Source organism: Zingiber officinale, chromosome 8B, assembly GCF_018446385.1.
Source record: "Zingiber officinale cultivar Zhangliang chromosome 8B, Zo_v1.1, whole genome shotgun sequence".
Lineage (NCBI taxonomy): Eukaryota > Viridiplantae > Streptophyta > Magnoliopsida > Zingiberales > Zingiberaceae > Zingiber > Zingiber officinale.
Window position 1 is genome coordinate 28,155,291 of NC_056001.1, and position 119,436 is coordinate 28,274,726.

The following is a 119,436-nucleotide window of genomic DNA, read 5'->3' on the forward strand; positions in this document are numbered from 1 at the left end:
TACCACTTGTTGGAGGTTCGGTGACCGGCTTGAAGGGGGGTTGGATAGACGGCACCCCCAAATCGCTCGCTTTCTATGTATTTGTTAGTTGCGCAGCGGAATACAAATAATACAAACACAAATACGAAAGCTAAATACAAATACAAAGAACAAGAAAGAGCAAGCAAACCAACACGCGCCGATTTACGTGGTTCGGAGATAAAGCTCCTACTCCACGGCGTGTCCGTAAGGTGGACGATCCCTATCCGTCGGTGGATTACTCCCCGGAAGACCTCCGGCTAGCTCAAACCTCCTTGTGGGTGGAGAAACCTCACCACAACACTCACCAACAACACTTGGACACAAGGGAACCTTGAACACTTCGGTGACTACTAATTAGGCTTGAACACTAATTATAGAGCTTGGGGAAATCAGCCTTGCTAATTTGCCCGTTACCAGTCGACTGGTCCATGCACCAGTCGACTGGTGCCAGCCCAACGGCACTCCAACGGCTATCTATCAGTCGACTGGTCCCATGACCAGTCGACTGATCCCAGCTATTTCAGGCACAGAATGCTTCTGTGCTCACCACCAGTCGACTGGTCCCAGTACCAGTCAACTGGTACAACCCTAAACTTAAGGTTTCCCATCCCGAGTACATTTCACTCGCACTCGGACCCTCACGACTCACTTGACTCTTCTTTGCAGCCTTGACCTCTTGCCTTCAAGCCTACTTCCTTTGGCTCTCGTCCCTCGGATGCATCCAAGCCCGCGGCTTGTCTCCAATGCCATCCTTCGCGTATGCCTTGAAGTCGCTTCCCTCGGCCCTTGTCCTTGCTGCCTTGTCCACGATCCCTCAGATGCATTCAAGCCCGCGACTTGTCCTCAATGCCATCCTTCATCGGACCCGAAGCCGTCAACCTGAGTCACATGTGTCACCTGCAGTCCTGCACAACTCAAGTACACATATCAAATAACAAGGGTAAACCTAACTTAAACTCTTTGCCCAAACACCAAAACACATGGTCCCACGAACCATTGGGATTGCTCCAACATATTTTACACCGATTTTTCCAAAAACCGGTGTCTATGAGCGTAAATTTTCGCTCATAGACATCGATTTTTTTAGCTGATGTCTATGAGTGCCTTTTTTCGTTAATAAACACCGATTTTAACAGCGGTTTTTAAAACATGGTGTCTATGATAACTTCCTTGTTCTATCTACGAAATCGGATAGTAAAAAACCGTTGTTAAAAGTGGTGTTAATAAACCAAAATAAAATAATTTAATTTTCCCACCAATACTTAGCCAAAATTTGCAACACTTCACTCTTCCCTCCAAACCTAAACCTATATCGCGCCGTCCACCGTATACCGTCGCGACGCCACCACCACTTTCCTCCTCGCCGCTGGCCGTCCGACCATCTCTCTCAGCCTCATCTCCCTCTTCCCCTTCCTAGATCGATGCTCCTTCCTCTCCCGATCAGGATCAACACACGACGCCCTTGCTTCTCCGTCCAACCACACCGCATCTCCTCTAACTCCTCTCTTTGGGTGAGAAGAGGAGCCCTTCTTCGCATTCCGGTAGTTTAAAATATAATGTGATTTAACCTAATCAACTAGGCGTTTAGGTTTTAGGGTTTTTGTTCTTCGCCGCCTAACACCGCCACCTCCGCCGACGAACGCCGCCTCCGCCGTTGGCTCATCATTCATTTTCACTTTACTGTGAGAGATGTTGAAGCGGAACACAAGGCTGAGGATGGAGTACCTCTACAGAAAGAGCTTGGAAGGGAAGGAACGCGAGTACTACGAGAAGAAGAGGAAGATTCGAGAAGCCCTCGAAGGTTTCTGTATTTATCCTTCCTCATAGAATTTAAATAATCCCTTCATGTTTTTTTTTTTAATCCGGAGGATTTTGTTCCATGACAGAGGGTAAGCCTATTCCTACCAAGCTGAGGAATGAAGAGGTTGCGCTCCGCCAAGAGATCGACCTCGAGGATGAATACACTGCAAGTTCTGCTCTTCTGGTGTCTATTGATATAGTCTTGGTCAGAATCACTAAGTTTATGGTAATTGAAAGCTCTCGCTTTTCTTTTTCTTTTTTTTTCCTTGTAGTTCAAAAAACACATATAGACGATGAGTATGCCACCACATCATAAAAGGATCCAAAGATTTTGTTGACTACATCTCGTGAGCCAAGCCAGCGTTTTGGTCAGTTTGTTAAAGTGTGTTTCTGTACCCTCCCAATAGTCATATTTCACCTGGTGTTGTTTCGTAGAAGCATCAAAGCTCTGTCCGTAAGTTTGACGTGATTATGTTATTCATTTAGGAATTAAAATTGGTGTTTCCCAACGCAGCGAGAATGAACCGTGGTAGTCAGGTATGTTCCTCAATTCTTTTATAAGTATAAAACTGAGGCATGCACTTATAAGTGTCATTGTATTTAGTTATTACTTTTTACAAATTAACTCATTTATTTTTCCATACTTGTTGATATTTTGTTAGTAGGATGAAATTTATTAACACCCAAGAGGAAAGCCTGAACTCTAGAGGAAACATCTTATTAGTTTAAACCCATTATAACTCAACCCCTAAATCCTAAAATCTTAAACCCCCCTAAATACATATAATATACCCTGCAAGCATCTAGATTTTTTAATTTTGAACACTATAACCCAAGAGGAAAGTCTGAATCCTAGAGGGAAAATCTTATCGGCCCAAATCCATTATAACTCAATGCTTAAATCCTAAAATTGTGAACCCTAAATACATATAATATATCCCAAACAAAAAAAAAGACAAAAAACTTAATGAATGAATCCAGGTGCCTGGACCATGTCACGCACGGACGCTTGGATCAATTCCAGGCGCCCCGAGTAAAGTTCGAATGAATCCGCATCCAAAGGTCTGCAGCATATCAAATATCTCTCTATATTAATTTAGATTTCATCATTTTTTGGGGATATTTTTCAATTGTAGGCATCTATATAGAAAGATGCAGGAAAAGATGTTGCTGCAGGATTTCAGATTGGTGGATCCAGTGCCTATGGAGTATGTACCATTAAGAAATCAGAATAAAAATTTCATCCAAGAACAGTTGAATAAAAGGGCTTCTTACTTAAGCAGTAGGCTAATTGGTACCTCAACTGGCCAATTGGTTGTTATGCCATGCAATGTTGGGTGAGTAAGAATAACATTATATATCACTCTCACTTGCATATTTTAAGAACTTGTAGGATGCATATATACACTAATTATATTTCTTTGTGTAGTTTTCACTGGATTTTGACTATCATCAAAGTTGAGAAGGAGATTAATTTTTTGTTGGATCCTCTTGGTCACCGCATTCGTGATCAAGATTGGAAATATGTTGTCAACATGTAAGTTTTTTGGCTTCTTTTCTTACCTTTGTTGAAACATGGATGTATTTTGATGTGGCAATACAATTCCCACGGGTTATATACATGAAGGGCTTTGAAAATGTATAATGCGGAGGCGGGAAGGAAAGGAAAGGAAAAAAACAACCAACATGGGTAGTATGTCCTTTTGATTAGCAACTGTTTCACTATCTTCGAAGGAGTTATTCCAATATTTCTTTTCTAATATAGGCTCCTCAACAACCGGATGCGGAGCAATGTGATTTTTATATCATGCGATATATGAAAGATATAATTGAAAAATTTGGAGTTGGCCATGAGGATTCACTTCCAGCAATGGTAATAATACAATATCTTCCATTTTGCATATAAGCCCTAAAGAAAATTTGTTGCATTTTCCAACACTACTTCAGTATCATAATTGATTTGATATAAAACAAACTCATATTTGATTTGATTGATTATGAACTTCTCTTAGCTTTTCCCTCATTATATCAGATCTTGCTGCTGCTATGCTTTTCCCCTGGTGCTTGATGTGTTTCTATATAGTCTTTGAACTTCTCTTATGTGAGATGAACAAGTAGATAGATCCCTTTTAGATATTCGTTGCTCCAGTTGTTACGCTTAGGGTTTATGATCTGATCTTTCATTTGATTTCCTCTAGTTCTATACAGTTTCTGTCTGGTTGAAAGAACAGTCTTAAATTTGTCGAGTTTGTTCTTAGAAATGATTTCATATGCCTAGCTTGAAGAGGATAAAGTTTGAAATTTGTGTTGACTAGTTTGCATTTTAGCTATTTTCCCCTTGAAATAAAAACTTGTTTTGATGTTGTTGTATCATTGGAAATCATATAAATGAATTGATGTTATTCATCTTTATTGCTGCTAAGGAATTTATTTACTTTCCATGTACTCTTAGTGATAAAAGTGAATTTAATATTTGCAAACTAAAAGTGAATTTATTTACTTTCCATGTACTCTTAGTAATAAACAGTTATGTCATTTGGGTCGACTACTAATGAATTGAATTTGAAAGATTAAAATTGTTGTTTATGTAGTTGGATTCTTTTAAATTTTTAATCAAGGTGATTTAGCCCTTGTCGGTGATTTGTCATTAGCCAATGTGATTTAGGCATCATAGTTAATTATCTTGGAATACAACTAAGTTTATGCTCGAACAAAATACATATAGCCCCTCTAGCTAATGACCAAAACTATAAATCTTGTAAGAATATCCATATCATCAATAATTCTAGTGAAAAAGACTTACAGTTCAGTATTCAACTTGTGAAGAACTGGTGTTTAATACTAAGGTTATAAATTACATATATTTCAACAAATAACCTTTTTTTATAGTGTTTTAGATATTCAGACTCGATGAAATTTATTTTTATTTGTATCTTTCTACTTGTACATACTGTAAGTCGTATATAAGTGTTGATTAATTAAATTACAACTATGAGAAAACTTCGTTGCAATAATTTCTGATTTGGATTATATTAAGTTCCTAGAAATGATAGATCTATCACTATATGATGTGGTTGAGATACTTGATGAACGTTTCTCTTTTTAAGCATTCCAATTAGTCATCTTGTTACCTGGTGCTTTTACTACTTTTTCAACTATGATATTTAGTCGTGGTTTACTAATATATTATTTATGTGTTTTTACAGTTTACAAATCTTAAGTACTCCAGAGTTGAAATTGATGAAGTGTGATTCGAGTGGGCTAAATGCATGCTAGATTACATTTGAGTACGAAAGGTATTTGACTTTTGAAAACTTTGGATGATGCATGCATTTGCATGGAATGTAAATTGCAGATACTACCTTGATGTGTACAATATCTATTACCTTTTGATGTTGTAAAAAGAATATTTGTGTATTTTATGGATACTGACTTGATGTGTACAATATCTATTATCTTTTGATGTTGTAAGAAGAATATTTGTGTAATTTGTGGATACGGACTTGATGTGTACAATAGCTATTATCTTTTTATGTTGTAAGAATAATATTTATATGTTGGTTACATGGATATTGACTTGGTGTGTTTAGATACACCGATGTATAATAATATTAACTAAATTTTGTACTATTAAAATGTTGTATAATATCGATTTTTCATTGTTTCAGAAATCGAATTGGTGTCGTTAAACAATACTGATATTACATCGATTTTCCACCGCTGCCAAAACTGGTGTCATTAACTGATATTACATCAGTTTTACATCGTTGATAGAATTGGTGTTGTTAATATTACATCGGTCATAAATCGCTACAAAAACTGGTGTTATTAACATATATTACATCAGTTTTACACTGTTACTGAAACAGTGCCGTTAAGTGATACTACACCGGTTCATAACCGATTCGAAAATCGGTGTCGTTAAGTGATACTACACCGGTTATAACCCGATGTCTAAAATGGCAGACCTTTTACATCGCCTTCATAGACATCGGTCGATTTGTAATAGACAGTGGTGGAAAACTGATGTCTATGAGGGTTTTTCTTGTAGTGATGCTCGCTTATAACTCGGTCGATCAGCTCAGAAGTCTGGTACATGGTGCGAGAGCATGCTCGCTTATAACCTGACCGAACGAGAGTTTGAGACATGATGCGAGAGCATGCTAGCTTATAACCTGACCAAACGGCTCGGGAGTCTGAAATATGGCACAAAAGCATGATCACTTATAACCCGTTCGACCATCTCAAGAATCTGATATATGACGTGAGAGCATGCTCGCTGATAACCCGGTTGAACGACTTGAGAGTCTGGAATATGGTGCGAGAGCATGCTCAGTTGCAACTTGGTCGAGCAATTCAAGAGTCTAATATATGTCGCAAGAATATCCTCACTTATAACCCAGACGAATGACTCGGTAGTCTAGAATATGGTGTGAGAGCATTCTCGCTTATAACCTGGCCGATCGGCTCAAGAGTCTGGATTATATAGTATGAGAGGATACTCACTTATAACCTGGCCGAGTGGCTCGGGAGTCTGGAATATGGCGCAAGAGCATGCTCGTTTATAACCCGGTTGAACGACTCAGGAGTTTGGAATATAGTGCAAGAGCATGCTCACTTACAACCTAGCTGAACAGCTCAGGAGTTTGGGACATGGCGCATGAGCATGGTCGCTTATAACCCGGCTGAGCAGTTCGGGAGTCTGATATATGACACGAGAGTATGCTCACTTATAACTCAGCCGAATGGGTCAGGAGTCTGGAATATGGCGAGATAGCATGCTCACTTATAACCTGGTCGACCGACTTGGGAGTTTGAAATATGACATGAGAGCATACTCACTTATAACCCGACTGACTGGCTCGGGAGTCTCAAACATAGCGTGAGAGCATGCTCGTTTATAATTCGATCGAATGCCTCGAGAGTTTGAAATATAGTGTAAGAGCATGCTCACTTATAACCTGGTCGAGCAACTTGGGAGACTGATATATGGTGCGAGAGCATGCTCACTTATAACCTGCCCGAACGACTCAGGAGTCTGGAATATGGCACGTGAGCATACTCGCTTATAACCACACCGACCGACATGGGAGTCTGGAATATGGCACGATAGCATGTTCCCTTCTATTCCGACATGCAGCTCGGGAGTCTAGAATATAGCACGAGAGTATGCTCGTTTATAACTCGGTCGAGCGGCTCGAGAGTTTGGAATATAGCGCGAGAGCATACTCGCTTATAACTCGGTCGAACATCTCTGGAGTCTGGAATATGGCACAGGAGCATGCTTACTTATAACACGGCTAAATCGCTCAAGAGTTCAGTGTTGGATCGAGATACACGTGAGAAGGGGGATGAATCACGTGGTTTTGAAAAACCTTATCTTTTTAGATTCAAAATCAAAGTACATGCAGCGAAAATATAAATAAAAATAGAAAAGTAAAAGCAAGTAAAAGACACGAATAAGTTTTTTACTTGGTCTAGAGCCTTCGATGACTTCTACTTCAAGACCCAGATTTTGCAGATCTATCGATGGGTAATCTACTAAAAACCTCTTCTGGAATCACCAGAAGAGGAATCGAATGCACAAGAATCAGAAGAGTGTAACAAGCTACACTTTTCCATTTACAGAAATTAAGTACAGTAATTAAATTATGTTACCAGACACTTTTGTAGATGGTCGGCTCAAGCTTGGTGTTTGGATGGCTTTTCGGCAGCAGTCGGACATAGTAGAGTAGTAGCAGGGCAGCAGCAGGAAGTCGGAGTAGTCGGAAAGTTGATCGAACGCGTAGAATCTCGTATGGAAGTTGTTGAAGAAGTCTTGGTCAAGACACCCATTTAAAGGGTGTGGAAGGCACCTAATATTGCCTTGAAGGTACCTTCCATAGGCCAGATTCTATCACAAACTCATTGCTCCTTATCTGCGATAAAGTTTAAATTGTATCCCTTGGAAGGCGCCTTCCATAGCACCGAAAACGCCTTCCATGAACAGTGCGAGGACGTCTTCCAATGCTTGAAGGCTCCTCAGGTACTATTCACCCAAGACCTTTTTGCTCCTTTTTTTCCTGCAAGTTAAGCTAGTCCAATACGACAATAATCTAACCTGTAAAATAAAATTAGTACAATAATAATATTAAGATTTATGACTTAGACTTTGTCTTCCATACCAGGGTCTAGTCAGGGTCTCAATTTAGGTTTCCGAAATGAACCTAAATTAGATCGACGCCTACTGTCCCCTTAACCGGGATGCGTCCTCACTTAGTCATTCTCCTCTAGTGATGCCTAAGGATCTGGAGAATAAGGGTCTCGTCATGATAAAGACCCGTAAGCTTCGAGCGCCCCAATCAACCAAGAATAATATCTAAGAAATTCCATTTTTTTATTCTATACTGTGGAGGTAATGTGTTTATCGAAATCCTCCGGGATCATGTCTATGGCAAGGAATTTTTTGACGTCGTCCATCTTCACACTCCAGATCAAGTGAAGTTTCCATAGACGATGCCAAATATGATCTTGTCTGAAAGTTGAGATGATGGAACAACTGGAATTATGTGGTTGGAATATTGACCGAATTGCCATAACTAGATTTGGGGAGACTATGATGAGCTATCTTTTATATTGACTAAGTCGTCAAAAGAGATCTGGTCAGTGCTACCTACAGATAGCGACTAGGTTTCCCCGATCTCTAGTACCTTGATGCTTAAGGCAGGTCCCAAAAATATATAAGGAGCCAAATAACCAATAGAATAATGAAGTGCATGAGGAATAAACATAGAAAACATACTCTAGACCAGAGAGGCATCCTTTGATAGACTAGTGAGCTGGTTGTAACTTTGATCAAGTTGTCGTGACCCAGAAGAGAAGATGAATGTGAGCTGGATAAGGAGCTGGATCTGGGGAGTCGAGGGTCGAAGTATAACAGTGGCTCGTATGCCGGAACATAATAATGCGTAGGGCAGAATAGCACGACGGCATACAAGCCGGAATAGGACGGCGACACGCATGCTAAAATATAACGGCGACACAAAGGCTAAAATATAACGGCTCGAAGCCCGAAATACCACCTCGGCTTAAAGGCTAGAACACAATATCGGCTCGAGGGCCAAAGCACAACAGGTTAGATGGTCGTGTCGGTGGCAAGGGCTAGATGGTGACAATGACTGTGGATGCTGGAAAGGAGGGCGCCAGCGGTGAAGCACGAGCTGCTGGCATGCTGAGAGAGGGGGAGGTGACGTGTGGACTGTCAGCATGCCTGTGAGGAGGCGACGGCAACGCCGGAGGCCATGCGAAAGCTGCAACATTATGCGGCGAGAGGTGGCTGCGACGATGTGGGTTGTCAACGACATGGGGGGTCTACCGGATGCGTGCATATTGGTGTAGTTTACACTAACAGTCTAACTCAGATTTTGATGAATGATAAGTGAGTTAAGTTAGGTGTTTTGTGATCTAATTATGCTACCAAGTGTACAAGAATTAACGAGTCTGAAGGACCGGACACAAGGCTGAAATCCAGCTAGGTCTGCAGGATCGGATAGCTGGTACGAAGTCCAGATAAGTCAACGGGTCAACCGAATATCTGGCATAAAGTCCGGTTGGATATACGGGATCGGACAACCAATAGAAGCCCAGTTGGATTTGCAAACCAGACAATTGGCATAAAGACCTGGTGGGTCAAGAGACAAGTCAACAGCAAGCTAGTAAGTTAAGGTTGTAAGAAACTATAGCGTTAAACGCGCATAAAGAGCAGTGGAAAAACAAGTTCCTTCTAGAAGATCCATGTGAAGGAAAACCACATACTAAGTTTCATGAAGGGAGTTTATACCTTTGGTGCGTGTCCTTCACAATCCCGGCAGCAACATTTCTTTAGGGTGCAAATCTCAGCGCGATCAGTACATTCACGCCTCTACAGTATCTACACGAACACGTTCTCCGTCCGTCTCACAAACTCATGACTTGGAGAAGAAACAACCTTTGTTGTGCTAACAACTACACAAGGTTGTTTTTGGCCAAGAGAAGAAGAGGAAGAAGAGCAAAAACCAAGAAGATCATCATCACCCAAAAGGTCACTTCATCTATATAAGGTGATTTCACAAAAGGATTACTTTACCAAATAGGTTACTTCACCAAAAGGTTACTTTACTAAAAAGGTTACTTCACTTAAATGTTACTTTTACAAATAGCTTTTATACTCATCCAATAAATATAAAAATATTTTTGTCTCTTGATCTTCCTTTTGATTAATAATGTATTAATCTCTATTAATATTCATTAATCTTAACGGGTTGGATTTAGTATATTGGATTAACCATTAATCTAGCAAGCCATTAACCAAATAGACTAATGAGTCTAACTCATTACTCAATGACTCTAATCCGAATTCATTCGAGTCTAACTCAATTCGGATTAGACTTAACCATATAATCTATCTTCAAATCAACATGTTCTTTGTGTATGACTCAATAGATTCTCGTAACGTTGATAATGTATCTAAAATTATTTTAGATACATAAGCAATGCTTGACATCTAGCAATGCATGATTGCTACCCAAGTGACGAAAATGTCGAGATCCTATTGGATCGTAGAAGTCGCTAGAGGGGGTGAATAGCGATCGAAAATTCGTTATCGAATTAGAGTAAGCAGCGGAAAAAGCACAAAACACAATGCTATCACGAACCAGTTTTACTTGATTCGGAGTCTTCGTTGACTCCTACTCCAAGGCATGTACTCGTCGAGTGCTTTCATTGGGAAATTCACTAGCAGTTTGAAAAGTGTTTACAAATGAAAGTACAAGAACTCGTTTAAAAAGAAAAAATATACCAATAACAATTAAAGATAACTTGAGCCGCAAGTTGTCAAAGAAGCGTCATCGTGTCACAGGAGCAGAGCGCAATAGAGCAGTCGTAAGAAGCAGTTATTGTATTTGAGCTCTGGAGGTAGACTCCTTATATAGGAGTGCTCCGGGCGTCCGGATCCCCTCTGGGCGTCCGGATCCCCTCCGAGCGCCCGGACCGTGACGTCAGCCCGACTAATCAGCGCACTCCACATTGCAACGAGATAGGTTTTTGCCTTCCGGGCGCCCGGACCACTATTTTCCAGAAATTCCTTTTCCTATAAGAAAATGTTAGTCCAAAGTAAAATAAAGATTAAACTACCCTACAAAACAAAAGTTAGCACAGATATAATCAAATAGAGTAGTAATTAGATTTTGTCTCCCCGAGATCAGAATCTAGTGAAGATCTCAACTTAGACTTCCGAAATAGATCTAAGTTGGATCGACGTCTACTGTTCCCTCGAACGGGGAACGCGTCCTCACCAAGTCACTCCCCTCCAGTGACTTACCTTAACTTACCTGCCAGACATCCGGTCAGCCCATCGACTTGTCTAGTCTTCGTGCCAGCTACCTGGTCAGCCCGTCAACCTAACTGAACTCCCCTGCAACACTGAGTTAGTACAATAGATAAGGCAAAATAGTGTTAACAGAATTCAAGTATAACCTAGGGTTATCTCCCCCTAGGGTTACCTAACTTCACTCACGAGGGCATTCATTGTCCGGCTTCACTCACCAGGACTTCCTCCACCTAACTTTACTCACTAGGGTCTGGCTTCACTCACCAGGACTTCCACCACCTAGCTTCACTCACTAGGGTTTAGCTTCACTCACCAGGACTTCCACCACCTAGCTTTATTCACTAGGGCCTGACTTCATTCACCAGGACTTCCACCTTGCTTAACCTCTAATTAGGACTAGTCACTCAGTAGGCTTCTCACCTGCCTATCCTTTGGTTAGGACATACATTTGCTAGTCATCTAATCTTGACTAGACTTCTCTCTTCCAAATATCAAGTCTTGTTTGGATCAACCCCTGGTCAAACTAACCAAACTTAGGTATATTGTCAAACATTGAAACCCTAGAGGTCGACTGCACCAACAATCTCTCCCTTTTTGATGTTTGATAATTTTCTTAAGTTAGGCTTGGGTCTTTAAGGGTTAAATCTCAAAGTTTGAGAGATTAGAAATGTTTTAACTTTTCCAACTTAAGATAACTCTCTTCCTTTAACTTTTCTAAGTTAAGATTACTCTCCCCCTTTAGTACACATCAAAAAGATATGAACTTAAAGGTTACTCTCTATTAATTAGACTTTGCACCAACAATAATATTTGGTAATGGGGGAAAAATAAGTTAGTAACTTGTTCAAAAGTAATGATTTTCAATAAAGAAGTTAGAAATAATTTTCAAAGTCTACTAATTTCGCATAATTTACTATATTTCCATTAGATTTCCAAAATTTTGAAAATGCTAGAACAGAGTTAGAAGATTAAAGAAACAACATTTTCAAAATAAAAAGTTTGGAAAATATTTTGAAAATTGAATCTAACTTTCAAAAATATTTTGAAAAAACATTGAAAAAGATATAGGAGATGTTTTTTTTTAAAAAAATATCTTTTCAAAAATTTAAGTTTTCAAAAATAAGATGATAATATTTTGAAGTATAACTTTTCAAAGAATTTTAGAATCCTTTTCGAAGATGAATTTTTGAAAAAGATATAAAGGAAAGTTTTCAAAAATCGAATGGTAAAACTTTAAGTAAGATTTTGAAATCTTAAAAATATTGATGTTTTAAAGTTATTTTTAAAACTTATTGTTTTAATTTTAAAAGAACTTTCGAAAAGGTTAAAAATTTAAACATAATTTTACAAAATATATTAAAATTCTCCCCCTGAATTTATTACTCTCCCTGAAGTCAACACTCCCCCTGAATTCAACACTCCTTCTTAAGCTAACACTGGGGTTTGGATATGTTAAATTTCAAGGCCTTGACACATTTTTATACCTAAATGTTTTTAGAAGACTTTAGTGTTAATAACACTTATGTTCATCAAGTGTATTATTTACATAAGAATTTCTATATACTTATTTATATAAGTTTGAATAAAACAAAGTTATCAATAATAAATTATTCTAGGATTAAGTTAAGAATCGATTGGTTACTCACTCAATAATAAGTAACTCAATTTAATACTTATTTGATTAACACAACTTTAAATTTTATATTAATTGATTGAATTAATTAATGGAAGTCTTAGTTATAATATAAAATTTTCATTTATTTCACTTTTTTGCTTTTAGATTTAATTTAAGTATTAATTCAAAGTTAAAGTTATTAAACCAAGTTAAGTAATTTTGAGATTCTTTAATTAAGATAAAATAGTTAAAATTTTAATTAACTTTTTAATGTAAAATCAATTTTGATTTAAAATAATTTAGAGTAAAGTTGATTATGTTAAATCAAGATACTAATTAAGTCAATCTTAGTTTTTAAGTAAAGTTAGTCTGAACAATTAATTTGTATTAATTATTAAGTTTAAAGTCTAATTGAATTTTAATTAATTTAACGAAGATTTAAGTTTTAAGTTAAGTGTCTAACTTTTAAAATGATTTTGAAAATAATATTTTTTTAAAAGGATTTTGATTAAGAGAATTAATCGATTAATTAATCTGCTAAATAAATTAGGAGATAAGTATGTTAGGTTAATTTTTTTTAATTAAGGTTAACAGTTAAGAGTTAAGTAGATTTAGATTAAATAAGTTGTTAATTTCAAATTATTAAATTAAGTTGAAATTTAAGTTAAGTAACTTATATAAGAATTAATTTTAATTTTAATTTTAAGTTTTTTAGGTTTAACTTAATTTAATTTTAATTTTAAATTTAAGTTTTATTTTAAGTTTAAATTTTAATTTGATTTTACACTTTAATTTTTAAAGTTAAATTTTAAAGGTTAAGATTTTAATTTTAAAATAATTTTCAAAATATTTTTTTTAAAAGTTAAGATAATTTTTAAAATAATTTTTAAGGTAAATTAATTTTAAAATAAATTTTTAAAAAAAATTTAAGTTAAATTAATTTTAAAATAATTTTTATGTCAAAATAATTTTTGATCAAATTAATTCTTAAAATAAATTTTTTAAAGTTAAAATAAATTTTATAATAATTTTTATGTTAAAATACTTTTTAAGTTAAATTAATATATAAAATAATTTTTAAAATTTAAAATAATTATAAGTTAAAATAATTTTTTAAAATAAATTTTAAGTTAAATTAATAATTTTTTAAAATAATTTTTAAGTTAAATTAATTTTTAAAGTTAAAATAATTTTTATGTTAAATTAATTTTAAAATAATTTTTATGTTAAAATAATTTTTAAGTTAAATATATTTTTAAAATAAATATTTTAAGATAAAATAATTTTTAAAATAAATTTAAAGTTAAATTGATTTCTTAAAATAATTTTAATGTAAAAATACTTTTTAAGTTAAATTAATTTTTAAAATAATTTTTTAATTTAAAATAATTTTAAGTTAAAATAATTTTTAAGTTAAAGTAATTTTAAAATAATTTTTAAGTAAAATTTATTTTTAAAATAAATATTTTAATATAAAATAATTTTTAAGTTAAATTGATTTAAAAATAATTTTTATGTTAAAATAATTTTTAAGTTAAATTAATTTTTAAAATATTTTTTAAAATTATTTTTAAGTTAAAATAATTTTTTAAATAATTTCATAAAATAATTTTTATATTAAAATAATTTTTTAAATAAAATTATTTTTTAAAATAATTTCTTAAAATTTTTTGAAAGTTAATTTAAAATAATTTCTAAAATAATTTTTAAGTTAAAATAATTTTTATTTAAAATATTTTTTTAAAAGAAGTTTTATTTAAATTTTTTTTAAGTAATTTTTTAAGGGTTAAAATAATTTTTAATGTAATTTTTAAAATAAATTTTAAAATATTTTCTAGAATAATTTTTATGTTAAAATAAATTTTCAAATAATTTTATGTTAAAATAAGTTTTATGCTAAAATAATTTCTAGAATAATTTTTAGGTTAAAATAATTTTAAATTAGTTTAATTTTAACTTAATTTTAATTTAATTTTAGTTTCAATTTAATTTTAATTTAATTTAAAATTTAATTTTGGTCCTTAGTTATCTCACCCGATCTAGGTTTTCAATCAGAGATTCTTATAATTTTTGTGAGATGAAATTAAGTTCAATTTTTAGAGTTTGGTTTAACTTTGTGTTAGATTTAGGTTTAGCTTTGGGCTCAACAAATAAACATTCTTTGGATAAACTTCTGGACTATGGTGAGTCACTTGGACATCATTAGTGTAACCATGCGTTCGAGGTTTTTCAAATAGTCCTATCCACTGAACTTAATACAAAACCTTGGTCTAACCGGTTAGGATCTGTAAGGGGTAGTTTCGATTAGTTCCACTCAGCCAAATGCATCAGGTCGCAATCATATCTTCGTAGACATGCATAGACTGAGCTTCTCTAACCTACTATCATCCAAAACTTTACTATTACCGTAGGTCAAGTTAAACTTTGCCCAATTTTACTCTAATCCGAATTACCCTGCCGGGTAAGTTACTTTTTGGAGGTGTCAACTAATTTGGAGCATCCCCTAAATTATTGATTTTTTAAAAGATTTTTAATTTGTAATTTAAATTTAAGTTTTTAATTTTGAATTAATTAAATTAGTCCAATTTTCCTTCTTTAAATAAATGTATTTAATATTTAAATTTTCTTTCAATTTTAATTTTATTAAGTTAAAAAATTTTAGTATTTAAGTTTTTATTAGTTTTTAAATTTGAATTGATTAAACTATTTGAATTATATTTTTAAAGATTTATCTTTTAACCTTTTATTAATTGTTAATTTTGAATTTTCTAGATTATCTTTGTTTAATACATTATCTTTAACATTTCATTTTTTGTTAATTAAATTATCTTGGGTTTGGATAAAATTTTTCATATTGATATTGTCTAGATTATTAAATAATTATTAAGAAATTTATTAATTTTATCTAGATCATTGACCTTGTCATCATTATCATTTTAATTTTCATATTTGTTTAAGTTTAAATTTGAAATTTTAATATTATTAGTTGAATTTTTCTTAGAGGTAGAGTCATTCAAATTGATTTGGTTATCATTTGAATTTTTAGGGTTATTAATTATTTTCATATTTTCTAAATTAATTAGATTTATTTTATCAGATAATAACCTAGGAGTATTTTGCATGTATTGTCAAATACATTATTTTCACGTATATTTTTAGAAATATCCAAATCAACATGCATATTTTTTAAACTACTACTAGCAGGGGTATTTTGGTAAATATTACTAACCTTGAGCGCAACCCCTAATTCAGTAGGCTTTTCTGTTGGATCTGACTCGAGTCCGGATTTGATTTTGACTTGATCATGTAACTCCAACGGCTCCTCGTGAAGCTTGGTCAGATAGGTCCAAAACTCGTGGGCATTCTTGAACTTTTTTTATCCTGCAAGTAACTTTGTTAGGTAATAAATCTGAAACTAACTTTATTATCTTTTGGTTTGCTTCCGAGTTTTGTGTTGATCTTCTCAGTGCCATGCCACCATCGAAGTCGTTCATGAGGATAAAAATTCCATCTGCATCCTCCACATATTGAATTCATGTCTCTTGTACATCTCATATGGAGATGGTTCGTGAATGCTTCGTCCTTTGACTTGAGTCATTAAGCACTGAAGATAGAAAACTAAAAAGAGATACCAAGACTTGGTCTTGGATTAGCAGTGTGAGAGAAAAAATATAGTATTTCACTAATTTCAAAAAAAAATATTATTAAAAAATATTATTTTAAATTTGGGTAAATGCGATATTTTGATAATACTAACTAACGATGAAAAGATGATAATGAATTTTTTAAAAATAATTTTGGAGGGAAAAATGAAAGGCGTGTCTATTTTTTCTTTTAAAAAGAACCTCCCTTGCTCAATTGGTGGTTGCACCAATTCAGAGCGGTACCCACTCTGATACCCCTTATTGGATCGTAGAAGTCACTAGAGGAGGGGGGGGGGGGGGGGAATAGCGATCGAAAATTCATTATCGAATTAGAGTAAGCAGCTGAAAAAGCACAAAACACAATACTAACACGAACCAATTTTACTTGGTTTGGAGCCTTCATCGACTCCTACTCCAAGGCTCGCACTCACCGAGTGCTTTCGTTGGGTAATTCACTATATAAGGTGATTTCACAAAAGGATTACTTTACCAAATAGGTTACTTCACCAAAAGGTTACTTTACCAAAAGATTACTTCACCTAAATTTAAAGAACCTCCAAGAACCTTCAAGAACTGGCGGTGAGGAGCTTAGAGAGTGCTGGGGAGGAGCTGTGTTGAATCTGGAATGAATCGGTGAAGTGCTCGTGAAGAGATGCCGAAGACCACGCTCGCCTGCGGCTTTAAACCCGACGCAACGGTCGGATCCCGATCGATTCGAATGTTCCGAATCGATCGGGGAGGCTTTGGATCGATCCATGGATCGATTCAGAGCGCCTCTGTGCTCAGGAAACGCGCCTGGATCGATCCACGGATTGATCCAGTGCTTATCACGCGAAGCAGCATCGTCCCGATCGATCGGCTGATCGATCGGGACCTCTGGATCGATCCACGGATCGATCCAGAAGCTTTCTGTTCTCTGGGAAGAATCTGGATCGATCCATGGATCGATCCAGCACTTGGTTTTTGCCCAAAACCAAGTCCCAAACCTCCCTAACCAACATTCGGTCAACCTTGACCTGTTGGTACATCATGCCTCGCATCTGGTCACTCCCTTGACCTGCCAGGACTCCCCACCAAGTGTCCGGTCAATCCCTTTGACCCACTTGGACTTTTACTCGTCGTGCCAAGTATCCGGTCACTCCATTGACCTACTTGGACTTCCACCAGATGTCCGGTCAACCTTGACCCATCTGGACTTCCTTCTGCCAAGTATCCGATCAATCCTTTGACCTACTTGGACTTCCACCGGATGTCCGATCATCCTTGATCCATCTGGATTTCCTTCCTGCCGAGTATCCAGTCAATCCTTTGACCTACTTGGACTTCCCAACACCAGATGTCTGATCATCCTTGATCCATCTGGATTTCCTTCCTTGCCTAGCTTCACTCACCAGGGTTTTCCATCTGCCTAGCTTCACTCACTAGGACTTTCACCTGGCTTCACTCACCAAGATTTCCTTCTGCCTAGCTTCACTCACTAGGACTTTCCAGTCACGTATCCAGTCAACCTTGACCTACTTGACTCTTCTTCAATCAATATCTTATTGTCAAACATCTAAACCCAAACCAAGACTCAGCTTGGTTAACCAGGTCAACCTTGACCTGAGGGATGTTGCACCAACAATCTCCCCCTTTTTGATGTTTGACAATACTACAATCACACTTACAATACCACATGTAAGTTAGGCTAATCCCATAGCCTCATTCTTCATGCCACTAGGTAATGAAAGCATAAGTTAAGCTCTTCATTCTCCCCCTTAGAGGGCAAACTCCCTCTAGGTAATGAAAGCCTAACTTACTCCCTTTCACAAGCCCTTTCATTCTCCCCCTATTGGCACACATCAATCCCTTACAAATAAAAACACATCAACCCATCTTTGGACACACATCAACCGATGCTCCAATTTTGGGCACACTTCAACAAATCCATTGTTGAAAAACTCTCCCCCTGAAGAGTTGCTCATCGTTGTTCACAACATCACTCGTCGTGATCAACACGATAATGAAGGTCTCATACCCTTCATTTATCCTTAACTTCTTCCTCAATGTAGACAAATACCCAACCTTGAGCATTTTCTAACTTCTTGAGTTCCCACTTGAAATAATGAGGATATCCACTCCCCATTTCAAGTTCAAAAGCTCGTCCATGAGCATTTTCTTTAAAGAAGGTTAACCACCTTCCAAGGTTCATGAAAAATAATTTTCATGCCTTTAAAGAGTCCCTCCCCCTAAAGACATGGTGGTAACTTCTGTCATTGCACCAACAATGACTTGGAATCCCTAAACCTTTAGGAAACCCAGATTTAGAAGTTTTGAGGTTCAAATGTTCAAAATTTGAAACAAACCTCAACCTAAACTTCAATGAAGTCTTCCTTAACCATTCCATCCTTGTTTTCAACACGAAAACACCCTTTTTATGTATACAAATGTATTTTAAGGGTTTGGAATGGTTACATAGACTAACCATGGTTCAAAGATGCTGAAGTCAGGCCTTCCCAGCCAAAATCAGCAACTTGGATCGATTGGAGTTGGGATCCAATCGATTGAACCAACCGAATCGATCCACTGATCGATTCAGTATGTGTGGATCGATCCACTGATCGATCCAGCGAGCTTCTGCTCGCGAGATTTACCTTCTGAATCGATCCACGGATCGATTCAGGAACTCCAATCGATCCATGGATCGATCGGAGTTCTGATAGTTGCTGAAATTCCATTTCAGTCAACTTCAGAAACCCCTAGAAAATTCTACAAAAATCCAAAAATCATGAAATTTCGTGTAGACATTATTTAGGGCATACTTAATCATGGAAAAATAGCTTTCTATGAAAATACTTTATATTTTCAAAGATTGACACAAACTTGAAAACTTGCAAAAACTTTAGCGTTTTCTTCAAGTTTGTGTCTAACTATTCAATGGTGATTACTATCAAAAGATAGCCTTCACCAAAGTTTTCCAAAAACATTTTAAAAACATTTTCAAAACCAATATCCCATCATGTTCCTTGGGCATAATGCACATGACTTGTACATTAGCTTTCCCAATGATGGGAAAACACATAACTATGTGTTTTGATGAACTTAAAAACTCAAATGAATGCACTAAATCAACATCTTGAGCTTTGTTCATCATCCTAACATCTCACTTGTATCTAATGTGCACTAAAGCACATACAAGTCACCTTATAGTCTTTGTGAGATGTAGATTTTGGTTTTGCCCTAATCTAGGGATCATGCATATCTATCTAGGCATTTTAAATATATTAGACATCCACCTAGGATGTCACTTGTTAATAAGTGTTGTTAAATGCCATTTATCCTTAATTACAAGGAATTAAACTAATGCATGATAATGTTATGGCATACATCAAAATAAAATAACTTTCAAAAGAAAGATTCCTATAACTACATGATGTATGAATGTCATGACATGGTATTTTTGGATTTTGCATAATAAACCATGAATGCAAAAATAGACATGATGTCATGGCATATTATGGGCAAACACTCATGGCAAGGTTTAGCATAAATAAAATACCTAGATCAACTATCTAAGTATCCTTAAAATCTTAGCTGAACTTACAACTTAAACCTAGATTGCCCTAAAGTGCTTCATGAAAATGCCAAAGCCTAAATTGACATTTCTACTTCCCTTGATTAATTTATGCCAGTCGAAATTAAGCATATCCTCAAATGTTGGCATATTTCATTTTTCACAAGAGTAGCACTTTTAAATTAAGGCCCGGATTGCCTTAAATTTCCTAAGAACATACCAAACTCCCAACTTGGTAGTTCTTATGAATTTCCCAATATGTGCCATTTTAAGATAAAATCAGTTTTTCACCACTAGGCACATTTTACTCTTTCAAGGAGTAAATAATAATTTCATTTCATTTTCAAAGGTTAACAAAAACCTTGAAAATGCTCCTCGAGTGTCAATTTCCTCAAAGTTGGGTTAACTACCCTTCTAATCGGAGTTGACACTCTCTAACCCATCTATGGGGTAGAGAAGATGCTCCTAGGAACCCAACACCTATTGGTGCTCCTTGGATGCTCTAGGTACTCACTAGGGATAACTTCCCTAGATACCTTCTTAGTGACCTTGTTGGGCTTCTTAGAAGCCTTGGTCACATTTTCTAGGTCAACTCTAGGGATAGCCTCCCTTGTGACCTTGACTTGACCTCTAGACTTAGGGTTTGTTCCATAGCTATATGGAACCCTATGATAACTCGGCACATCCTTTTTAGCTTTGGGTTTGTATCCCAAACCTCTATGGCCATTGGATGACTTTTGTACCCCTAAACCTAGGCTATGCTCATTTTGCCCTAATAGGATATTTTCCATCCTTTTTAGGGTCTTTTCCATTTTATCAAGTCTTGACCTTAAGACTTGATTTTCCATCACTAAGTCCTTAGTTTTTGGTTTTCTATTAAGTCCATGAGCATTTTTGTTTCTAGGCTTGTAGCTACAATCCTTAGAGTTCTTGCCTAGACTTTTACCTACATTCCTAGCCTTAGGTGTAGTAGTTTTGGCATGTAGGCCACATGCTTTTCCTTAAAGCCCTCATGCTTCCTATTCTTATGGTAAATCGCATTAAAATGATAAAAATTAGAACTATCATGCTTTTTACCATAATGTAAAGGAGTAGGCTCAATAAATGTTACCTTCTTCTTTACCTTGGAGGCTCCCCCTTGACTAATGCCTCCTTGAGCCTTGACCATCTTCTTCCCCTTGAGGCATTGACTTCGGTAATGCCCCTTTTGATTGCAAGAGAAGCATATGATATGCTCCTTGCTCTTCTTTCTTCCGGGAATGGTCTCCTCGGGCTTCTCCTTGCCCTTTTGCGTCACTTGACCCTTCTTCTTGGCCAAGTTGGGACACTTGCTCTTGTAGTGCCCACTTTCCCTACACTCAAAACATATTATATGATTTTTATTTTTAATTGAAACATTTATACCTTCTTGTGTAGGGATGGCACTTGCTCCTCCATTTGCTATTTCTTGAATTTCGGAGGTGACACCATCTTCTTCTTCTTCACTTGACCCGGATGTAGAAGCTTCTCCTTCTTCTTGATCCGGCGTCACCAAGGATTGCTCCCCCTCAATCCTAGAGGTGGAGGCTTCATCATCTTGAACATGAAACAAGGAGTATGCTCCCTCCTTGTTCCCTTCGTTGCATTCCCTTGAGGATGAAGCTTCTTGGATTTCCTCTTCTTCGGAGGTTGAGCATCTCTCAACCTCGGAGTCCTCCTCTTGGTCTTGCTCCAAAGAGTCACCCTCTCTGGATTCTTCATGATTTTGTACAGTGGAGGGGATCTCTTCATGAAGCTTGGCCAATTTGCTCCATAGCTCCTTTGCATCTTCAAACTCTCCAATTTTGCAAAGGATGGTGCTTGGCAATAAATTGACCAAAAGCTTGGTCACTTTGTCATTTGCCTCGCACCTTTGGACTTGCTCCGGGCTCCATTTGCTTTTCTTTAGAACTTTGCCCTTTGAATTTCTTGGAGCCTTGAAGCCTTCCATTAGAGCAAACCATTGCTCTATCTCCATCATAAGAAAATTTTTGATTCTTGATTTCCAAGAATCGAAACTCGTAGAAGTGTATGGTGGAGCCACCCTTGTGTCAAATCCAAGCCCATCTTGGAATTGCATCTTGAAGTTGAGCTTGATAAAGTCTTGAACTTGAAGAATTTGCTCCAACTTCTTCACCCTCTAGCTTTTCTTGATATGCTTGACCCTTCCGGCGATGATTCCGATGAAGAGCGGTCTTGCTCTGATACCACTTGTTAGGACCAAAAGTAGCTAGAGGGGGGGTGAATAGCTCGTCGCGTGCTCGTTGCTCAGTGTTGCTTGTTTCTTCAAGAATGCGCAGCGGAAAATACATAAACAAACACAAACACGCTAACACTAGGAGTTTACTTGGTATCCACCTCCAACGGAGATGACTAATCCAAGGATCCACACCACGCACGCACCCTCCACTATGAAAACACTCCTTTTCGGTAACTACCGAGGGCGGAGAAGCCCTACAAGACTCTCAGTACAAGAAGAAGAAAGGGTAGTAAAGAATAAGCAAAAGCTTACAAGAAATGCAGTAAAAACCCTAGCTTCTTCTTCTTCTCGTTGCAACTCGCCTCTTGACTTGGATGAACCTCCAAGAACCTTCAAGAACTGGCGGTGAGGAGCTTAGAGAGTGCTGGGGAGGAGCTGTGTTGAATCTGGAATGAATCGGTGAAGTGCTCGTGAAGAGATGCCGAAGACCACGCTCGCCTGCGGCTTTAAACCCGACGCAACGGTCGGATCCCGATCGATTCGAATGTTCCGAATCGATCGGGGAGGCTTTGGATCGATCCATGGATCGATTCAGAGCGCCTCTGTGCTCAGGAAACGCGCCTGGATCGATCCACGGATTGATCCAGTGCTTATCACGCGAAGCAGCATCGTCCCGATCGATCGGCTGATCGATCGGGACCTCTGGATCGATCCACGGATCGATCCAGAAGCTTTCTGTTCGCTGGGAAGAATCTGGATCGATCCACTGATCGATCCACAGTCTGGATCGATCCATGGATCGATCCAGCACTTGGTTTTTGCCCAAAACCAAGTCCCAAACCTCCCTAACCAACATCCGGTCAACCTTGACCTGTTGGTACATCATGCCTCGCATCTGGTCACTCCCTTGACCTGCCAGGACTCCCCACCAAGTGTCCGGTCAATCCCTTTGACCCACTTGGACTTTTACTCGTCGTGCCAAGTATCCGGTCACTCCATTGACCTACTTGGACTTCCACCAGATGTCTGGTCAACCTTGACCCATCTGGACTTCCTTCCTTGCCAAGTATCCAGTCAATCCTTTGACCTACTTGGACTTCCCAACACCAGATGTCCGATCATCCTTGATCCATCTGGATTTCCTTCCTTGCCAAGTATCCAGTCAATCCTTTGACCTACTTGGACTTCCCAACACCAGATGTCTGATCATCCTTGATCCATCTGGATTTCCTTCCTTGCCTAGCTTCACTCACCAGGGTTTTCCATCTGCCTAGCTTCACTCACTAGGACTTTCACCTGGCTTCACTCACCAAGATTTCCTTCTGCCTAGCTTCACTCACTAGGACTTTCCAGTCACGTATCCAGTCAACCTTGACCTACTTGACTCTTCTTCAATCAATATCTTATTGTCAAACATCTAAACCCAAACCAAGACTCAGCTTGGTTAACCAGGTCAACCTTGACCTGAGGGATGTTGCACCAACATTCTTGTGTCCTACTAATCAAGGGGCCCACAGATATCGTTTCTGTCATATGAAAGGGATAGATCTCATCTGCATCACTCACATCTCTCCGCATAACTTATTACATACCTAGTGAACGACTTTATGGTCCACTCTGTTACAGGTGGTGTTTGTCGATACCAAAGTATACAACTCCTTATGTAGGGAACCGTAGTGACTTCATGTCTAAAGACTATTCATACCAATAGTCACATAAGAATGTTTTTGACACTCATATAACGATCCATGAAACATTCTCATGATGGATCATTCAGTATATATTCTCTAATATATACATGTGTTAACCTGATATCTCATATCCATGACTTGTGATATTAAGTCATCCGTTGACCTATATGCTAGTCTCAATGCATTAATATTGTCCTTGCATATTAATGTTTGACTAGAAATAGTTAAGAGTAGTGTTCTATATATCCATAACATCCCACTATCAATTCAACCAAATGATACATTATAGACTATAACCTACTACCCTAGGGCATTATTATACTTTTTCATTCGGCACTGAATTGAAGTAAATATAATAACCAACTTTGCCTTTTATTAATAAGTGAAATATGATACAAAATGAGCTCCTTACAATCATCTCATAATTGGTACTAGGGCTAATACTAACAAAGGTAAGTCACTGGAGGAGAGTGATTAAGTGAGGACGCATCCTGGGTTGAGGGATAGTAGGCGTTGGTCCAGTTTATATCCATTTTAGTTCCCTAAACTGAGACCTTGACTAGTTCCTGGTCCTGGGAGGACAGAAAATAATTACTATATTTTATTATAACTGTGCTAACTTTATTTTGCAAGGTAGATATTTTAGTTTTGAACTAACACATTTTGTAAGAAAAAAGGAGCACAAAATCCTTCGGATGAACAGTACCCGAAGGTGCCTTCAAGTTTTGGAAGGCACCTTTGAACTATTCATGGAAGGCGCCTTCCGGAGGATAAAAGTTGATCGATTTGGTGATAAGCTATAGCAAGTTTCGGGATCAGATTTAACACATTGGAGGCGCATTCAATACCTATGGAAGGCTCCTTCCATGCCCTATTTAAGGTAGTCTCGATCAAGCTTCATTCAACAACTTATATACGAGCTACTAAGCATCAATTCAAGGTTTCGAATGCTCTGACTTCCTGCTGTGAAGCTGTTGCGCCCAATAACTACTCTGAGGACTTCCGATCGTGGTCGACAGATCGACATCGACTATCGTGTGCTCTCACTTTGATCCCTACATGTCAATAACAAAGTCATTTTTTGTACTTAATTTCTGCAAACGAAAAGTGTAGTCTGTTACACTTTTCCCATCTCTTTGTACTCGATCTCCTCTTCTGGAGGTACCGGAAGAGGTTTGTTAGTGGATTATCCATTGATAGATTTGCGGGACCTAGGTCTTGGAGTAGGAGTCGTCGAAGGCTCCAAACTAAGTAAATCACTTGTGTTCATATTGTTTTTCGCTTATCTATTCTCTTATTCCGCTGCATTCGTACTTTGATTTGAAAATTGAAAAAAAAAAATGAGATTTTCAAAACCACGTGATTCACCCCCCTCTCATGTGCGACTCGATCTAACAGTGAGTAAGCTGCTGGACACATGAGGGGGGAGGGGCAACACTTGGTCGTTGAAGGAGAGGTGACCGGCATGGGCCGGCTGCTGGCCGGTGACCATGAGGGGGACGACACTTGGCCATTGAAAGAGAAGCGATCAACGTGGGGCAACTGTTGGTTGGCGATGATGAGGGGGGTAGTGCGTGGCCGCTAAAGGAGGGGTGACCAGCGTGGGAGGCTGCTGGCCGGTGACGATGAGAGGGGCACCGCTTGGCTAGTGAAGGAGGGGCGACCAGCGTGGGAGGCTGCTGACCGGTGACGATGAGAGGGGCAGCACTTGGCTACTGAAGAAGGGGCGACCGATGTGGGAGGCTGTTGGTGTTGAAGATCACGAGGGAGGAGATTGACGAGAGGGGAGTCTGACTGTGCTTGGGCAACGATAGTGAAAAAAACCCACCCCCACCCCCTCTTCAATGAACCATGCCCTAAATAAAAGGGGCTATAGTAAAATGACAAAACTACCTCTCTTGCCCACGTGTCTTCCTTTACATATCAGCGCATCACTTAGAAAGCTTAATTTTGCAAACAAATCCATGACATCTTTAAAAACACAAGCAAACACCTCAAACTTCTTATCAATGGCTCAAGTGAAAGAGAAGAACATAATGTCATCGCCAAAATATTCCCCATGCCAAAAACTTCTTCCAATTGATCATAATCTTTCCTCGTGCAATTGGGAAACATGTGTTGGTGCAGCGAGACCGACAAGAGAGGAGGGGTGAATTGCCTGCAAAATAAAATATACCCTCCTCGTGCTATCAACTCTTAAAATAACAACAGTAAAATAAAATCAAATAACAGAAAAGAAAGAAAGAAGACTCAACAATTTAACTTGGTTACAACCTAGATAGCTGTTAATCCAAGGTGGTTGAACAGCGCACTAAGAATCTCCTTCTCTGAAGGTGGAGAAGCCTTTTACACACTTAAAGAGCTCAAGAGTTGTTAGGAAATTGAATACTGAGTTGAATGATTAATTCCCTAGCTCCATGGACCTTTATATAGCTCATGGAAATCCTATCTCGAGTCTTGAGGGTGCCTCCAAAGGGGTTGAGGGCGCTTCCAAGGGGATGAGCGGATAAAACTTTATCCGCTCGTTAACGGCCAAGTTGGCTAGGTTGAGGGTGCCCTCAAAGGCATTGAGGGCGCCTCCAAGGTTGTTGAGGGCGCCCTTAATGCCATTGAGGGTGCCTTCAGTGTGCTGAAGTCGAAGGCGCCTCCAACGACTGTTAAGGGTGCCTCCAGCTATTTTTCCAGCACTTCTTCCTCTCATTTTCAGCTTCCGAAGTTCCGTTTAATTGGGTGATTGTGGCCAACCAAAATAGGGCTCACCCGAACTCAATTTCCGGCCTTCTCCTCAAGTAGGATTCCGCCCCGGCTTCTCGTCCCTCAAACGTCACACACGTTCTTCTCGTCCGTCGATGTACTCTTCTGCAGCTCTTTCATCCTTTGGATGCACCGAGCCCGTCGGCTCCCTACCCGTGTCGTCCTTCTCGCTAGCTGTGTCTTCCGCTCGACTTCCTAAGCTCCTAAGCTCCTGCACACTTAGGCACAAGGATCAAAACCAAACAGGACCTAACCTAACTTGGTTGATCACATCAAAATAACCACGGGGACCAACAATCTCCCCCTTTTTGATGTGCATCAACCCAAGTTCAAGTTAGGGAAAAAATAGACAAGAAGTAATTTAAAGAAATTACTAAACTAACATTTTAAGCATAAAGATTGCAATAATAGAATTTGTAATTTTCTAAGTAAAAAATATTAACTTGTTCCTATCCAAAAATTTTTGTTTAAGTACTAATTTTTAAAAAATATTAACTCGCCCTGAACTTGTCCCTATCTCCCCCCATTGATCACAGCAAAAACGGGGTAGGAATTTTTAAAAATAAATTTTAAGTTAACAAAGAACTCTAACCTTTAGGCAATTTAAACAAAATATTTTTGAGAAATTTTCAAAAAAGATGTTAAAAAAAAACTTGTTAAAGCATTATCTAATTTATATTTTCATGCTTTATTAGTAAGTTAATTAAATATTTTATTTCAATATTTTGGCTTCCAGGTAGTGGCAAGGCACTAGGCCTTCTTGGTTATTGGAGCAACAACCACTTTCTTAGACAAAGCCTCATAAAGAAATTAGCTGTTTAATTTTTCTTGCTGAAAGCGCTAACTTACAAAAATTTAATCTAGAAAAGATTTTGGAATCCAGTATAGGTTCCTTCCTACTGGATTAATCAAGTATTTAGGAGGTACATAACTTTTGGAAACTTTTCTAAGTTGTCCTTGATATTTTCTAATATACCAATTCAACTTTCCATAAATTCTAAGCTTTGATTTTTGAAATTTGTTTGGTTTAAAGTATGCATCAGTTTTCAGATTTTCAATTTACATTTTCTAATTATCATTTTCTGATTTTAAATTATCTAACATTAATTTTAAATCAGCAATTTCTTTTTCTGATTTTATTAAGTCTTTTGTAAGAATTTTGATAAAATTAAAAGACTGTTTAGGGGTTAGAGTGTGTACCTTACTTACCTCTATTTCTGATGCTCCCCCTTCATCATAGCTTTCTTCTGATGATTCTCTCCCTTCATCTATGCTCATCTCTGAGCTAGATTCTTCTTCAATTTGATGGTTGACCATCAATGCTACTCCTGAGAAGGCTTTAACTTTTGATTCGGAGGATGATAATTCATCCCATGTAGCGTTCAGACTCTTGCGTTTAGAGGACGTCGGTCTTTGAGACTTTTCCTTGTCCTTTTTCTTTAATTTTAGGCAGTCATCCTTGATGTGCCCTTCCTCATTACAGTTGTAGCATCGGACCATCTTTCTGTTGCGTTGATGCTTTCTCGACTGCGATCTAAATTATTAGTCTTAATAAACTTATTTAACTTTCTTACCAATAACGCCACTTTGGTTTCTTTGATTGACGCTTCAGAGTTGGGATCGTCCATCTTGGCTTGTAGGGTAACATTGAGATTTGACTTCTCTATTTGTTTAGGTTATGCAATTCAAGATTCGTGAAGTTCGAAGGTAGAGAATAAATTTTTTAACGTACTTACCTCAAAGTCCTTAGAGATATAATACGCGTCTACTAAGGACGCCCATTCTGGAGTTCTTGGGAAGGCATTGAGCGCATACAGGATCGAGTCTCGGTTTGTTACCGATTCTTCGAGGTTGTTCAGTTGAGTTATTAGTTCCTTGATTCTTGCTTGGAGTTACGCTACCTTCTCACCATTGTTCATCCGGAGATTTGTAAGTTGAGTCTGGAGAATGTCGCGCCTTGCTAACTTCGCTTCTGACGTGCCTTCGTGGAGCTCCAGGAATTTTTCCCAGAGGTCTTCGGCGGAGTCATAGCTTCCGATCCGACTTACCTCCTGGGGTGACAGAACGCTGAGCAGATGGAACTCTACCTTTCCGTTAGCCACGAAATCAGCTTGTTCCTTTTTCGTCCAGTTGTATTCTTCCTTGTCTTTAGGAACTGCAAAATCATATTTCATAACTAAAATAATATCAAATTCTGTTTTGAAGAATACCTCCATTCGACATTTCCATGTAGCGAAGTCTCCATCGAATTTCGGGGGATGAATACTTGCACTGGCCATTGTCTTAATCTTGATGCTTCAGTCGACAGTCAATCCTTCTGAGGCGGTCTAGCTTTGATACCACTTGTTGGTGCAACGGGGTCGGCAAGAGGGGAGGGGTGAATTGCTTGCAAAATAAAATATACCCTCCTCGTGCTTTCAACTCTTAAAATAGCAACAATAAAATAAAATCAAATAACAGAAAAGAAAGAAAGAAGACTCAACAATTTGATTTGGTTACAACCTAGATGATTGTTAATCCAAGGTGGTTGAGCAGCACACTAAGAATCTCCTTCTCTGAAGGCGGAGAAGCCTTTTATACATTTAAAGAGCTCAAGAGTTGCTAGGAAATTGAATACTGAGTTGAATGATTAATTCCTAGCTCCAGGGGCTTTTATATAGCTCCTGGAAATCCTATCTCGAGTCTTGAGGGTGCCTCCAAAGGGGTTGAGGGAGCCTCTAAGGGAATGAGTGGATAAAACTTTATCCGCTCATCAACGGCCAAGTTGACCAGGCCGAGGGCACCCTCAAAGGCAATGAGAGCGCCTCCAAGGCTGTTGAGGGTGCCTTTAGCGTGCTGAAGTCGGAGGTATCTCCAACGACTGTTGAGGGTGCCTCCAGTTGTTTTTCCAGCACTTATTCCTCTCCTTTTCAGCTTCTGAAGTTCCATTTGATTGGGTGATTGTGACCAACCGAAATAGGGCTCACACGAACCCAATTTCTAACCTTCTCCTCGAGCAGGCTTCCACCCCAACTTCTCATCCCTTGAACATCGTGCACGTTCTTCTCGTCCGCCGGTGTACTCTTCCGCAGCTCTTTCATTCTTCGGACGCACCGAGCCCGTTGGCTCCCTACCTGTGTCGTCCTTCTCGCTAGCTGTGTCTTCCGCTCCACTTCCTGTGCTCCTAAGCTCCTGCACACTTAGACACAGGGATCAAAACCAAGTAGAACCTAACCTAACTTGGTTGATCACATCAAAACAACAACGGGGAATCTTGGATGACCTAATACCACAACATTATATGTCATTGACGATCGGGGAGAACAATGGGACAACCGACCCAGAGGACCATCTGATCAAGTTTGACAGCATGGTCACACTCCATCAATACAGTGATGGAGTAAAGTGCCAAGTCTTCCTCACCACTCTTTCTAGATCAGCACAGAGGTGGTTTAGATGCCTGCTAATCGGATCAATCCATAGCTTCAAGGACTTTCGAGTGACATTTCTGCACCATTTTGCTAGTAGCCACCATTATCAGAAGACGGAACTTAACTTGTTCGATGTGAAGCAAGAGCCTAAGGAAGCATTGAGGGCCTATATCAAGAGGTTCAACCAGGTGACTATAGACGTCTAATCGGCCACCTCGGAGATCTTGGTAAGTGTCTTTTCACATGGACTCATAAAGGGTGAGTTCTTTAGCTCACTTATATGAAAATCACCAAAGGACTTCGATCGACTGCTCCAAAGGGCTAGTGAATACATCAACGTGGAGAAAACCCAAGCAGCTCAAAAGAAGGAAGCCATTTCTAAGCCGGCAGGCGCCCCTGAGCACCGGTCAGCTTAGACCCATCAACCACCAAAGGGCCCCAGAGCGAGAGTGACTCACTCGCACTAGGAGCCCCGAGCCCACGCTGTGCAGCATGTGGAAACAGAGCGACCGAAGGCTGCAAAAGGCAGGCTGTGGACACCGTTGTTCTGTTCCTACCATCACTCGGTGATGCATAATACCCGGGACTACTATGACTTGAGGCCAGTTTCAAGCAGGTCGACTCCTCCAAGATATCGTCGTCGGTTACCCTCTCTTGATCGACATCATCAATGCTGATCAGGTGGATGACGGGAAGAAGAAAGGACGGTGAGAGTTCGATCTTAAGCTTGGGAGGAGGAGAAGGAGCAACGCTGCTCAGGGGGACATCAGAATGATCGCTAGAGGGCTAACCGATGGTGATTCCAACATGGCGAGAAAATCGCACGCCCGTCAATTAGAGATACATGTCGTCGTGTGTAGCAAGGAGAAGGCCAAGGGACCGGAGATCAATTTTGGTCCTCAGAACTTAGAGGGGGTGGAGGTCCCTCATGATGACGTCTTAATCATCCGAGCGGTAATAGTTAATTACAATATTCACCGAACTTTTGTAGATACAGGTAGCTCGGTGAATATCATTTTTAAGAAGGCCTTCGACCAGCTGTAGATCGACCAGAGCGACTTGCAGCCCATGACGACACTACTGTACAGATTCACGGGCAATAAAATATTGTCAATCGGCTAGGCTCCACTAGCCATATCACTTGGAGAGAAGCCACTCAGGCGGATAAGGACCACAAACTTCATTGTGGTGGATGTGCCATCCGCTTACAATATTATATTGGGTTGAGCAGCCTTGAACGAGTTCTGGGCAATAGTGTCCACCTTCTGCTAGAAGATCAAGTTCCCAGTAGACAATTCAGTGGGCGAAGTCAAAGGCAGCCAACTGGCCGCTCAGCAGTGCTACATCGAGATGGTCAAGTCCAAGGCAAATGCCCCTTGGAAGACACAACGATTGGAGGTAAACGTGATTATATAAGAGCCTCCTGCGTTGTTCTATAATGAAAAAGAGGAGGTCTAGATTCATCCCAGATAACCAGAAGCCACAACTTTCATTGCAGTCGATTTGACTGATGCAAGGAAGGCTGAGTTGGTGGCTTGCCTTAAGAAAAACCATGATGTGTTTGCTTCGTCGACTCATGAGCTCTTGGGCATCTCGCCGAGTGTGGCACAACATGAGTTGCATGTTTGACCGGATGGCCGACCAGTGAAGCAAAGGAAGAGAGACTTCAGCTCAGAACAGAACCAAATCATTCGAGCGGAAATAGAAAAATTATTAGAGGTCGGCCACATTCGCAAAGTTCAATTCTCTAGTTGACTAGCCAATGTGATACTAGTCTCCAAACCAAGCAACAAGTGGCAGGTCTGCATCGACTTCCGTGACTTAAACAAAACCTGCCTGAAGGATTTATATCCTTACCGTGCATTGATCAAATGGTGGACTCTATGACAGGCTGTGAGCTAATCTGCATGCTTGATGTGTACTAGGGCTATCATTAAGTTCCACTCGCCAAGGAGGATCAAGAGAAGGTCAGCTTCATCATGACTGATAGGACCTACTGCTACACCATTATGTCGTTTAGATTGAAGAACGCTGACGCCACTTACCAAAGGCTGATGAACAAGGTATTCTGGTGGCAGATCAACCGTAATATGGAGATATACATTAACGACATATTAATAAAATTGCTTTAAGCAGTTGACCTTTATGCAGACGTCGAAGAGACCTGCCGGACCTTGAGGACGTATGAGATCAAGCTTAATTCGAGTAAGTGTCTATTCGAGGCGAAGAGCAAATGGTTCCTTGATTACATTGTGACTGAGCGAAGGATAGAAGCAAATCCAAGCAAGGTGAAGGCCCTACAAGACATGTTCCCGCCCCGTAACTTGAAGGAGGCCAAGTGATTGATCAGACGAATCACTGCACTGTCAAGATTTATATCCAAGTTGTTCAATTGGAGCAACCCATTCTTCAAGATTCTGCACCGAACGACAAAGTTCTAGTGAGGCGCGAAATGAGATAAGGCGCTAGAAGAGCTTAAGAAATACCTAACCTCCTTACTTGTACTGGCTAAGCCTATCACCAGTGAGCCACTCTGGATATACTTATCGTCCACAAAGCATGTGGTCGGCTCGGCGTTGGTGTGACAGAATGACACTGAACAACAGTCAGTGTATTTCTTAAGTCATATATTGAAAGATGTAGAATCCTGCTACACCTGTCTTAAAAAATTGGCGTACGGGCTAGTCCTCGCCGCTCGGAGGCTTTGTCTATACTTTCTCTCACATCCCATAGTGGTGCTGACTAATAGTGCATTGGGAAAAGTCCTCCTTAACCCGAAAGCATTCGTCCAACTTATCAAATGGACCACCGAGCTAAGTGAGTTTGACATATAGTATCAAGCCCGAACAATGATCAATGCTCAATCCTTGGCTAATTTTGTCACTGAGGTATAGAACACTGAGCCGGATGCGACTTGGAGGATATTTGTGGATGGCTTATTCACCCGGTAGGGCAGCGGAATAGGTATCCTCTTAATATCATCGTGCGAGGATAGAATGCAACTGTCTGTATGGCTGAACTATCGGGCCACAAATAACTAGGTAGAATATGAGGTCTTGATAGTCGATCTGTAGGCAGCCCAGCATGTAGGAGCCACAAGAGTTCTCATCCACTTGGATTCTTAGCTGGCAGCTCAGCAATTATCGGGAGTGTTTGAAATAAATAACGCTCGACTTAAGTTGTATGCTGAAGCTTTCAAAAAACTGAAGCCAAGTTTCCAAAAAGTGATTATACAGAAAGTAGCCAGGTCGAACAACCAGTATGCAGATGAGCTGGCTAAGTTAGCAAGTTCTTTATGTCTGGTCATCGTAGATAAGCCAGTCGAGCAGGTTTTTGTTAGATTTTGAGGGATGTCCTAAGACAATCGCCTTACAATTTTTACTAAATATAGATTTATTATTTGAGTGCATATTATATGTTTGATTATCTTAAACTCATTTACTGAATGACCACGATATAATTCATAGCATGAGAGAAGTTGTGATTAGATCACAACTAGTGATTATCTCTACATGTGCAATTATGAACGTATTAGAATTTTCCTAGTCGTCAAATTAATGCATTCAGACATTACTAATTCTGTAAGACTAGTACGAGTTATACTCTTTGGTTCACTAAGCAGTTATTTTCTCACTGGCTGAAGATATTGAAATGTCGAGAGTTGAACATGGATGCTAGTTATGGTAACTAGTTCATTGGAGTGACTCACTGTAAGACTTCATATAGTTATCTATATATATGAATATATCTGTGAAGCACTTACTGCAGCTCGAGTGCAAGTTTAATTTCCTTCGACTTGAGGTGTACAAAAGTCATCTTGGTTATGGAGACTTATACTTTGACATCTTAAGCAAACACCTCATTGAGGTGTGGACCCGAAATAATTGGATATAAGTCAAAATGCCCGAAGATGTTTGGATAGCCCATAGAGGATTTACTTCTCCTTGCGAGGATACATATACCCTATGACCACTCGTTAGGATTGTTACTTAAAGTATTTGGCCAAAGTATCACATGTTAAGAGTACGAGACTCTTAGACACATATACAAATAATTTGAATTTATAGAACGAGGAAATATTACTTAGGCTAGGTGTGGCATAGTCAGCCTAGTGGGGACTGACATATATGTTAGAATTTAAGGGATGTCCTAAGGCAATTGGCTTATGATTTTTTTTCTATTTATTTGATACGTATAGATTCAATATTTAAATGCATATTATATGTTTGATTATCTTAAACTTATTTACTGAATGTTTGTAATATAATTCATAGCATGAGAGAATTTGTGATTGGATCGCAACTAGTAATTATCTCTACACGTGAAATTATGAATATATTGAAATTTTCCTAGTCGTCGAATTGATGCATTCGAACATCATTAATTCTATAAAACTAGCACGGGTTATACTCCTTGGTTCGGCCAAGCAACTATTTTCTCACTAGATTGAGACATTGGGATGTCGAGAGTTAAACGTGGATGCTGATTATAGTAACTAGTTGATTGGAGTGACTCGATGTAAGACTTCATATGGTTCTCTATATATATATAAATATGTTTGTGAAGTTCTTACTGCAGTACGAGTGCAAGTTTCCTTCGACTTGAGGTATACAAATCATCTTGGTCATGTAAACTTATACTTTGATATCTTAAGCAAACATCTCATTGAGGTGTGGACCTGGGATGATTGGGTATAAGTTGAAGTGCCCGAAGGTGTTTGGATAGCCTACAGAGGATTCACCGCTCTTTGCAATGAGACATATATCCTATGGCCATTAGTTAGGATTATTACTCAAAGTCTTTGGCCAAAGCATCACATATTAAAAGTGTGAGACTCTTGTACACATGTACGAGTAATTTGAATCTGCAGAACGAGGAAGTATTACTTGATTTAGGTGTGACGTAGTCAGCCTAGTGGGGACAAGACACATAGACCATGTCCTGAATTAAGTGGGTATAAGACGAGTGAAAGGAACGAGACACGACTCATTGTAGTTGTTGAAGGGTTTAAAATTAATTCTAATATCAACTATGATTTTTCGACTAATTAGGTATCATGATGTACGACTAGGTGTCACTCATGATCATTCTATAATTAAATAGCTAATTATGAACGGCTAAGATAAACCGGGAACCTATTGGGTCGCACGCACTAACGAGTCTCTAAAAGACGTAAAACAAGTTAAAGAATATGATTCTTAGATCAAGAGATAAATATTTGGTTGGACCATACATAAGACAAATATGGAAATATTTGTCGCAATGGAAGCGCGGATGAGCCACATCTCTTATGAAAATATTTGAAAAATTATAAAAAAAATACAGATTTGAATTATTCTTTAATAAATTAAAAATATTAATTATTTATTTTCTAAATGGTTAGGAAATTAATTTAAAAATTTGTTTCCAAAATAATTAAAGATTCTTGATTGATAGAAAGATTCTAGATGAGATATGTTAATTAAATTTGAAAATTAATTTTCTAATTTGATTAGATAAATCTTGATTTATTAAAATCATGTTTATAATATATTTTTATTTCTAAAATAAAATTATAACATATGTAAATTTATGTCATAAACATACCATATTGTATGTCATGCATATGTATTAATTATAGCATGATTAGATTTTGCCATGCGTGTGATGTTATTAGATCTTACCATATGTATGATGTGTCATGCTATGCCATGAGTGTGATGTGTCATGTCATCATTTATGTCATGCGTGCGACGTGTCATGTCATGCGTGCGACGTGTCATGTCATCATTTATGTCATGCGTGCGACGTGTCATGTCATCATTTATGTCATGCGTGTAATGTCATGTAGATAGAATTTTGCATGATGTAGATGAGACCTAAATCTCTTATTCAATATTAAAACCTACACTTTCCGTTAATATGGTAAGAATTAGAATTTAAGTTCTTCTTTGAGTTGTTGGAAAAAGTTAAACTCAACTTGAAATTAAACATGTTCAAACCATAGAGATACAATCTCATGATTAATGGGTTGATTTTAAACTTGAAGGGTTGATTTGTTGTGCCAAAGCCATGATCAATGTGGATAGGGGTGAAGTTGGGTGATGTGCATTTGATGTATACTTGTTAATGTGTTAATAACCCGATATTTATGCGAAGATCAATTAGTTGCTAGCATAATGTGATAGTTGCATATAAGTGATATGCAATCGGTAAATATGTTATCTACTGCTATAGCTAAAATGGTTTGTTGGCCAAAGCCAAGGTTATTTTTATCTATGGTGGACATCAATCCACTTAGAGAAAACCTACCACCTGGCTTCACTCACCAGGATTTTCATCTGCCTAACTTTACTCACTAGGCCTTTCCCACCAAGTGTCCAGTCAAAACCGACTCACTTGGGTTTTCATCTTTTGTCAACCTTCCTGTTGGACTTCTCAGTCAAGTATCCGGTCAGCCTTGACCTACTTGATTCTTATTCACATTAAACTGGTCAAACTTGATCAATCTCCCCAAACGGATGATTACTCGTGCAATCTCCATACATTGTCAAAACAATCTTCATATATTGTCAAACATCGAAACTCGCACATTACAACTCAATCTTGTGATAATTCAAGCTTAGTTAACTTGGTCAACCTTGATTTAGGGGAATTGCACCAATAATATGCATATACCAAGATATGGAAGAAGCGAAAGAAATCATCCAGAGAGGAATCTATGACCAAGCCGAGGGCAATCCCCAATCCGAACCCAAAGAAATCCAACACTGTGCTGAATTACCCCATCGCCACTATCTAATCCACCAGCTAGCCAAACAAAATCAACAAAGGTAGATAGAAGAGAAGAAAAGTGTAGATGTGCAACGGCGCTCGTGGTCCACTTGCTGGAGGAGTCGTGGGCAGTGGAGGAGGAGTTGTCGATGGCGGTGAAGGCGGTAAAATGGAAGTTGCCGAGGAGACGATCGACCCACTTGCTGGAGTGGTAGAAGACAGAGGAGAAGTGGATGGAGCGAAGAGAAGGTGAGACCTTGGAGTGAGTGGAGGAGTTCACGTAGAAGAGGATCACATAGCGACGGAGCCCGGAGAGGGCAGGGTCGACTCAATTAAGGCCTATGCCTAGGGCCCCTATTATATTAGGGCCCATCAAATTAGATATGTATATATCAAAAATATATTAATTTAGATATTAAATATTTAAAATTATAGTTAAAATAAATTTTAGTCAAGATTTATTTTCATGGATAATTTTAATTTTTTACTAGCTAAATTATATTTCGTTGATAATTTTTAATTTTTAGATTTAACCAATAATTTTTTATTTTTTATAGATTAAAGTTAAATTTGATCATTTTTTTACTCGTATTAGATTTGATTAATAATTTTAATTTTTTAATATTAAAGTTAGATTTAGTTGGTAATTTATTTTTATTAAAATTTGACTCATAATTTTTAATTTTTTACTGACAAAATTTTAATTTAATAATTAAAATTAAGTCTCGTTAATAAAATAAAAATACTTATTGGTTATACTTAATTAATATTTTTTTATAAAAATATTTTTAAAAGTCTTTCAAAAGCATATTTAATGTTGTACTATTATTTCTCTCTAAATTTTATTTTTCTTTCTCTCTACTCCTTTATTATCATTTTTTTACTATTATTATTGTGTCCTTACTCTTCGACAAGTTATCATGCACACTTTTTTTTTTAATAATTTGTCATCGATATTTTTGACTAAATAAATGTAATTGATGATTTATCCAAGTTAAAATTGATAAAAGACAGTTTGATTCACGAAGGTCCTGCCAATGTGGAATCCTAATAAAGAATTTATTGTACGCAGTGTCTATATCTATTAGACTATTACTCGAACCTATTACATCTAGGTCACACAATAATAATTTTTACTGTTGTGTCAAGACTTACTTTCATTGAAGTTAAAATTAATTGATATTTTTTTAAAAAAATAACAATTAAAATATTAATTAATAATATTATAATAATTTATTAATCATTGTCAAATTAGTTAACATAGAATATTTTTTATAAGTTTTACTAATGAAAAAGTGAGGTTTCACACAAGATAAAGTTATTACTATGTAACCTAGTTGGTCACTTCTGATTGCATAAATAATCATTGGCAATGTATAAAATTGTCATTTTAAATTTTACAAATAAAATTAAATGTCTCTAATAATATTTTTAATATTTATTTTTTAAAAAAATATTGAGTCCTTAATTTTTTTTAGCCTAGGGCCTCAAAAATGATTGAGATAGCCCTGGGAGAGGGCACTGAAGGGCCGATGTCACATGCAGGAGAGGAGAAGATCAGTATTTTAGAGTGATCAAGATTTTAATTCCTAAACTTTGGGACGAATTTCAAATTTAGGGATGAATTTTAAATTCGTTGCTTTAAGAGTTTATCTACAATTTAATGATGAATTTAAAATTTATCGCTAAATTTAGGGTAAAAATTAATCATAAATTTTCTGGTGAATTTAACTTAAATTTAGTGATGAATTTTGAATTTATCATAAATTTAACAATGAATTTAAAATTTATCATCAATTTAACAATAAAGTCAAAATTTGTCGTCGATCTAACGATAAATTTAAAATTCATCATAAATTTAATAACGAATTCAAAATTCATCGTAAAACAGAATCACTAAATTTGCAAAAAAAAATTAATTCATTATAAATTTAACGATGAATTTTTTAAATTTGCAACGAAAATTAAATCGATTAGAAATATGAATTTTGAAAATTAAATTCATCACTAATTTATAATAAATTTTATAATAAAAAGTGTTGTTGTTAATTATACAATAAAAATTTTTTTAGCGCATTACTGATTAATGTGTAATTGTTTTTTATCGCTAATTTTATTATAGATTTGACTTCGAATGAGTTTGATTGAAACTCTCTCGTCGAACAAAGTTTTGATCAAAACGACCTAGAGAATTTAAATTTTTTTTAAAAAATGACCACATTATATATTTATGATGTCTAATTTAATATTGTAGTTTATTCCCTCCTTGGTTTGTGTTATATGAATATTTCTCAATATTAAATATATTAAACATAAAATGTACCATCTTTTTATACTTAAATCACCCCTGGGACTATTTCATAACAGCAAAATATTTAAATTGTCACTCTTACCATTTGAATCTTAGCGATGACAAATTTTATAGGAATTTTTTCTTCTAAATAAACTTTTTGATTTATCGCCAGTAAAAATTTTTTGATTTAATTAATATTTATTTAAATGCTAATATATTTTATGGTTCTTAAAAATAATATAACAGTTTGCAATAATAATGAGACGCTATTTTTTTATTTTTTAATACTAAATTTTGGTTTAAACTAATTCTTAAAAATTAGAGTAGAATGTATTTTTTATATTTTATTTTTAAAATGATAAATATCCATTTATGAGTTTTTACAGTGTCTACCTTCGGACTCGATCCACTAACTGAACCCGATACCCACCGACCGTCTCCTTCGTCCTTCCCGGAGTCGAGATCCCGCGAAGTGCGATCTCAATCCCACCCGTCGCCGGCGAAGATCGAGGAGGCGTCGTACGGAGAGTCCGAGGAGGTGAACTTCGCCTCCGATCGGAGGTGCGTCGCCCTTCCGAAATGCTAGATTCTATTTTTAAGCATATTGTCTGTAGATTTATGGGCTCGCGTTTTTGATAGATCTAGGTTTTTTTTTCTGCTTGTTGAGTGATTGGATCTAGGTTTCTTCTTCGAATCTACGGGTGTTTTTTGATGTTTATTATAGTGTTTTGTTATTCCACATCGATCAAGAATTTTTCTTCCTCAGCTTTGATCTCTCACGGTAAACACATAGTCACTTTCCTGATCCAATTTCGTTGAGAAACTCCATCTGATTGTTTAATTGTTTTCGTTGCCAGAACTGCATTCGTGTTCATTCTTCTACGAGCTTGGTTAGTCAACGCGGTAGTATGCTTCTTGCTGCAAGATAGTTTGCAGAAAAAAAGAGAGGATGATTCTGGACGCTTCTTGCTTTTGAAGAGAAACGACAGTGAATTGACATGCTCCGTTAATGGCGATGTCGCAGAAGGGGTTCTCCTTCTTCAGAAGCCTTGGGTGGTTTGATGCTAAGAACAGTGATTTGCTCAGTAAACAGGAAGCTTCTCCATCTCTGAAAATCCAACTCGACAAAGAAATATATAGGCCAGGTGACACATTTATAGCTACGGTTGAAATATCTACCCCACAAATTTCAAACAAACATCCTGATGGACAGCATTGGACGAACCAAATTTCTTCATTTTTACTCGATAACTTTAGTTATGAAATCAAGGGTGTTGAGAAGCTGGATTCTCAGTGGTTTGCAACTCAAAAGCCGTTACCTGGAATAAAACAAAGGAGAGGTAAGCCCCTCTTGCTAATTTATACATAATCTTTATGCACTATGAGATGCTTGCTGCAATATACACTCAACTGCTTCTCCCTTTCAACTCACTGGATTTGGAGACAAAGTTTTTTTTATTGTTCTTTGCTCTATGCACGGTAAGTAGATCATGATTAACCATGGAAACATTTCTTGATCACCAATCCACTTAAAAGTCTTCAACTCTTTGTAGATTTTCTTAATGAAGTTTTGTTTCCTATGGTAATTAGGATTGATTTGAGTGTCTTTTTTGCTACCATTGGAGATTGTTCTGAAAATTGATTGGGTGTTCCAAGGGGAAAAAATACTATTTTCCTGAGATTATTCTCGAAGACAGTTTAAATTTAGCAGACATCCAATAATTTTATTGATCTCAATGATTTCTGAAGTTTGTTGGCAGCCATTCTTTAGATGTTTTGGTACATAAATCAATATTTTGTCGTAAGTAGAGAACAAGTATGTTTTTATTACTATTACGTGTGCTTCATACATCTATGAAGAATGATTATTTACTTAATGTTTGACCTACTGTTTTACAGGTGAACGTTTGTTTATTGATTGTACAGCACCATCAATTGTTTCAAAGGTGATGATACCTTCTGGGTGCAGCAAAACATGTAAGCCGTTCTATGCAGATTTTAAATTTTCTACATAGATGCAACTGAGGACAAATATGAATTATCAATACGTTGCTTCTATTGCTTGACCTGTATTAGTATGTTTGAGTCCTTGCCATTTTTGAGATACTTGAAATTGAAAGCAATATTATGTGGAATGGTTTTGTTCTTTTCTTTTCTGGGTAATGCTTTTATGATCAATTTTATTTTCAGCTCTCCTATCCTGGGTGATATTTTAGTTGGAACAAAATTTTCCCATATATCTGTCTTCTCTTTCTAGATACTGCATAGTAGGAGATATAATAAACTAGTATCACTAGCCCACTCATGTCTGTGTGAGTTTATTTATGATGTGCTAGACTATGAACTGTGAGCACCTTCTGCAAGCTATCTCCAAATAAACGAGAACTAAAGACAAACATAATGAGAACTAGGAAAGCAAACAATTCATGTGTATAATACTTTATGAGATTGCTCTAGTTCTCAGAGCTCAATGATTCAATTTATAAAACATCAGGAAAATTTTCAAGCTGCATTGCAATTTGATATCCATAAGTTCCTCCACCTCTATGTGTTTCCACAGTTTCAATCATATCTGGCACAAGTTGTCTGTTGCATTTACCTTGTCACTTTTTCCATGAAACTTATTTGCTGCATGCATCCATGCACCTTTGTCCATCAAAAGTTGCTACAATGGAAAAAACTGATTGATGAGGCTAACATTTCACTTAACAAACAAATTAAGATGTACTACCAAGTCTAATTCTTTCGATGAACTTTTATAGTGAAAAATCATTTGACAAAAAGAATGACACTTGGTTCTCGCTCTTCCTCTCCCTCTCCCTCCCCCCATTCATTATATGCCAATCTATTTTTGGTAGTAGAGGAATTCTATATATTTCACTTGAATGATAAGAATCATAAGATATTTTCTTTCCTGTTGGATTGTTAAACAACTTATGCAGATATGGTACGTATTGAGCTGCCGCAGATTTTGCCACCATCTTACAGGGGTGTAAGCATTCGATATATCTATTATGTCAGAGTTGCTATTTCTGGAAGGTGGCTTGGATTCGAGAACAATGATCATAGTGTAGGGTTAACATATGATTCAATGCAAGTGGTTAGTTTCTAAATCTTGAACTTACTTGTATAGTGAAATTTTTCATTGGATGAATGCTTCTTATCTTGATATTTTTAATTAAATTATTATATGAAAACTGATTATTACCATTCCACACTTATATTCTCTCCTATTTCATTATGACAATTGTATGTTTTGAACCTTTTAGTCTTGGATTGCTTCACCTTTGATAAAAGCCACCTATCCTCAACTGATTCATTTGGTTGAGGCTCTGATGCTTTTGCTTTTGCTTGAGGAACAGTATATATGGGCTTATCTTACATCTGATACTGTGCCGATTTTTTTTTTTTTGTCCTTCCTAAATGTTTTTGCTTTAACATCATTAGTCCTTTATTTTATCTCCTTATCCTTAATTTTGCTCAATAGCGTAGACCCCTATTCTGGTTCCATATTGAATAAAAACTAAAAACTTACGCCTTACAACTCAGGTGCTCAAAACATAATCTTGCACTGAAAATTTTGTTGGAATGTGTTCTGACGATAAGCTTCAATGATCAATTCTTGACATATTCTTGCTTTGTAACTTTTTTTTTGTTAGTATTTGCTGTGGAAGTGAATCCCTTTCTGGGATACTCATTTTCATCTAGAAAAACTACATTATGGTAATTCTAAAAAAATTTATCTGGATTCTACTTTCCTCTATGCTCCTTCATCTCCTCTTGTTTTCTGGTACAATGAGTTAGCGTTGAAAGTCCATCATCTATCTGTCCTATTGTCTTCTAAGATTGTCAGTCCAATTTGTGCCTTCGATTGCTAGTCTCATAATGTGGCACCATTCAAAGAGATTATAAGGAGCATGTTTGTTACGTTAATCCTAGTTTGTCTAGGAACTGCAATCAATTGAGACAACTGGAGATTAGGTGACATTTTAAGCCAGCCAAACTTTTTGTTAACACAAAGGGTTATGTTCTCTCACAAGAGAATTATATCTTTGGCCTTAAGGTAGCAATTGCGTCTTTAATGGAAAGGTAAAACTGAAAGGAAATCTTTATACTATTTTGTTCTGGTAAGAATGGTATTTTTTTAACACGTTTTAGTGCAACTAAAGCTAGAAGATTAATTTTCCAACTCTTTGATGTTAGCTTGTTTGTGTCTGGCTGCATATGATGCCATTGGATCACCAGCATGCTGTTAATAATGTTTAGATCATTCAACTATCTTGTTTATAGATAAAACTGCGCTTGCCACATTCAAGCACAAATCAACAGACTGATTAACCTGGTTTTGCCTAATGATATACATTTTGGGGCACATCAATTTTGCAGGAAGCTAAAGCTCCATTGCAGATGGTGATTTCACAGAAGAACAACAACTGTTTAACTCAAGAAGGTGACACACCATGACATTCTTCTTTATACTGGTTCATTCTAACTAGTGAGATGTTGTTACTGTTTTCTAGTTGCTATCCTTTTTTATTTGCACTTATCTTGCTCTGCAATTTACTAGAATACCAAATAACTTCCTTGTTTTTTTGTTGTGTTTGTTCAAAGATCATTTTAGGAGGCACAGGTCTTATGTTATCTTGCTCAACAGTTAACTAGAAAACAAAATAATTTTGCTATTTCCTCATTTTTGTTGTGTTTATTCAAGGATCAGTTTAAGAGTCACAAGTCTTATGTTCAGGTTTCTAATATATTCTGTGAAATGGTTCTACTGCCTATGCATTCCTTGGTTTATATTTTTTTGGAAGAAAATGTTAAAAGCTCATGCACATGTATACTACCTAAGGCATTTACCATTCCCTTATATTATGAGTTTTCACTTGAAATTTGATATTGGGAATATATTGTATTTTAGATCACTTAATTTATACTCTGACCAAACTTAGAAGCAAAAGTAACATGTGGATGACCCTAAGATCCAATCTCTGTGTACCAATTTGAAATGTTGAAACAGAAAACTTATTCATACACACACTTGTCATTATAGCAAGTCTACATGTATCTGTTGCTTTTTTTAATGTCTCTTTCATTTAGCTCATGCAATAGACCTAAGATTATAACAAGTGGTCGTGAGCATTTCGTGTGCATTCAGGATATTATGTTCTATAACTGTGCATGATATGACCTTACTAGGTTGGTTGGTTTTATATCCCATAAAACACATTTGCATGTAATTCCAATTTTATTTGATTCTATTAATGGCAGCAGCAGACAATGATCAAAATGATATTTGAATCTCAGGAGAACTACCAAATGCAGCTGATCAGTTGGATATATTTTGGAAAGAGAAAGATGCAGATGCTGAATGGGTATGCATTATTAGTTGTACAAAGAGCGCATAGCTTTCTAATATATTTATTCTTTGCACTATTCTTGGCAAAAAAGAAAAAAAAGAAAGTAAAAAGGTCTCAGATTGTTATTTTGGAGATATAACCATCCCCTTTCTCTAACATCATGCTCTTATTTAGAATGAAATATTGACTTTGTGCTGCCTTTTTAGGTTGGCAATTAATTCTGCAACAAGCCACTCATAAAGATTCTAAATATTGTGTTTTTGGTAAAGTTTTTATCATGATTTTTTTCTCTCCTTTGCTGGGGATTATTTGACAAAATTTTAGGATTTCCTTTTTCTTGAATCTTAAAAGAGGTGGTTCTCTGCAGAGTATTTTATTTATTTTGAAAAATTATATAAATCAACAGGGGCTTTCCCCTGGTTAAGCAAGAAGTGACCTTTTTCCAAAAAAAATCATAGAATTTTAATAGATGGCTCAAATCTATCAATACTTTTTGTGTTATTTGTCTTGCTCAAAATCCTTGGGAAGATGGGTTTGAAATACACAGGTATCACAAAATTGAATGATTTTTGGTGTTTTTTCTTTAAAAACTCTATCCCTTTGCAGATTCGGGTCAATGAAAATATAGATGTGGTGGAAGAAGGGTATGATAGCTCAAAGGATGAAGTTTCTTCCATTTCCTCCTACAATCCCAACAGAGGAAACACTGATCTGCCTTATCGCACTTTGTCCTTGCAATCAACTGCATCAAGGCTGTCTAACAATGATTTTCATCAATTACAATCTGAACGCACAGTTCCCTCCTATGTGCCTCTTACTCAGCTTTCTGTGGCAGAGGTCATGGATGATTCTGGCGAAGGTATTCATATATCTTCAACAGTTGTCAGAGTTGTTTTCTCAGATACTTTACACTTTCTTGTTTATCTTTCATTCCTTCCTTTTTTTTCCCCTCATATGTAGGGAACAAAAATTATGCTGAGAATAGGCTAGCAAAATGGGAATTTTTGTTTGATTGGGGAAACTTTTGTTCTTCATGTAGCAAAAAAACATTAATGAATTGCTAACATTTTTATGTTGTACAAGCTTGATTGCTTCGTATTTGAATCCTGTCCATATGTCTTGGGTGTATATTTGCTGTCTACCATTAACCATCATTTTCCTTTCATATTAGTAGAGCATGATTTTTTAATTATACAAATTTTTTATGAAGATTTTCATTCCAACAGGTGTTATTTTACCGCAAGATAAGCCAAATGATGCATTATATACTCCCTCTTCTAGTATGCAAAGAAGCTATCAAGATTTTGAGTTCCATAAAAATGATACAACATTACCTCATACACCTAAACCTGTTGAACCTTCGTTGTGTAAGTTTTCCTAATTTTTTTCTTGAGTTTCAATTGATGGTAAGTAATCTCCAACATCCATTTCATGCAGCAGAAGGCTTTGTTCATGGAAGGTCTTACAATATCAGAATTGATGACCGAATTTTGCTTAGATTTTCTCCAAAAAACACCAATTCAACATATTACTTTGGTGACATGGTAGGTAAATTTTCAGTGGGTTACTATAGTTAATATTTCTAATGATTAAAAAAAATGTAATCTCTCAACAGATTGGTGGCACTCTTACTTTCTTCCATGGAGGAATTAGAAGTTGCCTTGAGGTCTGTATATTTTTTCCGTCAACTTTATCTTTTTCAATAAGTGTCATGTCTAATTGATGAGCATTTCCAGGTTGCAATAACCTTGGAGATTGCAGAAACAATCAACCAACGTTTTGTTCATCCTTCAAGGAGGAGCTCACCTACAATTATAAAGGTATTTCTTCTAGGAGTAATTTTGGATATGTAAATCATGCAATTGGTTGATTATTACCTGTCAATGATTGATTGTTCCAAGTTGCTTAAATGCTAGTCTTTCTGAATGGCTATGGTCATTCATGCTTATTAGAAAATTTTGTTTGCAACAAAACCAAGGATCTTTCTTTAGTATTTTTATACAAATTTCTGAAAAAAATTGAACCTCTTTCCTCTTATCTATTATAGTATTTAGCACTCTCAATGCTGTAGGCTTGCATAGAATTATTTGACTCGGTAAGATCCATGTAGCCAATCCCAAATAATTTTTTGTAGGATGAGATAATCAGATGAAATGCAAAGGGATTTTGTAGGATGGAAAATTTTGGCCACCTTTGATTTGTGCAAATTTTTTATTTTAGGTTGTAGTATTTTAAAAATAAAATAAAGTCATTAAAAATTTAAAAGGAAAAATATTTATCATATCATTCACCTCTATTAATTCAAATGTGTCAAAAATAATAATTCTTTTTAATTTTTATTTTTTAAGAAAATTTCCAACCAATCAATCAAGACCTTAGTTCAGTTGGCGGATTCCGTTGGCTATGAGGAATACAATAATGCAATTGTATCAAAGAATTCTCCTCCTAAAAAAGTTAACATCTTTGTACGCCTATTAGAAACTTATTTTTACAGTTTGCTTACTGGTAAGTGATTGAGACTTCAAGGCCTTTTGCAGATCGTAGAGTTGCTTGCTTACTGCATGTGATTGAAATTTAAAATTATTCTTGTTTGCCATTCATCAAGGATAGGTGTAGACGTGTAGTTTTAATTACCCTTTTCAAGTACAATTGAATAATAGTCGAGTAATCTTGAATAAGAATCATATGCATTAGCTTTTGCACTAAATAGTGTTTACTCATGCTAGATTCACACCATTCTGGTTATTTGTTTGTTCTATCTGCTGGATGTATGAATTCAAACATGCAGATACTGAGTGAGCATCAGGAGGTAGTTGCTGATTTGGTTCAGACAAGCTTTCTCTTCTCAATTCCTATCGATGGGCCAATGTCCTTCTCGACACCAAAGGTATCCGTGCAGTGGTCGCTTCGCTTTGAGTTTTTCACCACCCCCAAGGATTTGGATTTAACTAGGTAATGCCACAACATAACTTTAAATTGTAATGTAGTCAGAACAATTGCAACCATAGCCTTCTACTACTTATTCGATTCCTTTCATTGTTTGCTGCTCAGTTTGTGCATATCAACGTAGATGCATATTAAAGTTTCCCATGAATAAAGTTAAAGCTTTCCATGTATAGTTTTGGATTCCTTTGTGGTTCGAAAATTTCAGGATTTTTTTTTTCAACTTGTATTTGTTCTGTTCCAACAAATATAATATCCTCAGCTGACTAGACATTTTCGCTGACATTATAATGATATACACAAAATCCATCCTGATTTCTTAGAATATAATTAATTTAACCGAATTGCAGGTATGAGCATCCTCTTCTCGTGGAGGAAAGAGAAAAAGGCGAATGGGTTATGCCTATAACAGTTCATGCACCTCCATTAAGGATTCAAACTGCACGGGAGAAGAATTTATCTCTTGGAAACCTATTTCATTCGTAAAGGTCAGCAAAGCTTAAAATATTCATATTAAGTTTAAACACATCGTAAACAAAAGTGCTTTTTTAATCACGTTCTAATATGATATGCCAGCATGCCTAGCTGGTAGCCAGTATTTTTTTTTTTTTCATTTCCTGCCTTTACCAGTTTCCCTATCTGCTTTTCTGGGAAATGAAGATGGTGAAACTGAGTATGTAGGTGTTGAATTATAAATAAAATCCAATCTAATCTGAATTGATTCGGATATTTAAAAATGTTGAACCTTGAAATCCACAGCTATATGAAAAAAAATCATTGGATTAGTTTTTTTTGGCCTACTTCTAGACCTGAATATAATCTGTCTCAAAAAAATGATATTCCCTTTTTACTAATCTGTTTTAAGATGTCAAATCTTCCCTAGCGTAAATTATTCTGCTTCTGAATTAGTTTAATTGAATGTCATGTTTGTTTTAGTTCAATATCTGAACTGGCCGGTTCAATCAGTTAAACTATAAGCCGGAAGCAAAATTGATCAACTTCCACTAAAAGAAAAGAATCACTTGACTCACTAAACAAGCTTAACCTAAGGACATCTTTCTTAATGTTCAATTGTATAAACAAGCTTGACCTAGTGAAAATTGTTCTGGTTCGGTTAAAAGAAAAGCATCTGATTGAACTTAATAAGCAAGCTTCACCTAGCCTAGGTATATCCTTCTCAATGTCAATTAACAAAACAAGCTTAACCTAGTCTAAGGACTATTCTTTTGATTTGTTTGGTTCATCAGAGTAGCTATTCTATTTCCTATGAATTCCAAATATAAAAACTCCATGGAGTTGTAATTCCTAATCATAAACAATAGCTATCCTTTACTACTAAATTTTAAGAATAATTATGCCTTTCCTATTTCTTTAAAAGTCAGTTATTCTTACTCTATTCAACTCTCTAAAAGATAAGATATATAGTATGGACCAAAGCAAAGTGAGTTGATAGAATTAGGTAGTGTGATTATGTTAAACAAGCTAAGTGAGTCAAGCTAGATGGATTGGATCGACCAAATAGATTTGGTAGCAGACAAGTTAGTCATGTTAGTTGAACCCAATGTTCGAACTGTCAATTAGTACGAGCTAAATGAGTGGGATATATTATTCATATAATAATATTTTATTATTGTAAAGACTATTCTTTCTTTATTTATTATTTATATTATTCTTATAAATGAAACATAATAAGCACAGTAAGAATTCAAATGAAGTTTTATTTTTTTCCCCATAAACTTCGGAATATAAATTCTATTATATTCCTTATCAATTTACCATTCAGAATTACAGAACATGTATTATTTCCTTTGAACTCAAAACTATTTTCTTTTCATCCTTTTTTTTTCAGGCAAAGCATCGAGGCGTGTGTTGATCCAACATTGGAACTTATCAAAATACCAATCTGGGCGAAGGAGCATCACACGGCGACATCTTATATTCATTCACTTCACCACTCACATATATTATTCTGAATTCGGTGTTCTTATAATTTTTTTTTCTTGTTATAAACAATTTCTTTTGCCACACATTTTTTCCCTGGTAATTCTAACACAAAATACTATAATGTTCTTTTCCATGTTTCCTTGGTATATTGCACATTTGTCGGTCGCATGTTGAATGTGTTTATTTGTTTTTTGTGCTTCTCTTTTTTCTATTCTATTAAAATATTTCACTTATTTAAATAATTTTCTCTTGTTGTCCTGTATTTTTAGGCTCTGTTTATTTCCACTGAGATGCTAAAGGAAAGTGGAACGGCAAAGGATAAAGGTAGTAGAGGTGGGGAAATGAGCCAATTTAACCATGAGTTAATTTATCCATGAGTAGGTATGTGAAAAATGCTTGTTTTGAAATTTATTATTAAAAAAAAATACCTATCAATCATTAGAAAATGCATTAATTAAGAAGAAGAAATGGTCAGAATGTTCATGCTTGAAATTTTCAATAATGAATTGTCTTTGCTTGATAATAATAGGTTAAACAATAAACCTATTGGTTTACATATTTTTCCTACTCAATTATTGGGCCTTCGTAAATTCATAATCAACTCTTCCATGATCTTACACAGTGTAATATGTATCAAGTGAGAGTTTGGTTGTCCCAGGGCAATGGTGTGATAGTAAGCAATGAGGTCGGATTTGATTTTTTAAGCAACGAGAGTTCGAATCTTATCCAAGACCATTCAAATTACTTGTGACGCTAGGTCGTGTATGTTAGGATTATAGGGTCAAATTGCTATTTCCCTGGTTAATCAGATTGTAATACTTGAATTATTAAAAGGAAAAAAAAAAGTACATGTTACTCGATCAGTTCACCTTGTAATGAAACACGTCGTATCAAACCGCCACCCCACGAGATAATTCTAATTATATATGATGCTGATATTAATTCATATTTACAAATTAATTGACTTTTCTTCCATGTCATGTCCGCGTCAAGCTCTCCAATCTTGAACAAGCAATAAGGTTAAGTCAACTATGGCCACGCCCTTAACATCCCTCGTAACCCTAATTATAATACAGTAAGAAGACCCAAACTCATGGCATTTGATGATAGTTTTTTCCATTTTTATGAGAAAAACATTAATTACAAAACTTATGAATATAGTTTCAAAAATATAAACATTACACTGAACACAACTTTACATGAAGATCGTAAATATGGTGCTGAGAAGAAATTCCCCCTTTTCTGTATTTGGTCATTAAAAAAATATGATAATTTTCTCAAAACTATCATAAAAACTTCATGTTGTGGCACTCTAACTTTTTGCACGCCAATTCCCAATCGCTCTTGCATTCCTTCTCGTCACAACACTCGCACTTGATCCCGAGTGATTCTAGCACCTTCACATGTCCTAAACACCATCAAATATCAAACACAGAAAAAAAATTGGAATATGTCCAATAATTCATTGACAAACCAACGCAAAACATGAAAAGCACTATGATAAAATCACACATGCTGAACGCCCATCCACTCGCCATCATATGACTCTTGTTAAAAAAACTCAAAGGTATATAGTTTTCTCACTCTCTTGCTTGTTGAAGGAGATTGGCTCTACTTCCATAGCATGCGAAGAGACAGAGAAGAATAGAAGAAGAAGGAGCAAGAAGTGAAGCCTTTGGTTGACCATAGTGTGTTTGGAAGAAGCTACAAGTGTATTGGACTATTTATGGATCATTTTGATTCATTATTTAAATTTAAATTATAAGTTTCCGCTCAATTATTGATACTTTAGGGTATTAATATTAATATGCCAATTATATCTCCATTTATCTTAATTATATCACAAAGCAAAATTGTTTTATTAAAGTTGCTAAAGAAAAATCATATTAATTTCAAAATTCTCAATTTTTAATAAGTGAAATTATTTTTTTAACTTCAAATTAGTGAAAAAAATAATTTTAAATTATTAAGAATGAATAGTTTATTGAAATCTTTGACTAGGTGAGTGTTTGTTTCCCAAATAATTAAGCTAAAAAAAATGAATTGACTTATTGACTTTCGTCTTTATGAAATGATTCATGAATTGATGCTCCTCCCTATTAAATGATTTGCCTCACTTAATTGACTATTAATATTAAGTAAGAAATTAGAGGGTAATCTCCCTTTCAAAAGGATAAGTCTGAAATCTGAATCCGCTAGTTTTTTCGGGTCGGATCCTGTTAATTTCCTCCTCGCCCCTGGCTCGCTCACCAACGGCCCGGTTCCGTTCGGGTTCCAACCGATTTGAGCCGCGAGCGTGGATAGCTCGACTTATTTATAGCCCTTGACTCGCTTTCCCCCTTTCACTGACTCGTCTCCGGCTTGTAGAGTTTTCCAGTCCCCGCCGCCGACCTTCCGCTCCGATCTACATGGCCGCTTCGTTCGTGAATCCCCGGATGTCTTCCCTCTTTTCGGGGGACCCCCCCTGCTCCAAGCCCTCCACGCGTCTGCTCCCGCTCAGCGTCCGGCCCTGGCGCCGCTACCAGGAACGTCGCCGAGCCCTCTCTGTCTCCTGCGTCAGCTCCGATCCGGATTACGAAAACGGATTCTGTGGAATTCGATCCCTTGTGGATAACGATCAGTTTGTCGGGTGGTTCCGCGAGGCCTGGCCTTACATCAGGGGACACAGGGGAAGCACCTTCGTCGTCGTGATTTCTGGGGAAATCGTGGATAGCCCGTATTTGGATAGCATCCTTCAGGTAAGATTCGATTTCGAGCTTTTACGGTTTCAAAATGTTGTTGGTAGATACAATCGTACTGTGAATCGATTGATTTTGTTTTGATACACTTATTGGAATCAGATCTTTAAGAAGTCATGTTAAGGGCTTTTTCGTTATGTCATTATCGTTGTTATGGTTACTTGAAGAATAATGAAGCCCGATAACATGTGTTTTCTTTTGTTGAGATGAATGGACAAACATAGTTCTTTGATCTAGAGTTTTCCGAAGTTTTTAGAATTGGTATTATAATTTTTTTATAAACTAATGATTACAGAAAGAACTAACAGCTGTGTGCTATTATGTGCTTAAAAGTTGGATTTCCTCAGCTCTGCGCTGTCTGCATGGTTTATTTTTCTCCAAAACATACATGCTGCACATTAATTGATCAACTAGTTTGTCATGAAATTGAATTTTTATGCATGTGGAAAATGAAGCACTGGCCAGCCTTCCTACCGTAAAATATTGGAAATTATACTTCATATTAACTGAGCCTCCATTTTGTCATGAATTTGAATTTTATGAATGTGAAAAATGAAGCACTAGTAAGCCTACGTACTTCAAAATATTGGAAAGTATTGAGTCGATAGATGTTGGAAACATGCATTTGGGATCATTCTTTAATGAATGAGTTTATAATTACTACAGAATCTTGGAAAATATGGAGTAGATAGATGTTGTAAACATGTATTTGGGGTCTTTCTTTAATGAATGAGTTAGTTGTTAATCATGAATAATATTTTTCAGAGAGTAATGACATATGACTCTTGTGGTAATTCTGTTTCACCTCTAACTATGCACATTTAATTATATAGGAGTATTAACATTATGAGGTTTGTAGTATGACCGACCTAAGTTCACTCCTCTACTTACAATACAACATTTTATCCTCAGTTCTTAAGGGATCAGTTTTGTTAGCTTGTCCAGTACATTCCATCATGAAGATCTTGCGCTTGATCTTTGTGTTGACTTTATGAATAGCTTTAATATTCAGACTCTTCATATTAGAGCATGACACTGATAGTTTGACATGTCTTGGATATTGGCACCCTCATTCACCACATGCAAGTTTCTTTCTTTGTTATTTTTTTTAAGAAATAACCATGTTGAATGCTTAGATGCTTACTCATGTTTGATACTCATTCTCAAGCATGAAGTAACATCGATGGACAGAACCCTTTTAGAATTGACTTGTTGGAGTTTTGTTTAGTTCAGGTCTCTTCAGAATAATAATTTGGTACTTGAGATAGGTGAATGCAAGCCTATTCTACATGGGCAAGCACACTTTTGGGGGGACAAATTCCCAGATCAACAAACTGTGCAAAAAATTGTCAGATGAAGATATATATGTGAAATTAGGCATTAGCATGCAATAAGATGTAATGCCAACTTATTTCTTATTCGAACTTTTAATATATGTTTTTGCTGAATGAATTTGATTACCATTTAACTTATACTGCTTTGTTTCTTAGATGCAGATTATTCTTGCTGGCATTAACTAATGTGAACCACAATATTTCTCATGTTCATACAGGACATATCACTCCTTCATGGTCTGGGCATCAAATTTGTTCTTGTTCCTGGAACCCATGTTTTCATTGATAGGGCGTTGGAAGAAAAAGGTGGGCATGATTTTGAGTCAGTTTTATCTCAAATCTTCCACTGGATTATAGTTGTTGGCTAATGAACCTGATTTGCATTCTTCATTAGATACATATCTGCTTGAAACTTTTGTTTCTTAGAATTTAAGACCTTTGTACTGGCATCTTTTTAGTAACTGTATTATTCTAATAAAAGCTCATGTCTTGGCTTCTCCAATACTAGTTCTTGTCCAGACTGAACTAATTATGACATTCTGAAAATCTACAAACATGCCCTGAATCAAATAACTTTGTTTCAATTATATGATCAAATTTTGAATGTCATTGATAAATGGTTCTGCTAATTATCTTTTGTCATCTTTTCTTTATTCTACTGTGATATTTTCTAACTTGTCATATACATATTGGTCTCCTTAGGAAGCAAGGGTAAGTACGTCGGGCCATATCGAATAACTGATTCTGATTCATTAGAAGCAGCTATGCAAGCTGCTGGGAGGATTCGTCTAGTGATTGAAGCAAAGCTTTCTCCAGGACCCCCTATACTTAATCTTCGACGACATGGCGATCATAGTCGTTTTCATGAACTTGGCGTTGGGGTGTCTGGAGGAAACTTTCTTGCAGCTAAGGTGCTCATTTCTCTCTAATAAAACAGAATCTACCTGTAACTGAATCTGTTACATCATTGTAAATGTTGTACTCCAATCTTTCATGGGTGTTTTGGTTAAATAACCTGGCCTAGGATTCTATTTTGGTTGCAGCGTAGGGGAGTTGTTGGAGGTATTGACTATGGATCAACTGGTGAAGTAAAAAGGATAGATGTTTCTAGTATAAAAGAAAGATTGAACAGTGATATAGTTATCGTCAGCAATATGGGCTATTCCAGTGCAGGCGAAGTCTTAAATTGCAAGTATGTTGATCATTGTTTGCTTGACATTGAGACGTGTCACAATTGAATGTTCATGATGTGCAACCTGGTTTCAGTGTCATTTATCTCCTTCAAGGAAATGAACTAAAGGCTTAATGTCCTAATATAAACTAAGAATACATCTTGCATGGTTACTTGTGATAATCAATATTCTTGCATAGTTTGAAAAGAATGGAAGAGAGATGAGATTAATATCACAAGTTCCAATAACAGTTCTAGTTGGTGAATCGGTAATATCAAGTTCAACAAAGTTTAATAGTTCAGTTTTAATCTACAAAGTGATTCATCCATGTTTATCAGACACCAAATTGATCCCAAATATTCTGAATGGTGCAGCTTACTTATTTGACAAACTGATTCATCAAATGTTTATCCCTACTATGGGTTGGTTGAGGTAGCTTTGATCCTGAACATAGATCCAACCGAGCGCAGGACATTTTTCAGAATTGTTTTTGGCCATTCCAATCTGACCATTCGTCCTAGTTTTCTTTACTTATACATAAATATATAATTTTTTTATTCTGAAAATTCATGTCATTATGTGTGTTTATCTTAACTTACAACTTTATTTACAGCACTTATGAAGTTGCCACTGCTTGTGCTTTAGCTATTGAAGCAGACAAATTGATATGCATTGTAGACGGTCAGATACTTGATAAGAATGGGCGACAAATACGTTTCATGACCCTTCGAGATGCTGACTTGTTAATTAGAAAAAGAGCTAAGCAGAGTGAGACAGCTGCAAATTATGTCAAATGTGTAGGTGAAGATACCAACTCTTCTGGAAATCTTCATTCAAAGATAAATGACATGATTTCATGGAAGGATGAGAGCTTCCATGCAAAGTTTCAGAATGGTGTTGGGTTTGATAATGGAAAGGGACAAGGATTTGCTATCGGTGGTCAAGAACGTCTGAGCAGATTAAATGGCTATCTCTCAGAATTAGCTGCAGCAGCATTTGTGTGCAAGGTAATGATCCATCATGAGAACTTTAAAGAGTGGCTCAATATTCATGACAATCAAGGTTCATATTTTTTTTGGGATAGACCTTTTTGATTTGCAAAACCAACTTCACATTAATTCCTGTTCTTCCTTTTCTGGTCAGGGTGGAGTTCAGAGAGTTCATTTGATTGATGGCACTCTTGGAGGAGCCTTGCTTCTTGAATTATTCTCAAGAGATGGAGTCGGAACTATGGTGGCTAGGTGTGTAGTCATTTTACTTCTTTAGTTTTGTCTTTGAAATTAACTGGCTGATCCACTTTTTATGTGATTGATAGTGATGTCTATGAGGGAACAAGGATGGCTACAGAAGCAGATCTTCCTGGTATAAAACTGCTTCTCCAGCCCATGGTTGAATCAGGTTCCTTGATTCAAAGGACTGACGAAGAGGTGAGAGCAATTGTAACGTCTTCTTTTTTTAAGTCATTCTTATGCCTGTATAATATAACATGTAAAATCCGTCGAGTCGAGCATTAATGGAATCTCTATTCTCAGCTGCTTAGTTCCTTGGGATCCTTCATGGTCGTCGAAAGAGATGGTTCAATTATTGCATGTGCTGCTCTTTTTCCATTCTTCGAGGAAAAGTGCGGCGAGGTAGCTGCTATGGCAGTCTCTCCAGAATGCCGTGGACATGGACAAGGAGATAAATTGCTTGGTAAAGCTCAAACTCTCTTGTAGATACCGGACTGCAGGGCACTAAAGAACATGCTGTCTTCAGGTTTGCTATTCATTAATTCACATCATCAATAGATTTTTGTTTAATGATTAACCAGATTACATTGAGAAGAAAGCATCGTCACTTGGATTGGAGAGACTTTTCCTGCTCACAACTCGTGCAGCAGACTGGTATGCTAATTCAACCTCCATTTCTTTTGTGGAAAGTTTTGTTCAGTAATTTTTATACTTTTCTTTGATCATTCAATTGATTTCAACGATTGTTTCAGGTTTGTTCGACGCGGCTTCTCTGAGTGTTCCATCGAGTCTATTCCATCGGAACGAAGGAAAAGAATCAATCTTTCGCGCGGATCAAAATACTACAGAAAAGTTCTCCATCCAGAGGTAGATGAAATGTCTGGTAACAATACCAGTTACACAAGTAAATAAGCTCCAGCTATCTCACTTGATCTTGCTTTCTTTTCCGTTTTGTGGATATCTTTTTACTGGCTTCCATATTCAATTCATCCAAGGAAGATCGTTTCTGGAAAATATTGCATTTTGCAATCATTTTTGTGAATTTAGTTTTGAATGCTGTAAATATATTTGAAACTTTCATATCGTATTTTTTTTTTTTCACTTGACGTGTTTGGTTTGTTGCATAGTTGTTAATTAAAATAAATTAAAATTTTAAAAAATAAAATTTCTAGTTCAATTAAAATAAATAAATAAAAATATGGGTAATAAATTCCTCTAAGGACAAAATTTATTGTTGATTAATATCATATAACAAAAATAACATCAAATTCTTTACATTACGAGTCACGTAATTTTTTTTTATAAAATAACTCTCAAGGAACCCGAGTACAGGTTTCTAAGGATTGCTTTCACTTGATCATAAGTTGTATTAATAACTTTTCTACTATGTTAAGTTATTAACTAGAGTTTTCTTTATTTTTTTTCCTTCTAATTTACCCACCGGCTAAGCCTCGACTTCCAGAATATTCGGAGATTCGAATCCTGGTTCGCGCCTGGGGCAAGATCGAGTTTCTGCGCCTAGAATGAATGAAATGGAACAGCGGCGTTGCAGCCATGGCCGGCCGTTGTTGCTTCGATCCTCGCCGCGCCACGACATACCGTTTCATATAACGCTCTCGTGCTGCTTTATTTGGATGGATGGATGGATGGATGGAAGGAAGGAAGGAAGGAAATAAGGCCAGGAAAGAGGAAATTTTCTGTTTCGCCACTAGTAGTTTAAAAAATATCAACAAACCGCCAAAATTTTCAATTTAAAGGGGAATGCACTAACTAGAAAAATGAAAATATTCAAAATGTTGGAGGTAAAACAAAAAAGAAACTTTGATAAAATTTAGGAACTAAATAAAGCATTGTTAATATCTCATATTTACTTGGAAAGAATAGAAGATGGAGGTGAACATAGAACGTAAGTTCAAAAATAATTTGTAAATAAATTTATGATACAATTCTATAATATATTTAAGAGTTCAAAATATTCAATTTTGATGCCTCAAAATTGAATATGAAACACTTCATAAGTTAAAATTAAACTTGCACAAGAATTTGGAATACTTTGTAAGTTAAAGGTGCTTGACATCAATTTATCTGTCGAGATGTTCTGAATTGATAATCTCATATTGCTAGTAGGAGTTGATTTTTACTAATTGCTGAGCACAAACTGAGCTCCGAGTCTGAACAGCAAAATTCGAGTGGACTGACGGGCAAGCAATAGATACGTCGATCAAGAAAGTGGGCTTTTACCAGAGAAATTGGCCAAGCGAGATTTGCACCCCTACGCACCCACACGTGAGAAAGAATCTCTCCCCATGTATTTGTTTACATCATTAATACATGTAAATCAATATAAATTAACCAATATACTTTGAAACTTTCAATATGAAACTAATGTTCCATTCATAATAAGCTAGGTGTTCAGATTTTGTAAATCCAAAGAACATTCTATTTCTTCAAGGTATTTTGTATATATATATATATATATATATATATATATATATATATATATATATATATATATATATATATATATATATATATATATATATATGATAATGAATTTTGGTAAAAAGGAAATTATAGAGGAAGAAAAGTAGTGAAAGGGTTTTTGAGGATGAGTAGGAAAGCATGTAACGAGAAGAGAAGGTGAAAGAACAGGTAAGGGTCCATATGTTGTCATACTATTTACTATGATCAGTTACCATTGAGAGTGTTTGCTGTTGCAATGATGGCTGGAAGGGTGTGTGGATGCCCATGTTTCATGGATTAGTCGGATCGCCTCCCTCACTAGAGCCAATCTGGGTCAGTGTTGAACCTGTGGTGGTGAGACCGAGCTCGGCCTGTCTGTCCTTGGATTCTTTTTGTTCAGCTAACCGTAGGGACTTCCGTGTTGGCTGCTGCCTTGGTTCGCTGGATTCTTCGCAGCTCTTCTTCTTCTTCTGCGACATTGAAAAATTTAGTTGTATATTGGTTGTTGTTACCATTAACTGAAAGAAATTAAGAGAGAATCATACATGGTTTTGAAATCTTGATAAATCCCAAGGAATCAAATGAAAATAAGAAAACAAACAGAAGAGACATTGCACAAGAAGCATGTGATTAGTGGAAAAACATTTCTTAAACACAGATTGAGCAATTGTTGCACCTGAAAATGGTTTGATGCTTACATGTAATAAAACCCATCTATAAGTTATTGAAAAGACAGCTCAGAATCTAATGGTGCGTTTGGTTTGCGTATTTTTTATTTTTATTTTCTAAAAAATGCATATTTTCTAAAAAATAGAAAACTACTTTTATACATTCTTCATTTTTCTAAAAAATACTATCTATTTTTTTAGAAAAATACAAACCAAAGATTATATTATTTTTTAAAAATGCACGTTTTTCAAAAAATAAAAATGGAAAATACACACCAAACACACCCTAAGTATTTAACTTGTTAAGAATAATATGGTGAACACAATCTAAAACTATGATGCTCTAGAAATGAATGTTCATGTTTGTTTAAGTTGCATGACACGTAACAAAACCGATAAAATGGTATTAAAGACCAAATCATCTTCCAATTAGCTTCCAAGTTGATATTTTAATGCACTAACATCTTCGATGTGCTATTTCAATTTCGAAGTACAATCATTAAATCTTTTGCAAAGCAAGCCAAATTTCCACTCAAAGTTGATAACTTTCCCAAAAATCTGAAATTTTAGATGTGCTACAAGAATCTGCTTATGAAGCAGAAAACAAACAGAATTTCACTTAATCAGTCAGAAAGATTGCGATTCAATTTAGCAAGATGAACCAAACATAAGTATAAAACTGCTTCCTAATGGCTTAACATATCGAACTTCCAAAGAGGGTAACCATTTAAGCAATTCTTTTGCAAGCTTCCTAAAGTCTATAGCAGTATCAGAAAAGATCAGCTACAAATAAAACTAAATAATGAGCTAAAAATGCATCTTGATTTGCCGATCTAATCAAACTCATTAGGAATTACATGTGTGAGATCTAATTACTTTCAGATATGTATGTCATTTATGTTCAGATCTCAAACTGAGCAGGCTTAGGGATAAAGAAGTCCTCTATGCATCGGACTTTTCTTCCTCTTGAGTAAGATTTCAGTAGGAAAGGAAATTTTAGCGATGTTCTTTGGGGGAAAAAAAAAATCGTTGCAAAAACAAAGACGGGAGGAAGCAACATCTTGAAGTAGGCAAGTAAAACCAGACGATATGTTTTAAGGAAGAAGAAGGGATTCTTGGAAACATTACCCCAGGGCTAACAGAAACCGGAGGGGGGAACTCCCTTCCCATCTCAACGGCGGTTGACCTAAAGAGGAAAATATGGTCCGAGAAAGTTTCTGCAGTTCCTTCTTCGCTCCATATAGCATCACATTTCGTAAGGGTTAAAATGCTAGAAGAAGGTACTACTAAAAAAATAAATTAAAACGCAGAGTTTTTTTTATTAAAAAAAAAATAACTGAACTTACTAATTGGATTTAACCGAGATTTTACTCACCACTGCATATAACATGACATTTTGCAAGGGTTAAAACGCTAGAAGAAGGTGCTACTAAAAATTCTAGGCTAAGTTAGCAACACCTGATACAGAACAATTGATTTCAAGCTTTCTCATGCAATCTTATCAGAGTTGTTGTTTATCGATCAGATCAATGCTTACAGAAACAACTTTAAGACAGTCCTAATCAAAATATTCATTAACATTTAGTGTCGATAAAAAACAACCAATTGTAAATAAGTTCATTAACTGGGAAAGCATCTAGTATAGTATTGTAAGGTGAGCCTTTCATTTGCATTTGTCCTCTCACAGTGTCCAGAGGGTAGCACATAAGCGTTGCCGAGATCAGAGCAGTTGAGAGGGACGTTTCCGGCTTCTTATGGTATTTTTCTGGAAGTGACTTCTTGAACCTAATAATTGCAGATGAATAATAGCAAGGTCAACATGAGTTCAAGTCGAGTTGGCTTTCCTTTAGCTGCTACTAATAGAAATCAATGGAGTACCCTCACAAATCAAAAACACAGAAGTTCACTGCGATATAATTATCGATATGAGAGGACCTAGACCAGAATAAAATGATGCAAAACCTTCTTCTCTTAGCATGCTAAGAGCCACCTGAAAAATAAAACTATTTATTTAGCTTGTATACGCAACTAGAAGTAAAAAGAAAAAAGAAAAATATTAGCCATTGCCTGGGACATGGTTTTAGAACCGGGTGCTACTGCAAGCTTAAGCCTTATGACATCAAGTGGGTACGTTTCCTAAATTTATCGAAATTTCAAAATTTTGGCATTACTTCAACATGTCTCAAAGGGCTAACGAAGTGTACAAGCACATAGGCACTTGTTTTGCATCCAAAAACTCGCTAGAGTGGATGACATCCCAAGTCCCAACACAGACACCTGAAACAAGCCTACCGGAAAGTTCTCCGTTTTTGTTCCTGAAGAGTTTCTAACGGCTCGGTTTTACTCGTCAGGATTTTTCATTATCTGACTTCACTCATTAGGACTTTTCATTATTTAACTTCACTCACGAGAATTTTCCATCTGTCCGATTTCACTTACCAGGACTTTTCTCAACTGTCTGACTTTACTCACTAACACTTCTCCACTGCTCGACTTTACTCACCAGGACTTTTCACAACTGTTCGGCTTTACTTACCATAACTTTTCACATCAAGTGTCCTGTCAATATTTACTCACTTGGTTTTCTTCTTCTGCCAACTATCTTGTTGGTGTTGTCATTGTCTGACTTCTAGTTAAGACTTTTCTAATCAAGTATCTAGTCAATCTTGACCTACTTGACTACTCTCTCACTTCAAATTGATTAACATTTGACTAGGGGAGACTTGTACCAATATTCTCCCTAATGGACAATTGTACCTGTAATCTTCATATATTGATAAACATTAAAACTCAAGCTTGAACCAAACTGGTCAACTTTGACCCAGAAAAAATTGCACCAACACCAACATCTGGCCAAACCTATGGGTCTTTCACTTTTCCTGGACCAACCCTCGTTCATATATTCGGTCGGTTATAATGTCGATCAGGTTTATTTAGCTCGGCATTCTTGTAACCTATACGTACGCAAGATAGACGTTAGGCATTCTCATTACAAATCCGACCGGACAAAAGTGCCGATCAGATCTCTCGGGACTCAGTTCCCCATTATTCAGAGATAAGTATCCCAACATACGACCGATCAAGATTATAATCGGCTGAGCCTATGGGACTTGGCTCCCTATTTAACATCAAATCCCCAGCATCACAATATATCGCAGAATGACCTAGAGGTCGAACAATCTTACGGGACTCAATGTTGGGACCGAAAAGTAGCTAGAGGGGGGGTGTGAATAGCTCGTCGCGTGCTAGGTGCTCGTTGTTGCTTGTTTCTTCAAAGATGCGCAGCGGAAATACAAGAAACAAACCACACAACGCTAACAAGGTTGGTTTACTTGGTATCCACCTCACAAGAGGTGACTAGTCCAAGGATCAACACCTACTCACGCACCCTCCACTAATAAAACCCTCCTTTTCGGTAACTATCGAAGGCGGAGAAGCCCTACAAGTTCACACTACAAGAAGAAGGGGAAAGGATACAAAATACAAGCACAAAGCTTACAATGAGTACAAGAAACCCTAACCCTAGCTTTCTTCCTCTTGCAATAGATCCGCCTCTTGACTTGGAAGAACCTCCAAGAACTTCAAGAACTGGTGTGGAGAGCTCTGTGGAGTCGCTGGTGAAGATCTGAGGTCTGTCGTGGAAGCAATACCGAAGGAAATTAACACCTACGGCTTAAATCGACGCTAACGGTCGAATCCCGATCGATTGGAATGCTCCCAATCGATCGGGGAGGCTTTGGATCGATCCATGGATCGATCCAGAGCGCCTCTGTGCTCTGGAAAAACGCCTGGATCGATCCACGGATCGATCCAGTGCTTATCGCGCGAAGCAGCAGCGTCCCAATCGATCCACTGATCGATTGGGACCTTTGGATCGATCCACTGATCGATCCAGAGGCTTTCTGTGCGCTGGGAAACTGCCTGGATCGATCCACTGATCGATCCACTGATCAATCCACTGATCGATCCACTGATTGATCCAGCTCTTGGTTTTTACCCAAAACCAAGTCCCAAGCCTCCCAAACCAACATTCGGTCAACCTTACCCTGTTGGTACATCATGCCTAGCATCTAGTCACTTCCTTGACCTGCTAGGACTACCTCACCAAGTGTCCGGTCAATCCCTTTGACCCACTTGGACTTTTCTTTGTGCCAAGTATCCGGTCAATCCCTTTGACCTACTTGGACTTTTCTTCATCATGCCTGGCTTCACTCACCAGGACTTCTCTTCTGCCTGGCTTCACTCACCAGGACTTCTCTTCTCTTCTGCCTGGCTTCACTCACCAGGACTTTCATTTCGCCTAACATCCCAGTTAGGACTTCCCAGTCAAGTATCCGGTTAATCCTTGACCTACTTGACTCTTCTTCAATCAACCTTGTATTGTCAAACATCGAAACCCAAACCAATACTCAAGCTTGGTCAACCAGGTCAACCTTGACCTGAGAGATGTTGCACCAACACTCAACACCTTGCTTATGCACCAATCTGCCAGTTGGATATGCTCAGATACTAGGGCCTCGAAAAAAAGTATCTACTGCATAAAACAAAAGGGACTTTAGTTAGTGATAACATAATGACTAAGTTTTTAAGGCTTACCGAAAGAGCAAGGAAGCGACGCTCAGACAGGGCTCAAACTAAACAGGTAAAGTAGGCTCAACTTGGGAGCCCAAAATTATAGGCCACCCAGCTTCTTTGAGTAGGAAATGAAGGTCGGGTCATGCTTAAAGTTCCAAGGTCGGGGATAGGGGAAGGTCGGATCATCATTCGGTCGACTAGGAAACAAACTCATGTATTTGAATGAAAAGGAAACAGAACTTTCATCCCTTATTCGAGGAAGGCAGATCCTTAAAGAACACTGCCTTGGGACGAGATTGGAACAAAAAGACCCCCGGTTTTAATTTATTGGGGTATAAAAAATAATGAAAGTTATGAAGAGTTAGAGAAATGTCATACAAGAGAAACAAAATAAACATCCCGCACACAGTGCAAAAGGTGTTTAGTGTGAATTGTTTTTTTTTTGGGCGGGGATTAGAAAACTTAAACCGGCTAAGATTTAATCTTTAAAGAAAGTGACAAAGCCCGGGGGTGGGTGATGAGGGCGGACTTGGGGGGTCAGGATACGAATATAATAGTATTTAGAGATTTCAAAAGAGAGATGAAGCAACTCTCTATCATTGTTATCAAAATTTAAGCGAGTAAAGGTGTAACAAGGAGCAAAGGATTCTTGAGTTATGGGGAAATGTAGGGAAAACAAAGAAGAATTAGAAGAAGAACTTATTTATGCAGATTATAAGAAGGGGATGTTTGTTGAAAGAAATCGCTGGGAGAGAAGATGAGAGAAGATGCGGCGCAGATAATTTTCTTCTATGTCGTATAGGGTTTTTAAGCGCATGACATGAGAGATTTCCCAATCTCAATCGTTAGATCAAAATAGTCTACTCACTAATTGTAAGTATCTCGTGGTAGTTTTGATATGGTCAACTAAATATTCTCTAGCATATGTTGCATATGTTTGTGTTTCATGCGTTGTGTATAAGCGTGCAGGAGCTTAAGAACACAAGTTAGCTAGTGAGAAGGATGACACAGGAATGAAGTCGATGGGTTCGGTGCATCTGAGGGATGAGGTGTTGCAAAAGGTACACCGGTGGACGAGAAGGACGTGCGCGACATTCAAGAGACAAGAAGCAAAGGAGGAAGTCTACTTGAGGAGAAAGTTAGAGTTACGTTCGGATGAGCTCAACTTTGGTTAGCCAGAGCATCACCTACACGAACAATATTAACTTAAAGACTGATCTATTTCATGGAAGGTGCTTGGAGGCGCTCTCGCGCCTTCATATGGAAGGTTAATCTACTTCATAGAAGGTGCCTCCAATGGCTTGGAAGGCATCTCGCATGAATAGTGCGAAGGCGCCTTCCAGCCACTTGAGGATGCCTTCAATAGTCGTTAGCTGAAGATAAAACTTTATCTTCAGCAGATAAAACTGATCTTCTTGGAGACGCCTTGGACCTCCTTGGAGGTGCCTCCGAGCGGATAGGTTTTTTCAGGGACTATAAAAAGACCCCTAGAATCAGAAATTTAATAACTAGTTGTCAACATCTGTAAGAGGCTACTCCACTTTTAATAAAGGAGTTTTTCTACTGGAGCATTTTTAAAGTCTTGGATTAACAACCACCTATGTTGTAACCAAGTAATTCCTCGTCTCTTCTTACTTTTAGTTGTTCAATTTATTTTTATTTAAATTAATTGTGATTACTAATCACAGTTCAAAGAATGAGAAAGGAGTTATTTTATTTCTGCAGGCAATTCACCCCTCTTGTTGGCTACATGGGATCAACACTGTTGACCGTTGGATTGCAAAGAAGGGAGTGTTGTTGGCCCGTACGAAAAAGTGTAAGTCAGCTGTTGCTTCAAAGAATGTGTTAGTGGGACACATATCGCTCACACATAAATGAGTATTTATGACAGACAAGACAACTGAATCATTATGCTGAAAATTGTCTTCCCGCGTCTCATTGGTACATTACATGGCATATCAAATGTTTGACGTGCAGTTTTCCAAGGAAGATAAAATAGACAGTTGCATTAATGAGTGAGCGGAAGCTAGTTCGGCCGATCGAACCAATAAATTGGGCGATCGAATGAAGATAAGACTTAGGTTTAGTCAGTCGACTGCTAGCCTCCTTTGACTAGACTTGAAGGGGAGACTAGTGATACGAGATGTTGCGAGTGGATCCAAGGATGACATGGTAGTTAAAGTCAAGCGAGGTGGAGGTCAAAGTCAAGGGGAGGTGGCAGCTAGCATGTCACTCTCAACATGACTTCGCTCCTCGCCAAGCTTAAAGGCTTTCAAAATGAGGACGACCAGCTCAAGAGCCGATCGGACTAGAGGAACCTAGTGATCGATTCTTGTGTTAAGTCACCTACTATATATCCGATTAGCCAATAGCTGACCCGGTTTAAAGGATGGTTAGCCTACCACAAAGCCGGTTGGCCATACTTTAGGCTGGATTCAGGGAACCTAGCTTACCATTCTCATAGTACAAGTTTTTCAGCATATGGTAAGTCGTTCCTTAAGCTGGTTAGACTTAGGAAGCTTGTCACTCCACTCATTGCCAAGATACACAGAGCAAATTTGATTGGCCTTAACACATCGATCGAGCATATGAGATACAGTTCTCCACTGCTACAATATGATTCTCAGTATATAGCTAGTTAACCCAACATCTTGTCAAACCTATGGGTCTTTCACTTCTCCTAAACTAGTTCTCTTTCATATATTCGGTTGGTCGTTTTACCAGTTGGGTTTATACAGCTCGACATTCTTGTATCCTATATGTACGCAAGACAGACGCCAAACAATTCTCATTACAAATCCGACCGGATAAAAGTACCGATCGGATTTCTCGAGACTCAGTTTTTTATTATTCAGATGTAAGTATCCCAGCATACGATCGGCTAAGAATATAATCGGTCGGGCCTATGGGACTTGGCTCCCTTTTCAACATCAAATCCCCAGCATCACAATATATCGCCGAGCGGCCAAGAGGTCGAACGACCTTACGGGACTCAACACCTTGCTTATGTATCAATCTGTCATCATAATATACGGTTGGTCAGCTAAAGATCCATCCGGGATATATTTAGGGGACAATATTGTTAAAGAATCGCAACAACCTGTCATAAAGTAATAATCATCCGTTAGAGAATATTCTTCTACTGCAACATATGCATCCAATGTAACCTTCTTTGAATGTGACTATATAACTTTTGGCACTCGACATTCTCTATCACTTCATGATTGCGGAGGTTATGAGAGGTGATATATAAAGGGGTCCTCTCCGTTAGCAGGTACACTCCATTATGCTCGCACGCTCAAACGCCTGATTACGCATCTAGTGTTCTTCCCTTTTCCCTGATTCTCGCTCTAATGATTTGTTGGCTTGCTCTTCTTTGTGTGTAGAGAGGAGGGAGACACTTGGAGCACCTTCTTTGCTCCGACTTATCAGTTTTTTCTCTAATTCAAAGTCTTCTCTCAGTCAACTGCACAGTCACCTGCTTAGCGTGTCATCTCTGTAACTTTCAGACAGGATTAAATACGTAGATAACTTAAATAAATATAAATCCTTTTTTTTATAAATTTTATTTTTTAATATAATAATCTTGAACGATGATACATGGTACATAAATCAGAAATCAATCATTTAAATTATAAATCAATTATTTCGAACTATAAATTTATAATCATCTTCAACCATAACTATTATCTTAGAATCATCGACTATGAACGGTGGGACTATCAGATTAAGTCGATTCCGTAGGATTTTTTTTCCGTTGTATTTGAGCTTAGAGAGTGGTCGACCGACTTGACCGTACAATGTCGATATTTACCCAAAATAACGAACTGACTGAATGACATCATATTTCTTGGGCCCTCTTTCGATTCTAGTACCTGCCTCGTCGTTCGAACCGTGCGGCCCTATGCTTGCTCCAATCAGAGCCGACCCTGGGCCAGGACTACCAGGGCCCCTGCCCATGGCCCAAAATTTTATGGGGCCTAATATATATATATATATATATATAATAAGTTTTTTTTTATTGGCCCTTTTCTCTTCCTCACCGAAGCAAGACCTCGCGATTCTACTCGCCATCGCCAAACCCTCCCTCGCCACACCTTCCCTCGTCGCTCCCTCCTTCGTCGTTGAAACCAGACTCACTGTCACCGCACCCTCCCTCGCCGCCGCCACACCTTCCCTCCCTCGTCATCGCCGCCGCACCTTCCCTCCCTTGTCGCCGAAACAACGAAATCCTCCCTGGCCCAGGGACATATTTGCCTCTCTCAAAGGCACCCTCCATCGGTGAGACGAGCAGTCTCTAGCTCTCTCTTCTATTGTTGTTTTCCCCACTGTGTCGGTGCCCTAGGTTTTGTTTTCCTTCTCAAAGGTGTAAGGTGTGTTTTATTCATTCAAATTTCTTTATAATGCATTGGACAGAAAAATGAGACCCCCTGCGCTCCCTTCGGTTACTTCTCCCCTCCCTGCCTTTGTATCGTTGTTTGCACTTTGAGGAGCGGCTCACCCCTCATTGATTGATGCTAGCTTTGTGCTCATTTGCCTATTCCGTTGTTCCATATTCTTTGTCGTCTTCTATAGTTCCTGAACTAGTTTCAAGCTCTGCCCTCCCCTGCCTCGTGCATTTCATTTTCTTATTAATCATGTTTTATTTCGGTATAAATTGGAAATTTCTGCTCCATTCATTTTTAGATCTTAATCAGCCTAATCATGTTTTATTTCTGTAGAAATTGATAATTTTCTTATTAGACTGATAACTTGGGTTATGTGAGGATGAGTATTATTTGTTTCTTGATGTTTGAGTGTTGTCTCGTAGCCATCATATTCATGTTTAGCTTTATCTTTGCAAAATGCTTCAAAAGTGCTAATTGATAAAAGATATTATGGAGTGATAGGCAAGTCCAGAATATGCCTATATTGGAGTAAAATTTCATAAATTTCAAAATAAGAGTAGTGCTCATATTCATAAATTGGAGTAATATTTCTAAACATGCTTATATTGTTGTGAGGTAGTTGGTAGTTTCATTATAAAAAAAATGTCAATTTTCTAAACATGACAATTTAAGTATATTCTCTACATTCACTTTCATTTTTTCTTTTGATTTAGTGAAGAGGAAGCGAAGAAGAAGGTTTACAACGTCTATGTGAGTGATTCTTTAGATTTGGATGTGAAATTGACAAGGAGACATCTAACAAGCTGGAAGGTTTGTATTAATTATGAGGAACTAATATTTTCTTTCCTTTTTTTCTTTATTTAAAGAGAAAAAATAGTGTTGTTCTATTTCTATGATGTTTAAGTTTTTATAAATTGAAATTTGTTTTACTTTATGTACTGAGTAATCAAGTAGGTTATTTTCTATGGAAAGTTTTTGATTGCCACATGATGCCTTAGTCAATTTAAAATTTTAAAAATTTATAGCATTTTTAATTTTTGTTATTGCTTGGATTTCTATATATAAAATTTAATTCATTTATATCGAGTTTTCACTTATTTAGGATAAAAGGATTTAATTCTTAACTACTCTATTGAATATATTGTTTAAGATACTCAAACTCAAAGTGAATATATTTGTGATAGGTTTTTCTGGTGTTTTCTTCGTTCTTCTAGATTCCTATGCAGATGCTGAAAATAAAGATTATGGAGGTAAATTAATTAAGCTACACTTCTTTATTATTTTTCAATTTGGTGTCAAAATTTTATGTTAAATTACTATACTTATCTTTTTGTATTCTTGAATTAAAAATTTCTCTATTGTCAGTATTTTTTTTTTAAGAATTCTAAGTGATTGTTCTTTCAAAACATTTCTTGTATTCTGAATAAAATTGATTACAAATAAATTTGTTATTCTTAGATAATTTAATAGTATAGGAATGAAAAAAGAATTTATATATATAGTTTTGGAATTGATGTTTCATTTTTATTTTTATGTTAGAATTACATAAATTTATACATAAATAATAAAGTAACAGTTTTTAAGATAAAAAATCTTTGTACAACTAAAAAATTTCTTTTATTCTATTTTTAAAAATAAAATTTTATAAATTATAATAATTATTATTTAGGTTGATGAAAGGATAAAATTAAAATATAATTAGTAATTTCGCCCCGGGTATTTTAATAGTCAGGACCGACTCTGGCTTCAATGAGGAGGCGGGTGGAGACGTGGTCGACGTCTGGAAGAGCAAGAAGTGCGATCTACTGTTGAAATAACGAACTGAATAATATCATGTAATGGAGCCGAATTTCTGATTTTACTACCTGCCTTGCCATTGGAGAGAAAATGCAGGACCCACCCCTTGATCTAATAAGGATGAGAGCGCAGAAGGCGTCTATGAGAGTAAGAGCAGGAAGTACGAGACCTCGTGATGATGTGCTGGGAGAGATCCTGCCGTCCACGTGGCCTGGAAAGAGTCGTCTTCACGACATGGTCACCTGCCTCGTGAGAGCACGAGACGAGATGAGGTGAGAGAGCGTAGCAGTTGGTGTCTTCCGCGCTTCGATTACGGAGGGAGAGGGCGAAGGCGGAGAAAGTGCGTTCGTGGTGGTTGTGGTCGCTCACCGGCCGCCCCTTGCTGTGCTCCCTGCCTGCTTCCGTCGCCATTGCGCAGATCCGACGCCGTCGAGTTCGCTGGCCGAGAAGTGGCGTCTTCATTGTTCCGGAAGCGCTAGGTCTTCGTCAGCCCTGCAGCATTTCTTGTCGCATTCTTCTGTCGAGCCGCTGACACTGTTTTCCTCTCGGCATTCTGCGCCATTTCCGCGATCTGTGTGTTTCAGTTGCTTTTCGGAAGAAAGGTGGGGGTTCGGATTGAGGATTAGGTTGCTGGGATATCCCGGCGGTGAGGTTTTGCGGGACGAGACTATGAACCGAAGCGCTAGCTTGGCGCCTCCGTCGTCGCGGGATGCCGTGACTAAATCGGCGGATGAGGAGCTTGCCCTCTTTCTCGAGATGCGGAGGTTGGTGAAGGAGCGGAACGATCTTCTACTGCATAACTCCGAAGAACTCGACCCCCCATCAGGTGATCCTCTCTCCACCTCTCGTTCGCTCTTTCTATCTACATCTTGATGCGATTGCTTTAGATGCTTGTGCATCATCGCAGGGTCAAAGCCCGGGATTGCTCCTTTATTCAGAATCGCCTCTTTGTCACCTTTGCGAAAATCTTGTGTCGATGACTTCCTGAATTCCGACAGTGAAAAGAATGACTATGACTGGTAACTCATCAACACACTTCTTTCTCGTTATGCCTTTGACGTACTATCTGTTGCTTCATTCCTTGATGCATCGATTCCTTCTATGTAACAGTTTTGCTTCCCATCTATTGTGCTCCATTGATGCATTTTCACCACCCAATTATTCTTTCTCTTCTTGTTTATTGTGTTGTTTCTTGGTGCTTCTTGCTGTCAATTGTATTCTTCCAGCCATGAAAATTCTTTCTTTTACCCCTTCAAATCATTACATTCATTTGCTACATAGTTTATAGTTCCATGATATTTCATTTATTGGATTGCCCAAAAGTCAAATTCATACGCAACTGCAAATTGCTTTGTCTTTCACTTTAGGTCTATGTATACTTTTGCTATCAATATTTAGAATTGTAGAAAGTCTTAGTATGATGCAAACTCTTGGAGTTAGGATCATGTCTCCTATATCATTATTATTACAAGTCTACAAATGAACTTTACACTAATAATTAGAGGCTCTTTTTTAAAATGCTCTCCAATGTTTAACAACTTTTTCAAAATGTTCACTAAGGATTCATTAATGTCAAAACACGCTAAGGTTTCCATTTTGCTACTACATGCTCCCTATGTAAGAGTAAGAAGTCTATTTTTCCTTTCTAAATTGCCACCTAATCACTCTCTTGTTAATGGAGAAGAGACATTTGGAAGTCTTGACAGGCATTTTGGCATTAATGGAACCTTGGGGCATTTTTTTTAAAAATTACCCATGAATAAATAGTGGTTTTTCCATTTATATTCTAACATGACATAATTGTTGAACATTGAAGAAAAAATCTGATAGATTGGACACCTTCCGTTCTAACTTTACTTTTACTTCTTGTAGCAGCCATAGCAGCATGAATTTATTATACATATTGGTGATGGAAAAAAATTATTGAATTTATCATGGATCAGAATTTGTAAAGGTTACAGATTAAAATTCTTGAAGGCAGATAAGAGTTTATTCATCTCATGCTTTCTATTATATTTTGTTTTCCTTTTTGGGAAATGAAGCAGGAGAGACTTCCACCAGATTATATTAATAAGAGCTTTATCTCTTGTGATAGTAAAAGTTGAAAAGTGTCCTATGCTAAATAAATTTCATTTGCTTCAATTTCTTGATCAATTCTTATATTGTTCGATTATTCTATTAGTAATTCCCTTAATGCAAATTCTATAAGAATGATCGCATGCTTTCATATAGTTATCTTTATGATTCCAAAATTTTCCTTTTTCCAGGCTTCTAACACCTCCAACTACTCCACTTTTTCCATCTTTGGATACTGAATCAAGAAGATCTCTTGTTTTTAGGAATGATACTCCTAAAGCTCCACCAAAGACGCTTGAGTTTAAGGTGAGCACTAGTTAATCACATGCTTAAATATATATACACATGGCAAATTGCAGGGTTATGTCATCTTGGATCTAAAGCCATAAATAACCATGTATTCTCTGATGCATATTCTAGTGTCACTATGTACTTCCTTGATGGGCAGCTCGGTGCATGAAGCTTCCGTCAATGCGAGATCTTAGGGAAGGGTTGGATCACATTAGGTCTAGTATATGCAGTCTTACCTTGGATTGCAAGAGATTGTTTCCACAACTAGAACACAAAGTCATACGGCAGTAACTTTACCATTGCCCTAAGGTTCCCCTTCTTTGTTGTCACTATGTATAGAAGAAAAAGCTAGGATGACTTATTTTGCAGTGATAACTGTCCGTTGTTTGTTTTTGCTTCATTAGTTAGTCATAGGTGTGGTGTCAGAAGGATGACATGAGTTGCATTACAGCCTGCATCAAGTAAGTGATGCACGTCCTTGTTCATGTTTACTGTTAGGGGGTTTTGCTAGTGACCCACGCAAACATATTATCCAATTTAGTGGCAAATTGTGTCTTCATACGATTGTTAAGCTTTGGAGTTGTGCTATTTTTGGCAGCTCAAGTTCTGTAGCTGAGGTGGTAGTGCCTAATCCAGGACCAGGATAAACAGAAATGAGACTGTCTTAAGGGCTTCATACTAGTTTCGATTGTTTCATGATCATAAAACAATTCACAAGTCTGGAGACATTTGCACAACTAATGTTTAAAAGGACACCTTTCTGTTAGAATAATCCTTAGCTTTACATAACTAAAACATAGATCGTTCTTTGGAGAATCCTGTTAGAAACTAGGTATTCTCGTATGGTAATTGAGTTGTTACGGGTATTACTACGGTATAAAGTTTAGTTGGGACTTGCCTCTTGTTGTTGTAGTAGTTGTCATTGTAGAACTCTCACTACAAAAGAGCTATAAATTAACATCCTGGACTGCAAACCGAAATTAACAAACTATAGATCCAACAAATACTCTATCATTTATCATGCTTCTCAGCACTAATGGCCTTCTAGGAGTTGTGGGATGCGACTCGTTTGATTTGCAAGAATTATTGTCTAACCTATATGACTTTAACTGAGATATTGTGTCCAACCATTTAGGTATTGCTGAATGCTTTTGTTTCCTAATTTTGATGTTAACTTTCAGTGTATTCATGGTGTGTTTTAGCTATCAAATGCTCGTGATTTGTCCAAGAACACATCTTTGAGGCAACCAACATTGTCATCGGGCATCAACTCTTCCATTCCGGGAACTAGTAGGCCATCATCCTCCGGCGGCCCTACTCGTAGTGCATCAAGGCCTGCAACTCCAAATGGGCATTCTACCATATCCGCCTCTACAAAACCTACAAGATCTTCCACTCCCACATTACGATCTACATTACCTCTGAAGACATTATCTCCTCCATCATTGGCTCCTCCACAATCGGCAACACCCACAAGATCCTCTACACCAACATCTAGACCATCATTGGCTCCTCCACGATCAGCAACACCCACAAGATCCTCTACACCCACATCTAGACCATCATTGGCTCCTCCACGATCGGCAACACCCACAAGATCCTCTACACCCTCATCTAGACCATCATTGGCTCCTCCACGATTGGCAACACCCACAAGATCGTCTACATCAACATCTAGACCATCATTGGCTCCTCCACGATCGGCAACACCCACAAGATCCTCTACACCAACATCTAGGGCATCGTTGACTCCTGCCGTTCTGCCAAGACCCTTGACACCTGTGAGATCTTCTATACATGCATCTAGGTCATCGGCACCTGCAATAAACAAGCCTGCATCAAGGCCTGCCACCCCGACTAGGCGACCTTCTACTGCATCAACTGCTCATGTCAGCTCTATACCAATAAGACAATCATCTACTGTCATAAGACCCAATCCAATGATACCAAAAAGTCCAGTACCAGCAACACCCAAAAGCTCATCATCCACAGTATCAAAAAGTTCTGCATCATCAGCCCGAAGCTCTCCGATCATAAAGCCTAATCCATTGAAACCCTCAGAGATCCCTGGTTTTTCTCTTAATGCTCCTGCCAACTTAAAGACATCTATTTCTGAAAGATCCTCCGTGGCTTCTCGTGGCAGACCAGGAATGCCAAGCAGTCGTTCATCTTCTGTCGAACTTGCAACCAACGCTGGGCCAAGGCGACAATCTTGTTCTCTGCCAAGAGGGAGGACTGCCGCTGGTAATGTTCTTAAAGGTAGTTCTGTTCCACCACCAAGCACACAACAAACAGGTAGTGGTAGCAATGTGAACCTTGTCGTAAGGGGAAACGAGACGGTCGAACATATAGTCAATACAAGAAGATTTGTACCGGCTAAACGAGATAACCAACAACCAACCCACAATGACCTTCCCGGAAAGCTTAATGCCGGCTTCGAGAGGGCACTATCAAAAAAATCATTGGATGTGGCATTGAGGCATACGGTATCATTCTCAACTCACACTTTACCTCTCCGAGATTGTTATTCATCTAAATCTTAAGGTTAAGTTCGAATATGAATTCTGATGGAAGAACTTTGCAAATATGCAGGATATACCAAGAAATATCCCCAACTGTTACGGACCATTGATGGCGAAAATTCCAGCGTCATCTGTTTGTAGTGTGAGGTCAGGATCGTCAAGAGGCAGAGTCGGCAGCATTTCAGATTCTCTTGGCACAAGCAGCCCAGCCAGTTCGGAACTGAGCATCAACAACATGTTCCCTATCGATGACTCTGAAATTGAAGACGAACTTGCTAGTGAGAAAAGTCTCAGATGCTCTCCTGCCGCACCCACAACCAGATGACTATATGGAACGCTCACTAGCAACTAACAGTTCGCTATCTAGACTGATCGATCATGTTTCGTTTACGAATTGTCATGTGGCTAAAGCTCTGTACCTCATAGTCGATATATTCTTCAGATTGCTCATTACATCAAACCTCAGATTTACTCTAATCACTCACTGCCTTTTGAAAGAAAAAAAATCCCCTCATTTGCTGTAACACTGTTTTTCCCTCCTTGTTATTTAAATTTATAAAATTAGTAAAATTTGAAATAAAATAATAAAAAGTAATTTTCCTGTTTTTTGTAAGATCCAGACTTTCTGATAAATTAATTGTTTTTATAAAAAACACTTATAAAACTCATATGACCATTCTTATAAAGGCTTATCAAAAAACAAATTTATAAAAATAATTGATTTTTAATTATCTGTTTTATCAATAAAGTTGGAATTTTTGTTGAGCGTTTGTTTTTTTTTTTTTTAATCATCTGCCTATGAATCCAGATGCATTCTTCGAATATGAAAATTTACAATAGACACAAGAACCAACAGAAATGTTTAAACCCAAAATAACTATAAACAATATGATCATATATCATCAACCCGTGTAAACATCCCGTACAATGATCACTCATCGATAAATGATTGAGTAAATTCTACCGTGTGCAACCTCAAGTAAGCTAAGGAGTTAGACACCGCAACTCTCAACAATGCCAGCCTTCATTGTGTAGAATAGTTGCTGGAGCAAAGCGCCATGAAGAGCAGGAAAGTTAACTATACAACCACCAACAAAACTAGTACTAACCTCCGAAGAAAGCTTGCCGCACCACTCTGGCCCAAATTGCAAGATTAGAGACAAGACTCAAGATGCAACATTTTGCAAAAGTGTTGAGCAAAAGTGCGATATAACTGAGCAAGTTGACACTCGTCAAACTAATCATTTGCCCCGAGTGGTTCCACCACTCTCGTACTACAAGTAACCTAGTTGAAAAGTCATTAGCAGATTAGATTAAATGGGAGAGAGAACAAATAAGGCACATTTTGTTCATAAATACCAAGGAGGTCTATATTTCAAAAAAAAAACATAATTTAGATTTTACCTCTCAAACAATTTTTTTGTCCAAAATAATTTTGAAAAGAGCACCCTTTTATTGGAATCGCATCCATTTTATTTACTATCAAAACAACTAAGTCCCACTTTAACCCCATTTTTATTGTTTTTGTAACAACTATAATTCTTAACTACTACAACAAGAACACTTTAAATTCTGATCAATACTAGTAACACTAAGCTATAGCGACCACAGTCCATAACTACTATAATATAGATACGTATACTTCATCTTTGATCAATACTAGTCAATATTATATTTGTAACAACTATAAATTATAACTATGACATAGATAATTCATCTTTGATCAACATTATGTTGTAGCAGTTAGCTACTACAAATGTGTAGTTATAGTAGTTACGAAATCATAAGTGTTGTAATTGTGTAGCCGCTACGATCCCATAGCAGTTACAACAATGTAAAATAAAAAAGAATAATTTCACGAACAAAAATAGAGTGGCGAGATGAAGTGTTGTTTTGATAATAAATGAAAAAGGCATGCCCTTTTGACAATCCCAATAAAAAGGGACTCTCTTTTGATTTTTGCCCAATATATCTAGAAATTGAAACTTTTCATGTATGGTACTTGACTTGTAGACCCTTTAATAGATATGTTCTTCAATAGCATGCTTATGTTTGCAATCATATCTTAGCTATTTATTTTCTAAAGGGCACAAAGTAAATGGAGAAAAAATTGCTTGTCTATCGGAACATAATATGATGAAATCTGCAGTTTGTCAAACGTAAATCACTAATTTACGACACGAAAGAGCCGAGATCAAACAATTAAAGCAGCGATTTGAAGCACAAGAATTTTTAAGACAAACACTATATTGGTGAAAAATTATAGGGAGAGAGAGAGAGAGAGAGAGAGAGAGAGACCTTTGCAATTGTGCGTCACATATCAGATGGTTTCAAGTCCCATCCACTGGGCCTCTTCCTAACACGCCGGAAGGGTTGAACTTTGATATCTTGCTCCTCACGTTGTTCATCTTCATCCTCACTTTCACTTATCCACCCATAACAGGGGCGCCTTTTCTGTTGTGGTTCTGCAATTTGATTTGGTTGACTTAGCTGAACTGCCGCAGTAGTTGACTGACCTAGACCGACGTGGTAGGTCACCAAATTATGGTTCATGTCTGTGCATGAGATGTCTTTCCAATCTACAGATTGCTCTAAAGTGCAAAACTTGTATCATAATGATGATGATGACGACAACAAAAGACGAAGAGATGGGAGCTCAGAAAACATCTAAATAAGAGATACAATGCCTATCTCACCAGTCTTCACAATTTGTTTGCTAGAAGTGTCTAAAGTTCTGGTGCCTTCTTTTGCTTTTTCCGCCTAAAGAATTTGAAAAGGCAGATATATAAGAACAGACTGAGAATTGTGTGCACATGAAACTACCAAAGTTATCATTTAGAGTAACATAAAGTCCATGAATAAGGCATCTGCTTGAGAAGGAACCAATCGGAATCTGGATAGCATTGAGTAATACGTCAAAAGTAAATTGAATAGAGTTGTTTAGAAACTTTAGTTGAGATTTCGAAATACTAACCAGAATCAAGTGACATGTTACTCGCTAAGAGATACAACTGAATAAATGTTAGCAAATATGAAATGTATATACTAAAGAAAGAGTTGTTTAGTAGAGATCTTGAAATAACCATCAGCATATTAATTGTTACAATATATCAGCCCCATCCATGATGTCAGATGATCGTATGTTTTCTTTCTTTAGTAGATTAAAAAGGCACTAGTGTCCTACTTTTTAGCTGAATCTGTGTCTTACAAGGTGATGAAGTGTCATCCCTAGAAGAGTTCTCCAGAGTTTTTGTTAAGAAAAGACTTTTCTGAAATTGGAGCCCAGACCTACTTTCTATGGGCAATTTGATGTGGGTAAAAAAAACACAAGAACATAAACATATCATTTCACAAATTCAAATAAACTTACATTCCTATAGTTAAAGATGAACTGACCAACAGTTTGCTAGTATAAATTCGAGTTTACGGGATTCAGAATGAGATTTGAATCATGGAAATATATGTATCCTTTATTTAAGGGAGATTAAAGTAAAACCACCTGATCATTGAGTTTCTATCTTCCATCTATAGTTAAATTGATTCAGGAGGTAGAGAACTAAAATCATCTAGATGAGAATGCTTCATTAAATTCAAGTTGGGTATTATCATTTAAACATTCCACAACAAAACAGATTGCTTTTTTTTAGGAATAAGAAAGAAGGTCCTATGGATTCTTGGTCCCAAGGAGACATAAGGAACCAAACATCCAGCAATAGTTCCATTTGTAGATGCTACGGTCATGTCACATGCTCGGGCAATATAATCATGAAAGGCAAGACCTACAGAAGCTCAACATAGCTAGCTGGCAACCATTAATGAGGGAACCCTCACTTGAGTCTACATAGGTACAAATGGAGGGTACCTAATTTCTCATAGAGACCTAATTTCTAACTCACGGGCGACAATTAACCATAGTTGGAAGCAAGTAAAACCAAATGGAGGGTACAAAACCATAGGTACATGACTAAAATTAAATATCCTCGACGAGCCTATGACTTGAAGAGTGAGTAAGTTGCCACATAATTTGGAATATAAGAATTCTCAGCTACATGTTTCAGGATAACTAATTATGGCATGGTTCTCTTATCCACACGACACAGGTCTTAAAGAGTAATAGCCTCCAGAATTATCATCACAAAGTGGAAAGTCTAACTGCCTCTTCCACCATAGAGTGATATCAACAACCAAGAAAACCGGAAAACTTGCAGACTCAGATGGTGTACCTGCCTAGCATCTTGTTCTTGATCATCCAATATGGTTTCAAGGACAAGCTTATAAGAATCTTCTTCAATAACATGCCATGCAGCATCATCATCATAAACCTACCAGATTTCATAACTTGAGTTTGTAAGGCACTTTAAAGACTGAAATCAACAAAGAAGGCATCTTACTTTCAGAAGTTTGTTGACAGTAGCAACAATGGTTTCCTTCGTGAAACCGCAAGGGAGCAATGCATCAATGGCAGCATCTATCCTCTTCATCCCCACCTGTATCATTCAAATGCCAAAGCAATTTTGCTGAAAAGCTAAATGATGTCCAATATGTTTTGTTGCCTACCTTCTTCCTTCTTGGAGCCATGTGCCACTTAAGTACCACGGAACAAAGACAACAGTTCTCAATTACCACCTCCTACCACAACCTTTTTGCCTCTTCTTCTCTTGGCAGTGAAAAAGGAATGTGGTGCTGCCAGCCTCCTCAAAACAATGAGCTCAGTGATTTACCAACTCAACCTGCAAAACTAAGAAGTAAGATTGGGTTCCACAGCTCTCCATGACGAGACAGGGAAATCAAAACAGGTTTTCACACTTGCAAGCTGCAAAAATATTAGTCTCAATAAACTCATGATATGCATTTCATTCAATAAGGAAAGCAAAGCATGTCAATATTCTCCGTACCATGCTCATGATCTGTATCACATGCACAAAGTGCAGACCAACAAAGCATGTCAGTCTTCACCTCGCAATCCTCATGATTTAAATTTCGTACACAAATTGCAGGTCTATAGTGCATACAATACTCACCTCCACATGCTCATAATATTTGACAAGACATATTCATAAAGAGTTACTTAAAACATTTTTTGTAATGATTAGAAATAATTTAAAGAGATATATAGCATTATGCCAACTCATTGAATTTTTCAAACTTTGGTCATAGAACAGTAGTGCAACAATATACCATATCTTGCAATCTGAACAATAAAGCTCCTTGAACAGTTGAAGAATTAAATGTCAGTTGAAGGTAAAACCAATTACTTGATCAATTATGGTTTATGACAGGAAAAAAGTATAACAGCAGAAATTTGAAAAAAAAAAAAAAAAGACAGTTAACTTTTTCTTTCATTGTTTAGCACAAGTTGTTTGTGTACCAAAAAAAAATGAAAAACAAACGACTAACAACTCCCTGTTACATGTTCTTGTCAAGTTCAAATTACATTTTTTATTGGGAAAATACTGTTCACTTTCATGCCATTCTGCGGCTATACGCACAGATACCTCAACTAAGTTGAGACGCCGAATGAGATAAAAACATTCAACGATTTTTACCTAAAATAAGCCACGCTGGGATAGAACTGAGCCCAGAAATGGCTACTAGCCGGAAAGGAGCAGCAAATAAGAATAAAGGAGGCGATTTAAAGTCTTACAACCTGTCGGAGAAGGGAGGAGACGAACTCAGGTGGTGGCTCGCGGAGAAAGGAAGAGAGATTCTATTGCCGATAGCATCGAGATACGGCAAGGACGCGAAGATGGCGAAGCCAAGGAAGAGCTCGGGAACGAGACGACAAATGCGAGTGATCGGCGGCGGCGAAGAAAGGGAAGCAGACAGGGGGATCAGCTGCGTGCCCTGACATAGAGCTGAACTATAATTACCACGAAGCCGTGAAGGCTCTCCCGTTGGATCTGAACTAGACGGGTGATCGACGGTAGCTATTAAAATGCATTTAGGTGGGCGTTGTGTTTAGTGGTTTAGGAATGAGGAAGGGATTCATTCTTAAAATTTATATTTAGTTGATGAAAATTAAATTAAAATTTTAGAATGAATTTTAAATTTGGATATCGAGGAAACTTATCTTCTCTTTTAAGTTTTGATGGAAATGGAAATGGAAATGGAAATGGAAATGAAAATGAGAATTAAGTTTTGGATAAAAATAATTTTAATATATTTGTTCAATTTTTCTTTTATATCACTTTCTCTTTTTTATTCTTTCTCATCACACTTACTCTTTTCTCATTCTATCATCACTTTCTCTCTCTTATCATACTTTCTTTGTCATCATATACTGTCCTCCCTATTTATTTATCATACTTTCTCTCTCCTCATCTTTTCTCATTATACTTTCTCTCTCATCATATTATCTTTCCTTTCCTCATTTTTTCTTATCACACTTCGTCTCCTTAATTTCTCCCATCAAACACTCTCTCTTCATTTTCACTCATCATACTATTTCTCTTCATTATCTCTCATCACACTTTGTATCTCATCATATTATCTCTTTCGTCATCCTCTCTCATTATGTTCTCTCTCATCACACCATCTTTTCTCATTTTCTCTCCCATCAAACTTTCTCTTTAATCATTTTCTCACCTTCAATTTTTTTTCTCACATTTATTTTTTTCTTATTTTTATTCTAAAGATAAAAAAAATTAAATTTATTTCGGTAAAAAATATTCAATTAACCAAATATTAATTTTAGGAATGATATCTATACTTATACATATTTTTATTTATAATACTAGTGTGATCGTGCACACGCATTGCATGTGTAATATAATAATATATAAATTATTTGGGTATTTGAAAATCTGAATTGGTTAGATTTTCTAGTGTCACCCTTATAAATCAAGAATTAATTATTTGAGTAAGATTCGTCAGACCCATACAATAGTGACGCTAGAGAATCCCAGTAACGGGCTTCCCTATGCAAAAAATTATTTTAATTTAATATTATACTTGTCAAAAAATTATTTTATTTTAATATTATACTTGTCTTAGTAAAAAAAATTAAGAAAAATATATTTTTTAACATTGTCGGCCTAAAAAGAATTATATTTTTTTATATAAAACAACCAGATAAAATTAATGATGAGAAAATTTCATAATAATACGCTGTAGTTGAGTCTTGAACTCTAGATCACTGATTGTTTCGCTTGTGGAATTACTAATAAATCTTGGAATTATTTTTATTGTAAATATAAAAAAGGACATTAACGTAAATATATTTTAGGCTTCACCAAAGTTAGTTAGTAAAGGATGGAAATTTTTTTTAACAAAATAGTAAAATTATGATTCTCATGCTTATTTCGATTTAGAAAAAAAAAAACTAAATAACATCTTAATGTTTTCCAAAAATTTTAAATTTTATAAATATTAAAGGTAGAAAATTAAAAGAGCTCCCATTTTGTCTGTTATTTGAAAATACCTGTATGTTAATACTTTTTAAAAGAGAGTTATGCTCTTAATGATATGGATAATTAAAAGGGCGGTTTTTTATTTTCTAACAAATATCGAGCCATTCTCAAGTTTTTAGGTAGTGAATAAATATTTTAATTTTTTAAAAAATATATTTAATAATATAATAATTGATGTAGCAGGACCACCCCATCCTAATTAATTCCTAAGCCAAGACATTGATATTTTCTGCTGGTGACGCAGTAACTTGGTGAGAAATAATATAAGTAAAAATAATGATTATGAAAATGGTAAAAGATGAATACGTTTGTCCCAGAGTTAATATGGAAATAATGACTAATATATAAAGGAGACATTTATCTCAATTTTACTGAGATTCAAATCTCAGATCTCATAATGACAACATCTTATGTGCTAATCATTAAATCCATTCATCATAATGACAACATCTCATTCAGGGGATGACATAGATGAATCGTGTGGAGTGGGCTGGATGCCGGCAGTATCAATAATAATATCATTAAAGATCGAAAGTAAATTTTAATTTAGAAGTTTATTACAAATAGAGAGCAGTCTCACGTCTACACCAATCTATCTATATGCAAATGTACAAGAAAATTTTATTTATTTATTCTCTGAAATCAAATGTGACTGTACGTAACAAGAGAAGAGTAGACAACAAAATCTAAACACAAACAAATTGCATCTCATTTCATACATCAGTTTCGTTTGTTTCTTTTGTGTTCTATTCTGGAAGCCTTCTTGATCATCTCATGGGCTTCGCCATTCATTCTGAGTCTGAGAAGGGCGGCGGCTAGGAGATAGAAGGCGGTAGACCAGTCGGGCAATAGTACTTCTGCTTGCACGGCATCTCTACTTGCCTCTCGTAGCAGATTGTTCATTAGGTATGATAAGCCACGGCGTGCCAACACTGTCGGAGAAGTCATTGTGCTGTTGTCGATGAACTGCAGATCCATAGACAAAGTGGTCAGTTTGCGCCAAAGCTACACTGCGACCGTTGAATGCTCAATCTGCTCATTTGTTTAAGACCTGCGTGTAGTAAACAATTGCAGTTTCAAAATCTTTGGCCTGAAAAGCATTGTCCCCAAGCTTCTTGAAGTTCAGAGTCTCTTGGTTTTGGCTATTCCAGACATGGAAACAAAACTAAACCATGCATCAGAGAAAAAGATTAATGCCGGTTAAATTGTGAATATAATTGTAAACCAAAGCTGTTCCATCATGATTTGAGAAATGCCCCTCCAAGCAAGAGTCCACAAGTGCTGAATAATTTGTACTACTAATCAGATCTAGTGCCTGCAAAAAAGAGGAGCCAAGCCAGTAAGCCTACACAAAACAAGGACATGTTTTTTCTTCATCACTAGAAAGAAAGCAGTCTAATAAAATGATATTAACTTTGATGAAGTGGACAAGCAAGGTCCAAGAATTCCAAAACTCTACATTTCAGTCTTTAATCAAGATCCATATTGATACTACAACTAGCTCAAATTACAAAGAAGCTTAGAAGGAAAATAAACCTACATGGCTTGGAGGAATATGCTTCCTGCTAAGAAGGTCCAGTAGAACTGTTCCGAAGCTATACACTAGACTTTGCGGTGTCTCTCTCCCTGCCAAATCAATCCAAGAAAAACTGATAGTACCCGAAGCGAGAAAAAACTTTCAATCTCAACGATAGTCAACATTTGGCAGTTCATTTTATAGTAGATAGTCACATTTAAAAGAAAGGGAACGGTTGAACGATATGCACAAGATTTAGGTTCTCCAATAGTAATACTAACTTGAGTATCCAAATATCAAACCCTTGTGTTTAAGATTATTCAAACAAAAATCTCAATGACGTACACTACCCTAAGTTTTTATTTAGTTCATAATGATATGACAGACTATCCAATTAATTCTGATTATGATCTTCAAGAATGGACTTATACAACTTCAAACCCGGCGATGACCTTGGTGAATCAATTGCAGGGAAAATAAAGGTAGTAAAGCTTCACATTTAGTGTTTCATAAATTGGAAGTCACAGTTCAATTACCGTATGCAAGTGAACTCAGTCAGGACAAGCATTGGCATTTGATGAAAAAGAAAAGTGAAAAATTTAAATTTAAGGCCCCCCTTCTTAAAGAAGAACAACGCGAACTAATCTCAATACTCAAAGGAATTCTAACTCATTCTAAGATAGTCTGGTGGTGTGAAGACCAAGTTAGTACTATAACTCTTCCCATCTCCACTGTTCTTCATGAGACCGAAACATGACAACCTTGGATTACCATCCTGTCAATGGAAGCAGTGGGTGATATTAAAACATAAGTTCCAGAACGAAATAATGGAGAGAGTTACGATGAGATCACCTAATCAAAAAGAACCCTATAGGCATTGAGATCGTGATACAAAACATGGCCCTTGCTACTGCAATATTCAAGTGCCCGAGCGAGGTACAATGCCACCCTTATTCTCATTGGCCAGCTCAACGGCTGTGCATCCCCTGCCATTGGCAATCTTTGTTTGTCAACTTAGATCGACAAATTGATTTCCAAACAAAATTACAAAGAGAAGTAGAACTAGTTGAAATAAGCCAAAGGTGAAATCATCTAACATGCAGCAAGTTACAAGAAGCATGTTGCATAAATATGCCAGTGTGCCATGGCAATTATCAATTGTGTTAAGACATCAATTAACTTCATGATGATAAATTCAAGGAAAAAGGCATCACGGAAATTGAGGGGAAATGATAAAAGAGATATTTTTTTTATGCAAATGTATGATCAGAAAGAACAAAGGTAAAATCTTTGTAGTGGCAAGGAAACCAATTTTAAAGAGCCAAATGCGAATAAGCTTATTTGAGAAGCTTGAGTAAATAAAGCAAACATGTTGCATACAGTGAAAGAGGAGCTTGGCGAGAGTATCCCGGGGCATGAACTCGGCCACCAGCAGCCGCTCGTCTCGCTAGCAGCAGCATCCGATGAGGTTGGCGAGTCTCCCTCTGCGGAGCTGCCCCACCGCCCTGGCTTCCTCCTACGCCGCCGCAAGCTAATTCGAATCAAGAACCACAAAGACGGGAAAGAAAATAGAGAAAGAGAAAGGGGCGGGCTGGCTGACGGACAAGGAACTGGCGGTCGTCGGGCCACGCGAACTTGTTGAAGCGCTTGAGCCGTGATGGCCACGTCACCGTCGAGGCGGCCACGGTAGGCGACATTAGGTGCCTTCCGGCCGTGCTCGGACACGATGCGATCGGAGGCGAAGCCGTCCGTCGCGGCCCGAAGCTCCTCCAAAATGTACTCGGTGAACCAGTGTTTAGAATCCCCGTCGCCGTCTCCTTCCCCGATGATCTCTGCAATCGAATTGTAGAGCGACTCAAAAACCCTCACTGTGGCAAATCAACAAACAGGTATGATGCAACTACATACCTACATCGTCAGGCTCGAGCGCACAGGACTTGGAGCGGGCACGGGCGAGCCACCAGCACAACGACCGACCGGAGCAACGAATTCCCATCTCCGTCGAGCCGACGTGCACAAAAACTTATCAAAATGCAATCTTTGCCTCCGCATCGGCATCCCTTTATATAGCTATAAAAGATCAAAGATTTGTCAGGCATAATCCTTCTCGATGGAGGTGTGATTGTAATAGTGCGGTGCGAGTTCCTCGTGAGCTCCATTAATGGAGAATGGATGTCACAAGGATGGAGCATTCCATTGAATATCTGCAGAGTTGTAGCAGCGAGTTTGAGCGTGCGGCCATTAATGGATGGATCGAGGACTTGGGATGCAGCCCCGTGCTCGTGCTGCAGATGACGGAAGATTTTAATGCATGATGAACGTCTTCGGAATATTCGAACCCTGATTTTTTTATTATTATTTCTTTAAATATTTTGCGGAGTCACAATTATATAAATTATTCAAACATCCTTTAAATAAGGTAGATCCGCTACTTTAGCGGTCCCCCTAGTACCGGCCCCACGAATATGGAGGGAGGTTCATGCAGGTACACAGGCCATAGGCGCATGGCGGGGTAAACCCCAGAGATACCATGTGCCCACCGTCTGCGCTACGTCCTGGGGGCTCAAACATCCTTTAAATGACTTTGCGCACTGCCAATTTAGATTGGACTCGGTAGACCCGTCTCACCGAATGATTTAAATATTTAGGATTAAAATTTTATCAATTTATTTTAAAATAAATCTAAACAGTAGAAATGTTAGGATTGAGTCAGACCTAACACGGCTCATGGGCCTAGCTGCATCGCCGGCTGCAGAGCACGGAAACAACGCCGGCGGCGAGGCTCTCCACCGTGGAGCTCCAGCCGTTGTGGGTCCAGAAACCGCCCATGGCGGTTGGGCCGGCCAGCACCTAAAACTGCGGGACCCGTTCCACCGTCCTACCGTGATTTATTACAACGGGAAAAATGTGAAGAGAGATAATTGCAATGTATTAACTATCAATTAAAATCGTGTTAGGTAAAACAAGAAGCGAACAACTTTTTTCCAATTTTGCTTTTTATACAAAAAAAAAAATAATAAATTCATCCTTCTTAATTCCTTCCATATCTACCTGCGCGGTATCATTTATTCGAACCAAATTAAATATGACAAAAATCAAAAGACATCCTAAATATATGCAAATCCTTAAAAGAATATTTTTTAAAAAATAAATAAATAAACGTCTCATCATTGTTATATATTAAAAATATCTTTTATATCAACATTATTATTATAATTACTCTGATACTAATAAATATTAAAAATCAAATATTTTATTTTAATCAAAATTATTATATATAAAATATTATCATATCAAAATACTTTTTATTAACTTAATTAAAATTATTTAATTTTATTAAAATAAAATTAAATTGATTAAAATTATTTTAAAATAATTATATCAACTATCTAAGTAGTTATTCGAATGCTGAATCAATTTAGTCAAAATTTACATAATTTAATTAAAAATATTTTAAATTGATCAAAATTATTTTAAAATAAGTATAACATTTACAACAGCTAACTAGATAATTAGGGACAAGCAACCAGAAATCGAAAAACCTTAAAAAACTGAGATTTTTCTTAATTCTAGGTTAATGATTTTTTTTACCCAAAATATTCTTGGATAAAAGAAAAATATGATAAAAAAGGAAAACATAAAAAAAATTAAAAATTAAAAATTAAAATTAATTTTTTTTTAAAATATGTAAAAATAATAAAACCCCATAAAAATAAAAAAAATAAAAAATTGTAAAAAGCTTTTAAAAATAGAAAAAACATTTAAAAAAATTAAAAATGAGGAAAAAAAACATAAAAAGTTTTAAAATAATAGAAAAAACGTAAAAAAAATAATTTTTTTTAAAAAAAGTAAAAAATAATAAAAAATGTAAAAAAACATTAAAAATGTAAAAAGCATAAAAAAATTTTAAAAACAAAAAAAAGTCAAAAAACTTTAAAAAAATAAAAATAAAAAAAACAAATAAAATATAAAAAATATAAAAATAAAAAAAAACGTAAAAATATAGTAGAATTTAAATAATAATAATAATATTATTATTATCATTATTATTATTATTATTATATTATATATAATTGGTTGTGTAATAAAATTATGTCAGATAATTTTTATTCACCTCTCAAATATCTCTAACAAGAAATAGATAAGAGGGAGGATATTTGAAAAAATAACTCTTTTAAATATCCTCATTAAAAATACCCTTAATAGATTTTATTAACTGTTCCAGCATGCGTTGTACAGCTAATCATAACAGCTACAAATAGTATTTTTGAGATAAATAATATATTTATTTTAAAAATATCTTTTTGAATATTTACTTAATTTAATACTTTCTTTTAATTTTTACCCGATTAAAAAATATTCAAATATTTTAGATTGAGAATTATTTGAATAACGTAATTCAACAACATGAACTTCAACACAATCACGGCTTTATTGCTAAACCTGGCCGTGCTTCCCTGTTAAATTTCTCCGATGGCGACCTCGCCATGGCCGGCGGCCGCGAAAAATGTAATTATTAATTCTTTTTTCCTTGGTCTTTGCATCACCTACAATCTAACATAACCAGTAACCACTACGCTGCTGTGAAATCGGTGCTAGTAGGGCGGACGAGGTCAGTAGGTCCACTCCCGAGGAAGCCGACTCTCGGGAACCGAAGCCGCAGCCGCTAGTTGTAGTGGCACCGGCGTCGCCTCCTGTGCCATGTGGTGGGGTTTTCTGTGGGCGTTACTTCGCCCGATGAGAACATCTGTGGAACGAGAAGAAAAAAAAAATAGTAGCTCTTTCGTGTGAAAAATTGGAGGGATCGACGGAATTACCGTGGCTGAGAACGAAGCCTCCAGGAAAGCGAGGCTGAGTGGCGAAGTCTTCACGATTCAGATTCAACGCTTGGATTACTCTGTCGGGTACCAAAATGGTCGAACAGCCTGCGGACAATAGAACGAAAAGGGAAGTGTAATGTTAGGGCGAGAAATGGCAGATTGCGACAATGCAACCAGAGATCAAACACACGCTTGGGGCGAACGCGTTGTGGACGAGATTGATGGATAAATTCATAAAGAAATTGGAATTTGATCGATAGAAGACGCAGAGTAATTTGATTACGGTTGTACCTGTCTTTTTCTTCGGGGCCAGCTTGTTGCCGACGGTGCGCGGAAGGAAGACTCCGGTGCCGGTGGACTCCTTTTTGGACCCTGCGGCGTGAAGGAAAACGGTGCGCATGCCGCGGCCGGGGAGCGAGGAGGGCGGCGGCTTCCGCTGCTGCGCCTGCGCGGGAGGGGATTTTCTCGACGGCGGCCAAGCGGAGGCTGGGAGATCCAAAGGTCGGCAGTACCGGGTGTTCTCACCGTAAGTTCCGCCGCCGGACTTGGCTTTGCTCTGCTTTGCCCTGGCCGCCGAGAGTTGCTGCGTTTTCGCTTGTCGGTTGGTTTCCATGGATCGGGGAAGGGACATATTCACATGAGCTGCTTGGAGTTGCTGCGGCGTGAACGCGGGATTTGGGGAAAAGTAGCTGGCCGCGGCTTTCTTTGGAGAAGTCGGCACCGGTGAAGTCTTATTAGGGTTTCCGCAGTCGAGGATGCTCTCTCGGTGACCGAATTCGTTGATGCGACGGCGCATCTGCACCTGACCTGCCGCCTCGTGCAGAGGAACGCCAGGGTCCTTCCCCTTCCCTCTCTGTTCTATCGGGGACGACGCCAGCGACGGCCCGTTAGGACTCCTCTTGTTCGACGACGCTGACGGCGCGCACAGCGTGGACTGAGGCGATCCGGTCATTGCCTACATCAAATCCGCCCCATATCAGCCGATTCCTTCAAAAATTTCTCAGAAAAAAACAAAGAGATTGAGAATCTACTTCCGAGGTATCAGCAGCGACCGCCTCGTCCACGTCCTCGTCCTGGAGAAAGTATCGAGCCATCTGTTTGGTGAGCCCGGCTACGTAATCCTCCCCGTCCTCGTCGCTGGCCTCCGTCTCAGTCGCAGACTCCACCGGCGAGTCCAGATTCGCAGCGAACTCGAAAGGAAACTCTATCGGGAAGCAATCTTTTCTGCCAAACTTCCAATCGACACCGCCCTTATCTCCGGAGATCCCATCCGGCAGCCAAACATCGCTATCTTCGAATGCCTTCGCCATCGGTGTGCGGATCGCTTCCTAGCCGTAGGTGGCGTATGAAATACAGCGGCGCAGGATAGAAGGGGCGGAGATCGCGGGCAGCGGAAGGAAGTCAGGAACGATGCCGACGCTGCTCGCCGCTCGCCGGAGCAACAGCCAACCACTGGAAAAGGGTGGGAGAGAGGGGAAGATGGAGAGACCGATAGGTGGAGGAAGAGGAGGCGCGCGTTTTATTGCGGAGAAAATTTGCAAAATGGACTTCGAAATTTAGTGCTATTTTCAATAAGCCCTACCGGTTTTTAATATTATCAAACACACCTCGTGAGTACTCCCAAAAAGAATGTTTCAACTTCTTATTGCCTATCGATGCCGCGCTCCTCGCGTCCGTGCACTCTTGTTGTCCATCTCTACCACTAATCATAACGACGACTCATATTTTCCATAATTATTGTCATCCACAAGTCAACTCTTTTCTTTCTACTCACTGATAAGTCTTTCTCTCCATTCAAAATGACGTTTCTATCTCTTTTATTATGATTATTATTATTATTTTTAAAAAAATTTATTTAGTTTTACTTTTTGAATTAATTTTATTTATTATGTTTTTCATTAATATTTATACATTTCTAAATTTTATTTATTTTTATTTAATTTTATTTTTTTTAATTAAATCAATTTATTATTTTTTCATTAATACTTATATAAATTTTTTATTTTTATTTAGTTTTAATTTTTAATTAATTTTATTTATTATTTTTTCATTAATACTTCTATATATATATATATATTTAAATTTTTATTTAATTTTATTTTTAATTAATTTTGTTTATTATTTTCATTAATACTTATATATTTTTTAAAATTTTATTTAATTTTTTAGTTTTATTTTTTAATTAATTTTATTTATTATTTTTTTATTAATACTATTTAATTTTTATTTAGTTTTATTTCTTTAATCAATTTTGTTTATTATTTTTTTATCAAAATTTTTTGTTTTTTATTTTATATAATTTTTAATATATGTCAAAATCTCTCCCTTCCTTTAAATTACCTTCCTAATTCGATACTTAAATTACCTCCATCCAACTCTTGACACATATTAGAACCTTCTCTCCTTTTAAATCATCCCTCCCTCCAACCCTTACACACAACACATGTCAGAATTTCTCACCCTCTTTAAATTACCTATCCCCTCCCTTTAAATTATCCTTCTTCAACGCTTGACATATGTCATAACTCTCTCCCCTCCCTTTAAATTACCTCCCTTCCAACCCTTGACATATGTCAAAATCTCTCATCCCTTTAAATTACCCCCCTTCCAGCCCTTGACACATGTCAAAATCGCTCATCCCTTTAAATTACCCCACTTCCAACTCTTGACACATGTCAAAACTCCTCACTCTCTTTAAATTACCCATCCTTAAATCCTTAACATATGTCAAAACACTCTCCCTTTAAATTACCCCTCCAACCCTTGACACATGTCAGAACCTCCTCTCCCCTTAAATTATCCACCCTTCAACTCTTGACATATGTCAAAACCTCCCCTCCCCCTAAATTACCCACCCTTCAACACTTAACACATGTCAAAACCTCTCCCTTTAAACCCTCCTCTCACACTTCATTTTAGTCACACTTCCCTCCACTGCTATCTCCCTCTCAGCCTCTCCTTCTCTCTTCCTGAAACATAGTTATCTTCTTATATATTACTTTTCGTAATTCATAGAAGAAAACTATGGATGACTATTTGGGTTTATTTTCAAATAGTTGGTCAATTGAGAATGATGTTCCTAGTGGAGAGAGTATCTCCAACAACAGTCGCAATTATACAGTCACATTTTACTACATATATAGTTAGTTATTATCATTATTTTATGCATATTCGTTATTTATTTTATAAGTAGAGAAATTATATTAAGATTGGATAATGTCATACTTATACGCCTTTGTTATATTTTTTATATAGATATTTAAAAGTAGAGAAGATATGATAAATTGGATAAAGATAGTTGGTCTGAAGAATGATATTGTAATGATTATTAAAAATTCTACTGGCAAACTACCAAAGTGTCATCTTATGTGTGAAAGAGGTGGAAAGTATAAACCGTCACGATATCTAGTTGATGGGCAATCCTTAAAAAGAAATACTGGGACTAAAAAATGTGAATACTCATTTGAGCTGCGAGGTATACCAATACATCCAAATGGTGTGATGTAGGGTTTAAGGATTGTCTGTGATTTTCATAATCATCAATTAGCATAATATATTGATAGTCATGAGTACTCGAGTAGATTAAAATCAATAGAGAAAGAATTTGTGCTCAACATTGTCAACAATACCACACCTCGTGAAATTCTTAGTATTTTGAAGGAAAGAGATTCGTCAAGCACTACGAGGATCAAAAGCATTTACAATGTCATTTTCACAAATAAATCTGCTAAACGGGGCGACCTAAATTCTATTTAGTATATCTTGGATCAATTAATCAAGAAAGAATGCCTCTATAAGTACCGTACAAATTCAGACACCAACGAAATCACAGATATTCTTTCGGTTTATCTAAAAAGTCTAAAGTCGTCTGCCAACTTTTCGTCTGCGTTGATCATTGATGCCACATACAAGACCAATGAGTATCGGATACCACTATTGGAGGTTGTGGGTATCACATCCATAATACGAACTTACTCACTTATGTTCGCATATCTTAGTAATAAGAGGACAAAGCAACTGATATGGGCATTAGGTACCTTAAAGAAGTGGATGATTGAAAAGAAGACATCGTTGTCATTGGTGTTTGTTTCAGATCGGGATTTGACACTTATTAATGTCATTGAAACATGTTTTTTCAATGCACGTCACATCCTTTGTATTTAGCACATAAACCAGTGCGTAATGAAGAAATGTGCCCTATGCTTGGTCTGGAGTAGCAACATTTTTATGTTTCATGACACTCACTCATTAATTCATCGACACAATGGTCTTACTTGCAGTAGTGAGATGTCATGCATAAGGAGTATCAATGATTCGAGGGTGTTCTAAATTACCTTTGGGATATATGGTTACACCCTTACAAAGAGCGGTTTGTTTCAACATGGGTTAATACATGTATGCACCTTGGGAGCAATTCAAATCAAAGGTATAGTCACTTTATAGCTTTATTATTTAAATTTTGTTCATTATTATATTATTTCAATTCTTTTCAGTATTAAAGCACAATGCATTTTTTTTATTACAGGGAAGAGTCTGCACATGCGAGACTAAAGTTATATTTGGGAGATACCATGTCATCCCTATAGACATCTTTTGAAAAAATACATAAAATGTTGAGAATTCAGTTCGGGTATATTAAGAAGTTGTTCAAGAGATCTCTCAACATTCTATGCCATCAACATTTACACGATGACATTTTCAGTCAAATAAGGTGTCAGATTTTATTAGAAGCAATGGAGTTGATTTCTAGTCAGCTAAAATGTATTGAGGAAGCATCTCACCAGCTAGTCGGCAGATGCAACTGTTCTATCAAAATTATATACAGATTGTCATGCGAGCATGATCTTGCACATTACCGTTACTTTTCCATTCCAATTTCTCTTCAGAGTATCAACGCTCATTGGAGAGATTGTCGATGCACGCACATTAGTTTAATGATGAGGGAGCACAACCTAACAGGACATCCCACGTTGTTGAGATATTAGATGGGTGAATCCACATATGTGAGAGCATATGATAGACAAGTTTTTCGATATGATAGATTCATCTCAAAGTACAGCTCGAGCTCCTTCATACAACACAGAACATAGAGATCAACCTACGGGTAGAGATGAGCAAAGTGGGCGTCGCATACCTTCTTTTGCAAATGCATCCACTTCATGATCTTGGGTCTCTCAACCGACTACAATATCGAGAGGGAGAGGAAGACGTGGAAGGGGGTCGAAGGTTCGCAATACTCAAACGACCCATGATCACTTTCCAGTTCCACCCATCCATGATACTTATATTGAGAAATTACATGTGCCTCTGCAGCGTTATATTTCTCACACTGTTGATGTTCAACCTGATGGTCATTATGAATTCAGGGCAATAGCTACACTAATTGGGTATGGTGAAGAAGGTTGGTTTCAAGTATGATTCGAACTTATAGAAGAGATTCAACAAAATAAGGATCCATATGATCAACTTTATCCAGATCGAAATTTGGTAATCAATCTACTATTCTCATTGAATTGGTTCGAGCTGTGGGCACCATAAATGTATTGGATGGACTCTATGCCTTTGGAAATTATCATCGCATCAAGTTACATTCTTGTACTATATACATTTGGTGAGATTGTTGGGAATTGTTTTACTCACTTACCATTAAGAACTCCTCCAGTTCCAAACCATGAGTGTCGAGAAATATCTATTGCTCATGTTGGCAATCACTTCATACAAGTTTTCTTACATCCTTATTACCTTATACCGCCCATTCCAACGTGGTGGCGGCAATATTCATCGTATAAAACTAAAGGATGGGTCACTCATTATAGGACACGTGTTCATTTGTGGTACGAAGTAATAGGTACACGACCACCAAACACGTCAGGAACATAATTTGGAGGTAATATTGATTAAAAATTATAATTTTTTATATTTACGTGTTTTTTTTGTATTATTACATGTATTCTTCATTTGAAAAAAAAAATATTTGTTTCTAAGTTATGAATGTGTTCACTATTAATTGTTAGTATTTTTGTTAGTTTTAAATATATAATTTTTATTTTGATCCATATTTTTATACCATTTTAAAATTTTTACAAATAATAACTCCTAAAATTTAAAACTAAAAATAAACAAAAGATTATAAACATATAAAAAATTATTAACAAAAAATAACACTCATAAAAAAATGATTAACAAAAAAATAAAATCAATAAAAAAACAAAACTTAAATAAATAATAAATTGGAAAATACAAGTATTATGAAAAAAATAATAAATAAAATTAATTAAAAAATAAAGCTAATTAAAATTTATATAAAATTTAAATATAAAGTATTGATAAAAAATAATAAACAAAATTGATTAAAAAATAAAACTAAATACAATTGATATAAAATTGTAAAAATAAAATATTGATTAAAAAATAACATTAAATAAAAATTAAATAAAATTAAGAAATAATATCATATTGATAAAAAAATAATAAATTGAATTAATTAAAAAATAAAACTAACTAAAATTAAAAATATATAAATATGAGAGTTATTTTTAAATAAAATTAATTAAAAAATAAAACTAAATGAAAAAATAAATAGATTTTTTTTAAAAAAAAAGAGGAGGATAGAAGCATCATTTGAGAGAGAGAGAGAGAGGAGGGGGTGCTGTCAGATGGGGGGCAACTCTCGGCGAAAATAACCATAGACATCATCATGTGACATAATCAGAAGAAAAATCAAACAAAGTTGGATAGCAAATCAAAGCTGAACTCAGGTCAAGTCAAATCAACTCAGGTCGAGTCTGACTGAATTTTGATCTAGTTAGACCGAGCTCCCTACCATATTAGTCCTAAAAGAAAATCTTAAGCCAACTTAGTTCAAGTCATATCCCGTCCTAAGATAAGAATTGACTTGGCGATTATTGAAGTATTAATTATTCATCTAATTGCCAGGAAGGTGTTTCTCATTGAGGGAAGAAAGGCAAAGTTGCATCATTTGGTGTCAAGATCATTCTTTCATTTTTTATTTAAAGATAACAAAGTACAGCATCAAGTCAATCTCATAATTTTCTACTCTCTTAGTTTTCTTTATTAATTTCTCCCTTTTTTTTAAGTCTGATTTGAACTTTGAAATAGCCGAGCCGAGTTTTGACTCAACTGTCCTCTTAAGTCTTTTGAGACCTTTGCTCCAAAGATCTCTAATTACTTAGTGATACGGATATGTGTATGGGGGCAGGGAAGGGATTAAAGGTAAATAAAAGGGCATTTTGGTCTTTTCGCCAGATAGGACTTTAAGAGGTGGAAGGAAACACTGTACAGAGGGGGGGGTTTGGTTCATGGGCTAAGGGAGCCGCCGCCAACGGGAACGAAGGACCCCTTCCTCCCTCTCCAGCTCCTCGCCGGCGTCGACGCCGGCCGCCCCCTCTTCTTCTCTCTCTTTCTTTCCCCGTGAACAGATTATACCCCGAGTTTGGAGGAGCATATGTCATCAACCTCGTTTGGCTTCACCTCGATGGAGGCTGCCACCATCGGACTGAGCTCGCCACCTCCGAACAACTCTCGTCGCCGGTAGCCAATCCTCTCCCTCTTCTCATCGCGATGTCACAACCTGACCGACTTGCCGCCACTCATCTTCTATTCTTCCTCTCGCCGGAGTCGTGTCTGAGCCACCTTTACCCTTCCCCATTGCCGCCTACAGCGCTTCACAGCGCGAGGCACCCTCTCCTGCCGAGACGGACGACTTCGTTTGGAGGAGCATATGTCGTCAACCTCGTTCAGCTTCACCTCGACGGAGGCTGCCACCATCGGACTGAGATCGCCACCTCCGAACGACTCTCATTGCCGGTAGCCAATCCTCTCCCTCTTCTCATCGCGATGTCACAACCTGACCGACTTGCCACCACTCATCTTCTATTCTTCCTCTCGCCGGAGTCGTGTCTGAGCCACCTTTACCCTTCCCCATTGCCGCCTACAGCGCTTCACAGCGCGAGGCGCCCTCTCCTGCCGAGACGGACGACGTCTCCTCCGTTCAGCGCTATCTCCGGTGTCCGCTGCTTACTCTCGTGTGCGGTCGACCCTCATCGTGGAGGTCAGCTTCCCATTCATCCCGTGATGCGCATCCTGATTCGATCCGACATTCGATATACACCATCGTACCAGTTCAATCTCGATCGGATATCTAATTGGTTACGTTCACATGATTCCGATGTGGATCGGGCCTTCGAGCTCGCGTCGTTATTATAGTCTGCAATGATATGTATGATATTCTTCATGTCTCGGCCTGCGTGCCGACCTAGTGTCCTGGCTTGTGTGCCAACCTAGTGTCCCGGTCTGCGTGCTGACCTAGTGTCTCGGCCTGCGTGCCAACCTAGTGTCCCGGCCTGCGTGTCGATCTAGTGTCTCTGCCTGCGTGCCGATCTCGTTTCCCGGCCTGCGTGCCGACTTCATGTCCCGGCCTGCGTGCCGACCTAGTGTCCCGGCCTGCGCGTCGATCTCGTTTCCCGGTCTGTGTGCTGGTTTCGTGTCCTGGTCTGCATGCCGCTAATATCTCCCGGGCTGCGTGTCAGTGTTTTATCTCGACCTGCAGCTCGTCTTCCGAGCTCGTGCCGCGTTCAGCTCATCGTCGTCAAATCCAGCTCTCCAGCCTGATTGAATTCATCCACTCTTCCGGGTCGCGACAACTCGAGCCACGTTCCATCCGAAGGCGCCCCCTAGGCCAGGGTACGTTCTCTGTTCATTACTATGCATATTTCATTATTCTATGGCTTAGTCTTGTACTCATATATTCGTTGGATCTGCCTCGAGCATCGGGGTACCAGGGGCCGGGTCAACCCGGTCGCTGGCTGCAGGTAGCGTTGACCAGAGGACTTTTGAACACTTGGTCAACACAGAAGTCATTTCAGCACACCCCCCTCCGGGACCTCGCGACTTCGTCAACATTCTCGCCACCTCATCCGACGGTCCGTCTGACTCAGCTTCCGGACCGGATCAATTTGGCGCCGTCTGTGGGAACATCCTTCACCTGTTCTAGAACGTGAAGATGGATGACGTCGGGAGGTTCTATGCTATTATCACAATCCCGGAGGATCTCGATGCACATATTATTTTCTATCCTCACTCCACCGGTATTCGGGAGTCGAGGGATCGAGTGAAGCTTCAGCTGGCTGACAGGTTAGTTTTTTTGTTATGTTTTTTCCCTGACTCCACGGGTATTCGGGAGTTAAGGGACCGAGACAAACCCTTAGCCGGTTGGCACGACTTCCAGATCAGGTACGATTACAAGCTCTGCTCCCTTTTTACGATTATAGGAACTGCTATAGCTCCCTGATAAGAGAGTAAGATACTAGTTCCTTGATCAAAGACTAGGGCCTTCGATTTTTGATCGGACACTAGGGGCCCAGCTCTCCACACATACACTTGGGACACAACTCCTCGCTCATACACTTGGGACACAGCTCCCCGCTCATGCACTAGGGACACAACTCCCCGATTATTGACTCGCGGTACGATTTCCAGATCAGGATCTAAGGGCCTCGCTCTTTGTTTACAGGCTAGGGGCCTTACTCTCTAATCGGGGATCAGGGGCCCAGCTCCCCGATGATCAGGGTCAGCATTCTCTTACTGCTACATGCTCTGCACCCTTTCGCCATGAGGCTCTGCATCCTCTTACTACTACCGGCTCTGTACCCTTCACCATGAGACTCAGCATTCTCTTACTGCTATAGGCACTCTATTATTATTATATGCTCTGCATCCTTCACCTGTTTTGCATCCTCTGACATCTGCAAGCTTTACTACCTATATCTGCGGTGTTCTGCTTCCTTATATGGTTATGGACTCTGCTCCCTCATATGGCTACGAGCTTCACTCCCTTGGACGATCAAGGCTTAGATTATTCTTCTCCCTGACTCCGCGGACATTTGGGAGTCAAGGGATCGACACTATTTCTCTTACTAGCTGTACGGGCATTTGGGATTCGAGCCAGCCGGTTGACATCACTTCGCCATCAGGTATGATAAAGGCTCTGTCCTTTTATATTGCTATGGGCTCCGTTTCTATGGATTTCAAGACTTATTCTCCCCTGGTTGGGGTCGAGTTTCTGCCACTGGTCTTGGATCAGAGTATAACCACAGGTCTCGGATCGGAGTATCGCTAATACTCTGATACCAATTGTAGAATCGAAAAGAATTTAGATATCTCCACAATGGTATGATATTATCCACTTTGGGTCTAAACCCTTATGGTTTTGCTCTTGGGCTTTACCCAAAAGGTCTCATGCCAATGCAGATATCTTTTTCTTATAAACTCATGATCTTTTCCATGTATTTTCAATGTGGGACTATGTTTGCAACCTTGCAATCACAACAGAATGTGCCGACTTCTGACCGGTTAGGATGGATATGAACTTCCTTCTTTTCATCATAAACCAGCGCGGGCGGTTCCTCTATGATTGTGTTCACCTTCAGACGCAGGGTCTTTCGAGAGGCTTTTGCCTCAGACTTGACCATCTCGACATAGCACCGTCGAGCGACCAACTGGTCGCCCTTGACTTCGCCAACTGCATTGTCCACTGAAAATTTGATCCTTTGCCAAAAGGTGGACACTATGGCATGGAACTTGTTTAGGGCTGGTCGGTCCAATATTATGTTGTAGACGGATGGTGCATCAACTATGATGAAGTTCGTGGTCCTTGTCCTCTTAAGAGGCTCCTTTCCGAGCGATATGGCTAGCCGCACCTAGCCGATTGGCAATACTTCATTACTTGTGAGCCCATACAATGGGGTCGCGCGTCATGGGCAGCAACTCGCTCTTCGCTCTGGTCGATCTACAGCTGGTCGAATGCCTTTTTGAAAATGATCTTTATCGAGTTGCATGTATCCACAAAAGTTCGATGAATAGTGTAATCAGCTATTACCACTCGGATGATTAGGGCGTCGTCATGAGAGATCTCCACTCCCTCTAGGTTCTGAGGGCCGAAACTGATCTTTGGTCCTTTGGCTTTCTATTTACTGCATCCCACAACTTGTATCTCTAGCGTCGGGCGTGCGACTTCCTTGTTCGGTTGGAGTCACCATCAGTTGGCCCCCCAACGATCATTCCGATCTCACCCTGGGAGGCGTTGCTTCGGTTTCCCTCCTCCCGAGCCATGGGTTTAGTCCGCTCAGCAGAAGCTCAAGAGGGACTTGTATTACTTCTCTGTTGAGGTTGACATTGGCGTCGCTCGACCATCGCTCTTTCTTCTTCCCGCTGCCCGTCTGATCAACTGTGATGACGCCGATCGAGAGATGCTGATCGACGGTGATATCCTGGATGAGGCGGTCAGCTTGAAATTGGCCTCAAGTCATAACAGTCTCAGGTGTTGTGTGTCATCAATTGATGGAACGAGTAAAACAATGACATCCAAGTCCTGCCTTTAGCAGTTTTGGGCCACTCTGCTGCTATATGTTGCACGACATGGGTTTAGGGCTCCTGGTGCGGCTGTGCTACACCCGCTCAAGGGCCCTTTGGGGGTTGTTGGCTTCTGTCTGGCCGTCATTCAAGTGTGGTGGTAGGTTTAACGGGTGCCTCCTTTTTTCGTGCTTCCTCCATATTGATGTATTCAGTGATACGCCTAAGCAGATGATCGAAATCCTTGGGTGACCTTAGGATGAGTGAGCGAAAGAATTCTCCTTCGGTCAACCCCTGCGAGAAGGCATTCACCAATACCTCTAGGGTGATCGATGGGATATCCATAGTCACCTAGTTGAACCGCTTGATGTAGGCCCTTAACATCTCCTTAGGTCCTTGCTTCACCGTAAACGGATTAACGTTCGTCTTTTAGTGACGAAAACTATTGGTGAAATGATGTAAGAATGCCGCTCGGAAGTCCTTGAAGGTGTGGAGTGATCCGATCGACAGTCTCCTAAACCACCGTTGCACTAATCCAGAAAGGGTGGTTAGAAAGACTCAACATTTCACTCCATCGGTGTACTGATGGAGCGTGGCTGTGTTGTCGAATTTAATCAGATGGTTCTCTGGATCAGTCATTCCATTATATTCCCCGATTGTCAATGGGGTATAATGTCAGGGTAGTTGGTCATCCAAGATTCCTTGAAAGAACTACTGGTTGATCTATTCGGGCGAATCATCGTTTCTTGGTGCTTTTCCTGTCCGTGCATCCCGGACGGGCGCATCATCCGAAGAGTATCCTGGCTCCTTGTCCGCTCGGCCTTGTTCCTCCGATGGAGTCTGGAACAATGCCTGATGAAAGGGGATAGGTGCATTCGGCGCATCCCCATATGTGCTGATTGACTTCTTATTCTCCCCCTGAACAGATATATTTTCCTCTCGGTCTTTATATCTGGTTTGTTGTCTTGCTACCGATGTCGTGGGTTCATTTACTTGTTGCTCGGCATCGCTTGCTGTTGCTGCTTCACAATTTTTGCTTCTCAGTCTAATTCCTTTTTTGTTAGTGTCACTACCATGAGTCGTCCAGCGTCCTTTATCTCCATGTCTTGGATGCATGCTACGTTTTCACAGACGATGCTAATATGATCCTGTTAGAAAATCGTGAAGAATACTGGATAGGGATGTGGCTCCTCAGTTCACCTCGTGAAGACTCGAGTCCTATTTGTAACACAAGAAATGTTAGTGATGGATCAGAGAAAGAGTCCTTGGCGTTGACCTTCCGACTCTCAAGTTAGTCAATGGAACAGTAGAAGAAGGTGGAGCAACCGTGAAAGCACAAGTGTGAATAATGAATAGCACATACCTTTGTCGGTGCATGAATCCCTCTTTATATAGTGCTACAATAAATGACATGAACACTCCTCAAGGCGTAGACACATTTTTCTAACTGTCCTATGAAAGGACATATCAGAAAAGTGTCTTTGACACCATATCTTAACAGGACATATAAATTCCTGACATTATAGTAAAAGCTTCCGTTATACGATTTACCTATTGATTATGTCTTGTTGTCAGCGGCATTACCTCCCAAAGAGATATTATGAGATATGGGAGGAGCCTCACTATTTAGCCGAGCGGAGTAGTAAGGTAGCCATTCAGACGAGACTCCCTACCCGATCGCTCTAAGCTACTCTTCTTTGTTGTAGCTCGATTCAGTATATTATTTCTAACTCGATCGGACATGATCTCCGATCAGCTAGATACTTGCTTGGTCAGTTAAGCCTCTGATATATTTTATGTACTAATCCCAGCCAGCGGGACCAGTGATCTGTTCATGATTCAATTTGTAGTTACGATTAGTTACGGAACCCTGTAGAATATTTTTCTTTAGTGCGTTTTAGGATGTTGACAACTAAGGAAGGAGTAACGTGCGTTTTCAAATTTACCTGGATAAGAGACCTTAGGGACAACACTATGGTGTATGATTTAATTATTATTAAATTTTATTAAAAAAATTATTTTCTCTACGACTTTATTTAATGATGCAATTTTGTTATTTTGGTGTGGGACTGAGATGTCAATATCAAAAATATGATGGGCTAACGGAAGTTTGATGGGGTGTCCATTTTGCCATCCAGTTTCGAACTCAATTTGATAGAACAAAATTTGTAATATTAAATAAATTTATAATATTTTTTATAAGGAAATGATTTTTTTTGTAATGTTTATTTAAACTAAATAATGGATAGATGATAGAGCAAATTGTTTGAAAGTTTATATATTTTTTAAAATTAAAGGAAAACGGATTTTTATTTATTTATTAGTATATTGATTTTTTATTTATCTCAAATTGAACAACACAAGATTCTCTTTTCTCCCACCATATTCACAATAATCATATAATGAGATTGTGACCAATGCGCACGACTACCTACTCGCAAGCGAACTCACAAGGTTATAGTCTCTTTTTGATATCTCAATTAGGCTTTTATGAGTTGAACTCACGGCTTGTTCCTAAGCGCATAACTACCTACTCGCAACGGCTACTTGCGTCATTTGTTCCCCCTCTTGTCAATCACTTTTCTTTTTTCTTTTTCATCAATATAGCCACCCATTTCTAAATCTTATCCCCCTTTACTATCCACTCCAACATGTCTCCTTGATGCACTCCACTCAAACAATGAAACACAAATAAATTAAATTAAATTAAAAATATTTGTACACCATTTATATATATATTCCCACTTCCGGGCATGCACCATTCAATCATTAACATTATTATAAATAAATAAATAAATAATACATTTTAATAATTTATAGTGAATTTAAAAAGAAAAATAGTTTATATTTAGAACCTTAAAGTCCATGTCTTTAGTAGCTTTAGTTATTTTTTAAAAAATAATGAAAACTACTCCAAATTCAATGTTAACTATTTAATTTATTTTTTAAAAAAAATCATGTGAGATGTTGACATAACAAAGATGCATTGAGTGCCTTCCACCTAGTCAAATAATTGGCCACTCATCCAGCTCATTTTTTGTTTTTTTTCTCTATCAATTTTGTTAGCAATAATTAAGATAAATTGTACAGATTTCTCTATTTTTTTTCATATTTTTTAAACTCTCCAACTTCGATGAATGTAAGAGGACACCTTTAAATACCAGAATCAAGAAAAGGACACCTTATTTCATTAAAAAAAAACACCTACAATTTTATATTTCTCAAATTTTTAAATATTTATTGAACTAAAATTAAAAATGCACCTTTTATTTTCGTTACCATTAATTGGACAATTTCAAATAATACTATGGACACTTTTTATTTTATTTTTAAATGGATGAATTTTTAATTATAATGAAAATAAATGTATGTTTTAATTTTTTTCTCAATTAAAATTAAATAAAAATAGTATTTTTTTATTTTAAAAAAACATCTCATCATATTTTTAATACTTAAAATACTCTTATTCCAACTCTATTATAATAGCTATACATACAACTTTTTAAATAATTTTTAAACCTAATCAAAATCATTTAAATTTCAAAATTATCATAATATTGTTATAACAATTAACAACTAATTAATTTGTGCTACAATAGTATAGTTAATTAAATAGTTACTACAAACATATAACAAATAATTAGTTAAATAATGTTAAAATAATCATTAATTAGGTGTTACAATATTATAAGTTATAACAATAGTGTTATAAATATTTTGAGTATATTGAAATGATTTATTTAAATTTAAATAATTTTGATTAAATCGATAAAGATCTTTTTTTATATATAAGAGTGTTGTTTTTATAGATTTTGACTGCAACTGCTATATAAAATAACTACTATATATATATCTAATTTTCTTATATTTCAAAATGATTTTTTTATGTAGACATCAACTTTTAAATGTGCATAAATTGTACTTTAAATATAACCAATAGATAAATTAAAGGATAGAGTCGATCTAGACTGAACTCGGATCCAGAATCAGGTCAACTGGTGTGGGTATCCATTGACTCGATTTCGGCTCAAAAATCATAACTGACTCGGTCGGGTGTGGTGTCAAGTGTTAGGCCAGTTACAGTTCCACCTCTCTATAAACAGCCAATTGACAATTAACCTCCGATTCGAATCGATGGTTCAATCATTTTTTTAGTATTGGACTGTTGGAACCGACGGTTCTGACCGTTGAAAACCAACGATTCTTACCATTGGGGATGAAGAAGAAAGGTTTTTTTAAAATATTTTTTCAACGATTAAAATCATTTGATCATTTTTTATCAATGACTACACTTTAGTATAGTATTACTCTCCAAGCTCTATAAATAGGGAGCTCATTTCATTATTTGCACTTGCATCTTCTCTACTCATTCTAAATTCCTCAATCTCTATATGTTTTTGACTCTAATTCTATACACTTTCGACTTCCTCTTCCAAGTTCCGACTATAATGGAAGGAGGTCATGTTGGTGCAATTTGCACTAATGATCCAACTCATATTTTAATAAATGATTAGGGGTCTAAAGTTAGAGTATTTTGTTGTCTAATATTTCTACCAAGTGTACATGAGTTGACTGGTCTGAAGGATCTAACACCAGGCTGAAATCCAACTAGATCTGTAGGGTCCGATAGTTGGTGGTGTTGGTGCAGTTAGCACTAACGGTCTAACTCAAGTTTTGATGAATGACAAAGTAGGTTAAGTTAGTTTCATATCGATCTAACACTTCTACGAAGTGTACAGGAGAAGCCCAGACGGGTCGACGGGCTGACCTGACGTCTAGCACGAAGTCCAGCTAGGTTGATGGGCTGACCTGATAGCTGGCACGAAGTCCAGATGGGTCGACGGGCTATTCAGACATTTGACATGAAGTCCAACTAGGTCAAAGGGCCAATCGGATAGCTGGCATGAAGTCCAGACAGATCGAAGGGCTGACCGGACGTCTAGCAGGTAAGTTGAGGTAAGTCACTCGAGGGGAGTGTCTGTGAGGACGCGTTCCCGGGAAGGGAACTTAGGCGTCGATCCAACTTAGAACCATTTCGGAACTCTAAGTTGAGATTTTGACTAGATTCCGATCTCGGTGAGACAGAATCTAATTACTATTCTATTTAATTATAAACTGTCATAACACTCTGTTTTGCAGGATATATCATTTACATTTACCTCCGGACTAATGTTTTCTTGCAGGAAGGAGATTGCTAGAAAACAAGGGTGCGGGCGCCAGGAGGTAAATTTTATCCTCAAACGCACGTCAACACGTGGAGCTTCATGGTTGGCTGGGCTACGTCACACTCCAGGCTCTCGGAAGGGATCAGGGCGCCCCGAGCCTCCTATATAAGGAGGATGAGGCCTAGAGCAAAGTACAATGAACAACACCTTCCAATACTTGCGCCGTCGTGCTGTGCTCCTGCGACACTTCTTCGACAAAGTACTGCTATTTTCTTCTTTCTTATTGTCGGTATTATTTTCTTAAAAGCAATTGTACTTTTACTTGTAATACTCCTTTCGAATTGCTAGTGGATTGTCCAATGAAAGCACTCAACGAGTGCGGGCCTTGAAGTAGGAGTCGACGAAGGCCCTGAACTAAGTAAAAATTACTTGTGTTAGCGTTGTTGTTCTTACTTTTCCGCTACACATTCTTAATCGAAAGTTTAATCGCTATTCACCCCCCCTTCTAGCGAATTCTCGATCCAACAGGTGGGAAGTCCAGATAGATCTGCGGGGCCCGATATCTAGTGAGAAATCTGGTTGGGTCCTTGGGACCAGACAACCGGTTGAAATTCAGTTGGGTCTGCGAACCTGACAACTGGTGGGAAGACCTAGTGGGTCAGAGGCAAGTCAAGTGATTGGAAGTGGTAAGTGAAGGTAAATAACTGGAGGAGAGATCTAGTGAGGACGCGTTTCCCGTTGAGGGAATTGTAGGCATCGATCCAACTTAAGTCTATTTGAGAAACCTAAGTTGAGATCTTGACTAGGTCCTAGTCTCATGAAGACAAGATCTTATTAATACTCATATTTTATTATGTTGTGCTAACTCTGTTTTGCAGGGTAAAATATATTTTTCGATTACCTGGACTAACCTTTTCTTGTAGGAGGAGAAACTGAAGAAAAGGGGTCCGGGCGCTCGGACCAGGCTCGCCCAGACGGGGCTGCGAGCGCCTAGGTGGTCCGAGCGCCCGGACTCGGTCCAGGCGTCCAGACCCAAAGAATTATCCCTAAGCTGACGTTGAGCGAGTCGATTGACCGAGCCACGTGTTCCAAGCACCCGGAAGGGTTCTAGACTCCCAGAATGGATCTATTTAAAAGTCTTCGATCCGGAGCTTCAGAACAATAACTACTATAAATTTCTTTCTTGCTCGATGCTAAAAGTTAATAAATTTAAAGATAGACGGTCCAATTTCAGATATTCTATTTATCAAATAAATTAAAAAATATACATAATTATCCATCCAAAATAGTCAACTTTTTATGTTTACAATTCCATTAAAATAAAAAATCCTACGGTGAGCTGGTATTTTTACATATAATGAAAATAAATGTACCTTCTGCTCAATTGAAATCATTTTTAATGGGCCTATCTTTTATGTTGATGTACAATGGTCCGGGCTTTTATTTAAATACGAAGGCATTCTTTTCCTCCCCAAGACCCCAAGTGATTATCTTTCAAGTTTGGAAATTTCCAGAATGCCCCAGGGTTTAATATTTTTTGTTACAATGCCCTAAATTTTTAGAATGCACCCGCTCAACTTTATTATTTTATATTAGAGAATTATTTTAATTAATTCATTAATTTATATTAATCTTTAACCTATTGAAATAAATGAACTCTTATGGAGTTAACTACAAAATTTATTCAGGAGTTATTTTCATTAATGTTAAAATACTCTTCAAAGAAGTTTGCTTTATTATTTAATTAGTGAATAATTTAAAAGATTAAAAGAGGTATCTTAGAATTTTGAATTAAAAAATCTCAATAGAAATTAATCCGAGGGGTTATTGTTAAAATTGTCAAACGTCAGGTGTCATTTTGGAAATTACCCGTCAAAGTTCTAACACAGTGAAGGGCGACGTAGACAAACAAACACTCACTCGCCACTCCACGCAGCGAATCTCGCTCCTCGATCGATCTCCGCCATGGACGGAGAAGAAGACTGCGATCTCCGGCCAGACCATCACTTCCGAGGCCTCGAGCCGGAATCCACCGGCGGAGGCACCAGCATCCACATCACGGCCCTCGACGGCATCGTCAACGTCAACTCCCTCTTCACCCTCGCCGTCTTCATCGGCCTCGCCTGGAACCCGTCCCGCTACCCCGACGGCGGACTCCCTGACTCCGACTGCGTAGCCAGCAACCGCGTCGCCGAGGACCTCGTCTCCTTCCACGTCTTCTCCTTCTCCGCCTTCCTCTTCTCCAGCCTCGTCGCCCTCTGCCTCAAGCAGGCGATCCGGATAGTGCGCCCTCACGGGCGCACCGCCAGGGTTAACAAGGCTTTGCTCCGCGGCGGGATCCTCTCTTCCGCAGTCGGATCCGTGCTCGGGTGCGGCTTCCTTACCCTCGCCCTCGTCAACATGGTCCAGATCAAGCTCGGCCGCCTCGATTGCAGCGGCGCCGCCGTGGGAGCCATCGTCCCCATCGTGACACTCATACCGATCGCAATGCTCATCTACTCCGGTATCGTCTTCTACGCCTTCACTCGCAGATCTCATCACGGCCGGCGTTAGGGTTCGGATTCCTCTGTACTCTTGTAAGGTAAACATTAATTCTTAATTGCCTTGAAATTATTATTATTTTCAGAGTGATTCTTGCAGTAGAATATTGGTGTGATTTCAATAATATTTCTTGAATGCATGACGAAACTTTGTGACAATTTGTTAATTAGCGTGATGCATGAACTCTGCCAGTTAGAACACTGAATTGTTCGTTGTTTAGTTTTGTCTGTGAAAAATCATTCTTTTTGGATGTTGAATTGGATCGGATAGAGTTCTTGGCAATCTTTGAAGTAACTAGTTCTTTGCATAAGCTTAAAAATTAGGGAATTCATGCTATACACTGACAAAATAGGGCATCATATACGGTTTTGTCGTAGCCCAATCCAATCCAATATAAAAACAAGCAACCTTAGCAATGTGAGACTAAAAGCTTGAATTGTTACCGATATCTTTTCCTCTCGAGTTTCTTTAAGATTCCCGATCAAGAAGACTTGACATGCTTAGCTAATTGGTCGAGCCCGATCAATATCCACCAATATCCAAGTTCACTCAATTAAATCCCATCATTTTAGATTTGATGATGGTTGGATACTTGGATTCTCTTTCTAGTCCAAAATACTTTAAGTTTCTAACTGGATTAAGATATATCACCATTCTATGTGGACGGAGACATTATCTACTATTACTAACCTTCGATTGCCTCGCTTTCATCTTTTCTTCTTCGACTCTAATTATTTTTAATTGTTAACATTGTTGTAGAAAATTTACTTACTACTTTTTAGGGTGAAATTACAAAGGTCATTTACCTTTCTCACCTGTTCAATCTTCTTAGTTACAATCTCACAATCTTCTGCAGTATGCAACTTGGCCACCAAGTTCTCCCAAATGCTAATGTAAGATGCAACAGGGATGTATCTTCCATGCCGATCGAATGAGTCCATGCATCTAAGTCTGTAGTTTGGAGAAAGTCTCAGGGAACATGACAGAAGATGAAAGTCCATGTCTAGTTAAGGGAAGAGTTTCTACCTTTGTGGCAACTAGCAACCCGTTGCTTGTTCTTTGTCCTAGAGATGCAATAGGGTAAGGCGAAATAGATTATGAGACGAACTCTTCTTCGTCATTCCCATTTCATTCCATCTTTATATATAGTGTAACAATCTTTTACACCATGATCCTAAGAACATATGTAGTATTTAGACATAACCTAAATACTTTACATCTATCTATTGCCCTTAATTATTCACGCCTATTTAGTATTTACACCCACAATTCATGGCACGGCTCCTTGGGATCGATTTAAACAGCACAGACTTATTTGATTGCCTTTGCGATCGATTTAAGTGGTTCGGCAGGCAAGTGACTGGGTTGAAGTTGACCTGGTTGATCAATCAAAGGTGATGTTGCAAAGAAGGGTGGCCGGTGAACATCAGTTGGCCTGAATCGACCTGAATCATCACTGGGGGTCGATGGTAATCGCATGTATGAGGTTGAGGGCAAGTCATCAAACCATGAGGTCGTATTCCCTTGAGCTCGATCTCCTCCTCCATTGATGTAGTGAATGATAGCTCTGTAGACGAAGGGAATTAAGCCTTCCATTAGCTCAAGGGAGGTGTTAAAAATATGAAGGTTGGTAGAGAGAGATGAGGGAGGTGGCTTAAATAGAGACAAGGAATGATGGTTATTTCGATTGAGTATTCACAGGTTCAATACTAATCCAAGTTCTTAGGTAGACAATGAATAATGCTCGATTAGACGAACCAGAGGAAATGGTCCGTCAATATGTTCGACTAACAATATGCTTCTAGAGGCTACTCTAGCCGTTATGATTAGACGAACCAGAGGAAAGGGTCCGTCAAATTGCTTCGAGAGGAATTAAGCAATCACTGATTCACACTCAAAAGAATTAGCTTGGACGTTATAAATGCAAAATCTTACAAGTATTCTATTGCGTTCAAGCTACATCAAACTTGGAGAGTGAACAAAACTAAAGAGCATAATGAAGTTTAAAATATAAATTCAAAAATAGCAAGAAAATACTTTCAAGAGAAACATAGAAGAGAAGGGAAAGGCTTGGGGTGGATCATGGTTCCATTGGATAATGTGAGGACCATTACTTCAATATCATTCAACGTTTAGAGCTATCGATATCAATGTGTATCGCCCCCATAGGTGTAGCCGAGTTGGCACTCGGCTAGGGCTAAATAAACCTCCCTTCACCTTTGCCAATATATATCAATGTGTATAACTACTCAAACTCTAATCTTATAGATAACTATCCATACTATTTGGAACAAAAGATGAACAAAATGATCTATTTAGTTAATTTTAACCGATAATGCTTGATTTATTTGTCGGTGCTTGGCAGTAGGCCTAGTCACCTAGAGAATATTTTAAAAATTTTAAAAACACAAGGAATTTGGCTAACCGGTATATTCCATATTCGACGTTGAGAAGATTTTAATTTTACTATCAATATTTATATTATTTTTAAAATGCGCTTTAAATTTTAAAATCATCACCTTTCTGCTAAAATCCAAAAGTTATGTATGTTTTTAAAATTATCACACAATGAGTTGAAATGAAATTGGATAAAAATCAAACTAGCGTTTCACAAATCTTCAAATTGGTATCCAAAATCATCACGTGGTTCCACCATATATTTTATTAATTTTGAAAATATCTTTATTTTCAATGTTATTGTTGTTAGGACATGTGCAAGTTAGAGGGATGAATAATCTCAATCATTTCATCTTGATCTTTTGCTTGTCATTTGAATGCTCAATAAAACTTCAATCAAACTTGATGCTACATGCATAACTTTGAAATTTTATTTAGTATTCGTCTCTTAGGCGACTAATCCAAGACCTATTTCTAGTGATCCTTCTCTACTATAAACTTCTCCTTTCTCAAATATTTACGGAGGTGGAGAAGCCTCTTGCACCTTTTCTTATAAGAACACAAGCAAATACTAAATATAAATACAAATAAAGAATAAAATAATTTTACAATGAACACTTTGCTTTGTCCACTTCTTTGTCGCTTTAAAATGCCTCTGGATGGTTGGAAATACAGTAATACTTTTTTCCAAAACCCCTAAGAATCGACACCGAAAATTCTCCTAGAAATCCTTTTTATAAGGCTGCTGTTCAGATTGATTTTTGCCTACCAATCGATTGTCACGAATTTAACCATTTATACCTACAGAACGACTATTTTTACCGTACCAATCGATTGGTGTCACTCACTAATCAATTGGCTGCTTCCAATCAATCAAGCCAATCTATTCCACAACATTCTGTTCATTGTTATAATGTATCAATCAATTGCTCCAATCCATTGAACCACCACCAATCGATTGGTAAGCAGTAAAAGTATAGATCTTTGAAAGAGCTCTGTTTTGCACTAAAAATCATCTCGTTCTAATATCCGAATCTAGAGCCATCAATTTGAGTTGGATCCGTCGGGTTCAACATCCCCGCTAAATAATTTAAACATTTTGGATTGTAATTTTATCAACTCTTTTAAAGGCGGGTCATGGCTGGCCAATTCGCCTCGTGGATCAGTTTGCAACAGAGGAGATCCTCTGGACCGCTTTTTGCGGTCCAGCGGATCCTCCCTTTGCATTCATTGGTGGGATGGATGGCCTACACTTGTAAAATAGGTGGAGACCATCCATCCTCACCAATACATGTAAAGGGAGGATCCTCTGAACCGCAAAAGTGGTCTAGAAGATCCCTGCTCGGTTTGCAATGGACTTGAGTTGGCCCGCGGGTTGAGAAAAAAAAATCTCCAAAACATAAAACTAAAGTTGAAAATTCAATGAGCTAATGGGTTCGACCCACCTCAAACTTAAAATTTTTATTTTTATTTTCTATATTTTTTATATTTTTTTGTGAGCTCATGGGTTGGCTCGCCTAACTCGCAACCCATCCAGATGACAGGTTGGCCCGCTCTTCATAAATTATGACATTCAGAAATTTACTTTGTCGGAACTTCTTTGTTTCACTAGCATCCGATCAACCTTTACTTGTTAGGACTTCACGCCTCGTCACTAAGTGTCCGGTCACCCGTGACCTACTTAGACCTTCTGTCTTGTGCCAAGTGTTTGGTCCTCCATGACCAAATTGGACTCTTTGTTTCATGCTAAGTGTCCGGTCTTTCATTACCCGCTTGGACTCCTCTCTTGCCAACTCCCCGTTGGACTTCCGACGCCAAATGTCTGGTCAACCTTGGGCTCACCTGGACTTTCCTCTTGTCAACTTTCTGTTGGACTTTCGATCACCACTGTCTGGTCAACGTTAATCCATTTGGACTTTTCTCATACCAATTTTCCATTGAATTTCTAATCACCAAGTGTCCGGTTAATTGTGATCCATTTGAACTTTCTTCTTATCAATTTTTTGTTGGACTTCCAATAACCAAGTGTCTAGTCAACTTTGACCCACTTGGACTTTTCTCTTGCCAACTTTCCGTTGAACTTTCAATCACCAAGTGTCCGGTTAACCATGACCTACTTAGACTTTCTTCTTCTCATGCTAACTCTCTTTCGATCGTCAAATATCTAGTCAGCCGTGACCCATTTGGACTTTTCGTCTTTGTGTTGACCATTGGATCGTAAGAGTCGAGAGAGGGGGGAGGGGTGAATCTTGATCGATTAATTTATTTTTCGTAATGTAAAACCAAGCAGAGATAAGCAGCAGAATAAAGTAAAAATAAAAGACACGTGTGGTTTTACTTGATTTGTAGCCCAACCGACTACTACTCCAAGGCCCATGATTCTTGATTACTTCCGATGGGCAATCTATATAGTTATTCCAAAGAAACAAAATCCTACAAATGAAGTGTATACTAACAAGCTACTAACACTTATAAATGAATGTAAGAATAATAACAAAGTATACCAACACATAGGATTAGAGATGAACCAGGGGCGGAGCCACGTTGATGAATTTGGGGGGGGGGGCGACTGCCCACCTCAATTTTTGATAAATCTCAAAAGAGATTATAAAATTATAATCTTGACCCAGTAAAAAGAAAATAAAAGTAGGGCTTGTAACCCTTGTCCCTAATTTCCCTCCTCGTCGCCCTCTCCCTCAGCCGCCTACGCTCTCTGACCCCGAGACGACCCCCTATGGCCCTATCCATAGCGACTCTGAGATTTTCATCACCCTCCTCCGCTCCGGTTCTCTAGTCTCTACCCTCCGCCAATCGCCACCCTCCGCAGCTTCTCCAAGCAGGACCTTATCGACGAGACGACAAGGCTCTCTTTTACGATGTCGACAGCCGACTTCCCTCCTCCTTGTCTCTGCCGCCACTCGTTGGATTTGACGTTGTCGTGCTTGCTTCCACCATCCACCTCTCGTCAGAAGCCATTCCTTGATTTCCACTGCTTTGTCTGCCGGATTCTAGACTTCGAGGATAGCTGGTATCTTCGGATCTTCCCCAATTTCACTTATTACTGCTTGCAAGTTGGAATCCATTCCCTGATTTATCTTATTATTTAGTAATTTTGGTTGATTAAATATTATTGGCCTTACATAAGTTACATTACTAATTTACTAGTTAACTCACAATGCAATAAAAGAACACATTTTTAAGACCAAGAAAGTGAATTTCTCGACTGATCAAATACTTGCACGTTTCTGAAATATGTGACAAGATTTTCGATTATGCAAATTGAGAAAAGAAGATAATATTTTAATCTTGTAGAGGAACTTTCTTATCATATAAGCTTACGATGTTGCATTTACTAGACAGTTGAGGTGAATAAATGAGCAGAAAAAATAAGTGGTGGGCGATTATTATCAGTTGTTGCTGTAATTTCCAGTTGCCATTAAGCTGTTACTGTAGCTTTTTTTTGTTGTAGGGTTACATTTAAGTTAAGTAAATTATATTAAAATTTACAAATAATTATTCATATAACATTTTCTTTTTCTTCGTAACACTAACATGAATGCATAAATTTCTTTAAAAAAAGTCAATGGTAAATGAAGAAACAAGTCAAAGAAAAAAAAAATAATCTAGAGTTACAACTGTTTGGATCAATGATCGCGGCTAGAGAGGGGGGTGTGAATAGCCGCCCCAAATTCTTTCGTTTCTTCCTACGATTAGGGTTAGCGCAGCGGAAATAACTAAATAGAAACGTAAAAAGGAAAGATCAAACCTCAAACTCGAACTCGACGATGTAACGAGGTTCGGAGGTGAAACTCCTACTCCTCGGCATGTCCGTAAGGTGGACAAAGCCTATCAATCCGTCGGTGGATGAGTCCCCGGAAAACCGGCTAATAAGAACTCCTTATGGGTGGAGAAACCTCGCCACAATGTTTTGCAAAAGCAATACAGGAGTAGAAAGCAGCAAGAAGCAAAATACAATACAAATGTATGAAACACCTTCGCTTACTTGCCTTCTCTCCGACTGGATGAAACAGCAGCTTCTCGGATCCAACCACAACAGCAACAGCAACTGATCAGTTGGTCCCAGCCGAGTGGAAGCTCACAAAAAGCTTCAGGAACGAAGAGCTCAGCAAAGCTCGCAGAAGAACTTGCAGCAGCAAGCAAGAGGAAGGATAAGCGATACCTTTTGTTATCAATCTCCTTTTGATATCCGGGAATACTTCTGAGCAAACGCTGAACTTATTACTCGTGTTCATCATCGTCTTTACAAGGAGTGACATCTCACTAGTTGGCATTGACCCTTGCTTACAAACTCATGTTCAGATTTGGAAGAAGACGCCTCCTTCTCCTTCTTCTCTTGTTTCTTCTTCTCTACAACTAAAGCTAAGCCTTTCTATTTAGTGCAAGGTCAGATCGTATCACTGGATCGGTCCCCGGATCGATCCAGAGCTTGGTTTTTGCCCAAACCAAGTCCCAAACCTTCCAAACCAACATCCGGTCAACCTTGACCTGTTGGTACATCATGCTTAGCATCCGGTCACTCCCTTGACCTGCTAAGACTCCCCACCAAGTGTCCGGTCAATCCCTTTGACCCACTTGGACTTTTCTCTTCGTGTCAAGTATCCGATCACTCCCTTGACCTACTTGACCTTCTCAACACCAGATGTCCGATCACCCTTGATCCATCTGGATTTTCCCTTGCCCGGCTTCACTCACCAGGACTTTCACCTAGCTTCACTCACTAGGGTTTTCACCTGGCTTCACTCACTAGGATTTCCAATCTGCCCGGTTTCACTCACCAGGACTTTCCAACTGGCTTCACTCACCGGACTTTCCCATCGCTTCACTCACGGGACTTTTCCTTTGGCTTCACTTACAGGACTTTCCAACCGCTGGCTTCACTCACGGGACTTTCCGTCTGGCTTCACTCACGGGACTTTTCACATCCGGTCTAGAGACGAGCTACCAAGCCCTCTCGACACGCGTGCGAGAACGAGCTACCGAGCCCTCTCCGACTTCCATCCGGTCCAGAGAACGAGCTCCTGAGCCCTCTCTGACCACAGTCCGGAGAACGAGCTACCGAGCCCTCTCCGACTTCCCATGTGCCAAGCTTCCATACTTGGACTTCTCCGTGCCAAGTCTCCATACTTGGACTTTTCCCGTGCCAAGTCTCCATACTTGGACTTTTCCCGTGCCAAGCTCCCTGCTTGGACTTTTCCGAGTCAGGTCAACTCACCTCGGGTCAACCAGGTCAACCTTGACCACGGGTTGCACCCACAATCTCCCAAGCTTGTATCCTTGTAAAACATCAAGGTACAAACATTGTCAAACATAACTCGTCAAACATCAAAACACAACTCGAGTCTGGTCAACCAGGTCAACCTTGACCTAAGGTTGTACCAACAATCTCCCCCTTTTTGATGTTTGACAAAACCCATAATCAAACTCATAATCAAGTTAGGTTAACCCGATAACCTAACTTAGGTTTTCTAATGTTCTTCCTTGAACATTCTCCCCAAACCTACACTCTCCCCCTTTTTGACATACATCAAAAAGAGTGAATCAAGGTCAAGAGTTTCTTCCTAATGAAAGTCCCATACCTTTCATTGAAACTCTTAATTTCCCCCTTGATACTAAGGTCCAACAATTAACTTAGTGATAATCCCATATCACTCAAGTCTTTAGGAGTAAAAACTCCCCCTAAAAATTAACTCCCCACTAATAGGTAAAACTCCCTCTAAAGGTCAACTCCCCCTTGACCATTGCACCAACAATGTCCTGGAGAGTTTCAACCCTTTAGAAATCCAAAACACCACTTCCATAGCTGCAATTTCAGACAAACAGTCGAAATTCAGCAACTTGGCACGCCCTGATCGGTCACCAGACCGATCAAGGATTCCCTGGATCGGTCACGGTGACCGATCCAGGCACCCCTGGACCGATCAGAATCCCCTCTGATCGGTCCACAACTCAGATTTCTGATTTCTGAATTTTTCTTCTCCCGAAATTGAGAAACCTCTAGAAAATTACAGAAAATTCCAAAAATTATGAAATTTTGAGGATACATTTCTCATAACATATACTATCAAGGAAAAATAGTTTTCTACGAAGATAACTTCCATTTTCAAAACTTGATACAAAGTTCAAAAGTCTTTGAAATAGCTCAAAGTTAACTCATCTTTGTATCAACTTGTTCAATGATGAATGCTATCACTAGAAAAGCTTCATCAAGGTTTTTCAAATCAATTTTGAAATGATTTTAAACCATTTAATTTAGGACCACAATCTTTGGGCTAAATGTACATGACTTGTACATAAGCTTTCCCTATAATCCCCAATTTTGAATTAGGCTCATCTAGGTACAAGAACCATGCACCTTGATCCTAACTCATCATCCTAATATCTCACACACATCTAAGGTGTATCAAACACATTCAAGTCAATTTTGATGTGAGATATGGGTTTAGGTTATCTTATTCTAAGTTCTCATGCATTTTCTAAACATCAATTTGATCTCCATATCAAATTGTGTTTTTAACCTTAAATCAATTTCATTGATTATAAATGCAAGAAATGATGACATGGCATAAAATGATATCATACATAATAACATGTGCCAATGTCATGATGCCATGGCATAAAGTATGAAACTTAAATAAAGCATGACATATAACTAACCTAAGCATTATCATGACATTTCAAATGATCATAGATTAAATATGATGTCATGACATGGCATATGACAAACAATATATGGCAAATAACATGTCAAGGTATAGAAAATACCTAATTCTAGCCTTAGTTGCCATTTTTGATAATTTCGATCATTTTGTCATAAATTCTATATTCCTAAGTGTAATAGACCTAAAATCATATCCTCAAGACTTTTAGATCACTATGTGCCAATTAAATTGACCTAAGAGAACTCCTCAAATATAGTTGGCACATTCTAATCACCTTAGGAATCATTCTTAATTTCATTTTCAAGGCTTGATCACACCTTGAAAATTCCTAAAGTGCCACCTTTTGCCATGATTAGGTTAACTACCTATTCAAGTAAGGTTGGCACACCCTAACTCATCTAGCGTGATGAAATCACGCTCCTAGGAACCCAATACCTATTTGAGCTCATTGGGTTCACTAAGTATTCACTAGGGATGACTTCCCTAGCAACCCTTCTAATGACCTTCCTAGGCTTTGAAGCCTTGGTCATTTGGGACTCATCAAGATCAACTCTAGGGGTGACTCCCCTTGTGACCTTGGTGATGGTCTTCCTAGCCCTAGATTTTGTTCCATAATCGAATGGAACATTGTGATAAGTGGGCTTGACCACTTGGGACTTAGGTTTGTGACCCAAACCTTTCTTGTCCTTGGACATTGGTTTTTGACCCTTAAACCCTAGAGATGACTTCTCCAAGTTCTTAAAAGCATTTTCTAAAGTATCAAGTCTTGACCTCAAGACTTGATTCTCCTTCTCTAATACCTCAATTTTTAAATTTTCATTTTTCTTTGAGGTATTCCTAGGCATGTGTCTAGTTGATTTGGGATTTCTACCTAGGTTCTCCTTAGCCTTAGATGAGTTAGTCCTAGGGTTGGCTTTCCTAGTGTTATCCTTATCTAGGCTCACGTGTTTGGCACCTAAGCATGTGTATCGATTTCTAATGTTATCATGCTAATCATTATTAGCAATTGCAATAAAACTACTAGCATGCGTCTTATTAGAATTGCAATAATGTGCCTTAGAGATTACCTTAGGGTTTGCCTTAGCTCCCCCTATCGATGTGCTCGTCTTCTTGTCCTTGTGAGATTGCCTCCCCCTCGGACATTGGCTCCGATAATGTCCCCTTCGCTTGCATTGGAAGCACACCACGTGCTCCTTGCTCTTGCATATCGGGACTCCGGCTTCCTTGATCTTTGGCGCCGGTGGAGTCTTCCTAACCCTCTTTGGACACTTACTCTTGTAATGTCCATACTCCCTACACTCAAAGCACATTATGTGTAATTTATTTGAAATTGAAATGCTTGAGTTACCTAGGGTTGAGGATGGATGAAGACTTTCTTCTTCATCCCTTCCGGAGATAGAAGCTTCTTCTTCTTGCTCCGAACTTGAGGAAGAACTCTCCTCATCTTCTTCCTTAGATGTTGAGTAGCCCTCAACTTCTAATTCCTCTCCTCCATGATGTGAGCTCCTTGGCTCACTTGACTCCTCTTCATGACTTGAAGTGGAGTTCTCCTCATGGAACTTTGCCAAGTTGTTCCACAACTCCTTGGCATTGTTATATCCACCTATCCTACACAAAACATCATTAGGTAAAGAAAATTCAAAAATTTTCAATACCTCATCGTTGACTAGGGATTGGTGGACTTGTTCCTTGGTCCACTCCTTCTTCTCTAGGGTTTCTCCTTTCTTGTCCATCAGAAGCTTGAAACCTAATTGAACACAACTCCAATTTTCAAGGTTAGTCATAAGAAAATATCTCATTCTTACCTTCCAATACGCGAAGTCGTCGCGGTCATAGAAAGGTGGAATGGTGATGTCTTCTCCGAGTTGATCCATCTCTAGCTTGTGCTCCCTCGGGTGTTAATCCGGCGAAGAGCGACCTCGCTCTGATACCACTTGTTTGGATCGATGATCGCGGCTAGAGAGGGGGGTGTGAATAGCCGCCCCAAATTCTTTCGTTCTTCCTACGATTAGGGTTAGCGCAGCGGAAATAACTAAATAGAAGCGCAAAAAGGAAAGATCAAACCTCAAACTCGAACTCAACGATGTAACGAGGTTCGGAGGTGAAACTCCTACTCCTCGGCGTGTCCGTAAGGTGGACGAAGCCTATCAATCCGTCGGTGGATGAGTCCCCGGAAAACCGGCTAATAAGAACTCCTTATGGGTGGAGAAACCTCGCCACAATGTTTTGCAAAAGCAATACAGGAGTAGAAAGTAGCAAGAAGCAAAATACAATACAAATGTATGAAACACCTTCGCTTACTTGCCTTCTCTCTGACTGGATAAAGCAGCAGCTTCTCGGATCCAACCACAACAGCAACAGCAACTGATCAGTTGGTCCCAGCCGAGTGGAAGCTCACAAAAAGCTTCAGGAACGAAGAGCTCAGCAAAGCTCGCAGAAGAACTTGCAGCAGCAAGAAGAAACAGAGAGGAAGAAGAAGTAGCAGTAGCAGCCCTCGATCTCTTCTTATAATCTCTGATATCCTGAGCCAACCTGCGAACCTGCAAGCAAAAAGACCAGAACACAGGAGCCCGAAATAACCTAGCCGTTGAGTCACAACGGCTAGTGCTGGACCGATCAGGCTCCAACCTGATCGGTCCACACTGTCCCTGATCGGTCTTGGGGACCGATCAGGCTAAGCCTGGACCGATCAGGCTATGTTCTGATCGGTCCAGGAGGAGTCTGATCGGTCCCTTGGACCGATCAGCCTTTCTCCTTCTTCTCTTCTGTTTGCTTCCTGATCGGTCTTCAGACCGATCAGATAATCCACATAAGCATTCTGTTTGATTACTGATCGGTCACCAGACCGATCAGTCGTATCACTGGATCGGTCCCCAGATCGATCCAGAGTTTGGTTTTTGCCCAAACCAAGTCCCAAACCTTCCAAACCAATATCCGGTCAAC

General features: G+C 37.9%; 6 protein-coding genes, 1 long non-coding RNA gene and 1 pseudogene across 9 annotated transcripts; 4 read left to right on the forward strand and 4 right to left on the reverse strand.

The window, feature by feature from the left end:
- The first annotated feature begins 39,486 nt into the window (after window positions 1-39,486).
- LOC122015462 lies at window positions 39,487-49,510 on the forward strand. The gene is made up of 14 exons (XM_042572362.1): window positions 39,487-39,659; window positions 39,956-40,438; window positions 40,998-41,075; window positions 42,041-42,198; window positions 43,485-43,548; window positions 44,403-44,470; window positions 45,062-45,314; window positions 45,682-45,822; window positions 45,893-45,999; window positions 46,071-46,121; window positions 46,192-46,275; window positions 47,244-47,407; window positions 47,749-47,886; window positions 49,248-49,510. Exons 2-13 carry the CDS (start codon window positions 40,108-40,110, stop codon window positions 47,882-47,884), a joined length of 1,635 nt encoding a protein of 544 aa, XP_042428296.1. The 5' UTR covers window positions 39,487-39,659; window positions 39,956-40,107; the 3' UTR covers window positions 47,885-47,886; window positions 49,248-49,510.
- A 2,169-nt stretch (window positions 49,511-51,679) lies between these two features.
- LOC122016015 (probable amino-acid acetyltransferase NAGS1, chloroplastic) lies at window positions 51,680-56,895 on the forward strand. The gene is made up of 10 exons (XM_042573143.1): window positions 51,680-52,080; window positions 53,633-53,720; window positions 54,117-54,325; window positions 54,458-54,606; window positions 55,200-55,593; window positions 55,730-55,827; window positions 55,902-56,013; window positions 56,119-56,278; window positions 56,397-56,469; window positions 56,568-56,895. Exons 1-10 carry the CDS (start codon window positions 51,751-51,753, stop codon window positions 56,725-56,727), a joined length of 1,773 nt encoding a protein of 590 aa, XP_042429077.1. The 5' UTR covers window positions 51,680-51,750; the 3' UTR covers window positions 56,728-56,895.
- Window positions 56,896-58,369: 1,474 nt separating this feature from the next.
- On the reverse strand, window positions 58,370-60,319 carry LOC122016766. Its single transcript, XR_006121184.1, has 2 exons — window positions 60,075-60,319; window positions 58,370-58,748 (listed from the first exon to the last, which is right to left on the reverse strand). It is a non-coding gene; the product is annotated as an uncharacterized LOC122016766 (long non-coding RNA).
- Window positions 60,320-69,964: 9,645 nt separating this feature from the next.
- Window positions 69,965-75,112, forward strand: LOC122017514 (probable serine/threonine-protein kinase nek3). 2 transcript variants are annotated; one of them, XM_042575150.1, is made up of 6 exons: window positions 69,965-70,185; window positions 70,291-70,532; window positions 70,614-70,725; window positions 71,974-72,088; window positions 73,276-74,559; window positions 74,666-75,111. In XM_042575150.1, exons 2-6 carry the CDS (start codon window positions 70,376-70,378, stop codon window positions 74,918-74,920), a joined length of 1,923 nt encoding a protein of 640 aa, XP_042431084.1. In that variant the 5' UTR covers window positions 69,965-70,185; window positions 70,291-70,375; the 3' UTR covers window positions 74,921-75,111. The 2 variants fall into 2 exon arrangements, with proteins under 2 accessions (XP_042431084.1, XP_042431085.1); XM_042575151.1 differs by having other exon boundaries at window positions 69,987-70,532; window positions 74,666-75,112.
- A 328-nt stretch (window positions 75,113-75,440) lies between these two features.
- Window positions 75,441-80,446, reverse strand: LOC122017452. 2 transcript variants are annotated; one of them, XM_042575073.1, is made up of 7 exons: window positions 80,243-80,446; window positions 79,153-79,325; window positions 78,987-79,082; window positions 78,819-78,917; window positions 77,292-77,355; window positions 76,894-77,186; window positions 75,441-75,730 (listed from the first exon to the last, which is right to left on the reverse strand). In XM_042575073.1, exons 2-6 carry the CDS (start codon window positions 79,171-79,173, stop codon window positions 76,909-76,911), a joined length of 558 nt encoding a protein of 185 aa, XP_042431007.1. In that variant the 5' UTR covers window positions 79,174-79,325; window positions 80,243-80,446; the 3' UTR covers window positions 75,441-75,730; window positions 76,894-76,908. The 2 variants fall into 2 exon arrangements, with proteins under 2 accessions (XP_042431007.1, XP_042431006.1); XM_042575072.1 differs by having other exon boundaries at window positions 75,441-75,880; window positions 80,243-80,445.
- A 2,167-nt stretch (window positions 80,447-82,613) lies between these two features.
- Window positions 82,614-85,834, reverse strand: LOC122013370 (annotated as a pseudogene).
- Window positions 85,835-87,877: 2,043 nt separating this feature from the next.
- On the reverse strand, window positions 87,878-89,650 carry LOC122013624. Its single transcript, XM_042569874.1, has 4 exons — window positions 89,372-89,650; window positions 88,632-89,295; window positions 88,338-88,445; window positions 87,878-88,267 (listed from the first exon to the last, which is right to left on the reverse strand). Exons 1-4 carry the CDS (start codon window positions 89,648-89,650, stop codon window positions 88,134-88,136), a joined length of 1,185 nt encoding a protein of 394 aa, XP_042425808.1. The 3' UTR covers window positions 87,878-88,133.
- A 17,118-nt stretch (window positions 89,651-106,768) lies between these two features.
- LOC122013358 lies at window positions 106,769-108,443 on the forward strand. The gene is made up of 2 exons (XM_042569613.1): window positions 106,769-107,456; window positions 108,273-108,443. Exon 1 carries the CDS (start codon window positions 106,841-106,843, stop codon window positions 107,426-107,428), a length of 588 nt encoding a protein of 195 aa, XP_042425547.1. The 5' UTR covers window positions 106,769-106,840; the 3' UTR covers window positions 107,429-107,456; window positions 108,273-108,443.
- Window positions 108,444-119,436: the final 10,993 nt, after the last annotated feature.

Bases quoted from the DNA above. Each gene is read 5' to 3' on its own strand.
- LOC122015462 (XM_042572362.1), top strand. From the start codon at position 40,108: ATGGCGATGTCGCAGAAGGGGTTCTCCTTCTTCAGAAGCCTTGGGTGG. The intron at 45,315-45,681 runs GTATTCATATAT...TCATTCCAACAG, and splicing joins CATGGATGATTCTGGCGAAG to GTGTTATTTTACCGCAAGAT. The intron at 45,823-45,892 runs GTAAGTTTTCCT...CATTTCATGCAG, and splicing joins ACCTGTTGAACCTTCGTTGT to CAGAAGGCTTTGTTCATGGA.
- LOC122016015 (XM_042573143.1), top strand. From the start codon at position 51,751: ATGGCCGCTTCGTTCGTGAATCCCCGGATGTCTTCCCTCTTTTCGGGG. The intron at 54,326-54,457 runs GTGCTCATTTCT...TTTTGGTTGCAG, and splicing joins GAAACTTTCTTGCAGCTAAG to CGTAGGGGAGTTGTTGGAGG. The intron at 55,594-55,729 runs GTAATGATCCAT...TTTTCTGGTCAG, and splicing joins CAGCAGCATTTGTGTGCAAG to GGTGGAGTTCAGAGAGTTCA.
- LOC122017514 (XM_042575150.1), top strand. From the start codon at position 70,376: ATGAACCGAAGCGCTAGCTTGGCGCCTCCGTCGTCGCGGGATGCCGTG. The intron at 70,533-70,613 runs GTGATCCTCTCT...GCATCATCGCAG, and splicing joins AGAACTCGACCCCCCATCAG to GGTCAAAGCCCGGGATTGCT. The intron at 70,726-71,973 runs GTAACTCATCAA...TCCTTTTTCCAG, and splicing joins GAAAAGAATGACTATGACTG to GCTTCTAACACCTCCAACTA.
- LOC122017452 (XM_042575073.1), bottom strand. From the start codon at position 79,173: ATGGCTCCAAGAAGGAAGAAG. The intron at 79,083-79,152 runs GTAGGCAACAAA...TGAATGATACAG, and splicing joins TGGCTCCAAGAAGGAAGAAG to GTGGGGATGAAGAGGATAGA. The intron at 77,187-77,291 runs GTGAGATAGGCA...TTTGCACTTTAG, and splicing joins CAAACAAATTGTGAAGACTG to AGCAATCTGTAGATTGGAAA.
- LOC122013624 (XM_042569874.1), bottom strand. From the start codon at position 89,650: ATGGCGAAGGCATTCGAAGATAGCGATGTTTGGCTGCCGGATGGGATC. The intron at 89,296-89,371 runs GTAGATTCTCAA...GATTTGATGTAG, and splicing joins TCGCTGCTGATACCTCGGAA to GCAATGACCGGATCGCCTCA. The intron at 88,446-88,631 runs GTACAACCGTAA...TATTGTCCGCAG, and splicing joins GGCCCCGAAGAAAAAGACAG to GCTGTTCGACCATTTTGGTA.
- LOC122013358 (XM_042569613.1), top strand. From the start codon at position 106,841: ATGGACGGAGAAGAAGACTGCGATCTCCGGCCAGACCATCACTTCCGA.